Source organism: Zootoca vivipara, chromosome Z1 (assembly GCF_965207765.1).
Source record: "Zootoca vivipara chromosome Z1, rZooViv2.hap1.1, whole genome shotgun sequence".
Lineage (NCBI taxonomy): Eukaryota > Metazoa > Chordata > Lepidosauria > Squamata > Lacertidae > Zootoca > Zootoca vivipara.
This window is the reverse complement of record NC_142583.1, coordinates 16,681,695-16,801,345: the sequence shown is the minus strand read 5'-3', so window position 1 is coordinate 16,801,345 and position 119,651 is coordinate 16,681,695. Positions and strand designations below refer to the sequence as shown.

Sequence of the window (119,651 nt, the reverse complement as noted above, 5' to 3'; positions counted from 1 at the left end):
ATTCGTGTAAACTGGGGAGTTGCTGAGTTAGTGGACAGTCTACCTCCCTCCTCCAACTTTTTAGAATTGGGGGGTGGGGTGGGGGTGCTTCCTCCTCCTCCTAGGGATATTCTCTTTCCAGCAAAACTCTCACAGGAAAGACCGAGGAAAGAAACTTCCCCTCGGGAAAAGTGGCGGGAGAGTTTCTCTCTCTGGATCTGCGTTGCCATTCAAGCTCCGAAAAGGGGTCTCGCTGAAACAAATTATTATGCAGCTAATCCTGCGTTCGTTGCTTGATCAAGAGATTTATTTCCACCACACACAACAGATTCATTTCTCTGTCTCCCCCACCCCCGGCATTTTTAAAATTTCCAAGCCCAGAAGTTGTAGGAAAACACATACAGTAGTTTAATCAATGGGGAAAACACATATTTTAACGAAAGCAGAAGAAAGTGAACTGCAGATTCAAACATGTAGCTACTAATACTTTATTTCAGTTACTCCCCCCCCATATCTCTATTCTAATTCTTTAACTGTTCTACACCCTAAGATATGCGAGGTCAAGTTGTATTAAGTATTAATTAATATTGCCGCTATTCACTATACCTAATCCTCCATCTCAAAGGTGCCAATTTGAATAGAATACTGGGGGGGAGGCAAGCCCTCAAAACTGATCACAAGATGCCCATCAAATTTTGAGAAGGCCTGGCCCCCTCATATATTTGGGGGGGGGGGCCAAAAGAACCTCAGCCCCTAGGAGTTGGCTCCTATGTCCATCTCTTCCACTGAAACCAAATAGATTTTTTAAAATAGGTTTGGCTAGGACACACCTGAAGTTTGGACTTCTGTGCAAAGTCTAGGAAGGACCGTAACAAAAATAGTTTCTCTATAAAAGAAAACGTTTTGGTCCATGGTTCTACCAAGGCACTCAGAGCATGCTTTGCATGGGTCTAAATAGGAATTATTTGGCATAGTGATGGAGGCACTTCACCTTCCTACCCCAGCTCATTGTGATTCCCTGTGGCTCTTTTGCACTATAGAGCCTGTTCTTCTTGTGCTAGAGAGTTTAGATGAGGGACCGATCCTTTGATGGTGGTGAGTGGAGCTGTTCCCCACTTTGGACCCCCTTTCCAGTGTAAGACATATCCTGAAGGCAGCTCTGGTGAACAACAGGGCGCAGGGTTCCTTATCTCAGGCCCCACATATTTGCACAAAGACTGAGCTGCAACGGATAACAGGGTGAATTTGAACAGAATCGGAGAGCAGGCGGATCCAGAAAGAAAGATGTGCAGATGAGGTTGCCAACTCTACAGTCTTGGCAGGGTGCCTGTGCCCTTGAAAGCGCTTGGCAGAGTGTGGCATGTGGGTCCCTTTCTTGCTCCATTAGGTTTGCCAAGGAACAAGGACCGAACACCTGGCAATCTCTCTGAGTTGTAGGTGACAGTGGTGGTCAGTCTGTGGGCCTGACTTCTGGTCTGTATGGTACCAACAGTGTTGCTGCTGTATCTACTGGACTGCTGCCTGTGGAAAGCTGGGAGACAAGGATAGTTATGAGCACCAGTTAACAGCTGCAATGGGTTGCCCTTTAGCTAAACAGATGTGAGGGGTGAACTACAAAAAGAGATGGAGGGGAACAGCCATAAATGGAAGTGGTGCTTTGCCTCAGCCCCTCTCACTTACAGTGTGCTTCTGGGGCTCCATCTCTTTGGGGTGCTAACTGCCATGCCTACAATACTTACCTGTTCCCTTCAGGATTTTGCAGCTGAACTTTGTATGCGGCGGCGAAATATTAAGCTCCACAGTGCCTGCTGCAATATTACAAGGCAAAAGGGATTGTATTTGGCAAACAGTGGGGTATCTGCTACTGCTGCACCAAGTGTCTGTTCTCATGCTTACTTTCAGCAGTACGTGATGAGGTCATACCTGCACATGAACATTTACAACCAAAGATTCCCTTTCCTACACTGTATATAATATACTCAAATTTCTGGTAAAGATTCTTGGGTGCCCATTGATGGGATATCTCCAAGGTGCAATGATAGTGGATACTAAGATGTGATGAAATGGACCCCTAAAGAGCTCCAGCCAACATTATTATAGAATGGAATTGTGCTGTAAAGTGCATGCTGCAATCCTTCATGTACTTACTGGTAGGATAAATTCACAAGAGTCATTTTAATGCACTTCTGCATGCATACATCCACTGTATATGACTAGATCTATGTTCATTTACAAGTAAATTAGTTTCATGTAGAATTGAGGGATGGCTTCTTTTTAAGTTCTATTGGGATAAGAGCTCAGAATAATGTGAACGCTTACATGTTCCATCACTGTCATCGTGTCAGGGATGGGTTGTTGACAGTTATCTGAGATGAATCAGGAGCCAGGAGGTGAACCAAGACATTGAAGCTGGGGAGCAAGCCAGAAGTCAGGGCTGAGGACAAAGCAAGAGCCAGGGCCAATCAGCAATCAAAAACACACACAGAAATGCACTTGAGCCATGAAGACATTGCTGTGCAGGCACAACCTAACTTAAGCAGGTCCCTCCTTTCATGGTCCTTCATGTACAGGAGGGTCCAATGGACAGCTTAGGTGGGCTATCCCAGGTCAGCTGTCCAGGAAGATGCTCCAGCTGCACAGATCTGCATGTTTTCCTTTTTGAGACCTAGCAGCTCTTGCCACACAGGCAAGCTGAGTCAAATGCTTCCCTGTAGCAATGTTGAAGCTCTGTCCTTATAGGTAACATGATTAAGATGGGTGTTTAGTGCTGATGCAGTGAAATATTACAAACTATAATATCATACTGGCATTAAAAGGGAGCGGGTGGCTCTGTGGTCTAAACCACTGGGCCTCTTGGGCTTGCTGATCGGAAGGTTGGTGGTTTGAATCCGCACCGCAGGGTGAGCTCCCATTGCTTCTGCCAACCTAGCAGTTCAAAAGCACACCAGCACAAGTAGATAAATTGGTACCACTGCGGCAGGATGGTAAATGGTGTTTCCGTGCACTCTGCCGCTCATCACAGTGTCCCATTGTGCCAGAAGCAGTTTAGTCATGCTGGCCACATGACTTGGAAAGCTGTCTATGGAAAAACGCCAGCTCCCTCGGCCTGAAGCGAGATGAGCGCCACACCCCATAGTCACCTTTGACTGGACTTGACTGTCCAGGGGGTCCTTTACCTTTACTGTATTGGCATTGCAGCAGCAGAGATCAGTAACAACAGGCTTGCATTTGGTATTCAGGAGGTATCACTGAGTCCTCCTTCTTAACAACCTACAAAGGCAAAAAGTGTAATATTGTGTCAATAAAATTTGGCAGCAAGCCATTGCGGGGAGGACAGCATGTGTTGTTTTGGCCCAGTAGCAAACTGAGCCACTCACCAGGGCACGGTAGATATATTATCTTAATGCTGGAGGCCACCTTTTAGAGCTTATTATTTCTGGCAGGCTCTAAGGCACTTTACCCCTTTAGATTTGTGTAATATACACTTCCCATAAAAGACACTTGAATTTCCACTTTAAATGGCTTATGCCAACTAATCCACCTTCCCTGGCTTTAATCTCACACGCTCACAACTGAATGCACCAGTGATGGGCAGATTGGTACCCAACCCAATCTTTGAAGCAATGTTAATGAGCAGCATACCGCTGAAGCTTTTTGAGACTCGGCTGTTGCTATGGGGATGGAGAAAACCTGGCAGGAGCAGGAGCCACCACAAGGTGTTTATAGTAACCGGAAACTTTTCACTTTGCAGGGTGCCTAATCCTTGCATCATCCAGGAAGTTCTGCATGGGCCACAGAGTTGTGCTTTTGCTGGTAGCTCGATTAGTCACAACACAAAGATGATTGCAGTTCACCAATCCTCTTGTATGAAGGAGAGCGACACATCCTTTGCCGTTTGTTTAGGATGAGCTTGCAAATACACTTTCAAGTGGGCTGCATCAATAGGAGTATAGCATCTAGATCTAGGGAAGTACAGTATATTCCTGCGTATAAGACTACTTTTTAACCCAGGAAAATCTTTTCAAAAGTCGGGAGTCGTCTTATACGCCGGGTCGTTTTATTAATACGGTGAGTATATCCCAAACTCTATATTTTAACTGGAAAAGTTGGGGGTCGTCTTATACGCCCAGTCGTCTTATATGCCGGAATATACGGGTAATAGTACCACTGTATTCTGCTCTGGTCAGACCTCACCTGGAGTACTGTGTCCAGTTCTGGGCACCACAGTTCAAGAAGGATACTGGCAAGCTGGAACGTGTCCAGAAGAGGGCAACCAAAATGGTCAAAGGCCTGGAAACGATGCCTTATGAGGAACGGCTTAGGGAGCTGGGTATGTTTATCCTGGAGAATAGAAGGTTAAGGGGTGATATGATAGCCATGTTCAAATATATGAAAGGATGTCATATAGAGGAGGGAGAAAGATTGTTTTCTGCTGCTCCAGAGAAGTGGACATGGAGCAATGGATTCAAACTTCAAGAATGAAGATTCCACCTAAACATTAGGAAGAACTTCCTGACAGTAAGAGCTGTTCGGCAGTGGAATTTGCTACCAAGGAGTGTGGTGGAGTCTCCTTCTTTGGAGGTCTTTAAGCAGAGGCTTGACAGGCATATGTCAAGAATGCTTTGATGGTGTTTCCTGCTTGGCAGGGGGTTGGACTAGATGGCCCTTGTGGTCTCTTCTCTTCCAACTCTATGATTCTATGATTCTAAGTCCAAAGGGTTGGAAGTAAATTTCCCCACCAAGAGTATCTAGTTGGTCTCAGAATGAGCACATGAATGAAGGTATTATCATTGGCTGTCCTGCTGAGATATTCCTTCTCATTTAATCTGTTTAGTAAAATTTTCTCTCCCAACCTTCAAGGAGCTACATTGTTTTTTCAAGCCATTTCTCTTAACCCTGTGTTCAGAGACTGTTTTGGAAACTTCATTACAAGATTATCAAAGCATTACAGCCAGTGCTATTTTTCTAGAAAAAGAGGTGCGAACATTGTTCTCTTATAACAGCAATGTTAGCCACCTGAGATGGAGCAATCCACAAAAACAAACTAAGCAACGTTCCACTCAGTTCATCAAGACACTGACACATAATGCCCATTACAGCAACTCCATTCTGAAGGCTCCTACGGCTGGAGGATGGGGCAAGACAGGTGGAAAAAGCCATTGGCTGGTGGCCAGCTCCAAGTCTCTCTCTTCTGAGAGTTCTTCCTCTGGATACAGGTCCCGTATTGAGGAATAGAAAAGTTTTCAGCTGGCTGTTAAAAGTTGGCACAGAAGGCACCCGCTGAATCTCTATTGGCAGAATGTTCCACAGGACTGGGCTGATGGCACTAAAGACTCGGTTTCTGGTTGCTGTCAAATGAGCCTCATGGAATGACCAGAGATGATTCCACAGATGATCTCCGTGACTGAGATGGGATATAAGGGTCCAGGTGATCTCTGAGGTATCCTGGCCCCAAGTTGTTCAGGGCTTTGTAAATGAATGCAAGAACCTTGAACCTGGTTCAGCAGCAGATAGGCAGCCAGTGCAGCTGTTTTAACAATGATGTCACATAGAGACTGCAGATCAGTCTCTATCACAATTCACAAAGAGCAAATTCTTCAGCATCCCTACTGGGGAGACCAAGCCACCTGGGAATGAGGCCTGGGGTGCATTTCTTTCTTAATCTGTTGATTGTTGCCACACCATGTCCTCCCAAGATGATTGCAAAAGTCATGGAAGTTTTTGTGCATATTGAAACTGAAATGTGATTGACAATATGAGTTTTGTTGTGGTTGTACTGTTTAGCTTTTTAAAAGTTTTTTTTAAATAGTGTTTTATGGAATGCGGTTGTTTTACTGATGATTTGTTAATTATTATTCATGATTCATGTTGTATTTGAGATGCTCTATTATGTTGTTTGTGAGTCGCTTTGTGATTTTTGTGAGTGGAAAGCAGCATAGAAATATAACAAATAAAATGAAAGGCTTATGCGGGCAATTAAGAGCACACCCTCTGCAATTGCTTACTGATGTTTTATTGTATTGCTTTTAACTTGTTTGTAACTTTATGGTTTTACTGTCTGGTTTTATGTTTTTATATTGCTGAAAATCACTGTGATATATTTTTTATGATACTGCGGTATGCAGGTAGGTTTATATAAGCTGTTAGGAGGTCAGGTGACTGCCATCAAAGGCACAACACTATCCATTACTGATTTGGAAATTGTCCAATGCCTATTGTGCTTCCCAAATGTTTCAATGCAGCTCTTAGCTCATATACATTTCAAATTGTATATTTTGAGAAGCGAAACTTTGTTTAGCACACTTATTTAATATAGTCTCTCTCAAAATAAGCATTTCTAAAAGTATCATTTTGTACTTCTCTAGTTACTAAACATCTGCAAATGGTTACACATAACAAAGATTGTTTGAGTCTGTGTAAAAAGGTTGTTTTTGCTAGCAGCAAGCTTTATCAAATGTAGACAAGAAGACTAGCTTTTTATTACTTTTGTATAACCAAAGTTTAGAAAGCTTTACATAAATGTATTGTAAAGATAGAATAGTTACAATTTCAAGAATGCATAACATGTCAGGTGAGTGAAATTGATTTTTTTTATTGTTCCTGTAATGACATTATCATTTTCCTACAGCAAAAATTATTCTGATGCAGGGAACTCTGTGAAACTTGCCTGTGGTTCTTCACTGCGATCACTACACACGTAAGTATCTGCTCTTTTGGGGGTGGTGTATTCACAAAGCAAATTTCAGATGCAGTAGAAATACAGATAGAAAAGAGAAGAAACTGAATCCCTGCTTGCCTAATACAGACTTGTCTTGGAACTTCTCAGAGGGTGCAATTTTTAAAATATGACATAGTTCCTTTCTTCTTTCTTACCTTTTTTACCTTAAACGCAATAAAATAAAATAAAGTATTCCAGAATGTAACTGCCAGGTGGAAATTGCATCTTGATTCAACCAGCATCAACAGTTATGCCAGAAACCACTTTGTTTGGCTGATGAGTCATAAAAGGGGCCTAAATACAAGCTTCAACAACTTTTGCAGAAGTCTTATCCTGAATCTTAAATGTGCTTAAAATCAATGTGAGTCAAGAATGCTTCTGATGTTCTTATTCTTGTACTGATATTCAGATCTTCCCTTGTTTAATGTGCAGATTATTCTACACACTGTAGTCTTATTGCTAGGTCTTAGATTTCAGTGGTGAGATGGCAGGGGACGATCACCCCAGCTTATCCTAAATGACATACCTCTTATTAGTGCTTCAGACTGTTTAAGACCACCTTTGGGGAAACAATCCTTCTGGCAAGGCATTTTCCATGCTTTTGGCAGAGTGGTTTGTGCATGCTGGTCTTCTGCTCCTAACTCAGTGAATCCAAAACCCACAGTAGGGCATTCCCTCTGCTGTATTAAGACTGATCAAAATGTCACAAAACAGAGAGCAAAGGTTTGAGTTTTCTGGAACACTTCATCAGGCTGCATACCTTTTTTATTTTTGAGTGGTTTGTCATTGCATCCCTAGGTACCACAATAATCTAAATGATTGTTTTATTCACCTATTCGTTTTACTTTTTTTTAAAAAAAAGCATTTTAACCAAAAAGGCTATTATTGGAGTGTATCAATTAAACAACAACAACAAAGCAGTCCCTGCCCTCAGACTTAAAAAAAAAAAGACACAAAAGGAAAAGGAGATGTAGGAGTAAGAGGGGAAATAGGCAAATGCAGTTATGTTTTTAATAGCTTATAAACAGTTCAGGGAGAGGAGACGAAAGGAGGGGGCTTTTCAATAGAACTGATTGAAGTGGCCACTTTCCCCATTTCTTCCTCCTGCTGCAGCCTGATGGGAGCACCGCCTCTACCAGTAGGTGACAGTGAAGGTGGAGAGGAAGACAGTCTCTCAGAGTCAATGGAATGGCCCTGCTTCCCATCTCTCTTTCTCTCTGCTGCACCTTGGTGGAACTTCAGTATTTTAGACCCCACTTTCCTTTATCAAAATAAACCGCAAACCACCGAATATGATAAAATCAAGAAAACGTCCCACAAATTTAAGATTGCAAAATATAATGCAGCAAAGGTAAAAATAAGGGGGGAAATATACAACTCAGCAGCAGAATATAAACAAGGGATTGCAGTAAAACCAAAGCACTGGAGCTGGGTATCAGTGAAGTCTAAAAGAACAAAGCCATATCACCTGAAAGCTTTTTTGCAAAAGCCTGCTTGTATTGGGACCTGGCAGAGACTCCTCTGGGGAAGCCACTAAGTAGGTGCCACTACCGAGGAGGCCCCGCTCCCAGCGGATGACTGCCGAGCATCAGCTGACAACAGCACCCAGAGCCAGGTTTCAGATGTCGAACATCTGAGTGTAATCAAGGGCCCATAGGGCAGAAGGCATTGAAATCAGGGCTCCATGGCATAATGTGAACAGAGGGTGCAGAGGGTCTGCACAATTAAATAGTGAAAATGCAATCTTGTGGTCTTAGATATTTTATTCTTTCCCAGTGATTGCTTATACCAGGGGTCTGCAAGGCTTACCTTGCCTGGGCCAGTTCACTGCTGCAGAGCCCCCTCCATGGGCCGGATTGTGTGCAGGCGTGAGCATGCACTCCCCCAAAAACCCGGCATCTGAGTGTGCACAGATGCGATTTCCAGCACTGCTCAGCTAAACCTGTGCTGGTTTAGCACAGTGCACGGGGACTCACCAAGCAGGCGGCTCGGTTCAGGGGCGGCTCATGGACTGGTAAAATGGCCCCTGTGGGCTGTTTGTGGCCCATGGGCCTTAGGTTGCCGACCCCTGGCTTATACCCTTAAAATAAAAGGCCCTGTTCATGCATGTGCTGAATTGAGAAGGGTGTGGTAGGGCAGAACCTCCTGGCCCCATCCACATGGTCATATCCATTACAGACCCCATTCTCGACACCTGTGTGTTGGGAGTCTGCAATGGACTGCTACTGGTGGTGTGAGAAGCTACTCACACAGAGCCACCCCTTTGCAAATGCCTGCTCTGAGCATGCAGGTGTAGGGGTGCAGCCGGCATGGAGCAAGTGGTCAGAGGCAAGAGATACGGCCTCACTCACTTCTGCAGACAGGAACTCTACTCACGGAGGGAACATCTTTCTGCACACATGTTCTTTTGCTTCTGGTGTTCAGGTGCATGGAGCAAGCAGGAAAGGTGTAATTCATTGTTATTAAAAGTTTGGCCTCAAGTGCTTCTTCAAAACAAAAAGAAAAGAACCACTTCTACGCTAAGGATTACCTCCTTCATTTAATTTTTAAGTGTTGCGGTAGTCGTGCTGCTAGTAATCATGTTAATGAGTAATGTAAGCAATCGAGGCAGCTAATCAATGACATCTTAATTAAAATGGTATTTAACTGTAGGAAATAAGAGCTTTATACAATTTCTTTTATAGCAGACATATTGGCTATTTGGTAGACTGCAATTGTTTCGCTTATTTTTCACCCTGATACAAAAGCAGAAATGAAAAATTAGGCTTTCATAGTCTGTTTTCTGTGCCCTTTAAGCTAAACTTTCCTCTTCTTCCTCTTCATTTGTTCAAGTACAGTTCAATAATCCAGTGTAATTCTTTATGTGCAGCTACTAACAATATGATTGTCCAGTAATTTCTTTAAGACCAACTTTATAGTACAATAAGGTATGTATATATATATATATATAGTCTCTTTACCCTGTATTCAACCAAACAGTGCTTTTGCAAAGTGATATTTAGGAATGCTGGAATCATTAAATTATCTGACTGGAATAGCTCAGCATCAGAGCTATTGGTACTGCATCAGACTCTTAATTGCAGGGTTGTGAGTTTGAACCCCACATTGGGCAGAAGACTCCAGCAGCACAGGTGATTGGACTAGACTGCCCTTCCCTACTCTACCTGAAAATTCTACCTGAAAATATTCCAGTTCAACCTCCTTTAATTGAACAGGATTTTCTTCTCAAATGGACTATATATCCAAATGGACCGTACCAAATGGATAACAAGCAGGACGAGAAAAGCTCCTAAGGTACACTTCATTGGAGGAAGACCCTGAGGGCAAAATGTTTGTGTGTCCCCACCCAAAAGAAAGAAATTTCCCTACCTCAAGCAGCTAAAGACAAAAAAACCTTTCCAGACTTAGATATGGGCCATGCTCATTTATTGAGAAAGACAGCTAAATCTGTCTTCTAGTTTGTCCTGTTTCCACCAGCACAAAAGCTGGGTGGTACATAGGCTTGTAAGCATGCTTTGGCTTGGTGTGACATGGCATCTCAACTTGGTATCACAGTTAAGCTGTCTCCTCCTTAGCTACCATTTGTAGCCAAGGTTTGTTCTTGACTACAGATTGTGGTTCAGGAAGGGAGAGCTCCTTGCTTTGGAAAATGAGCAATTTTCATAAGGACAGCTCCAAGAAAATGCATTATTTGTAGATCTTTATGCAGAACCTACTTGTTTGGGCTTCAAATACAGGTGAAACTCGGAAAATTAGAATATCGTCGAAAAGTGCATTTATTTCAGTAATGCAACTTAAAAGATGAAACCAATATATGAGATAGATGCATGACATGCATAGCAAGATATGTCAAGCCTTTATTTGTTGTAATTGTAATTATTTGTCATTATGCGGGTCAATTATAAATGGAATATAATTAATGAAATGTAATAGTGATGTTTATTTTTGTATTATTGTAACTATTTGTTTTATTACTGTGGAATTTCCAAAAGAAAGCATTTGTAAAAATTAAAATTAAAATAAAAAAATAAAAAGTTGCATTACTGAAATAAATCCACTTTTCAACGATATTCTGATTTTCCGAGTTTCACCTGTAGATAATAGGGCCAACAGGTCTGGTCACAATTATCCAGAAACAAGTTTTATTGTGTACATTTGTAGGAAGATAGGCCTTTCTTTGTTTGAATTGACATATTAACAACCTTTGGGCTTATGCACAATCCTAACACCTACTGCCTAATGAAATAGCCAGTGAAATATTTATTTGAAAATATTTCAATGTGGATCAGGGCCAATTGTGGATCACTTGTTTAATAGTGACTCGTTCTTTCTGGAGACAAGACAAATGGTCAGAAATATCCCTCTTCAAAACACATGGAGTTCAGTTTGTTGGCTAGTACAGTTTGTTACTCCTTCAGTGAGGCACATTGGAGATCTAGACTCATCCCAAATATATAGTGATGAGTGAGCAGTCAATAGTCAGCTTGTGATAGTTGGAATTTGGCGTCTCTTCCCACCCCTTTTACCACCTTAACTGAAACCCAGTAAAGAGCAAACATGCTTATTTTTTATCTCCAAGCACAAAACTGTCACGCTCTTCTAGTTAAATGTTATCCTATTTTAATTTATTTAGTCATGAAATCACCAATTTCATCTAGAAAAATCTTCAGGTGGAAAATCCTAATTTACATTTTTTTCTTCTTCACCTAGTAGACTTACAGATGTTTTGCTGGGATCTATACAGAAACAAAGAATTGCAGTTTCAGAAAATTGGCCTCCTCCTCCTCCTCCTTTTAAAAAAAGCTACGTTAGACTAGCCAGATTGGAATTTGTCATTTTAATCTATGTGTTTAGCAGTATATATATCAGTGAAGCTTTATTAACAGGTCCATTGTCACCTTGGACAGTAATCTTCAATATGCTTAGTAGGAAGTATTTACATTGAATTTAGTGAGAGGATTGGCCTCCCCATCTCTTTCTCTTATACTTTCTTTAAAATGTCTATGAACTATAATGTCATCTATTCTTCAGTTTAACATGTGAACTAACTCTTGAGTAAATTCTTTTAAATAACAGTAATTTGCATTGGAATCCAATTGTATGTGCCGGGATGTGTGATTGAAAGCTGGAGGATCCCTTAATAGGTTGTAATGTTAAGTATCATAATTTATGGCTGCATGACCTCATCCTTCTTGCCATTGTGTGTCAGGAGAATATCCAATAAAGTAGAAAATTTGAAGGGTTGAAGGGAAAGGGCCTTCACTATAGCCTTTTAAAAAGCAGCAATTGTAGGTCTCTCCTGGAAATTTTAAATAGTTTCTATGTGTACAATATGGCATCTTATGTTCAGAGAGGCTGAATATTGGAGAGGACAGACAACTATTTGATGCCAAGCTGACTTACTCTACAAAAACTCACTAAGTGTCACTTTGTTTTAGGAGCAGATCCATTCATCTACACAGGAGCACAGTATGATCCAAGAACATAGCAAAGACCTTGTGCTAATATACGGTGAGTTTGTTCATCACATCAGCTAAGCCAGGCATCCCCAAACTGCAGCCCTCCAGATGGTTTGGACTACAATTCCCATCTTCCCCTACCACTGGTCCTGTTAGCTAGGGATCATGGGAGTTGTAGGCCAAAACATCTGGAGGGCCACAGTTTGGGGATGCCTGAGCTAAGCCTTCAAATGTCTCTAGCTCCTAATTTTGATCTTAGGATCCTCCTTAGTTTACATAACATAACATCAATGAAAATGCTCTTGTAGGCTTGAAAGTTGGAACTGAAAGTTAACTTCAAATTCTACTGATTTGAAGTTTTTAAAGTCATTTGTAAAATTCCATTCTTACGCAGTTTTGCCATGTTCGAAATGAGTTCAAACTTTTCAAATTGTGTGTGCGCGCAGCAGACACCACTGGCATACGGTATCTAAATAATCTCGACGCTATGGAAGACTAATCTTCAGAAAAGAGATTCAAAGGGACAAAGCAAGAAGACCCCAAATTCACTTTGACAAGTACATTAACTCCTTTTAGCCAGTATTTTTGACATCTTGACCAGAAGACAAGAATGCCAGATGGCGCTGCAGGTGCTGAATCAAGAAACACCGTCTTTGGCCCTGATCCACAAATCTTTGCGGAGAGGTACAGGTTGTGTGCGCAATAGAGAACACAGAGTTTATTGTGTGGAAATCTGTCAGACCGATGGCTTGTGTGGTCAACTTTGACAACACCGATCAAGAGAGGGAAAAGAAGATCTCTCCTCTTTGCGAGAGGGGAGACTTTGAGGACAGGATCCGCTTCCTGCGCTAAGCAGGGGGGCGTGTTTCGACCCCCTGCTACAATCTATCCCTGCTGCCATGCCCAGCCTCTGGTTGGCCAATAGGGCTGGCTGGGGGTGGAGTTTACCTGCATTTAAGGCAGCAGATTTGCGGGCACAGTATCATCCACTGGGCCAGGGTGCGAGCCTCAGATTGCGGTATTGGCATCAACTCGGGTCTGCCTGCAAGCGTCCGAGTTTCCTGGTTGCCAAGACGTGCTTCACCTAAAGTTCAATTTTGGATCTGTGGCCACAGCATCGTGCACTGGGCTCGAGTGCGAGCTTGCAATCGTGGCATTGGCAACAACCTGGGTTTGCCCGTGGGTGGGCGTGTTTCCTGGATTTTGAGGCGTGGTATGCGTTGAGAAGAGCTGATGCCTGCTGAGATGGCTCGAGCTGCATCTTGTGTTCCCCCCAAACATCATTATTATCCAGCTGGGGGGAAACGATCTTGCTTACAGGAAGAGCTTGGACTTGTTGCTTAACATAAAAAAAGGACTTTGATGAACTTGCTGCCTTATTTTCTGAGACAACTTTGTTTTGTTCCACCCTGCTCAAGAGGAGAGTGTGGCGTGACAGTCATAACCCTGTGGCCATGGAGAAATCCAAGAAACTCTTGAATTGCGTGGTGGCACGCAAACTGCGTCACATGGATGGCCATGTTATTGAGCACCCTGACACCAGGTTCAGCGAAGTGGCTCTCTTTTGTGATGATGACGTTCATCTTTCCAATCAAGGAAGTGACATTTGGTTGGCTGATATCACAAAAAGCATTAGGATTTGGTTGCAGCGGTGAGGGTATTGGTGGCGAGCCTCTTTGGCTCGGGTGGCGGTTAGGCATTGGAATATGTATTTGTCTGGTGTGTTTGAGGACTGGTTGTGGCCATCATCCAACCCTCCACTTTTAGGGGCATCAACAGGCTCCTCCCACTGGTTGTTAACCTTATATGACTCCCCACTGAGTGGGGTGGAGTTATGCTTGCTCGTGTGTCCAATGCCTAAGCCAATACCTCTCACTTGCTCTAACCAATAAAGTTGTGGCCTTATTTTACCCATTAACTTAAATTCATGTGTCAATGTGGCTTTATTTCTCATGGGGGGGGGGTCCTCGAACCGCAAGGGGTTTTTGGTGACATCATGAGTCATGTGGTGGTGGGAGGGCAATGAGGTTCAGGCAGGGGAAAGCCAGGATTTATGAGGCAGAAATCCTGGCAATGTTCCCCAGTGGGGTCTAGGGACTGCAAACTATTTTTTTAACAGGTATGCAAAGATTAAAGTGTGTAAAAATAGGGAATCTCTGCTTCTTTGTTTGATGTGTCCAAGGGATGCATAGAAACCGCAAATTCCTGCATGGTGGGAAACTGTGAACACATCGCTCACTGATTCATCTCCCTTGTCTGCCCATAGTTTAAAAGAAAGTCTCTGGTGGTGATTTACTAGACTGTGGTTCTGAACCACAGCCAATTTTCCTATAAATTTTCACCTGATACGCATGCAATTTAATTGCCACGTTTTCCCATCCTTCCATTTCAGAGACTTATAGTTTATGGAGGCATCCATTTAAATATTAATTACTGTGGCATAAAATCACGAGGAAACTCCAGGAAGGGACACCACACTCTTCCACCCTAGCAGGGTTTTGGAATATGGTGGTATATCTGCTGTAATCGTCCCTGGCCCCTCATTGGGCTTGCTCTGCCCATCTGAATTGTGAAGCCACAGTGAACTGATTTAATCTCCTCCTTGCAGATAAAGCAAGCATTGAAAAGCACCTTCTGCAGCGTATCAGTAGTGCACAACAGTCTAAACCTTTTAAGAAGATAGAAGTAGGGTTATTAAAGCCCAATACAGTATCTGAAAGAAAAAGAACGCTGCTGCAGAAAAAGCAAAATTTAACGAGTAACTAAGTTCTGAACTAAATCCAGATTGATTTAGCAAATTAAATTATTTAAGTGACCAGACTTCTCCATTAGCACATTCATCTTAATAGCACTTCACTGTGCTAGCCTGAGTTTCTTAGCCATTCCCATAGTATTACTATTGCAATTTTTTACAAGTACCTTGGGGATTTGTAGGTTACAGCAGAACAAACTCCCTTAGTGATGACTTCTTACTCCTATGCTTTTTAATCTGATCCAGGGAGTATAATGTGACATGGGAAATTTTTGAAGACATAGATCTTAATGCTTTCCACCTTTAAAGCTCCTTTGCGGAACTGGGCTCGCAAATGACTCCTTTTTAAATTGTTCTCCCGGTGTTTCCAGTGGGATTTTAATAGTGGGGGCCACAATGAGAGATCCAAATGTGGGGTATGCGTGCTGCTTCCTAGTCAAAGCAGAATATACCCAGTATAAATAGTTACAGGCTGATAAATCTTCTAGTATCATCTAAGGATGGCCTGCGATCTTAAGAACAGAAGATGAGCCCTTCTGGGTCAGACAATGAGCCATCTGCCCCAGAATCATGTTTCTCGCACTGGACAACCAGAGGCTTATAGGATGCCGTCAATCAAGACCCCTAACTCCTGCTGCTGTCCCATGAACTGGTAAAGATAGAAATATCTGTCCAGTTCTATCAGTTTCTTTCTCTCCTTTAAAATCTTAAATTCAGTTCTCTGCATTTTTTCAGCTAAAGAACGCCACAAAACCAATTAAAACCCTAATGAAAATTTATCAGTATTTTAGCGCACACTTCGGTGCTGCTAGCACAGCACATTAGCTACAAACCATAACTATTCTGCCATTTAGTAGGAAATTCTGCATTACGTCTTTCCCCGCAAAGCAACTTCAATTAGAATTGAGGAAAGTAATGACTTAGCTGTGTTTTCATAGAATCTTAGAGTTGGAAGGTACACCACGGGTCATCTAGTCCAACCCCCTGAAATGCATGAATCTTGGCTAAAGCATCCATGACAAATGGCCACCCAACCTCAGTTCAAAAACCTCCAAGGAAGGAGAGTTTACCACCTCTCGTGGGAGTCTGTTCCACTGCTGAACAGCTCTTACTGTCAGAAAGCTTTTCCCAAATGTTTAGCTGGAATCTCCTTTTTTGCAACTTGAAGCCATTGGTTTGAGTCCTACCCTCCAGAGCAGAAGAAAACTAGCACCAACAGAAGTATAGTGTCCAGATCAAGGGAAGTAATGGTACCACTCTAAGGCAGAATAGAGTGGTACTATTACTTCCCTTGATCCGGACACTATACTTCTGTTGATGCAGCCTAGAATTGCATTAGCTTTTTTTTGCTGCTGTATCACACTGTTGACTCATGTTAAGCTTGTGGTCCACCAAGATCCCTAGATCCTTTTCACATGTACCGCTAGTAAGCCAGGTGTCCCCCACCCTATATTTGTGCATCTGGTTCTTCCTGCCTAAGTGCAGAACCTTACATTTGTCCCTATTGAAATTCATTTTGCTAGCTTGTGCCTAGTTCTCCAATCTGTTACGATCATTTTGAATTCTGATTCTGCCTTCTGTGGCATTAGCTACTCCTCCCAGTTTGGTGTCATCTGCAAATTTGATGAGCATCCCCTCGATTCCTTCATCCAAGTCATTTATAAAGACGTTAAACAAAAACGGGCCCAAGACAAACCCTGCGGCACCCCACTAGTCACTTTTTCCCACGATGACGAGGAACCATTGATGAGTACTCTTTGGGTTGGTCAGTCAACCAGCTACAAAGCCACCTAATTCAACCCACATTTTACCAGCTTCCTCATGAGAATATTATGGTGGACTTTGTCAAAGCCTTACTGAAATCAAGATACACTATGTCCACATCATTTCCAATTTACCAAGTTTGTAATTCCATGAAAAAAAGAAATCAGATTTCCCTGGTATCAATGTCAAGCTCACCAGTTTGTAGTTACTTGGGTCTTCCTTTCCCCCCTTTTTGAAGATGGGGACAACATTTGCCTGCCTCCAATCTGTAAGGACCTCACCTGTTCTCCAAGAATTCTCAAAGATAATAGACAAAGGGGTTGTTTTTTCCTTCAATTTTTTGGGGGCCCCCCCAAGAGTGGGGCCCTAAGCTATAGCTTGTTTAACTTATACATAAATCTGGCACTGCCTATACCGAAGAAAAGAGAGAGAAAGCCCTTAGCTCACCTTCTAAGTCCTTATTTTTGTGTGTTTGGAACTGTTCTGAGGTACAGGGTTTTTTTGTTTTAAGATTTATATGGAATTATCCTAACAATCCACATGGGGATGAACCGGGATGCCCATGTGGAAAACCAGATTTGTCCATCCCTACACAGGACCTACTTTTATATCTTTCTTTCCAATTCAAGCCTCCTAATTTGTGGCCCATACTTTAAGGACTGCTGCCTAGGTGTTAGGGCGTGCACAATAACCCAGTTTCAACTTAGCATCTGTAGGACTCTCTTATGGCTCTTGCTTCCAAGATAATAGCAAGATATCCAGGCTCTGATCCAGCTGTAGTCATCCTGGGCAATGAGTCAAAGGCGACAGCATGTGGCACAGGATCCAAGTGCACATCAACAGACGCATCCAGGCATTTCGATGAGGTCTGGATGAGAATCAAGATGTGCCTGGCGGTGGTTATGCATCCGTCTATGCACCTCTACATTTAAGCTAGCAATGCACATGAGATTGCTGCTCGTGTCTACAAATCAGGGCGGCACTTTGTAATTATTGAATCTGAGAATTGTAGGAAGTGCTTAGTGCTCCAGTCTGTGTAAATGTGCCTTCCACTATAGAAAGTGTAAGGGGGAGGGATTACAGAGAAAACGCCCCCCCTCATCAGAAGAAGCCCGTCTCCAAGCAGTCATGAGAGCGAGGGGCAAGGGCGTACCCACCATTCGGCAAGTTAGGGCAGCTGCCCTACTCTAGAAGCAGGGCTGGTGGGCAGAGGCGGAGCACAGCCCGGCGGAGCGCGAGTTCGCCATTCCCGCCGCACCGCGCCGCACCCTCCCTCCAGCTCCCCGGCGCGCCCTCAGGCAAGGCCAAGCGCGGCGGGGAACCAGGGAGCGCGGCGCGGCGGGCGGGAACGCTGAACTCGCGCTCCGCTGGGCTGGGCTCCGCCTCCGCCCACCAGCCCTGCTTCTAGGGAGGGGCACAGCCCGGCGGAGCGCGAGTTCGCTGTTCCCGCCCACTTTGTGGCCCCTCCCCTTCCGTGCCTTGGCCCCTCCCCTTGCCCCCCCTAGTTTTGATCCTGGGTACGCCCATGGCGAGGGGCCTGAAGGGGTGAGTCAGGAAATGGAGAAGGAGTGCCAGGGCTCTGGCAGCACTGGAGAGCCCCTGCTCCATAGGCAGGAAGAGAGAGGGGGGGGAAAGAGTGGACAGGAATAGGGCAGACAGAAGACCAATACCTCCGACGCCGGAACTGAGAAAGAGAAGGAAGGGGAGGCGCTTCTCAGTTCCAAGGCTTTTATGCTGGTCGAAAACGCGGAGGCCTTTAGTGCAGGAATCTGACTCGAGCGGGTAGACATGAAATGAGCAATCAGTTACACTGTAAATAATGTGCACCAACAAAAACGTCTGAAAGACAAGCATGTGGACGGTCATTACTCAAGAGTAGTCACAACAAACCCTGACAGAAAGCATGGCTGGAAAGACCAGGGGGGTTGGGGCTCTTTGTGCCACATGAGAATCCATTTATTTTTTAAAAGGTAGATTGGTGCCACCAGTCAGATAGTAGATGAAATTCTAACACTTACAACAGTTCAGTTGTATCTTGATCATTACGGTATGCTGACCAGTCACCAATCTAAAATTAAGTTCTCCATGTTCTGCAGCAATTTGCACCTCTCTCTCTCTCTCTCTTTTAAAAAAAGAAAATTCTTCACATTTTTGTGTGAATATGCCTAATAAACACATTTTTATATGCAGTTTTGAGTAATGTACACACCCTCCCCCTAAAATAATGCGTTTTTGTATGTCGCTTTCATGAATATCTTCTTTTTATGCACACTTATTCACTTTAATTTTATTTCATAAAATTAATACATTCCTTGATTGTGGAAACAACAGCAACCTGCACAGCGATTTACAAACGTCACGTAATATATGCATTTTTGTAAAACATGGTTCTCTTAAGTTAGAGAACCACAATGCAGAATTCGGATCAGTGTGAATTTTGTCTTTCAGCTCACATATTGTTTTTAAAAACGTGGTTTTTGACAGACTTGGCTTCAGATGCGCCCGGAACTGAATTTCTCCTCTGTCTCCAGTCAAGAGATCTACACACTTGGGCATACCTCTCCACCCAAGCAAACAAGAGAGATTCCCATAATTCAAGGGGCATCTCAGCCAGGCGAAAGCACTGGAGGATGGTGCAGAGGACGGCCAATGAAGGGGATGGCCTGGGGAGGAATCATGGCCAGATAGAGAGATGGGCTCCCCCACGCCGGCTTTAGCTCCTTGCAGCTTCTTCAAGATACAGAACTGAAAGCATGTAAAGCTGCAACTTAAGCAATTGAAAATGTTTTTGTTGTTGCTATGAGGAAGGCCTGGGGTGGGGGGCAGGGAGGCAAATTTAGCAGACTTAGAAATAATTGCTCTCTCTTTAGTTCCATATGATTTCAAACTCCATGCAATATTTAAGAAGCACTGGGGAGTTAAGTCTGATGGAAAGTGAACACTCCGTGCTGCTAATTAACAGCCAGTGAACTAAAGCAGACGGCTTCCTCCCAGGCGGCTATCAGTGGAATCCGTAGAGACATGACAAACTCCAAAGGCTTCCCTGACACGAAAGGCAGAATAGCTTGCAAACTTGAGGGCCTCTCTCATTCATATACCAACCCACACATATTCCTATAGTCAATTACACTTTTAAAATGGGCACCCATTAGGTTTATCCGGCACCCTCAAAGGTTCTGGAGAGGATTTCAACTATCATATAATAGGTTGGTCATCTGGAAATGCAAATGAGGTGGATCTAGAGTTCATCGTGATTCTCTTGATGCCTCTGGATGAGCTGGGTGGATGGAGGTTGAAAGCCAGCACATAAATAATTTGGGGTTTCCAAAGATCTGATGTTATGAGAACCCCACATGTGGGGTATGAACAGTCACCTGCTGCTGCTTGCCCCTGGTGTAGTGGTTAAGAGTGGTAGTCTCATAATCTGGGGAACCGGGTTCGCGTCTCCGCTCCTCCACATGCAGCTGCTGGGTGACCTTGGGCTAGTTACACTTCTTTGAAGTCTCACAGCCTCACTCTCCCCACAGAGTGTTTGTTGTGGGGGAGAAAGGGAAAGGAGAATGTTAGCCACTGTGAGACTCCTTCAGGTAGTGATAAAGCAGGATATCAAATCCAAACTACTACTACTACTTCCTCTTCCTCTTCTTCTTCTTCTTCTTCTTCTTCTTCTTCTTCTTCTTCTTCTTCTTCTTCTTCTTCTTCTTCTTCTTCTTCTTCTTCTTCTTCTTCTTCTTCTTCTTCTTTCTTCACACATATTGACTACCATTCAAATGAATACTGATTTTGGTTTTACTATCATGTGACACATTCCTCCTCTCACCAGTGGACTCTAGGCCATCTCACACATTTCAAAAAAGGACCCCAGCTTTGCTACTGTGTACATTTGACAGAAAAATCTAGCCAATCCCAGATCTCTGATAAGTGTACTGTATAATGGTTCCATTTGCATTTACACGTATTTATTTAAGGTTGTTTTTACACTGATATGTGTGCAACTTGCTGCTGGGCACCCATCCTTTGAAAACCTACACTGCTCCTGTTTAAATTTGGTGTTTGATCACAGGAGGTTGCCTTGAAATTTTCAGATGCATGTTGCAGTTCAGAAGGATTCTTACATACCTTTGCTTGCAGTCTTCTGGCTGCTAACGTGGTACCCTCCAAACATTTTGGATGACAATGCCTGTCATCCTTGGCCACTGGGGATGATGGGAGTTGTAGTCTTCCATCTAGACCAGAGGGCGCTAGGTTGATTACTCCCTAGCTTATAAAACCTTCAGTAGGACAAACGTGAAGCATGTGGTTTAAGGTCGGCAACCTTAAGCCGAAATGAGAGATTACTTTGGTAGCTCGGTGCCTCGAATCTGTCTACTGGGAATTCTTCTTAGAAGGCATAATCTGTTTAAATATAGCAAATGCTTATCTTTACTTTCCCTCCTCTTCTGAGCTTTGAGCATATAATTATTTATTTCTCTCTCTCTCTTTGCCCTTCAGCGACTTCCGAGAGCACTGTGCCTGCTCATCTGGGTTGGTAATGAGGTGGTGATGGATAGAAACTATGGCATCGAGGGAGGCAAGAAGCCCGGGCCAAGGAGCTTATGCTGTCAGGTCCTGGAGGTGAGTGACCAGGTCTAAAAGAGAGAGTCCTGAACATTTCATGGCTCTGCGGAAGAGAAAATGTTAGCCATTCCCAGTTCTATGCAACTGCTTAAAGGGCAGGAACGCCTCGTTGACATTCCCCCCCCCCCCACCTGGCCACCCTATCCTGAAGAGACCACCTCTGGATTTTTTGTAGGAGGATCTCTCCCCACATTCCCATGGACTACTAAAGAAAAATCCCACCTGATTCACCACCTGAGATTGGGTGGGAGGAGGTTTGTTGAGTGTTTGGTAGGAGTCTATATACATGGCAGTTAGTCTGTGTTTGACAGGTTGTACTGATGTATATGGGGACCCAGGTGGCGCTGTGGGCTAAACCACTGAGCCTAGGGCTTGCTGATCAGAAGGTCGGCGGTTCGAATCCCTGTGACGGGGTGAGCTCCCGTTGCTTGGTCCCAGCTCCTGCCAACCTAGCAGTTCGAAAGCACATCAAAATGCAAGTAGATAAATAGGAACCGCTATAGCGGGAAGGTAAACGGTGTTTCCATGTGCTGCTCTGGTTTGCCAGAAGTGGCTTTGTCATGCTGGCTACATGACCTGGAAATTGTACGCCGGCTCCCTCGGCCAATTATGCGAGATGAGCGCGCAACCCCAGAGTCAGTCATGACTGGACCTAATGGTTAGGGGTCCCTTTACCTTTACCTTTACCTTTACTGATGTGTATTGCACCCAAACAAATAAACCTCTTTCTTTCTTTCTTTCTTTCTTTCTTTCTTTCTTTCTTTCTTTCTTTCTTTCTTTCTTTCTTTCTTTCGCTAGGCAGGTGTGTACTTTTGCCCTCCAGCGGTGAGAGACCCAGCTGTGCACCTCTTCTCCTTGATACTTCAGTTTTTGACTTGTGGGTAGCTAGCTTACAGAGAGAAGTATGCTATACATTGGTGATGACATTTCAGGGTCGTTGCAGAGTATTTTAATAAAATGATGGCATTTAAACCCAGTTGAAGTCTTCTTCCCCTTCCTTCCCTCGGCACCCATCACAGTGCAACCTTCATGCTCCCTTCCCACATATCTCAACGACTTACTTCTTAGGAAAGCCAGATATTTTGAACATTATTTTTCTGGAGCACCATTGCTACCTTTTCTGACTCTCCTTTAGGCTGAAAGTTATGGAATCATTACTGAGCCTCGAATACCACGTAAAAAAACCTGTATTTTTAAAACCCATCGGTTGAAGCTGTAGGGTTTAAAAATATTAGCCATTTTATTAAAAACAGAGTTTCAATTTCAGAAAAACAAGCGTCATGTTTTTAAAAAGGGGTTTGCAGCTAATATAACATAGCTAAGACACACTATTTGGAAGTCCAACAGCTTGCATAATGGCAGTGCAATCTTATACACATCTGCTCAGAAATGAGCCCCATTAAGAAAGACATACTCCCAGCCCAAATAAATGTGCTGGAATGTGTGTGCATCGGATATATACACCTCTGTATCTTAAAGATTGGTGGTGCTGTGGGTTAAACCACAGAGTCTAGGGCTTGCTGATCAGAAGGTCGGCGGTTCGAATCCCTGCAACGGGGTGAGCTCCCGTTGCTCGGTCCCAGCTCCTACCCACCTAGCAGTTCGATTGCACATCAAAGTGCAAGTAGATAAATAGGGACCACTACAGCGGGAAGGTAAATGGCGTTTCCGTGCGCTGCTCTGGTTCGCCAGAAGCAGCTTTGTCATGCTGGCCACATGACCCGGAAGCTGACTGCGGACACACGCCCGCTCCCTCGGCCTATAGAGCAAGATGAGCGCCACAACCCCAGAGTCGGACACGACTGGACCTGATGGTCAGGGGCCCCTTTACCATCATGCGAAAGGCTGGACTAGATGAATCCCAAGCCAGAATTAAGATTGCCAGAAGAAATATCAACAACCTCAGATATGCAGATGACACAACCTTGATGGCAGAAAGTGAGGAGGAATTAAAGAACCTTTTAATGAGGGTGAAAGAGGAGAGCGCAAAATATGGTCTGAAGCTCAACATCAAAAAAACCAAGGTCCTGGCCACTGGTCCCATCACCTCCTGGCAAATAGAAGGGGAGGAAATGGAGGCAGTGAGAGATTTTACTTTCTTGGGCTCCTTGATCACTGCAGATGGTGACAGCAGTCACGAAATTAAAAGACGCCTGCTTCTTGGGAGAAAAGCAATGACAAACATAGACAGCATCTTAAAAAGCAGAGACATCTCCTTGCCTACAAAGGTCCGTATAGTTAAAGCTATGGTTTTCCCAGTAGTGATGTATGGAAGTGAGAGCTGGACCATAAAGAAGGCTGATCGCCGAAGAATTGATGCTTTTGAATTATGGTGCTGGAGGAGACTCTTGAGAGTCCCATGGACTGCAAGAAGATCAAACCTATCCATTCTTAAGGAAATCAGCCCTGAGTGCTCACTAGAAGGACAGATCATGAAGCTGAGGCTCCAATACTTTGGCCACCTCATGAGAAGAGAAGAATCCTTGGAAAAGACCTTCATGTTGGGAAAGATGGAGGGCACTAGGAGAAGGGGACGACAGAGGACGAGATGGTTGGACAGTGTTCTCGAGGCTACGAACATGAGTTTGACCAAACTGCGGGAGGCAGTGAAAGACAGGAGTGCCTGGCGTGCTATGGTCCATGGGGTCACGAAGAGTCGGACACGACTAAACGACTAAACAACAACATCTTAAATATTATGATACATCATTACACACACCCAAATCCTTCAGCCACTATTCATGCAAGCAAGGTAGATGAAATATGGCACAATTATAGATTTTTCTAAAAGTAGTAGTGGGAAAAATAACAACTCACAAAACTCTCCTCTTGCAACATTTCAGAATAGTGTTGCTGTCTAAACGATGCTGGATGGGACTGATTAGATTTGTAGCCCAAAGCATCTGAAGGGCACAAGGTTGGGGGAAGCTGCCCTAGAGCGATAGGATTCAACATTCTCTTTTGTGCAAGGAATATGTCATGGACTAGTTACATTCATGGACTAGTTGCACCCTAGGGGTTACTAAGATTCCAAACATTGTACCATACAAAAAGCACTGTGCTCAAGATCTCCATACATCGAAAAGGTCGTGAGATCTATTGTCCTGACTACTGGCCTATAGTCTTACCCTAGCGAATCATTACTTTGAATGGAGAGGTGCTTATTAATTTTGATAATTCAAGACGGTAGAATTTATTTATTTGCACAATTACTATTAATTAAAGATTGTTTAGAATCCAGTCTTGAATAGCTTGCTAATTGCCTGCTGGATAGCAATTAATGGAGCCCGAAGTAAAACATAATATTTTCAATAGGAAAGTTTTTAATGTTGAATGTTTTATTAAGTTTTTGTATATGCTGGAAGCCACTCAGAAGGGCTGGGGCAACCCAGTCAGATGGATGGGTACAAATAATAAAATTGTTGTTGTTGTTGTTGTTGTTGTTGTTGTTGTTGTTGTTGTTGTTACAGTACAAGACTTGAAAAAACCATCACTTTCATTGTCTGATAGCACATTTGTTAAATAATTGAATGCAGCCTGTTGGTTACCAAGGTTGAGGCCTTAATATTTATCCTCCATTAAGAAGCCCAAGAAATGTACTTATGGGCAGGTCTGCCTTATTAATTAGATACCTCTCTATCCTACCATGAAGCAAATTCCTCCCTTCTTTGAGATGGGTACCGAGGCTTGAAAATTTCCCATCCAGAAAACTGAAAGTTGAAATGGTTGAGTATATGATGAGTTGAAAAACATATTTAAACAAACTTTTGAAAAGAAGAAGAAGCATTTCTATTCGGCATAATAGATTCAGACATTGCAAATGAAAATAAGAGAATATTCCTTTACGCAACATCCACAGCAAGAATACCAATTGCAAAAAACTGGAAAAGTGAAACAGTACCAACAAAAAATGAGTGGCAAGAGAGTTTTTTTTTGTTTACCTTGAGTTGGCAAAAAATGATGGATGCAATTAGGGGACAGCCTAAACAAAAATTTCAAAAAGAGTGGGGAAAGTACAGCGATTTTTTTTAAGTGCCCTCAAATTAAAACCTAGACTTGCTTCAAATAATTTTTGCAAAACAAAATACGTTTTACAAATACAACATATGGAGAAGGGTAGAAAAGACGAAATGAGAAAGAAACAGTTTATCAAGTTTAAAATCAGACCCGCGTTGAGGAGGAAGGAAGTCTATTAGAATAGACTAAGAACTAAAGATTGGATAACATAAATATCTCCATGTGCAGATACTTGCAAATTTATGGCTATATGTTTATCATTTATTTTGTGTTTTCTTTTGTAGTTTGTTTCTAAGTGTCTGTGTGTGTGTGTGTGTGTGTGTGTGTGCTGTAATAATAAGTTAATAAAAAGCATTTACAAAAAGAAGGAAGGAAGGAAGGAAGGAAGGAAGGAAGGAAGGAAGGAAGGAAGGAAGGAAGGAAGGAAGATTGCAATGGTCTAGAATTAGAGGTTTTTTCCTGTCTCTTGGTGAGTAGTACATGATTGTATGATGTTCTACTTATGGCTAACTGCCCAAACTTTGGTGGACATGACATTGGGTGGGAGAAACAATATGGGGCGCCTCATGGGAGGTATTGAGAAGGAGTAGCAGCTCCTGGCCCAAGTTTGGATGGGACTGGCCTGGTATCACTCATCTCAGGTTACCAGCTGCATTCCAGTCATGTGGCAGGGATCCCACTGGTCCTTCTGTGTTGGTGAACTGCCACTGCATTCTCCAGAAGGCAAGCGGGGATGGTGTATTGGACTTTAGATCAGAAGTCTTAAAAGGTAAAGGACCCCTGACAGTTAAGTCCAGTCGCAGATGACTCTGGGGTTGTGGCGCTCATCCCGCTTTACAGTCCGAGGGAGCCGGCGTTTGTCCACAGACAGTTTTTCCAGGTCATGTGGCCAGCATGACTAAGCCACTTCTGACGAAACCAGAGCAGCACATGGAAACACTGCTTACCTTCCTGCCGGAATGGTACCTATTTATCTACTTGCACTGGCATGCTTCCGAACTGCTAGGTTGGCAGGAGCTGAGACCGAGCAACGGGAGCTCACCCCATCGTGGGGATTTGAACCACCGACCTGATTGGCAAGCCCAAGAGGCTCAGTGATTTAGACCACAGCGCCACCTGGGCTTTAGATCAGAAATCTTAGGGGCTAACAAAACCTGACCCAATGCCATGGCAACCCTGCTTTCCAAAGTGCAAAAGTGCTGGCCTGTTTTCACCCACCCCCATGTCCTGAGTGTTATTTATCCCCTTCCCTCTCGACCCAATAGGCGGTGTCCATAATACCCCTGCCACACAAAATGGCACAACAGAACACAGAAAAAAAATTCCCTTTATGTGGACACCTTTCATTCTTTCTGTTTTACAGAACACACAGCGATGTGGAGAGGTATGCCGTCAGAGCCAAAACAAAACAAATACAGTCTATTTAAATTATTTTAATAAGTACGAAAAAGATAATATTTAGCAATATTCTGTGTGGGGGTTAATAAATATTCTTTTAACAGCAAGCAGAGTGACACATTCAAACATTGGTCAAGTTATTTCTTTTACATTTTCATGAAAGCAATAACTTTCCCCCCAGCTAAACAAGGTCACAAATTACAGAATATTATAATCCCACTTTGTTTTTGTTTTTTGTTTTCTCCTTAACTATAGAACACTTAAAAGTGAACTGCCATCCAGAGATTTTTTTTTTAATGACACTGATGTTCAAAATTACATAGACTACATTTATCATGCAGATTTTTTTATTGTGCAAGTGTTTTAATTTGTGTGTGTGTGTGTGTGTGTGTGTGTGTGTGTGTGTGTTTCTTTAGAAAAGCAAACAATTCACCACTGGTGCTCCTTTTTTACTCAACAAAAAAATCTCATCAGGGTCACGTATTAGGAGTGTCCCCGGACCCAACACTGCTCCTGGATGCCCAGGTCATAGTGGCTACGAATGTGAGTACTTTTCCCTAGTTTAGGGTAGTGCATTAGTGGGAACATTTTCTGGAAAAGTCAAGCCTTGTCACTATCACACATGGGACAGTTATCCACTGGATCACAGCAATGCACTCTACATGGCTCTGCCTTTTAATTGTGCTCAGCTCACGGGAGCTGCTAGATCACTAACTAGGGAGCATTATATGGAGCCTGTAACTCCTAGATTGCACCATCTTCTCTGGCTTCCAATTTATTCCCCAGCCAAATTCAAAGTGCTGGCTTTGACCCCAAACAGCTTAGGTCCTATGTAACTCAGATGGCATATGAAAACAAGCTGGCTATTAATGAGGCTTGCTCAACTTTTGATCTTGCCAAGGCAAACAGCCCACCAGTTAGGCATGATCTACGGAGTCCTACCAGTGGTTCAGTGAATCTGGTTTTTTGCTGTCAGCAAGGGACATAGAAAAAGTGGACTTGTCACACACACCCGGCAGGCCAAAATGCATGGCTAGTGGATTGCATTTGGCTTGGTGGATCGCAAGTTGCAAACTTTTTAAGGTATGTTTGATCATTTGTTTGGCCTAGAGAAGCCACTTCATGAAGCAATCTTTTTATCCGTATCACAAACCTTGGTTTTGATGAAGCCAAATGAATTAATATTCAGTGCTGAACAGAAGTGCCATCAAACTTTCCCTTGTTTTCCTTAGCAGTTGGCTTGTTTTCCCCCAGAGAGTGTATCTATACATGTATCATTTGATGAATAAATAAATACAAAGTACCATGTCGCCTTCCGTGCTGAAAGCTAAATACTGTAAACCCATGACTGCTAGATACAAATAACATGATAATCTGAGATGGAATTGCCAAAAACAAACAATTTCTTCTCTAATTCTGTGTTAATTTAAAGAGTTATGAGAAAGAAGTCTAACACGCTAGATCAGGCATAAGCAAACTCGGCCCTCCAGATGTTTTGGGACTACAATTCCCATCATCCCTGACCACTGGTCCTATTAGCTAGGGATCATGGGAGTTGTAGTCCCAAAACATCTGGAGGGCTGAGTTTGCCTATGCCTGTGCTAGAGCTCCTCTAGGCCAAACATGTTTAAAAACTAATAATTACAAAGACCTTAATTTAGTGCAATCCTGAGCACCTTGAACACAAGTTACATGAGTTGCAGGCCAACAGGATGGTGTGTCAACATTATGCAACAATTAACATTTAAGGTGTATGATAAAAAAAACACAAGTTACAGAGCTTATTATAAGTGCACCAGGAACCGCCCTGTGATCTTCGGATGAGGAGCAGTATACAAATTTAATAAATAATAACAAGCCATCTTGCATATTTTCAGAAACACATTTCGTAATACTTTTCAGAAGTACTAAATCAAGCTATGGTGCGCATCAATCTCTAGGTATCCCTAAATGTTTATTTATTTATTTTTTAAAAAAAGTCAGTTAGTTGAATAAAACTGAGGGGGGAGGAGAGACACAGATATAAGGCGTTTCAAAGTAAATTAGTTTATTTAAGTTTCTTTAACTTCAGGAATTCAAACTGCCAAACGAAAAGGCCTCATCCACATTTCCTTTTGTATCGTGTTTCTAGGCACAGGTCCGAGATTTCCAGGTTCGTGTTGGAGTGGGTTGCTGTTGGGGTTTTTCCCCCCCGTCCTGGTGCTTTCCTGTATTTTACTGCTGAATCAAAGCAAATGGGAATCGGGTTTGCTATGGATTTGCATTTGCTCCGATTCAGCGGTAAAACACGGAATTCCCAGGAAAAGTGCTGGGATGGGAAAAAAAGAGGGGAGGCAATGCCCAGACCTGTGCATAGAGAGCACATGGCAAAGTGAAGTGTAGATGAGCTCAAAATCTATGTTGAGTGAATTCAAACTGGCATGCCCATTGACGCCCCAACTGCCATCTTAAAGGCTACCATACTATGTTTTGTGGCACAGAACTAGGGCAATAAATCATAAATGATTAACCACATGGAGAAAGTTAATACGCTTTCCTGTATCTGAGAATGAGCATTCACACCACCCTTTGTGGGGCGGCGCGCAGCACCTCTGGCCACGCGGGACTCACCAGCTGGTTGGGCTGGCCCGCCTCCCTATGCTAGTCATTGGGGGTTCCCACCAAACCCCAGTTAACCTATCAGCAACTTTGGGAGGTGTGGCCAGTTGCATAAATAGAAGGCGGAGGTGGCTTCCTACATCTGAAAGGTTTAATAAAGTTGTGGCCAATTTTTAATTCCATAACACATTGTCACGAGTCATTATTCCTTCTGGTTGTCTCTCGGGGCTGGGGGGCATCTCAGCCTGGGCACGCAAAGAGAGTGTCAGAAGCGTGCAAAAGAACCAGGAATGAAACCAATATTGACAGTTTGAGTGGCAATGCAACTGGAGCATATTCCAGACAGGCAAGTGCAAACACCCAACTGAGTCTGGAAATATCAGTTTGCAGAGGCTTCAGATTGGGGTAGCTGTTATGGCAAAAGCCTATAAACACCCAAATGCCAAAACCTCAGCACAAATAAGCTCTATGAGCATTTAGCAGCCCACATTATTGGAAAAAATGCATCCCAGACTAAAGAAAGGTGTAATACATGGATGAGGTGAGGTCAGAGGAAACACAGTGCTTTTCAAGTGCTCTTTAAAAGTTACAAGGAGCACTGATTTTCTGGCAGAGTTCTAATTCCATAAGAAAGACTAACATATCTGACCATTTCCATAACCTTGTAGGTAGGCCTTTAAACATTACAGTAGCACTGTATGAGGGATCCATGGAAATGTGACAAATCATTTGAAGAAGTAGTTTTCCATGTGGATTTTACTCTAGCCAACAGCAACTTTAATTTTCATGTTTCCTAAATCGTGGTTAGCTCCAATAACTCAAAACTTAAAAATCCGGTTGTAAAATAATTTTCTGCTGATCAGATATGTGGGTTTAGAGTCAACAACGTATGGAAAAATAAGATAAATGAACCAAAAGGATACTTTAAGAAACTGGAACATTATTAATTGCAAATTAATAGTGTTCCAATGGAAGACACATTGGCCAGATCCACAAGCCACTTACAGTGGCAACACCCCATTTCTTTAAACAGCATTACTCTGAAGTAAATGTGGTCTGGTTTGCAGCTATTATAAGGCTTCTGAGAGAAAATGCTCTACATGTTTCAATAAGTAGACGCCCTTTTCCGAGGACTCCAATTAACAGTTTCTCTCAAATACATTCTTCTTTTCTCAAGTAAACATACAACAATCAACGTCCAGCAACTACTCATTTTACTTTTCTGCAAAAGAAAACAAGACCTTATTTATTCATTCATGACATTCCTCCCGTTAAAGCATTTCACAATTTCCCACTCAAATTCAGATTAAAAACTGACCCTGCTTCACTCTCTTATAAAAGCTATATCCATTAAATCTCTCAGTCCAGAATCATGTCAACTACCCATTTCCATCACAAAGAGCACAGTTTTCGACTGCCTTAGTATAGCAGTGTTGTGTTCTGGCAGGGAGTGCTCTGTGTAGCCAGAGGCCCATTTCATAACACAGTAATAAACCTGGGTTTCTCACCCAGGGAACACTCAGCAGGGACAGCTGCAGCCAATCTCTGCTCTAACAAGCATACCCATATAGAACACATATTTTCAGATATTTATTTTCCACAATAACACTTTATATTTTGAGGTGTACATTTAGGTGTACTCCTTTAATAATGTGAAGATGGTGTGTGTAGTGCAATTAGGCAATGTTAGATTCTGGACTTGATGGTGGGTCATTCTATTTCACTTCAAAATGTTGTTCACCAGCCCTGCTGCTCTTTGAGGCCCTTCTAATCATTTTGCTGAGTTGGACACTGGATGTCGGCCCCAAAGTCCTGAACTGATGACACCATTGCAGAAATATGATTCAGAAGAGTGGATTCTGCAATCATCACAGCAGCAGCTGTTCTGGACAAGATTTTAATTGCCATACAGATGTTGAAGACACAGAGACTACTTTGCATCAAGAGCTGCTAACTCTAGCCTTTGACCAGCTATTAAAATTTAAATTAATTTTCATTTGCTATTGATCCAATATAGTTGAACCTAATGAAGTCCACGTGAAGTTCTCACCAAATGTACCACCACATCCAACAATTTCTCCCTGCAATCTTTTCAAAACAGATGCAAAATTCAACAAGTAGAACTGCCACTATTCTCTTGTTGCAAGGGGTTGCATTTTTCCAACTAGCAAAGGAGCACCACAAACCCACTAAGCAGTTTTTATTTAAGTGTTGAACAGGACAACATTTGCCCCCAAATGATAACTAAAACTCTCTCTGCACAAGGCAAAATTTCATGTAACCTGAGAGAAGTTAGGAGTCTGCTGAATTCTGAAATTGCAGCAGGTGCATTAGGATTTTTTATTTAATTTTAGTATAGCTTGTCTTATGAGTTTGACTTCTTTTTATAGATTTGGATTTAATATTTTTTTCTGGTAAAAATGAAATAGCTTTCTTCAGGGGAGAAAGCTTAACTGCAAACAAGCTAAAGTTGTGGCAGCTGTGGCATTTTCACTTTCTCTTTCTGTTATCAGAAAAAGATTGCACCCAATAACAATTATAATATGTACCATACATTGCATTAAGGAATTAAATTATGTGCCAAGCTAAAGCATAATGAGTCAGGACACAAAATATGTTCACTTTCTACCCACTCTAAATAAACCCAAGGACCACATTGTACTTCTTATTACGTGCTCAGAAAAGCACACAAATCAGCCTCTTCCTTGATGCTCAATCTACTGAACACTGTATCTGAAGAAGTGTGCATGCACATGAAAGCTCATACCAAAATAAAAACTTAGTTGGTCTTTAAGGTGCTACTGAAGGAATTTTTTTTATTTTGCTTCGACTCAGACCAACACGGCTACCTACCTGTAACTACCTCTCTGTAACTCCTTTCCCTAGATTACCTACATTTTCAGATTCTGCCATTAAAGGTTCCCTATATTAACTCTCACATTCTTCCTTCTCCCCTCCCCCCACTTACACTCTGATCCAACACACAATTGTTTACCAATACAGCAAAGGTGACCTGCACATACAAACAAGGCTTTATATCTAGACTGTCCTTTTGGATGCAATCCTAAAAGTGTGCAGTTTGAACAAGAAGAATTGACACCGAGCACCCAGTCAAGGAATCCTCTGAAAACAGAGAATAAAACAGGAAATCAGAGTCATGGCTCAGTGTTAGAGCACCTCTAAGGTTCCAGGCTCAATCCCAGACGACTCCAGGTAAGGTGAAACCCTGGAGAGATTCTGCCAAGTCTGTGTAGAATGATAATGATGGTTTTGATTACTCAACATAAGGCAGCTCCTTATCTTTCTAAGTGGCTAATAAAATTTTCAACTGCCTGATAACACTTACCATAGTCTTTGTGACTTAGTGCTACACAGAGTGATGCACCTGCTAAGAATTAAGACATTCTTAATTCCTTCATTGGAACCTCGATGCTACTGATCCAATTGCCAATACAGTCATACCTCGGTTTAAGTACGCCTCGGTTTGAGTATTTTCAGTTTAACTACTCCACGGACCCGTCTGGAACGGATTAATCCACTTTCCATTACTTTCAATGGGAAAGTTCGCTTCAGGTTAAGTACGCTTCAGGTTAAGTACGGACTTCCGGAACCAATTACACTCATACCTCGGGTTAAGTACGCTTCAGGTTGAGTACTCCATGGACCCGTCTGGAACAGATTAATCCACTTTCCATTACTTTCAATGGGAAAGTTTGCTTCAGGTTAAGTACACTTCAGTTTAAGTACTCCACGGACCGTCTGGAACGGATTAATCCACTTTCCATTACTGTCAATGGGAAAGTTCGCTTCAGGTTAAGTACGCTTCAGGTTAAGTACAGACTTCCGGAACCAATTGTGTTTGTAAACCGAGGTACCACTGTACAGAATAATTTTGTATCCAATTGTAAATGTCAGCATCGGGTGTGACTCACGATCCAGCTGTGCTGATAGGATTCCTCAGCAGTGCAGGTAGCTCAGCCTAGCAAACCAGACACAGGTTTGGAAACACGGGGCCTAGCAGTCATTGCAACAACCAGCAATGCTACTGTGGCAAAGACAAACCACTGTAAGCTCATTGTGTTTGCCTCATAATCAGAGCAATACAAGCACCCATATTGCATTAGTTCTTTGGATTACTAGGCACAAATTCAAGATCAACTAATGATGGACAACAACACAGAGGGACTAGTCATTGCTACTACAACATATTGCCCATCTAAAGTCCCTAACCTTTGGATCTAGGAGCAGGCATAGGAAAACTCAGCCCTCCAGATGTTTTGGGACTACAACTCCCATCATCCCTGACCACTGGTCCTGTTAGCAAGGGATGATGGGATTTGTAGTCCCAAAACATCTGGGGGGCCGAGTTTGCCAGTGCCTGATCTAGGAGACTTACTTTTTCTGTTTAGGGTTGAAACCTTAGGCTAAATACTGGGGGAAGATAAAAGGCTGCCAAGGAAAATAAACAGCACATCTATTTAACAGTGCATTTATTGAAAACTTGAATTTCATGCTCAATTAAACATAGGCCACTTAAAATTGTTGCCGCTAATCATTTTAAAATAATAACTAGAAAATAATGACAACGGGTGGAAAATAATTAAAATCATTTTCATATGAAAAACTAGGAGGCAGGCTAGATCCTATGCATTGTACACATGCAAACGAACGAAACTAGCACCAGTCAGAAAAAGCCTTTATGATCCCTGTGCCAGAACAACTTTTTTTGGGGGGGAGGCCCTGACCCAGCATGGTCATGGCCATTTGAAACTGATCCGTGTGGCACTGCCAGATACAGAAGAGAGTTTTATCACAGAAAGCTACTAAGGCTAGAAGCAGATGATAGGAAATTCACCTGAAGGTGAGCTAATATTACTTTCATTGCATACTAAGTGTGCATATTCACCTGCTATCATCTATGTTCACAGGTTTCTTTCGGTGTTTCAAAAATATGCAAAAACTTGTTTGATCGAGACGATAGCGATCAAAATGAAACGAAGCATACCGCAGGCAACAATGGTTCTATCATGCCACCTCTCAAAAAACACCCCCCCCAAAGCATTATAATCTTTCTCCTGCTTTTGAGAATGGCTGTAAAGGTATAAAAAGGGAGGAGAAAGAACTAATTAGCTAGGAGCTAGTGATATAACCATCAAAATTACTACTTAACATACGTTTAGAAAGTGCTGGACACAGTGCCATCAATATGAGTGCAACTGTCCTCATCTATATACTATTATAATGCAGTCACAGTTCACAAGCATCAGCACCGGACGGACTGACCTCATTTGCTCTGTGCAGGACATAGCTGTAGCTCTGAAGTTGCAGCCAGCACTACAGCTACCCCTAACTTGAGAATCAGGGTATTACTGTTGAATTTGGAGGCATTGATTTTTCCGTGAGGTATGCTTTTTCTAAAAACAACATAACAAATTACCGCCTCATCTATTTAAGTAGGAAGGGGTGGGTATAAGCATGGGTAGGCAAACTAAGGCCTACCCGGGGGCCCAATCGCCTTCTCAATCCGGCCCACAGATGGTCCAGGAATCAACGTGTTTTTACATGAGTAGAATGTGTCCTTTTCTTTAAAATGCATCTCTGGGTTATTTGTGGTGCATAGGAATTCATTCATTTAAAATAAATGATAGATAGATAGATGATAGATAGATAGATAGATAGATAGATAGATAGATAGATAGATGATAGATAGACAGACAGACAGACAGACAGTCCGGCCCCCCACAAGGTCTGAGGGACAGTGGACCGGCCCCCTGCTGAAAAAGTTTTCTGACCTATGGGTATAAGCAAAGCTATGGTTTGTGCCTTTGCAGTGAATCTACTAATATTCTATGGTGTTTAATATTGTTAAACATATTGTATTGTGTAGATGTAAACTACTACCGCTGATGGGGACATACTACTGCACTGGCTGTCCGTGTGTTACCAGGCCAAGTTCCAGGTTCTAATTTACAAGGCCCTTAGCAACTTGGGTCCAGTATATCTTAAGGGCCAGATGACCCTTTATATCCCTGCCCAATCACAGGGATTTTTTGGGGGTAGTCTCTGTTGCTGGTCCCTCATGGCTCAGACACACGGCTTGTAACTACTAGAAGCCGTGCATTCATTGTTGTGGGCCCAAATCCCTCCCAACTTAGAGGGCCCTCTCCTTGCTGAACTTTAGGTGCATGACAAAGGCATCCTTATTCTAGGAAGCTTTTAAATGTGCTATTTGAATTCATGTGCTGTTTAATGATGGACGTTCATGGTTTTATTATCTGTCTGGTTTATTTTTAAGGACTGTGTCCTGTTTAGAAATGCAAATGAATAGGTGGTGTGTGAATGCCTTAAATAAAGAATAAATGTTTGTAATAAACATTCACATTTAGCCCGATTTTTAGGCATGTCTTCTTGGAAATAAGTTCCACGATGTTCAAATGGGCTTATAGTTCCAGCTATGTGTGCATAGGATTGTACACTAATGTACAATGATAGACTGTATTAAATAGTTCTGTTTAAGTCAACTTTCCTAGCTTTGGCTTCTGCCTGTTTCCAACAGTTCTGACCAACTTCAACAGGGCTAAGATAGGTCCCTTTGTGCAAACTGAATTTACAAAACGAACGGTTATCCATAAATAGGAATTGCATTTTGCATGTATATTAACACTGATCCAAAGGAAGAACAGGAGGAACCTGCTTGTTTTTGCAGGTTTCTTTATGGGTCTACTGTTCCTTAAGAACGTGTGCCTTACTGAGTAACCAAAGTAAACTCATCCTTCTGCCAATTTCTAGAAGACAAAGTTCTGATTTTACACAGTTTAAGAGAGAAAATTCAGCTGTCCACCTAGATTACATGAAACATGTAGGATGTAAAATATAGTTGTTGTCCTCCTTAATTCAAGGCCCAGTCCTATGCTCTGCTGAGAGCTGTCAGCTCCCATGGAAATTGATGAGATTGAAAGCACATAGCATTTGGCCATAGAAGAGCTTGCACACTGCACACCAGCAACAAAGCTTCCTAGGTGCTGCTCTCACAACCCACTCTGGATCTCCTATGCTCTTTGTAGTGGGAAGAAGGCAACAAATGAACTGGACTGGTATCATATTACTTGGGTAAATTGTGTCTCTAACCACCTGGTCTACCCTTGGAATGAATCTGAGTTGGGTAGCCAAAAAGAGAGGCGTCGTGGCCAACAAAATATGGTAGTTATTTTCTTCCCCCGAAAAGCAGCAGTGGGCTTGTATATGCCCGATATTAATACGGATTGAGAATTCTCCCAAGAATGTCATGTTTAAACAGGACGAGAACTGATGAGATGGGCCTTGCTTGAAAGTCATGCTGTCAGAGCCCTTTGCCAAAATCAAAGATAAAATTGAATAAAATTTTCTATATTACTAGTATTTACAAGTGCTTTACATATGTACATATTTATATATTTATTTGTACCTGGAAAATTTAGCATCAAAGGGTATATTTATATTTTACAAATAAAACATTTTTTAAATGATATGTATAACTTTACCATGAATAACTGTATTTTTTTATTGCTTGCCTTCAAACCTTGCACAACTTTATCACACATTTTTGTACTACACAGATCTACGTTTTATATACAAAATAGGTATGAAAATAAGGAATTTTTTTCTATTTTAATGTTTCAAATAAAGTGCTCATTTCCCCCAACTACTGTTACTGAAGAGGATGAATTGATTAGAGGGGATCAAATGTATACATTATGGGGAGGTAATGTTCTATCCTTTCAACCTTTTCTCATTGTGTTAAGTATCTTACTTGATTTTGGTTGCAACCCTATACACGGTCACCTTTGGAGTAAGTCCTGCTGAACTCGGTGGGGTTACTTCTGAGTTTACATGTAAAGGATTGAACTATTAATCTCAGTAGATCTATTTTACCTCGATGTTCTAACCAATAAAATGCATTTGTGACCTTGCCTTCAATATTTCTCATGCAGAGTAAAGATCATATCCACGTTAAAGGAAAATGAAACAATACAGAAAATATAACAGCAAATGGAAATATCATTTGATTTTGTGCATGTGTGTTTCCACCTCTTAAGGTAATTTAAAATTGTTTTAGAAATATTTAAACAGTGTTGTTAAACTTTGAATACCTAATTATGCACTATACTCAAGTACTGTACAAAACTGCAATAAATGACACTATACGACTACATATGCTTCTACTATAAAGACACCATCAGAAAGGTGGATCTTTTTTTAAAGGTCAACTAATAACTGCTAATATGTACGTGAATCAAAATACTTTTGACTAGCCAAATGTATTATTAAAATCTAAATACAGTACACAATTATTTATGGTAGTATGATTTACAGGGCCTTTGGGGGGGTATAAGGAATATTTGCAAAGGTTTCATGAGAAATAGTTAATGGATCAATATTAAATATTATACAAAATTTGCAAACAGAGACTCCAGTTTTGTTTCCGTTTGCATTTAAGTACTGGTGATGCACTGAATTTTCTTTTCTTAAAAAAAAGACCTCCCCTTAGCAAAATTATTTCTAATATATAAAGTCATTGTAAATTTATGCCAGCAAAGTGTAAGCTTGCAATTTACAAAAGCAGCAATAATCTTTAATCATGAGGACCCCCTCATGAAGACGAAATCCCAAAGAACGGTTTCCAGTGGCTGCTATGGATACGCGAAGTTAACCTTTTAAGGCAGATTTCATGGAAACTGTACTTCAGAAAAGTTGTATACATAATTTTTTTTATTACCAATAAGCTTTTTTGTGGACATTTGGCTTTTTCTCTCTCTTTAATTTATAAAAGTTTCAATTCACAAGACTGGATTAATACTTAAAATTGTCTCGTGAATGGCTACTATGTGCACTATGTTACTAGGTAACTTTGTAAACCTACAGCTAAGAATCTGGAATGTTGCTCTTCATGAGAATTCAAAGAGCAAATTGAACCATTTGCAAAACATGTTCCCATCTGTATTGGGTCCCTGGAATTTCTGGTGGGAGCACACCTGGAGGAATGACTTGCCTTTGTAAATGCATGGTCACTGCCAATACAAAACACAGCTATAACTTTTCTCACTATCGCCTCAAACAAACGGATCGAATCCAAAGGCCCACAAGCAGAATTAAAATAGCCAGGGCTTATCCACTCAACTTTTGCCCCACCCTTTCCAGGCACAGGTCCATGCTTTAAAGTTTCATGCTTGAGAGCTCTTCCCCCCCCCCGCCCCGGAACATAAACCTGCTCTTTAAAGCTGAGTGCAACAAACAGCAGTGGAGGAAAGGTAAGTGTAGATAAACTCTCACTTGTGTTGACCTGCAAATGTTTGCACAGTAATTTTCCTAGTGCTGTTAACAGGTAGGTTTTATAGCAGCTTTCAAGTTTCCACTACTACAAGAGCTTGCACAAATGGAAGGACGTATTTGGGTTCAGTTTCGCTTTTCTCACACGACGCTCCAGAGCATGGTGCCAAACAGCCCCTCCATGAGCAGAAGACAGCTTCTGCATGTAGGTGGGCAAGCTTTGAATCAATGGATTCCATTTGTACATTCAGCTGCAAGTAGTCAACTGCACAGCAACCAAGAGTAGTAACATGTGAACCAGCCCTAGGACTGCTCATCTGAAAGATCCAGAGTTTATAATTTATTTAGGAGAATAGTTCTCCTTTTGCATATCAACGAATTACAAAAAGAACTCTAATACCTGATCTCACCTCACTGTGCACTATTTACACCCCTGACCCTGAATGTTTATTTGGGAGTACGTTCTGCTTCTCTGTGCAACTGCAGCAAAAAAAAAAAAGGAAATATCCTGCTTTGATTGTTCTGTACCACTTGCCAGACAAGCACCCCTTTCTTGCTATATCTACCTGAATATATCGGAGCCAAAACAGACCATGCAATGCTATGTAAGCTCACCATAGAAAACATCTGTGATTAGCCAAGAAAATAATGTATGAAGACATTGTTATTAATTAACACTGCCCCAATCATGGTTTCTTATATGATTCTTTTTTTCCCCCATATTGAAAAAGAGCCATATGGCCCACCCCTCCTTGGCCCAAATCAGGGAATTGTTAACAGCTAGAAGAACTATTAAGGACTCAATGAAGATTGGCCAGTGTTTTTCACTAGGAGCAAGCAGGTTTGTGTTTTTTACTTTGGTGTACCATCACTTTTTAAAAAAACAAAAGTATGTTGTCAACTTCTACCACTGTGTGGCATGGAGAGGTTGGTTCAGCATCAATTCCCTTGCCCCCGATATCCCTCCCCCCACATTGCACAACTGCTTTTATAAAACACTTTAGCACTGGACAGAAAGAAAGAAAGAAAAAACACTTTTGCTACAATGATTTATATGAATCCAGCTTTGGGGCTAGGCTGGAAACTTTTCTTTTCTTGTGAGGACCTCCCCCCCCCCCCCCAGCACCCAATCCTTTTGCTTCAGGAGCAGAGTGCTGACTGCACCACAGATCTAACTGTTAATCAGCAACTTCAGTGCTTGACTCAAAAGTAAAGAAGTGCTTAACCCTGACATTCCAATAGCCTTCACATATATCTTGCATTCATAATGGTTGCGAATAAGAGAATACTTGAGCTCACCACACACCTGTAATATTTACATGGGCACTGCTACCGTAAGAAATTAAGGTTACTTCTTATAAAAAAACCCCTTCTCTTTTAAATGATAGTTTCTTTGCATTAAAGTAGAATCAGTCACTTTATAGAAAAATATCTTAAACTTTAAATTAAAAAAATAGTGTTACTAAATAGTTATGTAGGACCATATGCAGTTGTATGGATATAATTCAGCATTTTTTGAATACCAGTTTAGGAGAACTCACACGGAACGGAGAGCGGGCTATATTTGCCATGGGTGCCATCTGTTTACAGATCCCATGAATAAACTCTGTGCACCTCCTTTGGAGATAAATGGACATGATACCTATATACATTCTGTACATATCGGTTCACGGGTTAGCAGTTATTAGTCGTACTGTACATAGGAAAACAATCTGATTATAATGATGTTATACGCCCTCAGCATAGAGTTAAGGTTTGCTCCTAAAACCCATGTAAGACAGGTTCCCTGTTTAGATATGTGGCCCAGTACACTAGGTTGAAAGTACCAAATAAGACTGGGAAAACTATTCTTGACATCCTGTCAATTTTACTAACACTGTTGAAGGTTTTCTTTGCTTCCTGTGGCTTGGCTTCTGGCTTGGCTTTGTTGGGTTCTGTTGTGGTAGCGCTCTTGGAGATTGTTGGGAGAACAGAGTCCTTTGTGATATTTGGCGCATAATTGGCAACAGCCACTGCATAGGCATTGTTTTTCTTAATAACCGATGCCTTTTCTTTTTTCTGCGGGGGAACAAAAAAGGGAATTTGATTACCCAATCAGGGCACTTGCATTATGTCACAATGGTGACTAGTAGTTTTACTTACCCTTGCTTGAGTCCACCACCCACCCACCCCTGTTGGGTGTATGAAATACCGTAAGCTCCTTTTCAGGGGCATGTATACACTGCAACATTGCACAGGCATACAGCAAACTGTTACACTGAAAATCTTGCCCAATGAATACAGTGGTACCTCTACTTACGAATTTAATGCGTTCCGAATTCACATTCGTAAGTCGAAGCAACCCTATCTAAAAATTCGTAAGTAGAAAAAAATCCTATCTAAACCGCATCCAAGATGGTGGACGGAGCTCCATTCGTAAGTAGAAACATTCGTAAGTAGAGTTATTCGTACGTAGAGGTACCACTGTATGTGAAAGCAGGTTTTGCAGAAACTGGAGTTATTGTGACCAGGCTCTCTCTCTTCCCTCTGTGCAAATCTATAGCTGAGTGGGGATACACCCACATTTCACCTGCCTTCTTAGCGGACCTTAGCATACCTTCAGGTCTTGTTGATGCATAGCAGCTCTAATCTCAGGTGTTAGCTCTAATAATGTGGAGCATGTGTAATTCCCACATTGGCTGCAATGTGTGCCTAGATTCAGCAAGCCTCTTGGTAATCCTTCCAATCTTTCTCTTCTCCCCAACACACAAATAATACATATCTACAGAATCAATTGATAAAATTGGCGAGTTGCCACTGACAAATACAGGACAGAATTGAAAATGATGCTTTGTATAAGTGATGCAAAATCCTAAAAGGCTTATGAGGGGGACAGATGTTGCAAGGAATCTGACTGCACAGTCAATAACAGGCTTCCTCAACCTCAGCCCTCCAGATGTTTGTGGCCTACAACTCCCATGATCCCTAGCTAGCAGGACCAGTGGTCAGGGATGATGGGAATTGTAGTCTCAAAACATCTGGAGGGCTGAGGTGGAGGAAGCCTGGTCAATAACAAATGATCTCATAATGTTCCAATGTTCCTTTGGAAACTTCAGAATCCCCCTCTCTCCAAGGTTTTTTGTGAGCTAGTGCTTATGCTCAAACATAAGGCTATGTAGGGTGTCTCCAACAGTTGCTGCTTTAAATGCTAATACATCTTCCAAAATATCCGATTAAGATTTCCAATTTCCATCTTTTGTGATCCATGGGTATTATGGGACATATCCAGAAGACCTTTGTGATGTTCCTAATCTTAGAACTTCTCTGATGTTCAGTAAAATCTGATTCCTTAAGCCTGAAAATTTAATATACACATAAGTTCTACTTTCACATGAGACATGTATGTGGCAAACTAGTAGGCTGAGCAACAAGCTAGGCAAAAAACCCCACACCCTTTACCTGGTTGGTGTGGTGATCAGAGCATCCTGGGCAAAGTCCTGCCTCAGCTCTGACAGTTGAAGAAAAGGATGACCATAGGCCCCTATCTCTGCCTCATAGAATATCCACATTACATTGCCCTAGCTTCTTGGGAGGAAGTGTGGTAAACAACTATAATAAATACGTAATTCATTTGTGTCACACAGGGAAAAATAGCCCCCATAAAGAAGATGAAGTGAAGTGAAAAGTTCCAAATGAGGAGCTGGAACAGGACTCTTAAGTAGGGTTTAAGGCAGCTTTGCAGATTAAAATGGAGTAAAATAAGAGTAAAATTGCTGACTTTCTACCACTGACTGGTTTGAAACTAGCTCCAATGTGGACTAATTATTTTGATATTTTTATGCAGCTTTTCAGGGCAAAAACCCTCTCTCGGTGCAGTTTTCAGAAATAACATTTATTTTTATTTATTTTCATTAAAAAAAACCAAACACACCAGAGAGGTGTTTAAGCTAAAACAGCAAGTACCAGGTTTCTCACATAACAGCATAAATGTGGGACTGAAATATGAGGTGTTGGGTTTCATTAATCCTGATTAAGGGCCGTCATAGGAAAGTAGCTTTGGCCTCATTCATTTTCGCACAACAAACTGACGAAGATAATGAAATGCTGCCTTAGATTATTTTGGATATTTAACAGGCATAAATGGGCTATTGTTTAATTTGTAGACAGCCTTGGGACAATATTTGTTTCTCCAAAATGAAGCAGATGGAGAAGACTCCATATGTACAATTTAATTTCTGCTGAAGTGTGTGCTCAAACTGTCAGCTTCTTTTGCTCTCCTCTCCTGCGTCAATCTGCTCTGCCTTTATATTGATTTTAAGGCTTCAATTATTTTTCAGTAATAGAAAGCTATCAGATGTAGATGCTACTAAATTGATTTCTTAGAATTGGAAGGAACTTTAAGCATGTTTCTTTATCACTCACCTTATCGTTGACTACGCTTTTCCCATCCCACGCCCATCCTCTTTTTGTGAAGTAATTTACAGTGGCAAATTCTATCAAAGCAGAGAATACAAATGCGTAACAAACAGCAATAAACCAGTCCATAGCTGTGGCATAGGCTACTTTGGGCAGGGAATTTCGAGCACTGATGCTTAAAGTTGTCATTGTTAGCACAGTTGTGACTCCTGGAGAGAAAATGGAGGAAAATAAAGTGTTGGTCAGGGTAATTCAGAACGTTTTTTGTTTTTTTCAAAAGAAGAATATTTATCACCAGGGGCAAAAACTAGTGATTACAAATGATTAGTGTAAAGCTGCTGATTGCAGCTGATAACAACACTATGGGGGCTTGATCCAGAATTCAGTGGAGAGAGATAAAGCTCTACAGAAGTCACAGTTAAGATGCACATTGTGACTAAGAAAGTATGCAAGATTATATGCACAAAACTTGATACTATCTTTGTGCAGATACATTGGGTGGTATCCAACTAAACAGTTCCACTTATACAATGACTTTTGGCTGTGCAGTGGAACCCTTTTCCTCTTTCTGCACACTGAGTAAATCTGCCCCGGAGGATTGGGGAATGCACCAGAACAGATTTACGGGTTCTGCAGTGCAGTGTGGGTAGAAGAGAGGACAAGGAAATTCAATTGCACTACTAAGCACCCTTGTTTAGTTGCATACCACCCATTGCTTTTAGGGTAGCAATAATGTGACAAACTAGCACCAACAGATAATGTGCAATTCATGCTGTCTTCCCTTTGTATAACATGCAAAGTGGAAACTTCTGCTTCTCTCCTGCAGAAAAATGAACGAGCTTCACATATATCTGGCAAAATGAAAAGGCAGATGAGTAGGTTTCTGCTTGACGTGTTTCACAAGAACTACAAACAAGGTGGAGGCGGGGGCGGGGGAGGGGAGAGCACAAGTCAATTATTTCAGGAGTGGTTTGAGATATCAGGAGTTACCCCTCTGACCATATCCAATACATTATTTGAACTGCTAATACACAGTGGCTTGAATTCAGTGCTCTATGAATTCAGTGTTCTATGAATTCGGTGTCTTTCCATGCTGAAAAAAGTACAGGGCAAACAGGGCAAAGCACCAAATTCAAACAATATTGAGCTAAATGCATAGGTGCAAATAAACAGTCACACATTCCCAATATTTCCTTGGCAGCCATGTGTCTATTGTGGTGCTATTAGGAGGAGATTCTAAGGTTTAGAGTGCATTCCCAATTATACCTTTGAAACTGCAGCTTTACCAATCCCATATCTGACACCATATGACAGGCACCCCCAAACTCGGCCCTCCAGCTATTTTGGAGCTACAATTCCCATCATCCCTGGCCACTGGTCCTGTTAGCTAGGGATGATGGGAGTTGTAGTCCCAAAACAGCTGGAGAGTCAAGTTTGGAGGTGCCTGCTAACATCAGGTGATGGGCAGGTGGGCATGACTTGCCCCAAAGGCCTTGCAGCCCAAATGGAGAGGCCTGACATGCCTTATTAAGGCCAGAGCTTCCCCATTACTGTAATGAAAGCTCAAGAGAAGAACATGCAGATTTATTTGTTAGGTTGTAGGTATCTGCTATTTGTAAATTGAGGTGGTATTCCCCTCCCCCCCATCATATATATATATTAACAATTATAATTCATATTTATTCTTGGGATCTTTCTGTTGTAAGCCAACCCCATACCTTTTGTCTAAAATTTGTGATTGCTTTATATGTATTTGGGGAGGAAGACTCAAGCTTCAACAAATGAGCCTGCATCAGTTATGTGTAGTTTGTCCATAAACTGAAACTCGTGAGGTAGTTTTCTGGCTGGGTTTGGGAGCACCATTAAATAAATTACTTGATGCCAAGAGTCATCAAGTCTCCTCCAAATGACAAAGATAGTAATCCGAAAACAGCAGAAGTCCAATATTTAATACTCTTTCCATTTTTAGCTGTGATTTTTTTCATTCAAATATAACATACTTTGATTAAGTTTAATTAGACTAAAAAACTCTCTACATTATCTGGCCTCCCCCAGGACAGAGAACTATGCAAAGATGATTTGCCTGTGGCTTACTGTCTGACCTGCCTTTGTAAGAAAATTAGCAATGCTGAGGAAGCAGGCATAATTAGTACCCCCTAAAAAATCTCTATCGTATCACAGAGATGGCAATCTTTTAGAAAAAGTTCTTACCACAAAATATATGTATACCACTACAGACAGACAGACAGACAGACAGACAGACAGACAGACAGACAGACACACACACACACACACACACACACGGATTCATTCAGTGAATTTTATAACATGTCTTCATATCCATCTGAGTATTATTTCTAAGCAACTTGGGGATCCTGTTAACACATCTGAAAACTCCAGTTTTCAACTGAGGGGCAAAGAAAAAGAAGAAGCAGCAGTAGTCACTATTTGGTCCTCATATTTTAAAATAGATTTCTCAATGCTAATAAAATTGTGCAATCGAGTTATAAATTCCAGTTCATGCGCTTGACCTCTAAAATTGAAATATTTGTGATCTACTAGTAAGTTGAAGTCTGCTATTTGAAAGAACATTTTGGCCAGGATTGAACAATGGCATGTAAACTGTTCTCTGCACAAAAGGTGAATTTGGACTTGTGCTTCCCAAATACCAATTTGGAAAGGAAGCTATTGTTGAACCGAGAACAGATTATGAAAAGCTGTCTCTGGCATGTCATGGGGTAAATTGCACCTGCTCTTTAAACAAGTCAATATTCAGCACATGTAGCCCAGGACTTTAGATCCTATACCTGAAAAACTACTTTGTGTACTAACAAAGTGGGTGAAGGTTTTGACTTAGATATCCTTTGTGTGCTTTTTTATAAAAAAAATCTAGTGTATTTAATGTGCCTGTATTTTGCAAGTTTCTTTAAAAATAAAATAAAGGTAAAGGTACCAGTTGCAGACGACTCTGGGGTTGCGGTGCTGTACTGGCCGAGGGAGCCAGTGTTTGTCCACAGACAGCTTCTGGGTCATGTGGCCAGCATGACTAAGCCGCTTCTGGCAAACCAGAACAGTGCATGGAAACACTGCTTACCTTACCTATTTATCTACTTGCACTTGACGTGCTTTTGAACTGCTAGGTTGGCAGGAGCTGGGATTGAACAACAGGAGCTCACCCTGTCGCGGGGATTGGAACTGCCGACCTTCCGATCGGCAAGCCCTAGGCTCTGTGGTTTAGACCACAGCGCCACCCGTGTCCCTTTTAAAAAAATAGTTGGCATTTAATTGGCAGCACAGAGTCATTGACTTGCATTGCTGAAAAAACACAAATGGCACAGATACCTTAAGAAATAAAAACAGATTGGAATCTTGAAACCAAACAATTTTGTGCCAGCTTTATGCCTAGTCCCTGGAGGCACAATCAAATGCTTTTCAAATGCATCTTCTATGAAGAACATAGTCAAGATTTATCCAATTAGCAGCACTGCAACTTTTTACACAGGCTAATTTGAAGCAAGGCAAAGACAACAAATCATTTGGTCGTAATTCATCATGGACACTTTAGGTCAGCCATATTAAACAGATGTCATAAATGAAAGGAACTGGAGAGCATGATTATTAAAACTGCCTCATTATCCCAAGTCCTTAAATGCAACCTACTGCTTATAAGTATATTATGTGAGCAAAGTGAAATAGAGAGGGGGGAAAGAGAGCAGATCTCAGATAAGAAATACTCAACATCTCAGTTTTTAAAAATAGTTTCTTTTTAGGCTGCTTCAGGACGTATTCCAATATAAAAAGCAAGCTCACTCATGTGCATAATGCAGAAGAAGAAACTTTTCATGGAAAAGCACAGTTGTAATATTCCACATTTGCTCATACCCCACTATTCTGCAAGCACATCTGCTCTTGGGTTCGAGAATGGTCCCCATGCAACTGTTCTTTTGATAATTGTTCTTGGATGATTCCTAACCCAGTGCTAGCATAGGGAAGCTACCAGGCTTTCCCCCTCCCTACCCCAGGCAAACACACAAATGAAGCACAACTTATGTTTCTCCGCTGTAACTTTAACTCAAGTGGCATCCAAGGAAAATATTGAGATTACTTCTCAAGTCAGAACAGCTAAGGAATGTTGAGGCAAGCAAAAAGAATGCAGATTGGACAGTCTCCTCTTGCCTCTGCATGGGATTTTCACTGCACTGAAACTGTACTGCCCTCCATCCATCCCATGGGAAGGTTGGATTGCTGGTGCTGAAAATCCCTATAAGCCCTGAAATCTCTCTCTCTCTCTCTCTCTGTGTGTGTGTGTGTGTGTGTGTGATGTTTGCAGACATGGGAGTGGTATAGGCTGAGATACAAACAATGTATTAAGTTGAAAGAAAAAAATGTAATGAAGGGATACGACTGGAATGAAAGGCACAAAAAGGAGTTCTTAAAATTGGGCTGAGTGGGGGAAAATGTTATGGGTTCAGTTTAGAAGAGCTTGCCATTGGCAGAAGCTTCCTCAACTTTTCCTGTTCATCCCCGCCCCCGCCCCTCGACCGTTAGGTCCAGTCACAGACAACTCTGGGTTGCGGCACTCATCTCGCTTTACTGGCTGAGGGAGCTGGCATACAGCTTCCAGGTCATGTGGCCAGCACGACAAATCCACTTCTGTACAGCACACGGAAACGCCGTTTACCTTCCTGCTGTAGTGGTACCTATTTATCTACTTGCACTTGACGTGCTTTTGAACTGCTAGGTTGGCAGGAGCAGGGACCGAACAATGGGAGCTTATCCCATTGTGGGGATACGAACCACCAACCTTCCGATCGGCAAGCCCTAGGCTCAGTGGTTTAGACCACAGCGCCACCCGTACTACCTGTAGTGGTACTAGTGATGAAACTCCTCTTGGTGACAGCTGGCTGGCAGCTGTCATTGCACCCTAGTAATTATCCTGGAGGAATACCAAGTCATGATGTAAAGGTAAAGGGACCCCTGACCATTAGGTCGAGTTGTGACCGACTCTGGGGATGCGGCGCTCAAGTCGAGTTATTGGCCGAGGGAGCCGGCGTACAGCTTCCAGGTCATGTGGCCAGCATGACTAAGCCGCTTCTGGTGAACCAGAGCAGCAATGGAAACGGCGTTTACCTTCCTGCTGGTTCCTCCCCCACAACAAACACTCTGTGAGCTGAGGGGCTGAGAGACTTCAGAGAAGTGTGACAACCCAAGGTCACCCAGCAGCTGCCTGTGGAGGAGCGGGGACGCAAACCCAGTTCCCCTATTTATCTAGTTGCACTTTGACGCGCTTTCAAACTGCTAGGTTGGCAGGAGCTGGGACCGAGCAACGGGAGCTCACCCTGTTGCGGGGATTTGAACTGCTGACCTTCTGATTGGCAAGCCCAAGGCTCTGTGATTTAACCCACAGCGCCACCCACATCATGATGTAGTATCGTTCTAATGGGACTTTGGCTGGAGGCAGGGGCACACGGGATGGTAGGTCAGCACTTTGTACACATAATAATAGCAAGCCGAAACATCCACCTTTCTCCTCTTTTAGAACAGGAACATGATTGAGAAATGCCCCTGCTGGTACTCAGACTCTGACATGGAGTCATCTCAATCTCAAAGCTGTATGACAAGTTCCTTATTGCATTAAAACACTGAGCTTCCTTTGGGCACAGGAGCACACCTGATACGGGATGTAGTCTCTACTCGTATGGCATAAAAATGGCAGACCAGAATTCAAGAGAGAAAGCTGGACTTGAAAACATTTACCATTGGAACTTTCCTAAAACCAAGGCACATTTTTTCCTCCCGCATTCCAATGCCAGCAGAATATTGACTCTACATGCTTCGCTTTCATATGTTAATTCCCCTTCTAACTCCCTGGAGCTCTGTGGCCCTTACCTGAAAATAGTATTAGTGACAAATAGCCACAGTTTGTCACACTGCATAATGAACTTCAATCACAAAAAAGAATGTATTCTTAAAAGAAAAGAATGAAAAGATAGATGAACTAAATGTGGTGTAGCTGGCACCTGTGAAGCTGAGCTGCCTTCAATGCTAACTAACACAACATCCAGGTGTCCATCACAATACGCACCAAAGACCGTCCTTGCTGGGACAGATTCTCTGTTCAGCCAGAATGACACCTGGGACAGGATGACTGTCATGATGCAGGGGAGGTAGGTCTGAATCACAAAATAACCGATCTTCCTCTTCAAATGAAAATGAGCTGTCATTACTTTGTATTCACCTAGAAATGAATGGATCAAATTAGGAGGAGTGCTAGAAATAATTATGAATTGCCTCCACAATAAACCATTTTTTCATGACAAGCTGAAGACACCTGCTTTAACAAGGAAAACATACTGCAGATTTCCACACACAGCCCTCTCAAAAAAAGCTGTATGTTGGTAAATCCAAACAAAGATTGAGCCCCACCCAAGCACACCTATAAGTACTAATTTCAGCAAACTTATACTTTTGCTTTCTATGCCTGGTGTTTTATAGTATGATACAGTTACTAGTAATGTTATTGTTATAGTTAGTTACTTTGTTTGATACTATTTTATATATTTGGACAAAGCTTTTGAATATTGGTCATTGAACATAGTAGTAGTAGTAGTAGTAGTAGTAGTAGTAGTAGTTATTTATACCCTGCCCATCTGGCTGAATTGATTGATAGTTTAATTTTGAGCAGCACACCCTCAAAGCATTAAAAGCTGAACCTAAAGCTCACTTTGGTCTAAAAATGGATTTACATGATAGGGTAGAGTACAGAATTAAATGCACAATTCTTTGGATCTCAACATTTTCCTTTACTCTGCAGTCTCTACAAAAGTGAATGCAATACTCTACTATTGTCTCCTTCTTTGGAGGTCTTTAAGCAGAGGCTTGACAGACATATGTCAAGAATGCTTTGATGGTGTTTCCTGCTTGGCAGGGGGTTGGACTGGATGGCCCTTGTGGTCTCTTCCAACTCTATGATTCTATGATTGTTGAATCATCTGGAGCTATGATTCCAGATGCTTCCTAGATGGAGGGTTATTGTGAAGCTTATCCATGACAGGTTTTTTTTTTTTTGTAGTGTCTACCTGACATTGTCATCATCAAAATGGCAGCCCATTTTTTTAAAAAAATATTTAATCCAGATTTCTGCTTACAATGGAAACTCTGTTAAATAAAAATAACCCATGTTCTTGCTCCTTAGCACACTGTTTTGGGCGTGTGGTTTGTCATGTGGTAACTTTTTGGTGGGTAGGCTCATCGGAACACAAGCCAGCCATTCTGATTCTGGTAGCCCAAGAGGTGCAAGCACACATTTTTGTACCATTTCCCACATGCAGAATGCACACCTGAATTTGAGTGATCCAGTTCCAAGTGGACCTATTAATTTTAAAAACAAAAAACACCAATAGAAATAGATACACCCCCCAAAAAAAACCTCGAAACATGGTAAGTAACATGAAACATGATAAGTAAAGATTGGCAATGTTTGTTCTTGTGAATGTCTGGCAATTTATTTATTTTATGTGCATAGGCAAATAAATATCTGTGTACATGCCACAAATAGGAAAAGTTAGTGGAGGGTAGGGAGTAATGATTATGGCAAGGAGCCACAAAGCACAGCACAGAAAAATTCAATCAATGATTATAGGTCACTCGGAAAGAAAGGCATCTAAAACTAAAAAATGGAGTATGTGGACATTCACATTCCAATTAACACAGAGAGAATTATATCTAAATGAGCCATTTTGCAACCTAGAGCTCCCATGGAAGCCCTCTATGATATAGCATATTATAGTCACATCAGTTAGAGACTCTGGTAATTCAGTGGTATATAAATACCTTAAATTAAGCTGTCACATCTATAATTTCCTATGTCCTCAAGTCAAACTGGCAGGGCCACAGAGTGTAGTCTGCATGTATGCCCAAAAGTGCACCAGTGGCTGAAGGGAAAAGGACTCAAACGGTTTCTTCTTTGTCTTACTAACCTGTACTTGATTTAGCTGTTTCTTCTCCAATCGTTTGCCCTATGAGATCATACTGATTCAACCTCGAACCATCCGGGGCCACTTCTACTGAATTAGATGCATTGAAGGTCCACTTGTAGGTCACTTCTGAAGATGTATATGCATCTACAGGGGGGAAATAAGAAGACACATTATCAGCTCAAAAGAGAGCAAGTATTTGGGAATAGCTGCTCAGAGAATTCAGCATAGCCTCTGATATTCACTGACTTTCTTGATCTCTTAAGCAGTAGGAACTTGGAAGTGCTTTGTCTATATAAGACAGGGGGGGAAGAGCCAGTGTGGTGTAGTGGTTAAGAGCGGTAGACTTGTAATCTGGGGAACCCAGTTCGCTTCTCCGCTCCTCCACATGCAGCTGCTGGGTGACCTTGGGCTAGTCACACTTCTCTGAAGTCTCTCAGCCCCACTCAGCTCACAGAGTGTTTGTTGTGGGGGAGGAAGGGAAAGGAGAATGTTAGCCGCTTTGAGACCATAGCTGCCAAGTTATCCCTTTTTTAAGGGATTTTCCCTTATGCTGAATAGGCTTCCTCGCGAGAAAAGGGAAAACTTGGCAGCTATGTTTGAGACTCCTTAGGGTAGTGATAAAGCGGGATATCAAATCCAAACTACTCTTCTTCTTCTTCTTCTTCTTCTTCTTCTTCTTCTTCTTCTTCTTCTTCTTCTTCTTCTTCTTCTTCTTCTTCTTCTTCTTCTTCCTTGCAGGCCATGGCCCAATTTCATGAGGGTAGGGGGAAAAGGATGGGAAGGGCAAAACCTTAAATGGATTGAGTGATGGGGGGAGAAGGGGAGAAGCTGTCAGCCAGCAAATATGTTGAGAGCCCTGGCCCTCTGATCAACTTAGCTGGGAGACAGGGATGGAGACACAGAGAGGGAGGGGGGGGCTGTAAAAGGGAGAAGGGGCTTTGAGCTCTGGACCCACCTATAAATGGCACATGGCTCTGACAGATTGCCAACAAGGGAATGTGGCCCTCAACAAAACAAAACTCCCCAATCCCTGATGTAAGAGAACACATAAAGGATGCAAAGCGGTTCTCCATGTGCAGAGGACAGGATGCAGAGATGGCTACAGATCAGTGCTGGCACCAGTGCACCAACCCATAACCTCCCACTCCCTCCATTGGGCCTGCAGTGTTCTCCAGGGGCCTGTGCTGCTTGTCTCAGCAGAGATGAGAAGCCAAACGGGGGAAAGAGAGAGGGCACAGCCTGGCTCCCTCCCCTTAACTGTCACTCAAGTGATGGCAGGCCCTATGCACATACGTCCAGCTGACACCCGATCAGAAACAGGTGAGAGAACAACATGGGAAGAAAGGGGCATATGGAGCACATAACTGCATCCCAAATTCCTTGCTTTACGAATGTGAAAATACTGGATATCCACTGTCAAAATAGATTAAGCACTGGATGTAACATATTTATCTCAAAGTTGATTTAAAAAGACTGTTCAATGTAAACATCCCCCAAGAACATCTTAGGGCAAGTGTCAGGAATCTCTGGCCGTCCAGATGTTGCTGAATTACAACTCTAGTCAGTCCCAGTAAGCATGGCAGATGGCCAGGTATGATGGGGGTTGTTAGATCAGCAAATCTGGGGGGGCCCAAAGGTTCCCCACATATATTCATAATTTCCCCCCTAGAAGTCTGATATCTGATGGGCCTTCAGGAGATGCCACGAAGCAAAGATATTTAAAGAATGGGCAAGTTCATATATGTCATCCAACAATGCAAAACATGGATTTAGTTGTATAAAATTGTTAGTTTTTTCCTATAGGCAACTGTTAATTTAGATTTAAGGGAATTCATGTTATTGTATCTGCTTTAAATCGCATTTGTTTGCAGTTGTGAAAGTAAGTTACCAGATTTGAATTACAGGAACTTTTGACAGAATAGACTCTACCAGAAACTAACTCACAAAACTTGCAGTGTATGAAATCAAAATGCATTTCCAAAACACAAACAATCCTGTATATACCAAGAAAGGAATAAGACTATTATGTATTAATTTTTATAAATACTTATATGCTACGTATTTCATTAAAAACGCTAAGTGGTTTAACAACAACTATACATTGCTATTACTATAGCTGATCCAGAATCCTTTGACATTGTGAGATGCCAGCTATAGATTCTCACTAACTGCAGCAGAATGGCATATGTCTGATCACTAATAGTAAAGGGCTTCATGGACACATCATTTAACTAGTTGTGATCATCCAGAGAAGAAATTGCTGTTTCAGTATGAATATCAATGTGAAAATCAGCACACCTTAATGTTGCCCAGAGATACCAACATAGACAACTGCAAACTATAAACCTTTAGCATCAGAGTACTTGGATAAATATACTATCATAATTCTTGTGGATGCAAAATTCATCACAATTTCTTTGTGCCTCGATTTCCTTGTGTCCTTATGTTCCACTCGTGAGAAGTCCAAATCAAGGAATTCAACCATAACCTTATCCCCTAACATGATCACATCATCAAGAATATAGCTCCTGAAGACTCAAACGACTTCACAGAATACCACATAAGCAGTACAGAAAAACGCTGCAAGCAGGTTGCAGAACTTCTTATACCATAGCTTGTGCAATTCTCTTCTCCACAGGTACAGCAAACCTAATCTTTGCACCTGCAATATTAGAGCCATTTCCACGTCAGATAATAGAAAACTCCCCACAAAACAACTGGAAATTTGTCCTAAAACATGCATTCCCTGTGTGTAAATTTCAGAAAGCCATAAATAATTTGGTTTTGGCAATGATTATGCTCTAGGACATCCAGCCTTCTACGCCATGAGATCGGTGTAATATGCTTCAACTAAATTGCCCTGATAAGCTAACTGGTTGCCAAATTCTGCACCAGTTGAAGTTTCCAAACCATCTTCAGAGGCAGCCCTACATATAATGCATAGGGGAATAAATCTGAACCCTGAGGAGCCCCACAGTGAAAGCTGCACAGAGCCGAAGAACACTGCCCAAGCATTACCCCCTGGAAAGGACCATACAAGGAGGACTGGAATCACTGCAAAGCAATGCCACCCACCCCCAACTTGGACAGTTGCTCCACGGCCAATTATGTCAAATGTTGCTGGGAGGTAAAGGAAACTTCCCTTCTTTCCTGACAGAAGTCATGATACAGGGCAACCAATACTGGCCCTAAAGCCTCAATCAAGACCCAGACTTGAATTAGAAGTTGGAGGGCTCAGAGAAGCCAACCTCAAATGAGAGCTGAGCTTTCAAAGCCCCTAAATTCATTTCCAGCTTCGATCAAAATGTGAATTCCCAACTTCCCCATTCTCTACCCTTTACTTACTTGTCAAGCAGCGATGGCTGCACATGGGAGAGGAGAAGAGGGAGGTATTCCACCCCATCATAAAGGGAGAGAAAGAAGGAAAACACGATGCAAAAAAAACTCTCCCACTGCTTCTCCTATCTTGGTTGCTGTGGTTCTCTTGCTGACCCCACTTATTGTATTGTATATAGACCAGGCATTTATCTGAAGCCAATCGGATTAAAGTTGCTCTGCACTTTCTATTAAGTTTCATCCATGAATTGTTGTTTCTACAGCAACTTTTCTCTTGTAAATCGAAACATTTTTGTTTCAGTTGAACAACATTGACCAAACTATGTTTTCAGTTTGCTTGGAAATAGAGACAGTGGATGTTTCGTGACCCACAAATGTGGCAAAAGACAAACAAACAAACCATCGGAGGTGTTCAGTGAAACAGCCCTTTATTTAGTTATTTATTGTTCATTTAAATTTACATAAACAATAACATTAAAAAACAAAGAATATATATATAGCACAAGAGTAATTTTGAAATATCTGACCTTTCCATTTTCAGAAATAAAAATGCTTGGTCATCTTATCTCCAAAATATGGCATTACATAAATATCCATGAGCTCTTTATTGTCTTAACTATAAACACAAAGGATCACAGTTACCAGATCAATTTAAAGCAGCATTATAATTTATTAAATATTAAGGTAAATAATAGCATGCTGCAATCAATGTCTGGGGCTTTCAGGGAAAATAAAATGACATTATCCAGGACATGCTGATAAAATCAACTTTGTTGTCCCTACCTTCCAAATGAGTGGCACAAATGTGATAATGAAAATGGTACCCATTAAGTATTAAGATGTTAGTCATGGGTTGTTGCTTTTTATTTGATTAAATAAACAAACCATATCTCTGTGTCTTGTTTGTATCTGCTCATGTAAGAAGCTGAAGCCATTTGGTGACCAGGTCCTTCACAGACATCATTATCTACTTGCCTCCTGTTCCTCAGGTTGACTGCTTAATACGAGTATTTAGTTGGTCACTCTATCTAGCACCAGGAAAAGGTGGGGCTAGTTTGGTTTCTGTATCTTGGGGTGTTTTCTTCTCCAACAAACTCCACTTCCACAGATGGGGGTGCCGCGAATACTTTCTTATCATTCCATTCTGTTTCTTCCATGTTTGGGTTGACTTCGTCTAGACCTGTGCATGAAATAAAGGACTGGTCAGTAGGCTACACCTTCTCTATTTTCAGTGGATAAACAGTGTTCAAGGTATCTTTGGTTTCGGTTGCAAATATGGAAAGCACAGCAGGTTCTCTGTTGTTAATGATGACTCTGCTTGTTTGAGGGAATGCAGGGGTATTTCCGTATTTCCATGAGTATACAGTGGTACCTCGGTTTACGAACACCTCGGTTTACGAACTTTCGGTTTACGAACTATCCTAACCCGGAAGTTAGTAAACCGAGGTGCCGGAGGTCTACTGAGCGTCCGATGCCTTCGTGGAGGCCAGGCCTTCGCTCCGATGCCTCCTGGAGGCCCGCAGTGAAGGCCCGGCCTCCCCAAAGGCATCGGAGCAAAGGCCAAACCTCCCCAAAGGCATCGGAGCGTCGGATACCTTCGGGGAGGCTGGGCTTCGCTCCGATGCCTTTGTGGAGGCCGGGGAGCGTTTCCGTGACTGGGCTGCATGGGCTGCTACCGGAAGCCGGGGACCGCTTTCGCGGCTGCACAGCCCAGTCGCGGAAACGCTCCCCGGCCTCCGGAAGGCATCGGAGCGGCTTCGCTCCAATGCCTTTGCGGAGGCCGGGGAGTACTTTCGCGGCGCTCCCCAGCCTCCGGAAGGCATCGGAGCCGGGACTTCGCTCCGATGCCTTCTAGAGGCCGGGGAGCGTTTCCACGACTGGGCTGTGCAGCCGTGAAAGCGGTCCCCGGCTTCCGGTTGCCAGGGACTGCTTTCGCGGCTGCACAGTCCAGTCGCGGAAACGTTCCCCGGCCTCCGGAAGGCATCGGAGCCGGGACTTCGCTCCGATGCCTTTGCGGAGGCCGGGGAGCCGCGAAAGCGGTCCCCGGCCTCCGCAAATGCATCGGAGCGAAGTCCCGGCTCCGATGCCTTCCGGAGGCTGGGGCTTTGCTCCAATGCCTTTGCGGAGGCCGGGGACCGCTTTCGCGGCTGCAGCCCAGTCGCGGAAACGCTCCCCGGCCTCCGCGAAGGCATCGGAGCAAAGCGGTTAATCCGTTCTAGGGGGTGTTTTTCCTCGTCTAGAACGGATTAATCAACTTCCCATTACTTTCAATGGGAAAGTTCACTTCGGTTTACGAACACTTCGGTTTATGAACAGACTTCTGGAACCAATTGTGTTCGTAAACCGAGGTTCCACTGTAATGGAAACCCTATACTAGTGGTACCTCGCAAGACGAATGCCTCACGCAACGGAAAACTCGCAAGACGAAAGTGTCTTGCGATGTTTTTGGTGACTCGCAAGACAAAGTTTTCTATGGCCGCGCTTTGCAAGATGAAATTCTTTTGCGGGTTTTTTTTTTTTTTGCCACGGCAAACTGCGCTTCCCAAGACGAAATTATCACAAAATGAAGCAACTCGCGGAACGAATTAATTTCGTCTTGCGAGGCACCACTGTCTTTTGTGAGAGATGCATATGCTGCAACGTATATGTAGGAGTTGTGAGCATCTTTTGAGAAACACTACATTCATGGCGCACCTAGGCGTCATGAAGTTGCTGCAGTTTGAGCCAGGTTCTTAAATTTCACATATAACATTGGCAATAAAGCAAGGAGGAGGAGAACATTCAAGAGAGGTGTAAAAAAAAAAAAGACACTCACCTTGTTACTCTGTGAAACTTGAAAGCAGGAGAGGCTGACCAGGACTGAACTGTGGTGTGTGCTGAGACTGCTCTCATCAGAAACCATGTAGAATTAAAACTTCAAATGAGAACTGGAGGTTTAGAGAGAGATGACCCACACATCTGGTTCACCGACATTAGGCAGCAGCAATGTTGGATCCATCTTGTCATTCCAAACCATGGGTTGCCTCTCTCAAGCATCCTGGCACAGGGTACTTTCCACTGTTGCTCTCCAGGATCAACAGGACCTCAAGTGATCCTTCCTAGAGTGATGCAGGCTTTCCCCAGTTTCACCAGCGAGAGCTATATAGCTGCCACTGTTGCCCCACGCCCCTTTACTTCCTTTGGGAAATCTAGTTCTTCAAAAGGGAATGGCACAAAGGAGAGGTAGATGCAGGCAGAGGGTCAAAAAGGCCCCTGTTCACCAATAGCTATTGTTAGAGCAAGCTGCTCACCAGGAGCTCCCCTTACACTGACCTACTGTGTCTTATAGGCTCCTCCAGAATAGTTCCTGGTGCACAACAATCTTCTGCAAGGTGTGCTGCTGTGGCTTCATTGCAGGATGAGTTAGTTGTTGTAAATGAGTGGTTGCCTCTGTTGGATCTGTGCTGGGATACATCTCAAAGTCATCTGGGTCAAGGGTAATTGGCTGAAGACTCATATTGCTGGTCCTTAGATGTTTCTTCAATCGTTGTCTCCTGCTGCACAGGGGTCATTTTTCTACCATCCAACAGGAATGGTGCTAGCTTCTTACAGAGCTTCTAACTTGTTTTCCCCTCAGCCCCTGCTTGCATGCTGAGCTCCTTTTTTTCTTGTTTTGAAGACTTTCACTTTTCCCCATCATGGGACAGAGGTTTTGTAACATCCCATCTTGCACATTTTTTAGGACAGTCAATTGAAAACTACCTCATCCCTGAACTGAGAATGAACAGTCTCCAAGGGCTGGGTTGCTCAGCTACAGATCTCAAAAGCCCCTACCCTATCCTTCAGATATATATGTGCCTTTTCCAGCTCCACCTCCACTCTGAGGCATGAAGCATTTGACAAACAAATATTTGTTCATCTGCCTTATTCTAATCAAATTCAGAAGTTTTATTGTCGTATTTTAATGACGGCTGATGTATTTAATGATTGCAAACCACTTTGTAAGACAATTATTCCGAAAAATGGTATCTGATACTTTAAGATGAATAAATAAACACCATCTCATCTTATTGCTCAAGCTCAGCTTCAATAATTAGGTGTGAAATGCAATAACAATTACATTCCTATTCTATAAAGCATGTTCCAGGTATCTGTGAGTAAACCACAATGTTGTTGTTTAGTCGTTTAGTGTTTAGTCATGTCCGACTCTTCGTGACCCCATGGACCATAGCACGCCAGGCACTCCTGTCTTGCACTGCCTCCCGCAGTTTGGTCAAACTCATGTTCATAGCTTCGAGAACACTGTCCAACCACCTTTTCTCTGTCGTCCCCTTCTCCTAGTGCCCTCAATCTTTCCCAACATCAGGGTCTTTTCCAGGGAGTCTTCTCTTCTCATGATGTGGCCAAAGTATTGGAGCCTCAGCTTCACGATCTGTGAAGCTGAGGCTTCATGGATCAATGCCTTGTCATGGCAAAGGGTCTTGAATAACTCAGAGAAGCTATGAGCTATGCCATGCAGGGCCACCCAAGATGGACAGGTCATAGTGGAGAGTTTTGACTAAACGTGATCCACCTGGAGAAGGAACTGGCAAGCCACTCCAGCATCCCTGCCAAAGAAAACTCCATGGACAAAGACAACAGACCACAATGTAGCATGATTGAATTTTACCCCTAAGTATAACTGGTTCCATAATTTGATCATCCAAAACCCACCTATGCTGGGAAATGCTGTTTTCAAAAGCTAAAACCTTTGCTTTTCCATAATTGAACTTTAAGCAAATGTATCTGAAGAAGTGTGCATGCACACGAAAGCTCATACCAATGACAAACTTAGTTGGTCTCTAAAGTGCTGCTGGAAGGAATTTTTTTAATTTTCTTTAAACAATTGTGTTTACAGTAGATTAAAACTGAGATAACAAAGCATTTTAGTCCACGTAAAGAGCAGAGAGCAGGGGGAAACTGCATAAGATACAAATTTTCCTATTACCTATTACCTGCTGATTCAGAATCCTAAACTGTGTTTTATATAATTGAGTTTTTATTTTGTTCTGTGTATATCGCAATGTTTTTTGTTGCTATGGCCAACGGCTGATGCAAATAAAGTTTCATTCATTCATTCCTATTACCTAGTTTTGGTAGGAGTCCTTCTGGGTCATTTAAGACAGTTCTGGGATCATTTAGGAACAAATTAAACCAAGTATACATCCTAGGTGGCGCTGTGGTTAAACCACTGAGCCTAGGTCTTGCTGATCAGAAGGTCGGCGGTTCGAATCCCTGTGACGGGGTGAGCTCCCGTTGCTTGGTCCCAGCTCCTGCCAACCTAGCAGTTTGAAAGCATGTCAAAATGCAGGTAGATAAATAGGAACCACTACAGCGGGAAGGTAAACAGCGTTTCCATGTGCTGCTCTGGCCACATGACCTGGAAGCTATACGCCGGCTCCCTCGGCCAATAATGCGAGATGAGCGCGCAACCCCAGAGTCAGTCACGACTGGACCTAATGGTCAGGGGTCCCTTTACCTTTACATCCTTGGTTAACTCTCTTGGTTGTTGGTTTATCTTTAGTAAACGTATTGCCACATCTGATTTGTGAAAGACTATTGGAATACAAAGGCAAAAGAAGAAGAAGCAAGAAGTCTTTTATCAACAAGAATGTCATCCACTTTCTGCCATAACTTGACCCTGGAGATATAATCAAAAGCTACCTTTAAATCCATGAAGGCAGCAAACAGTTTCCCTCACAAGGTTCTTGTATATTTTTCAGGAAGGTGACAGAGGATCAGACAGTGATCAAGGGTTGAACAATCTTCTCTAAATGCTGCTTGAGAATCAGTAAGCATATTCTCAGATTCTAAGAAAGAAATCATTCCATTGCTTAAGAACCTGGCATACAACTTCCCCTTCACTGATGGCAGGCTAATAGGTCTACAGTTTCCCAGATCACAAGCTTGATCCTTACCACTATTGCTTCTTCCAGCTAGAAAGGATCATGCCAGAACAATTCATTGTAGTAAAAAGGGCATCCAACAATGGTACCCACCAAGGTTGCCTTACTTTTGTAAGTTTCAGAGGGATATTAACCAATCCTTGGATCCTTCCCATTCTTGATCTGAGAAATCACAGGTAAGACTTCCTTTACAGAAACTGGGTTCCATTTTGGTGTGACTCATAGCACACCATCAAGTAGAGAGCCTAAATAAGATGTAATAATATCATCTGTGTCTGTAAAGTTGGCTCTAAAGTGGTCCTCAGACATGCGCTGAGATAGAGCGGTTTAGAGCTTGTGATCAAGAATGCAAAACTCCTGAGACCACTTGCCAGAAGGTTTTACGGTCTTTATTAAGGGAAGCATTTAGAAGCAGCATCCATGGATCACAAAAACCTGGTGCTTTTTCTGTGGTAATAAGGCCTTTAATTCCCCCCCCCAACTGAAAATAACAAAAGGAAAGATTACTTAGCCCTGACTTCCTATAAGAAAAACAGGAGCCTTTTAGGGCCTTTTCCCATCAAATTGCTCCTCATCAAACCATTGGACACTCTCAGCATTACACATTAGCATTTTCTTCTTTTAAAAAGGAAGCTTCTCACCCAAAGAGACGCTTTGGAAAAAGATTTCTGCTTTACACACTCTCAACAAGAATTCAAATTAAAGATTCAAACACATCAGTGTTTTATACTTTACACACTGCTCCCTAGGTCTTAACCAGAGCACATATTGTGCCTTCTTTAGGTTGTGTCCAGAAATTAAAATTTGAGGCATCCAAAGTCCTTCCTTAACTGACTAGACCAGGGTTTCCCAAACTTAGGTCTCCAGTTGATTTTGGACTACAATTGCCATCATCCCAGGCCACTGGTCCTGCTAGGTAGGGATGATGGGAGTTGTAGTCCAAAAACAGCTGGAGACCCAAGTTTGAGAAACCCTGGACAAAACAATGATCCTATTTAGTCACCAATACCTCCCTTCCCTAAGACCCTTTGAGGCTCTCCTGGTTGTCTGTGTCCATGTGTGGACTAAGAGTGTCAACAAAGGATTATTTCACTATGTAATTCTTAGGTGACTCAACCTATTTTACATTGAAAACTTGATAGAACTTATCCTGGAAGATGCTGGGGTCTTCATTACCGATCCTACATAAACCTCTCAGCTCAGTCAGGTAGAGAGGTCCTTCCCTAAATATCCCTGTCACTCTGTAGGCCTTGTTAATTAAAAAAAAAATCCATGTGACTGGGTTGCCAGGAGAGCTATGTTTTAGAATTTTTTTAAAAAAAGATTGCCCGGGGTTTTAACTGATTTTATATCTACTTTTTTGTATTGTTACTGTTGCTACGATAATTGCTTTTGTTTCTGATGTTTTTAATCTGTTTTATATTTGCTTTATGGTTCTCTTTTGTAGGCTGTCTTGAAAATCTAGATTAATATTTTTTTTTTACAAAAAGATTCACAAGGCAAGAGCATTCACATCAAAACAGACATCCTTTCTCTTGGGTGAGATGAGGTTGCTTAAATCTAACTGAGAGGCTGGTGCCTAAGTTCAAAGCACAATGTACAAAATGTAATTCACAACCACAATAAAAATGTATATTATTACTTGTTTGGTGAAGGACATTTTACCACAAAGGGTTACACAAAGTGTGATCTCCAAACTAGCTTCAAAATAAAGATGACAAAATGTCTGCTCAGATGTCACAACAACCCATGTGATTTTACAACCCATGGTTTTTTGTGTAGTTTCTGAGCCAAGTCTATACTTCTCAAAGGAAGAGCAAAATATTAGTGAGATATATTGTCACCTTTCCACCACACAAACAGAATTAAGCATGGACTCAAACCAATTAGCCTATCCTCATATTAGCCTGGTTCACACATCACTTTAAGCCATAGTTAAGCTTAAGCGCAGTGTGCACAGGGTGCAATGGTTTGGCTCATTTCTTTCTACAAAAAAACATGAACTGTAACCAAGGATTGTTCTTTGCTTGGGTTGAACATAACACTGAGCCAAACTATAGCAAAGCTCCAAACAGCCCAACAGCAGCAGGAGCTGGGTATAAACAAAGGGCCACAATTTTAATCCCATGCGCAATCACTCTACACATTCACCTTTAAAACATAGTTAAACTTAACTTTGACTTAAAGTGATGTGTGAACCAGCTCACTATTTAGTGCAAATGCATTTTCAGTTACACTAATTTTGTACAACTTAAAAAGCATATTTGTTGCATTAGAAGTGTTGTAGAAGATTTTACCTGCTACAGCTTTCATATATGTACAAAAGAACAAAACGTTAAGATAAACTTCAGCTTGTGTAGGGACTGCATTGGCATAATTTCAAAGCACATGCTTTTCAGATATATTATTTCATTTTCCATGCTGCATCAGATATGTAATTATTTTTATCCAGATGCTGTATTAACAATTGTGTCACTCTGCTATGATTTAAACCTATTGGTCAATAAATGACATCACATAGGAGGAATGCTGCAATTAGGCCATAATATCTTCTGGAAAAACAAGAACCCAGGGAATTAGCTAACATGTTCAAAGACAAAAGCACTGGAAATGAATTATTATATATATATATATATATATATATATATATATATATATAACCAGAACATACTGTATAATGCAGCACAATGTTGCTGAAGCATACATAAATTGTGAGCAAGTCCAAGAGCAGAAATGAGATGTTGAACTGCATAATATATTTACTAGCTAGAGGCTGCACTTTTAGCCATGTTACTTACAGCTGCCAAATTTCAATGGGCACGAATGGGCATCCATAGGGAAGTCTTCTAAATGCATGGGACATTCAGCCTGGACAGTAAGCCTAAAAGGGAAAAGACCACTGTATACTTAAGTCTGCTATTAAAGAGTCATGAAAACCAATTCCATAAAAATAAACTGAATTTACAGATTGCAGAGATTAATTACACAAAATCAATTAAAACTTAACCCTCTATTCTTCCTTTATTTGTTTTATTTGATCCTTCAGAGGACACTGCCTCATCACAACAAAACGGTTCCCAAAACTATAAGGAAAGGCCAACTGAATGAATTAGCGAATTACGGCACTACAGGTTACCCAGTAACATTCAGTTCAAAAATAGGTGCCACATGAACACAGAAGTCCTATTAAAGGCACGTGCCTTAAATAAAACTGATAAATAATTTAATGTTGATTGCTTCAATAAAAGCATCCCCCAAAAAATAAATGCATCAAAGCAAAGACTCATCTAGCAAAACTAGAAACATGCAGCAAACCGGTTTGCCATGTCAAGCCATGGCTTAGCATGGTTCCCATGTTCCCATGGGCAACACACTAATTCCTTGGACCTCTGGCTTCTGTGCCAGGGCCAAGCCATGCTTTGGCTTATTGATTCATCTGAACTCAGGCTCATAGGTGTTCTCATTCTAGACAAGCCATGTGCTGCAAACAAGGTTTGTGCTTGGTTTACAGCTTGTGGTTGGGCTGAAAGAGTCAAACCACGAGCCTAGGTTCAAATGCTAAGCCCTGGATAGTGCAACAGCAGAAATATCAGTAGAGGAGTGCAGTGACTGCAGTCTCCTTTTTCAGAATCCACATGTTCATGCAAAATGAGCCAATATTTGCAAAATGATAAGTTTAAGTATTTTTTTGCAAATGTAACAGATCTCTGATCCACCTGTATTGGGGCATCTCAAAACTATTCATCTGCTAGTTTCACAGCATGCAATGGGTGGTATGTATGTGTGAATAGGCTATTAGAGAGGTCTTTAGATTATCAGGACCTTGGGGAGGATGCAGTTCTTTTCTGCATCCAGTACCTCTGAGAAATGGATGGCGTATTTTGCCATGTTAGGAGTCTGCTTACCCGAGTGTTTGCTGCAGGATGCCTTGAAATGGGAGTGTGAATAATAGGGATCATGCTGGCTTGAGGCTAAAGTGAGAACAGCTTACCAGGACAGTGATCAAAAGACAAAATAAAATGTGCACCTCATGGTGTATAAGAGAGTCCCGTCGTCTTGAATTCGTAGTAGCTTATTTGGCATTGTCATGTTGTGAGCTACTGACTTCTTTCCATTATGAAAGAATGTATCTGGAGTCCAGATTTTGCTGGCCATTAAATTGTTCAGTCGAAGAATGTTCATTGGACCCTTAAACTTTAATCTCTCATCTTTCCATCTTTGGCGGAAGAAAACATCTATTGTGTATTCCTGAAGTGGGGGGGGGGAATATTAAAAGTGTTTTAAAGTTAGTTACTATCGGTCCATCTCAATAAAGTAACAGTAGCACATTACCAACTTGGAGAAAAAGCAAGGAGAGGCAGGACAATCGATACATATTTAGAAATTGTGTGGTGTGTGTGTGTGTGTGTGTGTTTTGCTGCACATGTCTGCATGGCTCATTAAGTTTGCTGTGTACAATGCTTCCAAACTGTGTTTAAGTTTGGACTTTGGTGAGTCTGTGGTGGATAGTATAGCCAGGGCCGTCTTAAACGCCCCTGCCGCTGTGGTGCGCCGGATCTCTCCGGCGCCCTCCCGCCCCGTTTCCCAGCGCGGTGGGCGGGTGGGCACAGCGGCGGGCGGCCGGGCAGGCACAGCGCGATCTCTCTGGCGCCCTCCCGCCCCGTTTCCCAGTGCGGTGGGCAGGTGGGCGCAGCACGCAGCGCGGCTCCCACAGGCGCAGCTGCGCGGCGGACCGGCGGATCGGCCGGCCAGCGGGCGGGCGCAGCTCGCGGCGCCTTTCTGGCGGGCCGGCGCCATGGTGCCCTGCGCCACCGGGGGTCTACCTAGAGCCGGGCCTGAGTATAGCATGAAGGGGAGAAAATAACCCCAAAATGCTTCTCTTCATGCCATGATTTCATGAGGTTGCTGGTATCATTAAGAAGATATCCTAAACAGATCTGCAAGATCATAATGGGACTCAATATATGTTTAATATCTTTATTATATTCACTTCGCTGCATTCATGAAAAACAGATGCGGAAAAACTGGCCTATACATTAGATGCCATATTTTCAAACAGCAATAAATTTATCCCCTCCTTCAATTTTATTACCTCCTTCAAAACATTTTTCTCAATTCTAAACATTTTTGAATGTTTTGTTTTATTTTATTTTAAAGGGTTGTTTTAAGTCCTTTACTAGGATATCCCCCAAAATATTTACAAAAATATTAAATCCTGCAAAACTATGCTAAAGAATTTTGTTGCCTTAGCTATTCCCCTCATTAATAATACACACAATGATAAACATACAGCTTCATTTTATTACCTAATGTGTTCCAAGTTAATTTTACTTGCTAATGTGATTCTGTGATGGTTGCTTTGCATATCGACAGTCCCAGTTCCTTGCAATTTAGTAGAGTAATTGCAAAAAAAGCGAGGTCTTCTTGTTAATTTGTGCCACAGTAAATATTTTTAATAGGAGTACGGTACATGCATTACAGTGCAACATTTGATACGCTTCCATTCTGCTAATTTTCTTCTGGTAATGCAAGCTTCAGTTTCAGCAGCCTGGAGAACAGGGAAATATCTTCACAACAGGTAAACCTGGAATACAATCCTCCACACACTTACCTGAGAGTAAGTCCCATTGAGCTAAACGAGGCTTACTCTTTAGTAAGAGTAATGAATAGGATTGCACTGTTGGCATGGATATTTTTTGCCCCTCCTGATCCTTTTCTTTCATTTCTCACCTTGCATTCATTTTTCTCTATACCAGGGGTGGCCAACTCCCAAGAGACTGCGATCTACAGTTAAAAACTGGCAGTGATCTACCCCTTTTTGGGGGGGGGGGGTTCGAGTCAAAGTTGTTGAGTTTTTTCAGGGAGGAGGTAAAATGTTCAGCCTTTTTTTAGGGGAGCCACAGTTGTTCAGCTTCTTTGGGGGGGAAGCCAATGATCTACCAGTGATCTACTGCAGACGTCCAGTGATCTACCGGTAGATCACGATCTACCTGTTGGACATGCCTGCTCTATACCAAAAACAGGAGGCTTGTGCTAATCTTGCACTGCAGTAAGACACAAGCTCCTGTGTAGAACCAAATTGTGCAAATGACCCAGAAAGCCGGTATACACTCCATCTTGGTAGTCAAGATAGCCCTGGGACTAGGGTTCTTGTGCTACTCTCTTATCAGCGACTCTCTTATCTGAGAGGTAGATGAAAATTGGGAAGGTGCCTCTAAGCAAGCAGTGAGTTAATTGGGCTATTGTTGCCTGCTTACTTAGTTTGCTCTCTTTTTTAAAAATCAGTATTGCTTAACATATTAGCCCCTCGAGGACAAGTCATGGCAAATGCTCTATGTTTCAGCATCTATCCTGAGCCTGCAATGGCAGCAAGGCTCTGCAGGTTTTTCATAGAATTGTAGAGTTGGAAGGGACCACAAGGAACATCTTGTCCAATCCCCTGAAATGCAGGAATATTTTGCCCAAGGTGGGGCTTGAGGTTAAGACTGTCTTCTAAGTTTTTGCCTTCTTCGAAAGCACGTCAGAATGCAAGTAGATAAATAGGAACCGCTACAGCGGGAAGGTATAGGGACCCAGGTGGCGCTGTGGGTTAAACCACTGAGCCTAGGGCTTGCTGATCAGAAGGTCGGCGGTTCGAATCCCTGCGACGGGGTGAGCTCCCGTTGCTCGGTCCCAGCTCCTGCCCACCTAGCAGTTCGAAAGCACGTCAAAATGCAAGTAGATAAATAGGGACCGCTACAGCGGGAAGGTCAACGGCGTTTCCATGTGCTGCTCTGGTTTGCCAGAAGCGGCTTTGTCATGCTGGCCACATGACCTGGAAGCTATACGCCGGCTCCCTCGGCCAATCATGCGAGATGAGCGCGCAACCCCAGAGTCGGTCACGACTGGACCTAATGGTCAGGGGCCCCTTTACCTTTTTACAGCGGGAAGGTAAACGGCGTTTCTGTGTGCTGCTCTGGTTTGCCAGAAGCGGCTTTGTCATGCTGGCCACATGAGCTGGAGGCTATACGCCAGCTCCCTTGGCCAATAATGCGAGATGAGCGTGCAACCCCAGAGTAGGTCACGACTGGACCTAATGGTCAGGGGACCCTTTACCTTTACCTTTAATAAAGCACTAGCTTTGATCACTTTGGCATTTTTTTACATCCTTCTTGGGAACCCCTGCACCAAGCCACTTGCACAGGTCCTCCTTTTGGCCTGTGGATAATGATGATAATGAAAGTGACGACGGAAAGGCTAATGTTTTATGTCTGATGCACCGGTTCGGGGAAATTATAGAGCAGACACTTAGATTGAATGTTATCGGAACTGTGTAAGATGGCAGCTGCCAACAACGAAAGGACTTTGGATTGATTCGGCAGAATTACCGGCGTGTGAAGAAGTATTGTGAATTTATAGAAGGGAATCAGATGGGCATAAAATCCACACAGAGACATATCATTTGCTTTAATTCGCTTGTGGGAATAATCCAGAGGCTGTGAAGAACGAAGGATAACAACAGAAAGAACTAGAGGAATTATTGGAAGAATATGAAATGCAGTAAAATTGAGACGAGGATGAGCCCTCCAAGCCTTGAAGTCCCAAAAATAAATTATAATTTGGCAGAATATTTGGACTATTTGATATGCATATATATAATTTGGAATATGTAATGTGAATTAATTTGGAAAATTTAATAAAAATGATCTATATGAAAAAAGATAATGATAGTGACGGCAATAACAACGTTATTATATATACCCCACCCATCTGGCTCGGTTGTCTCAGTCACTCTGGGCAGCTTCCAACGCATGCAAAAACATAATAAAACATCAGGACAATAAGCAGTTTTAGCAGGATTCCAGAGTAAGGCTGCGTTGGGGGAGCCATAGCAGCCAGATGGCGAATTCCTGGCTGGAGTTAGGGAGAGTGGGTGGGTGCCTGTGGCAGGGGTGTTGGATGGGCTTGGGGCTTCCTGGGATTGATCAGGTGTCTAAGTAGATCCAGCAGCTATAACCACTGCCTATGAGCGCTGCCTATGAATTTAACCACTGAAGCCCTTGGGGAAAGATAAGCAGCCTCAGCAGTGGGCTGGCTGTTTCTGCCTGTGTTAAAAATGCAGGGAGATGACTTGAAGGCTTTGCAGGAGTGGATGGAGGCCATGGAGGAGGATGTGGCTCGGGAAAGAGATATGCAAGCTACAGTCTGTGAAGTTGTAAGGGGTTCAGGTGGAAAGTTAGAGAAGCAGGAAAAGTAGCTGCTTGCACTGGCTTCTCGATGTGTAAGAAAAGGGGACACTGTTTGCATAGCCCTAGGGTGCAACTATTTTTGGTCAACTTGCTTGGTCATCATCAGGATGGGATGATAAAGCTGAGGAGAGCACCTTGAATGAGGAAGGGGAAGTAGTGATGATGATGATGATGATGATGAGGGAATGAGGCTGGCTGCACATCCTTTGATGCAGGCTAAAGTGAAATAGTGTAGGGTTGGTGCTGCCCCAGCCCCGCCAATCTAGGTGAATACTATTCACGATGATAAATCTGGTGAGCTCATGGAGCTGGCTAAGTAATTTCATCAGTAGTCACGTGAAACACTGTTGGCCTGGCTGTTACATTTGTGGGATGAAGGAGAGGGTAGTTTGAGTCTCTTAATGGGAGAGGCAGTGGGCAATGTGGCTTTACACCACAGCAGCTGCATGGATCTCAGAAGATGCAAGGCAGTCACTGCTTGCTTGATTGTTTTATAGCCATGTATCAAGATGCTTGGGGAGCAATAGTTGAGATGGAGGTAGAACACCCCCATGGCATACTCTTGATAAAGCACAGGCAATGGCAAAACAAATGGGAATGCAGGTGGCTGCTTATTCAACAGTGTTTTGTAGGCCTGAGAATGAAATGTTTACAGCAGGAATGCATACTTGACTTTTATGATTCGGACTTCGAACTCCTACTAGCACTTATGCAAGAACAGCCCCAAGATCTGGGTGGGCCTTTTAAAGCAGTGCAAGTTCTAGCAGGTGTGATAGACCCCTGACTACCAAGAAGAAATGAAACCGATCCTCCAAGCTCCACAGAAGTTGCCCTATCAGGCTGGAGAAAGGTTGCTTCAACTCATATTGGAACAGGCTGTAGTGGCTGCAGTGTCAGGGGAAGCAAAGGGTTTGGCTCAACTCAGTCTGCTGGTGGAAGCTCTCTGGCCAACTGCAAGCTGCTGAAATGCTGAGCCCAGCTGGGACAGCTACTTGTGTAGTACTGGTACAAGGAGACGATGTGCCTAGAATTGTGCCTAAATGATATTTGTCTGCTTGTTCAAACGTTGCACCGGGAGTGGATAGCGGCAGTCACAGCCATCATAATCTGGAGGGTCCCAGGGTTCCTCTACTGACTGTATTCACACTTGTGCCAAGATGTTTCTGTACCTCCTGTAGACCACAACTCCCACAGCGGCAGTGGAAATCTCTACCTCGATTGGACCCATCAATCAGCAGAAAATACTGGCTCTTATAACTGCTGGATCTGCACACAGATGCCAGGGCAAGGACATTGTGGTTTCCCCAACATATTTCAAGCCATGGAATAAAAATGATTATTGTGTGGTGCAAAGTTATTTGAATGCTACGCTAAGCAAGTGCACCCTGTCCTATCTATCAGTACCCCAGTGTGTACAAGAGTTGCTCTCTAATCTTACCTTCTCAGTCAATACAATGAAATGAGAAGGGAAAATGTATCCTGAAGGGATTAGGGTCATACTAAGCAGATGTGGGATGGGTTCATATGATTAACCCCTTTATATGCCATCCCTCAAGCTGGAGGGATTTGTTGGGACCAACAAAATGCAACCTATAGTAGACCTGGTAAGAGGGAACCCATATGGAGCATGGGATCACCACCCTTGGGTTGTTTGCTGGAGCCAGGACCACTACAGACATGCTATGGCCTGGGACTAACTGGACCAGACCCCTGGGATTTACTGGGTGGGAACAAACGGTACCTATTGGGTATGTGGGAACTATGCCTGGCTGTGGTTGCCCCCAGGGTGGCATGGATGATGTTACCTGGGTCTGCCTTGGGTACCGTGTCAGTTGATGCCAGCCCTGTCTAGTGTCAGGGCATTAAATTGGCGAACCTGGAAAGGAAGATGGACTTTGATCAGTTTTTTAACCATGGTGATTATTTGATAGTATTGATTCCACCTGCTGGAATTATGTTCACCATGATGAAGGTCAATGAGTTTGCCGAGATATTGCAGGCAGCTTTAAACACCACTGCATTGGGGTTGCCTGCCCTAAATGAGGAAACTGTGAAAGCAGCTGTCTTGCAAAACAGGCTAGCTTTATATAGGATTGCAGCTGCTCAAGGAGGGCATTGTGCTTTTATAAAGCAGGGGTGCCGCATACATATCCAGATAAACCTAGCTTCCTAAATAAAATGATGCATGCTTTGTATCAAGATAGCACTAAGACAGCCAACTTGGAACAAGAAACGTGGAGGATTGTGATATAGGTTCCAAAGGCTTGGAGGACGGTGGCACCGCTTATTAATTATTATTGTCACAACAACAGTGATAGGGTTGATTTTTTGTTTGTTTTTATATTGTTGTGGATTTTGCTTGCAGCTGAGTAACAAATGCACCACACAACTCCCCTCCTTTGAGACCCCAAGGGAACTGCAGAAGAACACATGCATATATCGTTAGGGTTATCTTGAAGGGGCGGCTTGTGTAGACTCAAATGGTGCAAATGTCCTGGAAGGTCTGTAGACGCCACCTTGGTAGTCAAGATAACCCCGGGACTAATTGGTACGAGCTGTAAAAGGAGATCATATATGCTTATCTGCTTGCTTTGAAGCCTTAGTTTTGGTTTAGTTAGTTGGGAGAGAGGGGAGGTTTCTCATGCTGACTGCCTTATCTGAGAGATGGGTTGGGAAGGTGCCTCTAAGCAAGGGGTGTGTTAATTGGGCTATTATTGCCAGCTTACTTAGCTTGTTTAACATATTAGCCCCTCACAGACAAGTTATAATGAATGTTTGCTGTTTGGGAGTGCAGCAGGGCTCTGGGGGCTGTCTTTCACTCTGATGTTTTTGACATCTGTTTTTGGAACCCCTGCACCAAGCCACTCACACTGGCCCTCCTTTTGGGCTTGTGGATCAGGACAGTTCTTGTTGAACTGCCACCCTCTTCAGTTATAGCACAGAGTCAGACTTGTTCAAAGTCAGAAGTGCTCTCTCTATAAGGTGAAATCTATGAAATTTGGTTGGGCGCACACACGATTGAATTCGAAAGTTGACAACTAACCTAAAAGCATCAAGATGAAATTTGGCTGAGCCTTCTCTACTCCTGTATGCAAAATTAAATATAAGAGATGTTCAGTTTTATGGAAGGTTTGGATGTGAGTGTGGGATATGAATATGTTCCAAATTCAATTCAGTGTAGGCCATGGCAACATTCACCTTTTGTTGCAGATGTTCTGTTATGCATTTGTATTCACTAAACAGCATCTCATAAATCTACTTGGTACAAGTAGATGTGAAATATTGGCATGTGTAAATTTCTGTAAGTGATAAAAGTATATGCCCACCTCCCTTGTGGCTGATAAATCAGAGTGAAATCCAGCTTCTCATCAGTTCAGTTATCAATGCTCTTGGGTGAGTGGATGAATCTGGAGACATGCGAATGACTAGTCCAAAATCACTGTAGCCTCGCCATTTGATGTTAGGGGTGTTTGGATCATACTTTTGGTAAACACAGACATTTTCATATATATTTTGCTTACAAATTATTGCAAACACACACAGTTCCTTGGCATACCATCTTCATAGTCATAAGGCAATTTAGTGAAAAGCATTTCAAATTTAATTTTGCCTTGTTTTAGTTTCAGAACTGTTAATAGCATTACTGTACCGTATCAGAAACATATCTAGGAAGCTAATGAAGCTGTTTCGCGCAAACAGCATTTTCAAAAACAAATGTTCAAAGCACACACTTCTGCGAGGTATCTGAGCACAGATGTTTTATGATATATACCTGAGTGAGACACACTCAGAAAAAGTGGTGTGGCTCCCTCAATTCATTTTCCTGCTGAGTAATTCCTCACTGCTCCCTTTTAGTGAATTCTAACCTTTGTGCCAAACATCGATAAGGATTCTGAAGAAAGTTCCTTAACAACAGTAACTAATCAAACTAGATTTAAGCTTGTTGGTGTCTTTGGTATCTTCTCTCTCTTACATCGTAGATGTTGATTTATATTATGGATGCACATTCTGTATTATTTTATTAATACTATTGCTACATGTTTGTCATGGTCTTTTGGCCAGAACAATAAACTTAAAAACTTGAACAACAGTAATTGGAGATAGACAAATTTGTCAATTTCAGTTTATCACCCCACCCCCCACCCTGGCTTAAATGCAGTTTGCCACATTTCTGCATCAGTTTGATTTAAAAAAAGAAAAGTTCTCACAAAAATCCATCAGCATTCTGCATGGATTAGGTAGGTCCGTGTTGAAAAGTGAACCAAACTGAATTTCTCTCCCATCCTTAATAGTAACAGTGCATTCCTCAACCAGTTCCCAAATGGTGAGAAGTTCCAGGGGTACAGTACATACTGAACTATTCTATACATCTCTCTCATATATTTAGCACAGGGGTCTTTCCAATGTCCCAGTGCACTCTTCAGAATTGTCATCAGGACCTCATAAGCGCCAAGTAGCAAAATTATGACTAGGTTTTCAACAGAATAGAAGTTCTAAAAGCCTATTCTAGTATTACATGAGCAGCGTGGGAACCACTGAGGCACAGTCACACACACACACACACACACACACACACACACACACCCAATACCACAAGGGTAGAATAAGAAGTCTATGTGGGACGAATCTGTAATATGCCTCACTCTAACACCATCTGCATTGCCAAAACTCTCTAGTGAATTGCCAGAGTGGGTCTAAACTCCTGTCTGGGCAACTGCAAATATGCCTTGCATGACCAAGACTCCTCTAATACACTGAGGGGTCAGTAAAAACCCTCCCTTCTTGTTGCAGTGAAACTGGGGCTTCAGAAAGAATCCAATGCACGATGGATTTAACAGTTAAAATACTTTGGACAGCACCGAATTCCTACAACATGGCAATGAAGACAATGGGGGCAGGAGGCACCAAGACATTTTCTAAACCCACCCTTCTTTTCCCTGATTGCAAGAAAATGTGCTGTACATAATTCTGAATGAAGTGAATATGCAATTAGCTATTTAAATCAGGACTTAATGTTATAGGTTTCCTTTGTCAATTATGGTGATTAACCGTTCAGAGTTACTGGTTTGTTTTTCTGTTTTGTGTTTTAGGGGAGTAACTTTCTTTTTAATTTTTTAAAGTGAACACAGCTTTTCCTCTCAGGCTAATGTCAGAATAAATTTACATCACTGGCCTCTTTGCAATTCTTTAGGGCTTTTTCATCACAACACTAAGCTTACACATTTCATAAAAACAGCTACAAGACAGCTGAATCTCCAAAGGTGCAATCTGCTTTATCCTTGCACTTTGCCTTCCTTTTGATGGTCTCTATTATTCTACATAATAAAGCCGAAAATGATCTCTGCATCCTTCACTCAAAGCATTGTTACTAATGCACTGCGCCTAAACTTGTAAAGCAGTTATTGAAAGTAAGGTTAGATTGGGAAACAAATAGAGACATCTGGCTTACTTCAAAGGAGTCTGGGGGGCAGAATACCATCCAGTTGCATGTACCTAGTACACCGTGAAGTGAAAAGCAAATGGAGAGAAAAGGACTGCTTAGCTTTTGCCCTTTAGTCTACTTCCTCCCGAAACTTCACCACACCACCAAGCAACTTTTATCTCTGCAAAGTTCTAGATCTACTGAGATAAAATGGGTCTACAACATGGGTAGGCAAACTAAGGCCTTCTCAATCCAGCTCGTGGACAGTCTGGGAATCAGTGTGTTTTTACATGAGTAGAACGTGTCCTTTTATTTAAAATGCATCTCTGGGTTATTTGTGGGGCATAGGAATTCATTAATTTCCCCTCCAAAAATATATATAGTCTGGCCCTCCACAAGGTTTGAGAGATGTACCCACGGCTGGTAAAGGTTGCTGACCCCTCGTCTACAATACTGGTGGGAATACACAGCTGAGGAAAACAGAGTTTCACTGCATGCAATTGCAGGATAACATGAATCTCTTTAATGTTCCAGGCACAGATGCATATTCCTGCATTACAGGGGGTTGGACTAGATGATCCTCAGGGTCCCTTCCAATGCTACAATTCTATGATTTCATTACTCTAGGCATGAAGTAAGAGGTGTCTACTAATATGCAGGGCAACCTATATTATTTGACATGGATTTAAGCTCATCTTAAGTAAGACCATTTGGGTTCTTACCTGTAAAGGGGATATCCCTACATGTAAAAAGATGGCCTCAGTGGGACTTGAGCTCCACCAGGTGGTTGAAGGCAAATCTGTAGCTCCAAATAGAATCTTCAAAAATACCGTACCTATCTCCTCTGAAATTCTCAGTTTTCCATTATGACAAGCCAGAGAAGGAGAAGCAGAACAGATAACAGGAACAGCCAACGAAAAACAAACAAACAAACAAAAAACACTCTCTGCTGGATAAATAACCAATAAAAAGTGGGGGGGGACTTAGACGGACTAGACCATGCATAGTTAAAAAAACTCAGGCAGGAAGAAAAAACTATATAACAAGGTGAAGCCCAGAGGTCATATTGTTACATGCACAGAAATCCCCTTCGTGAGGTGGGTAGGAATGTCAATTCCAGATGAAAACCCTGTCTGATGGTCTCCAGGACCCAATGGTCTGACAAGATGGCCTGACATCTGTACAAATAAAGGGAGAGAAGACCTCCTATAGGGTGGGTTTCAGAATTGATGCTTGTATCTTCCGAACTAGTTAAATGAACCAAATCTAAGGAACGTTTCTTGTTGCTGGCTTCTGGTTCCCCTGCGAGCTTTATTCCAGGAGCAATATGAGGACCAAACTTCTCCCTCTTCTGTTGGGTCCTAGAAATCAAAGGGCCTGGTAGGATTGGTGGAGGATCTGGTAGGACTGGTAGGATCTGAAAGGAGCATCTGTCATCCTTCTTACGGGCTTGAGGGCATGGCCTTATTTTCATTCTTTGATTCACAAGCACATCCTGGAGTGTAGCAGCTCTTAATAGTATGCCCCCCCCCCAATATAGATTTTCATAGCTGAACTGGAGCGGAAGAGAGCAACCACCTCCCAGTGGCACAACCAGAGAACTCTCCTTACCAAGTCACTTGCCACCAACAAACAGTCTGAAAACTGAATCACATCTGAAATAAATGCTGCCAACTTCTAAAGCTTAAGAGAGTATTGAGCTTCGGTTTAGCCTCATCCAGCAGGTCCTCCAGTCTCAAGAGAGAAGCTTTGGCAAAGATGGGGGCAGAAGAAGTTGCCCACACCACCGGTGTCACTCCCGCATGCGCTCACTTGAGACCCAAATCCAGTTCCTGCTCTGTAGGGTCCTCAAGTTGTGCATCCAAGTCCTTAGGATGAAGTATGTGATGGGCTGGTCCTGTCACCGGTGCATCAACAAGCAGCAATTTATCCTTGCAACTGATCCATGATTTGTTGCTCCAAACCTTTAATAATCGTTGCATTAGCCACGGTTGTGTTGAAGAGGTGTATCCAGTTCAGACTCAATAACCTTAGGGACTAAGGCAGGCAACTTCACCATCTTGGGCTTGGGTTTAGGATCCAGACATACAGAACTCTGCTCTCACCCCGCTGCTGCTGCTGCTGCCTCCACCTCCCAGCTTGTATAAATTCAGCCTGGACACTGAAGACACCACTGAGGGGCCTTGTCTGGCACTCAAAGATGGAGGGTGGAAAGCTATTTAAAGGCACTCCACGCACCAGAGCCTTGTGAAGCTTCCATTGCCAGAGTTGCTTTTTGATGCAAGGGAGGTGGGAATTAGTGGAAATTACTATGTCTGCCTCTTTTTTGCCCTGCACAGGGGCTGAAGTAGAAGCTAGCTAGCACCATGAGAGCCGAGAGGCCCACAAATGCTGTTTGCAGGGAATGGCAGACTTCTTGAGAGCTTTCGCCAAGTTGTGTGGCAGTAACTGAGAACAAATGGGGTTGGAGAAAAAGGAATATGGAAATGAAGTGCCCGCACACAGATAAGGATCTTCAGGCTGAGGTAAAAACGGCTGGTCCTGCCATGGAGACAGAGAAAGAACGAACGATACTGGGTCAAAGAGACAAAATGAGAATGGAATCCAGGGCTAAGGAAAATGGCTGGCAGAAAGGAAGGGAAGGAGAGAAAACACTTCTCTTCTTTTCTATTCTATTTTTCAGAAACAGAAGGAGGCAGCACATAAACAAACACACAAAAACAGAGAGAGGAAACAAAGAAAATAAAACTACAAGCCTGAACCAACAAATGAAATCTCAGAGAGGTAAGAAGGAACCGCTTTATTGAAGGCAAAATTGAAAACTGGGGATTCCAAAGGAGAGAGAGTGACTTTTGAAGATTCTATTTGAAGATTCTATTTCTTTCGCCTTCGAGCGCTTGGTAGAGTTCAAATCCCACTTGCGGTCATCTTTACAAGCACAGAAAAAATATCTGACTTATGCTACCTCATTTCTGTCTCTCAAAAACATGTAGCACCCATACTCCCCCCTGTTCATGTGGTAGATGTCAGGAAACACAAGCTGTGCATGTCCTATGCAATCTGCACAGGAGGAAGGAAGAGAAGCAACATGGTGAAGCCAAAGCCTTCGCTCCAATTCCTTGTCTCCATTTTCCTTTCCCGCCCCATATATTGCTTTAGGATTAGCTTAAACATATAAATAAGCATGTGTCTACATGCCAGATTCTGGATTTCTTTCATCACTTTTTACTGTATACTGAATACATTTTACTGTATTCAAGAAATGAGAATCCAGGGGAGGATAAGTACAGATGAAGTGGCAAGTCTAGAGAGTGATGGGCTAGTTTCTCTGTGGTTCTCTCTGAGTTCAATAGACAAAGGTTGCAAGTTGCAATCCAAGTAAAAAATTGCCACATCTAGGTTGGAGGGGTGGGGAGAGCTTCTCCTGAACTTCTCTGTTCCCACCACCCATAGGGCTGCCAGACTCAATAGCGGACAGGACTTCTGTGCCTTTAATTGCCCTGCTCTCTTTTAAGTCTGGAACACCTTAAAGAGAAACCAGCAGACCCTTTGCTTGGAAATTAAACAAAGGGTCTGCTGGTTTCTCTTTAAGGTTTCCACTCAAAAGAGAGCAGGGCAATTAAAGGCACAGAAGTCCTGTCCTCTATTGAGTCTGGCAACCCTAACCACCCATCATAATGATAGGCATTTTCTCCAGAACTCTAAACAGTTGTAGCTGTGGGAATGTTCAGGGTGGCAAGAGAGGACATATTGTTTATTAATATCCTTCCTAACTTGCGCTAGCAAGTTCCTTTGCTTAGCAGAGTGCATTCCCCTTTACACAGCAGAAAACGGGTTGCAAACTCATGTGAGTTTCTTAAGACAATGCGCAATTCAATCTGGCTTGTCCAGATTGAAATGTGTTCTAATATTTTCCTGGTAAGACCCCTTGAATCCCTCCTAAAAGAATAAAGACACCACAGTCTTATTCATAAGCAATAAAAAGAAAGTTCACTCACAATCAGGCAGAGCACAGTTTGATCCCTGAAGGCAGGCTGAAGGCTTAAAGTTACAAACGTATAAAAACAGGTTTACCCCATAAGGGAGATGGCCTGAGGGACTGCTTGGCTGGAAGTTCGCAGGACGAAAAGGAGATGGAAAAGGGGAGAGAGTGGTAGCATGCCTTGGCCTTTTACCAGGTCTGGAAAGGTCAAGCCCACCCACTAGTCGCATGCCAGGAAGGATGCTCCAGGCCAGGAGGAAAAGGAAGTTTCAACTAGCTGGACCAAACATTCCCTTGCATTCCCACTCTAGGAAAACAAGGAATGTTGTACTTGACTGCTCTCAGTGGATTACATTCCACAATAGCGGTAATTCAAATAGGGGGAAACATGGCCTTGTTTATCATAGCTTCATCGGTAGCTTACCTGTGTATCCGCTTCTATTTATGTATTAGGCTCACACTTCATTAAAGTGGTTTGCAGCAGCAACCTGTGAGGTAGATAGCTCAACTGGTAGAGCATGAGACTCCTTAATCTCAGCGTCATGCGTTAAAGCACCATATTGGGTGAAAGATTCCTACCTTGCAGGGGGTTAGATAAGATGGCCCTAGTGGCCCCCCTTCTACAATTCTGTGATTCCATGTTTGCCTGACAGATAGTGACTTGACTGAAGCCAATATAGATGCCTTGTGATTCCATGACTAAATGCATATGAAGTGGCTCTGAACAATGGATAGTCAGAAAACCAAGGAAAGACAATGCCAAAATAATAATCTTATGCTATAAAACAAAGAGGTTTTGTTTTTGTTTTTTTTAAATTAAAAAATTAAAAGAAGCAAAAAATAAAACTGCCTACGAAACCTAATTGCGTCTCCTTTCCAAAGAAATATTCATTTTCCCAACTATACTGAGAAGCTGAACACAATATTTCTAAGTCACTGCACACCAAAAGCAACCCTACTCAGAAGATCTCTCATTAATTTCCCTTTTAAAGTATGGGGTATATTATTTCAAGTTTGTCCCTGCATAGAATTATCTGGAAGCTGGCTATTCAACATTGCCAACATTTTTATTTTTAAAAAGTGGAAAGTAACTTTCACGTTTTAGAGTTAATGTCAGCCCTTGGCATTAGTAAACACTTTAACCACTTTTATATAGCTGACTACTGAGACCTACAGCTAATGACTGTGGCTGTCATTTTGAGGCACAGATTTTCATTTCCATAAGTGCTCTCTAGAGAACAATCATTTCCGTAAATGCTAACTAGGATTCTGTTATCCATTGCTGTGTGTCTTATGTTCTCATTTACACCCAAGCAAAGCAAGTGTGAAATGCTGCCAAGTGAATTCTCCACCCACCTCACTAGATTTTTTTAAAAAAAAGTGTTTCACACTTAACATGTGCCGCAATGGCAAATCAAGCCCTCAGTGACCAATATCAATAAAATAAGTGTCCGCTAAAGTAAGATGTAAGGCTTTGTGTCATATGGATAAAATTTTGCTATTCACTTGAGTAACTGCTATCCTTAATCATTATGCATAAACCACATATGCTCTATAGCCAGTTGTCTTCCTGAAGTGCCTTATTCAGTATACGTTACTTCAGCAGGGGTTTGGATAGTGTAACAAGAGCCCTTCCACTAATGAGAAATGCCCTGGACAAATTCAAATGGCATATAGTTTAACACTTGTCAGGTGAAACAAGGGACACTGGTGTAATGAAAAGGAGCTCAACAAGATACTAATATCAATAATTTGTGTTCATGTTAGTGAAGAACGCGTTTTGACTGAAATAAAAACATGTGACAAATTCAGCGACAACTGGTGACAAGAGTTGCATTGGCTAAGTGGAGTCGTTTGTAATTTTTGTTTAACAAAGGGAGCGCTGTGATTAAGGAAGCCAATGCCCTGATCTCACTACCTTCTGTCAAACAGCTGCTTCAGGAAACTATGAATCTCAAAAGCCTTTTCATTCTTATTTATTGCTGGGGTTTCTAATAATGAAATTCATAACAACATGTTGTCAGTGTGGTAGTTTTTATGGGCTCTTGCGGTTGCTTACTATTATATTTGTATTGCACACTTCTCTATAGCATAGCTGCCAAGTTTTCCCTTTTCTCGCGAGGAAGCCTATTCAGCATAAGGGAAAATCCCTTTAAAAAAGGGATAACTTGGCAGCTATGCTTTATAGCAATTATGTACGGATCTGTGGTGTTTCTGACTTTGGTCTACAGACTAGAATGATCAATTACTTTTCCGTGGATGGCAGAAGTATACACTTCCTGGTTGAAAAGCAAATGTCATCATGTAATGAAGCTTCCTAGTCAACAAATTAACGAGGCCGAGGCCGTTTCTTGTTTTTTATTCTGATCCTGGTAAGCTACTTTGCATATCAATTACCCTTCCTTGGTAAAACTGTCACACTCTTCATCCCACCAAGAGAAGCATTCCGACTTCACATTAAAGCCCTTCAAGCGAAGCTGTTAGTTACAACTCTGAATATTTTATTCTTGCCAATAATGGCCTCTTCTTGCGTTGATCAAGTACACTGTCTGCTGCCCATGGTTTTCTCTAGCAGAACATTTGATTATTTCATTAACACCGTGGGATATTAAGATCAGCTTGCATGTGATCCTTATGAGAAGAGCTCAAAGTCTCATGGACTCCAGGATGGCAATCTTCTCAAACTGCCAGATTGTAGATTACTTAAAAGGCATGTCCTAAACTGCCTGCAGGGTCTTCCGTCTTCAGCAGTGCCTGACAGAAAATGCTGCTGTAATTGGATTCTGTGAGCCTGACACTGGGTCAGGCTTGAGTTTTGCTCTCCAAGGTTGAAAGAGTAATTACTACTGGAAACAAATGTGTAAGTGCTAGTTTGATATCTTGGACTTTTACCTGGACTGATATCTCGCCCCTGGTGTGGTAAAAACGGTTGCTTGGTTCTACCTGTACGGAAATGAATCCGTAACACACCATGTGTGTGTCACACATTTGTGTACCATGTGCTTCCTGGAAAGTCAAAATGTCATTACTGATCTTCTTTTGAGTGACTCTTTCAGAAATATTATTTTTTTCTCTTCCCCTCCCACAGTCAATGAATTCACCTCTCCAAGCACATATGCCTGTAAACACCCTTTATAGCTAAGCTATGTTATCTTTGTTATTAGAATCAGACCGTTTGTGTTCTAGCCCCAATTTTAATGTATGCATTTAGAGAATGGTGTCTCCAAATGGTTCATTCTTGGAAACTGAGAGACCTCACTAAATGTTCCTCAGCAGCTCACCAATATATATTGCCAGTACACAGTGATAGCAGTTACAGCCAGTCTATTATTGGAATGGGAAGCTGCCACGCTCAGCGGCTGATTCTCATTTTCATAGAACTAGAAGCCTGCAGCTAACAACACTGGCTGATAAATTCCAGCACACCCATCCTCTCCAACATCCCTACCAGATGCTCCATCTGCAGACTCCTTCACTTTATACCACAGTGGCTACAACTGAAAATGAGGTTGGCCAATCAAAGTCCCTCATCTTCATGGAGCTTTGTTTGATATGGAATGGCAACTGGCCCTGAAGTCCAGAGTGCTTCCCTGATACTCAGATTTCATAGCTATGCCTTGGAAGTTCCTGGACATCATCACGATAATACAGTAATACAATTTAGCATACTGGTTCCTTGTGAAATTTCTGCAAAATGGTGGTGGTGGTGGGGGTTATATCTTTTTAACAAAATAATTTCATGCCAAAATTTATTTTGCTTTGGGGACTCACCATGTCTGTATCTGAAACTGGTCCAAAGCTGGTCACATATATGTTTGTGAAGACTTCAGTTGTACTGTCTGGCATAAGAAAATAAGAACAAGTGTGAGGATGTATGTTTTTCCCTTTTTACAAGTATGCTGAGAAAGGTCCTATGGTGTATTTTCTTCAATAAATGCAACAATAAACAAGCATTTATTATTATTATTATTATTATTATTATTATTATTATTATTATTATTAAATACAGACGTGAGTAACTTGGTGGTCACTGTAGAAGCACATCCTAAAATTGGACCCAGTCAAAATTCTGCACTTCTTGTTGCAGGAAGCAAACAGACTTGAAATATCATATTTGCATAAATACATTGAAAAGTAAATCACCCCAAAGGCCAATAGATAGATAGACTGCACTCATGTTGTTCTGTATCTCTTGACTCAGAATGTGCTATATCTAGGGATAGCCTTTTTAAAATGCTGTAGAAATCACAATATTTTATATAATTATTTTGGGTTCTAGCTTTTGAGATTTAGAATATGCATTTACTATAAGCATATGCCTGGAACAGTAGGAGAGGGAGGCTTATTTTTAAAGTAAAAATTAGGAAAATCAACAAGAGACAAAAAAAAGCTAAAGTGAGCATGCTTCCTCCCTTTCAGGGTACAGTAGAAAAATTCCACACTTTTTCTCACTCTCAGATGCTCCAGTTTAGATTAACATATTTCCCATTTTAACCAACACCAAAATAATTTTCAAGTCTGGTTAGGGGCACTGTAAATCTAAAAATAAATTGCCTGCTATTATTATTATTATTATTATTATTATTATTATTATTATTAACTATTAGATTAATTCAAGCAAGAAAACTTACAAACTAATTTAAATTAGCTAATTTTCCTCATTAATGGCTATTTAAGCATCACACACTTTTTTGGATTTTGGACATTACAGGAGACCGCTGCATTAGGTCAAAGGTCTGTCCAGTTCGGTATGGTGTTCTCACAATGGCAAACAAGATGCCTGTGGTTGTCCGCATGCAGGATTGCGTGTAAAAGTGATTGTGATTCCCAGCTGCTGGCATTCAGAGGCACATTGCCTCCAACCGTGGAGGTGGAAGAGATCCATCATGTACACTTTGCTGCAATACAATTACTACATCTAAACCACAGCTTTTTACATGTTTACATACTGAGTCCCCCCTTCCTCTTCCTCCAGATATCCATGCACTACTTTGCACACACAGCTCCTTCAAAAATGAACTGTTCTATTTCCTTCTATTCAGGGGGAAACTCTGTTTATGCATCCGTAGGCAGCTGGTGAGGCTCTGCCTAAGAAGCAGAATTCATGCCTACACAGATCCACTAATCAGGGTGTGAATGTTGGCTTTTAAAATACCTGTTTATGCTTCCTCAAATATTTGAAACAAGGGTAGAAACAAAATGGGAATCCTACATTTTATTAAAAATGCAATGTAAGATACATATTTATGTTAGTGAGAAGGTAAAAATTTCAATTACAGAAAAAGAGATGTTGCTATGAGGTAGATCAGGCATCCCCAAACTTCGGCCCTCCAGATGTTTTGGACTACAATTCCCATCTTCCCCAACCACTGGTCCTGTTAGCTAGGGATCATGGGAGTTGTAGGCAAAAACATCTGGAGGGCCGCAGTTTGGGGATGCCTGGTCTAAGCTGTAAGGCTCTGGTGCTTGGAATGCCTTTAAATAGCTTTCCGCCCTCTTTGTCTTTGAGTGCCAGACAAGGCCCCTCAGTGGTGTCTTCAGTGTCCAGGCTGAATTTATACAAGCTGGGAGGTGGAGGCAGCAGCGGGGTGAGAGCAGAGTTCTGTATGTCTGGATCCTAAACCCAAGCCCAAGATGGTGAAGTTGCCTGCCTTAGTCCCTAAGGTTATTGAGTCTGAACTGGATACATCTCTTCAACACAACCGTGGCTAATGCAACTATTATTATTAAAGGTTGGAGCAACAAATCATGGATCAGTTGCAAGGATAAATTGCTGCTTGTTGATGCACCGGTGACAGGATCAGCCCATCACATACTTCATCCTAAGGAGTTGGATGCACAACTTGAGGACCCTACAGAGCAGGAACTGGATTTGGGTCTCAAGTGAGCACATGTGGGTGTGGCACCGGTGGCAGTAGGCAACTTCTTCTGCCCCCATCTTCTGCCCTCCAGATGTTTTGGAATACAATTCCCATCCTCCCCAACCACTGGTCCTGTTAGCTAGGGATCATGGGAGTTGTAGGCCAAAACATCTGGAGGGCCACAGTTTGGGGATGCCTGAGATAGATACACAGAGAAAAGCAACTCATCATTTTACATGTAGCTTCATGAGACAGATGATAAGACTTAGCTAACACTGACAAGTTACTGTATATTGACCATTCTAGTTGGGATTCTTGGTTCCATTCGGGGTTTTTTTGAGCTTTTACTTTTTCTTTATCCTCCCTTTTTCTGCCATTGTTGTTTATTTTCACTCAGCATACCCTCCAACATTTCTCCGATGAAAATAGGGACGTTCTATTCAATAGTAGTAGTAGTAATACAGCAATAATAATAACAACAACAATTTTACTATTTATACCCCACCCATTTGACTGAATGTTACCCCAGCCACTCTGGGCGGCTTCCAACATATATGAAAACATAATAAATCATTAAACATAAATAAAACCTCCCATCATTGAATTCAGTCGGTCTTACTCACAGGTAAGTGGAATGAGAATTGCAGCCTTAGAGTGCAGTCCTAACCATGTCTACCCAGAAGTAAGAACCATAGTCTGTGACATTCCATCAGAGCAACAAGGGCCAATTTCCTGGTTGAAGATCAAGATAGCTTCTGAGATATAGAGTTGCAGCTCTTATTTAAGGCTCAGACAGAAAAGGACTGCAACTGAAACATCATTTGACAGGCGGAGGACTAAGGACCCTGCCCTTGCCTCTCTCCACCTGGCCGAGGGTGGGGCCTGGCAGGCTTCATGAGGACTGCAGCTGCTGCTCAGCAAAGAGGGCTCCTCTTTTAAATTGTATTTCATTTTTATCAGTGTCATTTTAAATGAGACCATCTTGGCTGTGAGCCCCAGGAGACCTGCACCGTGCCTTGCTGGCCTTTTCCCATCTGGCTTGGGTGAGTGGAGGGCTGACTGACTCCAGCTACAAAAGCTGAGGCTGTTGAACAGATTCTTGGGCTGGAGTATTGTTCACGGGGGGTTTGAGACAGGTTGTTGCTGTTATTGTTGTATCTTTGGTTTTGGATCTTATGATTTATGTGGAAATTGTTTCCACTTGGTTGTGTACTTTTTGATGTGTTTTATTTATTGTTTATGGCTTTTGTTGTGTTTATAATTGTGTAAATCTTCTCATGCCATAAGCCGCCTTGAGCATGGTTTCAACTATGGAAAAGCGGCATACAATTAAAATGATGACGATTTGACCTCTGGTGCACGGAGCTGTCCAGGTTACCTTGCAGAGGCAGGTCCCTCAAAACAGAACATCCCTAAACATTTTCTAGGGAATAATAAAACTGTTTTCATGAAATCTACATTAACTCCCAATATGTTCTTTTATACACTTCTCTCTTTTCGTTCATGCCCTTTTTCCTATGTGGCTAACACTGTTCAGAGAGGGAGGGAGGGAGGGAGGGAGGGAGGGAGGGAGGGAGGGAGGGAGGGAAACCATGCTAGCCCATAGAAAAATGCCAAAAATCTACAATAGGACAATACCTTTATTAGGACCTTACAAAAAGTCCCAAAATAGTCAACTAGCTTTTGAGTTTTCCAAAACTGTTCATTTCCCTACATGTTAGTCTAACAAGAAGGATGAATAAAAAAATGATGGTGTGATGTTAAAGCCACAACTCTGCAAACTGAAACAGTCTTAAAATGGATTCCAGCAGTTGTTGTGCAGACCTAATTAGATTAGCCGCTGCTGGGTGATAAACAGATTTACAGGTTGCACTAAGGGCTACTAGAACAAACAAACACAAAAGGCTGATTCTGCCATTTTAAAGATCTGCCTATAGCACTAATCGGAACACAGAGATCCCTTGAGAGGCAGAGAACAAAGGTAAGTAAAGATTAACATAGTATTCATTATGTTAGCAAAGCTAGAGATTAATTTCAGGTGTTCACTAGGTAAAAAGTCAATAGAAACTAAATTGGGTTGCCTAGGAAACAGCATCTCCTCCTTTCTTGCTACCTGATACGGATCGCAAAGCCAGTGTAGCAACATCACAACATTGCCAGTCAGTCAGATCTGGTGACCGACAGTTTTCTTTATTACATTTTTTGGGGCTATTTTTATATCATTTTCAAGAAACATTATTTTTTTAAGTAGGGAAAAATTAAAAATAACAACAAATGGGAAAAAATACAATTTGTTGTTGTTTAGTCGTTTAGTCATGTCCGACTCTTTGTGACCCAATGGACCATAGCACGCCAGGCACTCCTGTCTTCCACTGCCTCCCGCAGCTTGGTCAAACTCATGTTCGTAGCTTCGAGAACACTGTCCAACCATCTCGTCCTCTGTCGTCCCCTCCTCCTTGTGCCCTCCATCTTTCCCAACATCAGAGTCTTTTCCAGGGAGTCTTCTCTTCTCATAAGGTGGCCAAAGTATTGGAGCCTCAGCTTCAGAATCTGTCCTTCCAGTGAGCACTCGGGGCTGATTTCCTTCAGAATGGATAGGTTTTTTTTAATAATTATTTTTATTAAGGATTTTCGTGGGTTACAAAGGTAGTGCAGTGTCTCATGCATCATTTTTACATATCAATTTTACTTATTGAGACATCATGAGGAAGGGGGGAAAGAGGTGGATGGGATGGGGAGTTGGGTGTGGTGGAATGTCAATGTTTCTGTTTTTCTTGAGATGTGTAGAGGTTCGGCGTCAGCGTAGCTTGTGCAGGTTCTCTGTTTGTTCGTGCTTCTCTGTTGATGAGAGAGGTTGGGATTCGTTTTAGGGTGCGATTGCTCATTTGTGGTTGGCTGTGATGATCTTTAGTTTCTTGTGTGAGTGGAGGGAGGGAGGATGTTTCGATTAGGTTAGCCATATTGATTTGTATGCTGACGGTACGTTTTTGTTGTTGCCTTGTTGGGTTGTATAAGTGATGAAGGGGAACCATACTGGGGTGAAGGTGTCTTCTTCTGTTTGTCCGCGTGTCAATTTCAGCTTACTGGTTAGTTTTTCTAGTAGGGCCGTTTCCCATACAGCTTGGTACCATTGGTCCATGTTTACCCCTGACAGGTCCCTCCAATGCCTGGCTATGATGTTTCTTGTTGCTGACAATAGGTGGATTATAAGTTCTTTGTGATCCGAATGAGCGTTGTTATCTTGAATAGGTTTGATCTTCTAGCAGTCCATGGGACTCTCAAGAGTCTCCTCCAGCACCATAATTCAAAAGCATCAATTCTTCGGCGATCAGCCTTCTTTATGGTCCAGCTCTCACTTCCATACATCACTACTGGGAAAACCATAGCTTTAACTATATGGACCTTTGTCGGCAAGGTGATGTCTCTGCTTTTTATAAGACGCTGTCTAGGTTTGTCATTGCTTTTCTCCCAAGAAGCAGGCATCTTTTAATTTCGTGACTGCTGTCACCATCTGCAGTGATCATGGAACCCAAGAAAGTAAAATCTCTCACTGCCTCCATTTCTCCCCCTTCTATTTGCCAGGAGGTGATGGGACCAGTGGCCATGATCTTAGTTTTTTTTATATGTTGAGCTTCAGACCATATTTTGCGCTCTCCTCTTTCAGCCAGATGGGTGGGGTATAAATAATAAATTATTATTAGTTCACCCTCATTAAAAGGTTCTTTAATTCCTCCTCACAATACAAGAACATAATAAAACCATAACCTAGCATTAAAACGTATCATTCAAACTCTGACCGTAAATGAAGATATTATGTGTCTGCTTAAAAAGGGCACACTCCCACACATGCCACACAGTATTGAGAAGATGGGGTTTCAAAGCTTAGAGGCCCCCACCAAAAAGGCTAGTTCTGCAGTGGCTACCAACTTATGGCAATTGTCCAGTTAACCTATAATGCTAAGCCAAACGATGGCTTAGATGTGAATGCGTAAGCACGAGAGTATTCACAAATGTGATCATCTTTGGAATGGTCCTGGTTGCAGGTGAGCCCCCAACCCAGTTCCACCCCCACCCTGGCATGGGCGGAGTAAAGCCTTCATGCCAGAGTGGCACCACGATCACCCCAGGCCTATTGGCCAATCAGTTTTGAGTGGAATGATCGTGGGGGGTTTAAAAGCGGTAGCGCGATGTGTGCTGAGCACCTGCTTCATGCTGCCAGACTCCCGCCCACCCTCCCTGTTTTATGTGTGTCCTCTGGCCTTGCTTTGGACTTTGGTTGGTCGCCTGTCTTGGGTCAGGGGCCGGGTAGGATTTTTTTCTATTTGGCAAATTGGCACTGGCCACTTGGTTTTCGACCACCTCTTAGCAATCGTCACAACTTTGTAAGGTTTGGTTGTTAGGCACTGGCTCATTGATTTGTGGGGGAGGGGAGGTCAGCCATCCCCTCCATTTGTTCGAGGGTATTCCGTTAAAGGAATCCAGGGCCTGGATCTTGTCTGAAGTCCGCTTGAGGGGCTAGGGCCATGCCAGGCCTCTGGGAACACCGAGGAGAGCTGCAGGTAGGGTCCCCCAATGTGGCTCCCTCTTGGGTGGTTTACCTCACTTGACTACCTGCAAAGGGGGCAGGAATCGGATATAGTCTATGCCAATGCCTAAGCCAATACCGCTCACTTTTCTGTAATTCAATAAAGTTGGGCCCAAAATTTTGCCCAACAACCTTAAACTAAAAATTCTGTGTCTGTGTGAATTATTTTAATAAGGGGCTGCTTTGAGGCCTTGCCACGCAATAGTAATTATGGCACTTTGCTTCTTTCCCAGTTGTCCTGTTATCATGCTACCCAGAGCTAAGCCATGGTGTCATTTAGCATTACTTCTGAACTTGGTTTCAGAGTTTGTCTCACTCCACACAAACCACAAAGATCATTCTTGGGTAACCACTCATAGTAACCAAATAACCAATCAGATTTAGCTACATAATGAAGCCAATTCAGAGTAAGAGAACCAATCACAAAACTGGAACGCAGGCAAAAGGGGGGGGGAAGAATTCCAGGTGCTTGAAATTATATTTATTTCAGGCCCAAAGCCTTTCAAAGCAACATTTGGGGAACATTTTTAGCAGCAATTCTTACCAAATGCACATGGGCTCTGGAATGAATCTTATTTCAAACATCTCTAGAGTATCTTCCTTGGTTTTTGTTACCAATTCAGAGTAAGGGCAGGAAACATTGCCCATGTTATGAATTGGCATTCTATTAGAAGCCGCATTGTGGTTGCTGCACCCTGAAGACTTCCACCTCTGTTCATAGCCTTTTTTTCTTTCCTCATGAAAAATCATCAAAAAGTGACAAACGTTTCACACGGAGTGAAAATGTTTGTCAATTTCCTTTCAGCCACTTCAGAGTTCAACCCTACTGACAGAAGCAAAAATGGAACCCACCCACTCCCCCATTTTACAATGTCCCTAGAGCTCTTGAAGAAGAACAAATGTACAATTTGCAGCTTGTAGTACAAAGGGAGGAACTGGTGCTAAATTCACAGCTTGGTTTTAATTAGGGTTGAATAGGTGGAGTGAAGGGAAGAACACAGAGGGAAGGGGGAGAGCTGCCAATTTTCGTTTTCATACCACAGCTTCAAAATAATGCTTGGTGATCAAACCTTCTCCCTTTGCCTCTTGGCTCCCAGGCAAAGCCAAGCAGAGCATGAAGCAGCGAGGCAGGGAGAAGAGCTTTTTTGGACTGCTGCGGATTACTCCTCCACTGCTCACCTCTTGGAATTGCAGGGAAGTAGGGCACCCTGTGGGCTTCATGTGGGGAACTGAACCCAGGTCTTCCAGGTCCTGGTCCAACACTCTAACCACTATGACACACTTGCCATGGCAAGCAGCACAGCTGGAAACCTGAAGTGCTGGTGGGAGCAAGGTGAGTCTGCAGGGGGGGAGGCAACAGCAGCACATGTCAAAGGAGTCAGGGTGGGCATGTGCCCTACTTTATAGATGCCACTCCTCTCTTTAAAGTACTGTCCAGTTTAAAGGTAAAGAACCATCAGAAAGGAGATCAGGGGCTTTGAAATTGCCCATCCATAGTTACTGCTTGGACAACAGGCATACAAGTCTTCTCCCACTATCGTGAGTTCGTATTTATTAACCGCTTTGAGTTTTTTCACAATCAAGTGGTACTGTATATAAATCTTATGAAATAAATCTGTTGCTTTGTATTGAATTTATATACTATCCTTCATCCAAAGTTCACAATAACTGCAGTCATTGTTTCTTAAATAAATTAAAAATTAAAAATAGGGCATGTAAATTTTTTTGTGCCAATCTGCACCTGCTTTGGGGATGGTGTGGCTCAAGTGGCTACCCCAAAGGGAGTTCTTGAAGGAAAGGAGGCCTTAAGAAACACATTTCACAAAAGCGAACATAGGAAGCTGCCTCAATAGCTCGGTCAGTAGAACATGAAACTCTTAATCTCAGGGTCGTGGGTTCAAGGCCCACAATGGGCAAAAGATTCCTGCATTGCAGGGAGTTGGACTAGATCAGGAATCCCCAAACTTCGGCCCTCCAGATGTTTTGGACTACAATTCCCATCATCCCTGACCACTGGTCCTGTTAGCTAGGGATCATGGGAGTTGTAGGCCAAAACATCTGGAGGGCCGCAGTTTGGGGATGCCTGGACTAGATGACCCTCATGGTCCCTTCCCACTTTACAATTTTATGATTCTATGATTCTAAACGAAGTCAGACCAACTGCCCATCTAGCTCTGTATTGTCTTTCCTGCATGGTGCTGGCCCTGCAGGGTTTCAGACAAGTTTCTCTTTCAGCCCTAACCACAGGTGCCAGGAATTGGACCTGAGACCTTCTGCATACCAAAGCATGTGGTCTACCTCTGGGCAATGCCTCTTCCTGATGTGCTACCCCATTCTGTTTGGTCAGCACACAAGTCAAAGGAGTTTGGCAGCCTTCGCAGGTTCATCGGCCAGTGGTGCTGCAGGAGAAAGAGAGCAGCTCTATCGTATTAACACTCATGGTATTAACACTTATTTCCACCTTCTGCCTACACAGCAGCCTCCAACAAGACAGGGAAGTGATGGCGATCTAAGAGTGAGCCATCAGGCTTCATGGATTGGAAGCTTAGTATCCATGAAGTAGTCTTGATTCTGCAACGCACCACCTGCTCATAGCTGTCAAGTTTCCCTTTTCTCGCGAGGAAGCCTATTCAGCATAAGGGAATTTCCCTTTAAAAAAGGGAGAACTTGACAGTTATGTACCTGCTCTGTAGCACTGTGTGCGCTGTTCATGATTTTAAAAACAGAAACTTAAAATCGAACATCTGGAACATTATTTGAGCAGTGCTGTAGCCGTAGCAGACTCAAGAAAGACACCACTGCTGGGAAACTATTTTAAAAATAATAAATAATTCAATATCTGCCTCCTGAAACAGCCTGCGTCAACCAGCTACCTCAGTGTTACAGACGGCAAGTTCATGCATTCTTTACTTGATGACCTGGCTATCAAATTATGACATGCATGTATCTGTAGAATAGCATTCCTGTCAAGATATGACAGGTGCCCGTTATCTTCACATTCTGTAAACAGATGAAGACCTCTTCTTTTTTGTTCCATCAGCCTTTCCTAGCTGGGTAAATGGGAATTTGCCACAAGTGTGAACTTGTTAGGGACTTAATCTTGCTTTCAATGTATTGGTTGCTTTTGTGCGTTTAACTGTTTTTAATTATTTTATGTTGTTTAGAAGGTGATTAGTAAATCAAGTCTAATAATAATAATAATAATGAAATGATGATGATGATGATGTATGAAAACTTCCCCCGCTGGTAGAGCTTTCGTAACACCGCAAAACAATATTTTCCAACGGAAAGAGTTCAAGGGCATGATGAGATATCAGGTGATGGGCATGCCTTTGTGAATCAGCTTACAGGCACCATTAATTCTAGCACTGTCTGCTGGCACCCAACTATGTTCCTACTGAACACAAGCCCCTACCAACCAGACTTAAAGGCCAATGTCACAAGTTGCACTTGCTTGATTTAATTTCACTCACGGTGAGTGCAAGTGGCAAGGAATTAGAGATGAGAGTAAACTAACATGACAAGAAATATGAGGGAACAAGGTTAAAAGATACAGAGAGGAAAGAGGCAAATCAAGAAATAAACAAAGAGAACAAAGGAGGAAAGTACAAAGGAAAGGAGGAGGCAGCATCTCTGCTCCTCAGTAATTCCACCATTATTTAAATAAACAGCGTTGTACTGTATGCGGCAAAAGCACCATTTAGCAGGGGAAATAGATATTTCAAATCACGTGTGATTATTTGTCAGGAAGATCTATATTGATCACGCTGGTGTTGCACATTGAATGGCTGTTGTTAGAAACAATGAAACAGACCTATGTATGCATACCCAAAACACAAATATATTTGCTTAAAAATGGAGTGGCTCTTTTTGCATCTATTGCTAGAATGATTATACAGTGTTACCTCAGTTTATGAACACAATTGGTTCTGGAAGTCTGTTCATAAACTGAAGTGTTCATAAACTGAAGCGAACTTTCCCATTGAAAGTAATGGAAAGTGGATTAATCCATTCCAGACAGGTCCGCGGAGTACTCAACCTGAAGCGTACTTAACCCGAAGCAAGGGTGTAATTGGTTCCCGAAGTCTGTTCATAAACTGAAGTGTTCATAAACTGAAGCGAACTTTCCCATTGAAAGTAATGGAAAGTGAATTAATCCATTCCAGATGGGTCCGCGGCGTTCGTAAACCGAAAATTCGTAAACCGAGGTGTTCATACCGTAAACCGAGGTTCCACTGTAATTCATTTTTTAAAAACCGCAACATCTGAGCTTTAAATAATGGTACCGTAATATATGACCAGGAATGGTCTTTGATACTTCCTGTGAATCTTGTAGCCTCCTCCATTGAGATTTCTCCTCCCCACTCTCCAAAATTAAAATTGTTGTGCCTGGTACACTGTTTCCTTTACTATGTTAAATATATTCACTGTGAAGGAAAATGGTTGCTCTCTGAATACTACCCAAATTGTTTTGCTACGCTAATAGAAAATTATATGCAACAGATTTACAACTGTGCCCACCCTATGCCTGTGATTAAGCCCAGTAAGTTGTTTAGTACGAGCAAGAATGAAGTACGAGCAAGAACCTAGGGAGAAGATTCATTCCCTACTTTACAAAAGACTGCAAACACTTTCCATGCTCCACTAGGAAGTGGAGAGTTCTAATTTCAAAGGATGATGTAGAAAATAGAGAAACAGATGAGCAAGACTCCACACCCCACGCCTTTCAATATACACTTAAATTAAAATAACACAGAGATTTCCAAGCGTTTTAATGATCACTCAGGCATTGACAACCATTGCAGTTAATGTAGAGCACCACTTTTCACAAGTTATGTTTTGTTTCATATATCACAGCAACCCCTTCAGCAAGTGTGAGAAAATATGTTTCACTGCTTGCCTGCCTGGATATTAGCCCATGCCACCTTGCAACCAGTATTGGATTTAATCCCATCATGACCTGATTGACAACAGTCTGAAACTCCCACCACCCTGTTCTACCGCTTCCTTCACTATCCCACTCCCTTATTTAAGTCTGATAATTTCATAGAAAGCTATGTACATCTCAACAAATGCTCTCTCTCTGGCCTATCCTATAGCTAGCTCTAAGAGTTATGGAAAGCTATATTAATTTCACCAACCAGTGTTTTGTTTTTTAAAAAATGAAAATACTACTATGTGTTGTAACATGGTGTGCTTATACACTTTTACATAGGAACACATGCACTTCTATATAAATTACACTGACAAGCCTTATCTCCAATCTTGTCAGTTCTACTGACAATGGAAGACAGTGGAAGTAAATGGCCATACCATAAATGCCAGTGAGCATGGAAAAAGTGGGAAAAAATGGCTAAAATCGGGAGCTGTGCATTGCAATAGTGACCAAGAGAAACTTCTCTGTACAGTAGAGACAAAAATTAACATGGGAAAAAGTTCTTCCTAAATGTGTGAAAAAGTCTGTTGGAAGGATGGTGGGTAGATGAAGTGCTTTTAGGGATAATGCATCTGTTCACAGGGCAACCAAAATTAAATATGTTTAAAATGCAGTTATAAACTGTCCTTCCTTCATGCACATCAATTTAAACACCTGAAACATATACATTTTAAATTACATTTATAACAGAAGGAAGTCTCGTAAATGCTTTAAAGGGCTTATGTGAAATCTGTCTGTTTCATAATTATCATGTTTTAAATATCATTTTTAAAAGACTGTAAAATTTCAGAAAGGGGAGTCTTTCTGAATGGGAATTACTATATCAAAGCATAGTTTAAAGGGTTTTTTTACAATTAAGGGTTGGGGCAGTTCTCCCAAATTACACTCTAAATGCAGAACGCCTTACTGCAGTAGTGTTTCATTGCTTTAACAATCTGTTATGCAATCTGGAAACAGTTGGATTTGATGTCTTTGAAAAACCTCTTTCCACAGAAGTGCAGTTCTGCCCCACTTTTGCCTCTCAGCTTTTTGTCTCTCCTTAGGAAAAAAACACCTGCCTTTCAAGAGTAGCATATATTCTGCTGTACCTGATAAAAATCAGTGGGATATTACTGATGTTTTGAAACATGTGAAACATCTATGTCTTGGGAAACAAAAAATATTTATGATTACTAAAATGTTATGAATGACCTGATTGGAAATACTTCTCTCTGAATAAGATTCTAAGTCTCCCATACTTTAACATAAATACTTTAACATAAACTGTAGCCCATATTGTTTTCAACAAATGTTTCCAACAACTTGAGGGAAATAACTTAATACTTATTTTTTGGTTCCCTTCCTAACATTTTGTACACTGGAAAACTGTTCTTGAAATCACACATATATTCCACAGAATTCACTGAACAAAGAAAGTGGATGTTAAAATACAGAACCAAAAAAAGCTCTTTTTTAAAAATGAAGAAAAGCAACAACGATCCTTCTGGGAAGAACATTTTGAGAAATGGATACCCAAATCTATTTCAAAGTACTATGAAAATGAAATATCTATATTAATGAATTGTCCTGTTTTCGTTGCAAAATGATGCTAGAAAAATCTACTTGCTGTTGTGCAGATTTGAAAAATTATATTAAAAACATCAAAGTAGGGACTTGTGGTGCAAGTTGTCCTACCAAGGAAATCAATGTTTACCCTGTTTACCCAAAGTTTGGATTAAAATCAGAAACATCATCTGTAATAATGGCATTTGAACCTGCTTATCCTTGCATGGTCTTGTTGTTTAGCTTCTCAACAAATCATAAAATTTCTACTGATCTCCTGTCATTGGAAGCATGGAAACACTGTACCTTCAAGCAATATCAAAAGCTAGCCTAAAAAAAAAGACTTCAAGTTTAGACTAGATATTTCTGCTTAAGTACACAGAGTATTCTGTGCATCTCAAAAGCTTATTTCCAATTAATTTACACACTGTTGCTAGCCCAGGAAATGGTAACATTTGGACTGACTCTTTCTTCTCTTTCAAGTGGAAGATAAATCAGTAATGAAGTATATGCCTTTGTTGCCAGATTGTATCCATTTATATTCTTGATGCTCATCCTCACAAATGTATCTGCTATTCTTTGTTAAAAGGTGGGGCATATACTTCACAGCTTTGGAAGCAAGAACAAATACTATCTTTGTGTGGCTGAAGAGTACTGTGTTTTCTTCTTCTTCTAATAAGGTATGGATGATGGCAAACTAACATCTGGATGGACATCACACAACTACAGCTTCATGGAAGTCTTGCCGAGTCTTACCAGTACAAAGAATTTTATCTGACCAAAAATTGCAACGGCTGGCAAAGCCCTAACAAAGGATTCTCCAGGCTTTTGCAGACACTTCCACTTCTCATACCATTTTAATTCTTTTTCTTTTCAAATCCCCAAGTACTATTTAAGTTCATTTGACATTGTTCTGACATTGTCATATGATCTCCATGGGCATACTTCACTAATTCTGCCTATAAGTAGTGAAAAATGTCACTCAAAATATGATCTCAAAACAGTTCATATCCTTGAAACAGATTCCCCCTGCCAAACTTACTTCTGAATCAGTTCACTGTGTGCAATGCCCATCTGGCAAATTTGTGAGTGTGGCTGTGCATGTAGCAATTTGCAAGCACCACAGTAAATAGATCAGATAATTTGAAATGGTGAAGAAAACAAGGATAATGAAAAGCTTCATATGCAAAATATTGTTAAATCAGGGGTTGCCAACCTTTCCGGGCCCATTTGCAAACCAAAGAGACTGGTGTTGGCACCACAGGGCAAGGCACAAGCTATTCTATTGGCAACAAGATAATAATTCTTTTAAGCCAAATTTCAGTGTGGCCTGGGGCTCTGTGAGAATCAGGGAAGGGTGGTACACTGTTGGTGACTTCTATGTTCACTTCACATAGAACTAATGTTCAAAAGTTAACAAGGAGAATCATGCAGTTGGCAGAAGATTGTTGAAAGGTATGGCAGTCTTTTTCTAAGACATTTTCCTACAAGGTTTTGAGGACAGCATATTGCTGTGATATACATGTACTACAGATGAACATACCAGGAAGCAAGACACTGGAACTACGATAAATATGTTTGGGATCAGGGTTTAGATCAAAAATAAATATCCTCTTTGGAATGTCAGTGTGCCTATCTCATCCACAAGATGGAGAGTGTTATAATCCTTCAGAATTGCAATTTTATATCTCCCCCCAAAAAGATGAGAAATAGAAATGTGTTTCTTCCTGGTGTGTTTGTGGCTAACTGACTTCCATTTTATAATGATTTATCACTCCAACATTTACTGTGGCTACTTGGCCCCTGTTCAGTTTGGCTGTGAAATAAAAAATATTAGCACCTTTAATATGAAGTGGGATGGCTGAAAACTTATTTGCCTAATGATCAGTATGCAATACTGCCATACTGAAGTTTGAGAAGTAGAATAGGCACATCAACAGAGTTTAACCAGGATGGAGTAACGTGAATCAAGGTACATCCATTAGGTACTACTGTACTTATGAAGGCAACAGACCTATTCGTTTGAACCAGGGGGCTTCTCCAATTATGTATAAGGTAGAACATATGTACAGTATTTTAACATGGAAGGCCCCAAATTCAAGGAGGTCACATAGCAGCTGATGGAAAAGACCTCTGCTTTAGACATTGTAAAGCCATTGCCTTTAAGAGTGGTATTATATAAGGCAGTTTGCTCCAAGAGGCCCAGATAACTCTTCCTTTGATGACATACCATTATACAATTTTCTTGGGACTTTGGCTTGTATGACAGAATGTTGTTGTTTTTTACTTCCTGCTGAGCTTTCATTACAGCTTTCTGTGCCTGTCAGTGAGGTTTTGAACTTTTCTCACATACTTATTCTAGACCCTCCAAGTGTCCCTATTTTCAAGGGACAGCCCCAGATTTACAGAAGCCATCCTGGATTCTGAATTGATCCTGGAATGTGCCACTTTTCCTTATGACATCCCTATTTTCACCGGAGAAATGTTGGAGGGTATGTTACAGTATTGTCTTATACTACACTAGCAATGCAATCCTATGCATGTTTTTTCAGAAGTAAATCCCATTATGTTCAATAGGCCTCAGTTAAATGTACAAAGAATCACAGCTCTATTGCTTTTATTGAGACTGATTCCATCTTGAAAGTGAACGATAGTGACAAGAATAGAATTTAATATCTATATTTCCTACTGAAGAAATAGTATTAGCAGGTTAGTAAGTATTGCTACAGCGGGACTGGCTCCCTCGGCCAATAACACAAGATGAGCGCCGCAACCCCAGAGTTGGTCAAGACTGGACCTAATGGTCAGGGGTCCCTTTACCTTTACCTTTAAATATTGCCTGACTGTGATCCTAGTTGTTGTAGAGATGTGTCATGCCTAGCTAACTGTGGTTGTAATAAAAGAAGCCCACACTTGTCTTATCATAGCCGTTCATGTGAAGGATTTCCTGTCACTAGAGGTTAGCATGAGTACAACATTAGATCAGTGTACAGTATTAATCCCATCTTTAGAAAGCTTGCGGATCCTATTCTGGAAAACCTCACTTAAGGAAAACAACTTCAGTGATCATATGTCCTATGGACAGGGCAATTTTAATATCTCTATTTAGGAACCGGATATTGTATTGATCAGTACACCGCAACTCATAAATCAGTGCGTAATCTTATTTCAGTGCTTCAACTAAACAAAAGTATTTTGATCATATTTTAGGCCAAAAATAAATAAATGTGTAAGAGTGGAAGATACCATTGCTTTTAAAGCTGGCTTCATTTTTTAGTTCTAAAATTAGCAATATTGTAAAAGTAAAAAGTATGACATTTTAGGAAAATAACTTCTGAATTTACCCATCAGCTTCAGCAGCACGGATTTGACTAAACAACATGTAGGCATGCAATGCTAAACTTTACACACACCTTTTTGTTAATTTAAATGTACCGTAGACCTTTGTACAGCCAACCACTTTCTCACTATGTCTTCCTTAACTTGGAATGTTAGCTTTGGATTCCTCAGGTGGATCTATACGAACACTGTTATCAGCTTGGACGCCAAATTCATTTCAAAATGTTTGGCATCGTCAAAGCTGACAGGACCAGCACTAAGCATGTGTTGAACAGGGAAGGCCTCGTGCACAGCAGCATGCTTGCAACAAATTACTTCATACCAGGATTTCTAGAACTAAAGTGCCTTTTTGGGACCACACCAAGAGTCTAGAACTGTGACACAAATTGTCCCGAATGCCCATAGGAAGCTCACAAGAGGGCATGATGGAAATTGCCACACCATTTTGCACGCCCAAAGTATCAAGTACTGTACTCTGAAGTACACCGTCTCTGAATGTAGAGTGTTCTCTTAAATGCTGACAATGGACAAATATGTCCTACGCTTGAACACATCTAATCCTTTCTTAGACAATGTTTTTCACTAGATAAATATTGGAGGAATTACGTATCATCAACCAGTTTCACAAAATTGGCTTTGATGGATTTTGAGTAAGTGTAAAAAACAAGAATAAGTCTTCCCTCTATTAGCTGATTAAAAAAATAAAATAAGTCATGCATTAAAGAACATGGGCAAAACACAGAACAAGATGGCAATTCTCAGAATTCCATAATTAGAAATAATTAGACTATTTAGTATTTTAGTTCCAAAATGCCTTGCCTATTGCTACAAACAGGTTATTGCATAGTCAATGTGTTGTAGAGCAACCCAACAGTTCAGCCATTGTATCTTACACAGCTGCTTGGAGACTGAGGCGCCTCTGTAAAAAAATACTCAACGGCAAAAATGAAAATGTATATTCAGAACTTAGTATACAGATTCTCTAAACTTTGCAGTTTGACATTTTTATCTGTTTGCTTCAACACCTCTCATCTGCCAGAGACAAATTTGTCTATGAAGACAAAGAGCAGCAAGGAATAAGAGGAATGTTTACATATAGTAAGGAAAAGATGATGGCCAACTGTTTGGGAAAGTTATTGGACTTCTCTTCTGAAGGGTTATGATTAGGGAGCAAATAAATCAGCAAAACACAGCTAATGCATAGGGCCATAGACAATGAGCTCCCCTCCATATGTTGCTGTGCTCCAATCAGCTCCAGCTACCATGGCCAACAATCTGGAATGATTGGAAATGTAGTCCTGAAACATCCTGCGGTTCCTATGTTCGCTACTCTGGCATACATTATCAAAAGATGCTTTTTAACAGTTGGGAGACATTTCATGTTCAAGTTTCCTTCTCTTAGTGACACCTAGTAATTTGTGTATAATGCAACACAACATAGACAGCGGCAAAGCACGCCTTCCTAAGCCATAGGCCATGTGGGCAAAAGTTTAAAAAATGACCAAGTTACTTCCAAAAGCATACTGGCTTTTCAACAGTGAATTCTAGTTTACTGGCTGTCATGAGCATTTTAGTTTACACCTGAACTAATTAATTGTGGTGTAATCTACACACTTTTTTGGGGGGGGGAATGCTGTGAAAATGTTTTTTTTTAAAAAAGTTTTGAAAAATACATTGAATTTGGCATGGCTCACTGCCGCCATCTAGTGTCACCTTTGTATATTGCACTTTACAACACATTTAAAATGTTTTATTTGCAGCTGTATAGCTGAGTCCTGTGTTTCTTTTTCATACTGCAGAAGCAAGATATCAACTTAAAGTGAGAGTTACTATAGGCAAGCAGAGTAATGGATCTGGTTGTGGGAAACTTACAAGAGAATTCCTTCACAGTGATTAATTTAGACATGAGTGATTTACTACTTTGCACCTCCACCTTTGCAGTCCCGCTCCAGAAAGTGGCAGATTCTGTAGACCACACCATCTATGAGCAGTGCTCTCTACCCTTCCTATATGCCCTCTATATTCCAGTGCCAACATTTTGAGTACAGCTGTGCAGAGTTTATATATATATATATATATATATATATATATATATATATATATATATTTGAACCACTTTAAAATCAAAGCAGAATAACATACCACTCATTTTTTCTCATATTAATATAAAGTACAGTGCTTGCTTTCACATGTTAATATGTGCTGCCCTTGATTCCCAGAACTTCCTTCAAGAACACCTAATTCCTGCCTGTCTAACTTCTTCCTCAAAACCGTTTTCCCCTTTGTAACCCAAGAAAATCCTTAATTACACACACACACACACACACACACACACACACACACACACACACTGTTTTCCCCATGCATTTTTTGGCCTAATCCCTCTACCATCAACCCTTGAAACTAAGTTTCCATATAACTGTGTTTTGCTCATATCAGCCCCATGTTCCCCATGACCCTCTTTCCTTTCCTTCCTTTGATGCTCTGCTCTCCATACAACTGAAAGTTAGGTTATAAAACCCTTGGGACAGGGACACTCCCCTTCCTTTTTTTATTACAGATCATATGCTCATTGTCATGCACATGAATCACAATAATAGGTTTTTATCTTATTTGTTTATAACAACAACGTATTATATAAACAGGCCTAGGGTTAAAGTTCTTAGAGAAGCTCATTCGACTTAAATGGGGAATCTCTCGGGGATAATTTACCCACACTTGTTTTTTTTCTGCTTTTTCACTGGTGCGCCCGACACATTTTGCAGCTCACTATCTGCCACTTGTGATGAAGTGGAGGTGCATGCCTGGGGATCATTGGATCTTGACTGTTTTCATACACTAATACCTCATCCTGTAGAATTCTATCAGTTATGTTTTATCTGCACAATAAAAATGAATTTCAGGAACCAAAATGTGTGGGGGGTTTTCTGTGCTGCCTGAGCAAGAGCAGTGAAAAACATTCTAGTTAATTGTTAAGCAGAGGTTGGGTGGTCATCTGCCATGGGTGCTTTAGCTGTCATTCCTGCATTGTAGGAGGTTGGACTAGGCAACCCTTGGGGTCCCTTCCAACTGTATCTATCTATATATATATATATATATATATATAAATGTAAACTGGCCATGTCCATTGGTTTCCACTTTTCACCGAAACCGCTTGAGCGATAGCGATGAAATTTAGACACAACGTCACATGCCACTATATGGGGTATACAAATGTCACACCTGCGCAAGGTTAAACCCCATTTTTAGGACCTAAAAAGTCAGCCAGGAGACCCTGTCGAGCATGCTGGGAAAAGAACCAGGTTACAAAACATCACCCCCTAGCGGTGGCTACACTGGTACTGCAGCTACAAAACCTTCACCCTCTATCAGTGGCTACACTGATATTGCAGCTAGAAAACTTCCCTCTCCATAGCACCTCGGCTCGCCTTTACAGACTAGGCCGAATGGAAATGGGGAATCGCCTGAGTGGGGGTTGGGGAGAGGAGGGGGCGGGATACGTCATGGATCAGGACAGCATGGGGGGAATCACAGGGATGAGCCACAGCAACACGTGGCTGGGCCAACTAGTAATTCTATAATTCTATGGTTCACTTACCCTAGCCCACTGCCCTGCTCACAGTTGTGAAGAATATTCTTACGTTATGAATGGTTTGCATCGCCATTAAGAAAAAGAGGTCAGAATAGGCCAATATATTATGGGGACTGTCCCTGGATCTTCTTCAAGTTCTCAAAGCTCTTAACATAGATCAATGTTGTCATCTGAACTAGCCATATGTTTAATTGATAATCAATCACAATCAGCCCATCATTTGAAAAATAAGACTTGCACCAAAATGGCAACTAGACATTCTGTTTTGGTGACTGTAATCTTGGTTTGAAGCCTAGATTATATATCTAAGTTTCTAACTAAAACCACCCTGTTTAGGAAGCCTTTCTGGCCATGAAGGGCCTTTAGTGCCTGTACTGATATGTTTTGGTATTTTAAGTTTGTTGAACTGAACTGTTTTTATTGCTCTGGTGATTTCTTAAGACTACAGCTAAACCCCTGATGTAACTGTGTGCGGTTGGATGGGGGAGGAAACAGCTCTGTCAACCTCCGCTGGCCTCCACCATGCCTCAAATGTAAAGCCCCCCTCCCCTTTCACGTTCCAAAAACATGGTGGGTAGATTTACTGCAGCTGAAATCCCCCCTACTGGTAGTCCATTGAAAGCTCCAAAGTTAGGCATTATGAGGGTGAACCCAGCCCAGGATCTACTGCAGGCTTCCTCAACCTCGGCCCTCCAGATGTTTTTGGCCTACAATTCCCATGATCCCTAGCTAGCAGGACCAGTGGTCAGGGATGATGGGAACTGTAGTCTCAAAACATCTGGAGGGCCGAGGTTGAGGAAGCCTGATCTACTGGAACTTGAGCCATCCCTACCGCCACCACTTGAGAGCAATGTGCTGAATGTGAGTAGGGTTGCCAGACTCAATAGAGGACAGGACTTTTGTGCCTTTAATTGCCCTGCTCTCTTTTGAGTATGGAAACCTTAAAGAGAAACCAGCAGACCCTTTGCTTGGAAATTAAACAAAGGGTCTGATGGTTTCTCTTTAAGGTTTCCAGACTCAAAAGAGAGCAGGGCAATTAAAGGCACAAAAGTCCTGTCCTCTATTGAGTCTGGCAACCCTAAATGTGAGCCTGACCAGTATGCAAGCTCCAGGCTGGCACAGCACATAGCAGGGTTTTGCCTCCCAACCCAACCTCCAACCTGGTCAGTGTGAGCAATGGGGCTGCAGATGCAGTGGGACTAAATGTTTTAAATAAAATAAATGCATTTTCATGGAAATAAAGATGGTGGTTACAATTGGAGCTACCAAGAAGGCCAAAGTGGGGCACTTATTCAGTGTTGAGCTCCATACTGTTGTCAGACATTTGTCTGGCACCTCCATATGGTAGTGCTAGGCCTGGGTGTGCACATATTCACACATCCATCTCAATCACAATTTTTGCCATGAATAGTTAGAATAGCACAAAATATCTAGCTTTAGAACTTAACAGTAAGGCAAGCTTCTGTTTTTTGTTTTTGTTTTTTTAAGAAACTGGGTGTCCCCCTTCTAACAGAAAGAGAATAAATCCAAAGAGACGGGGGGGGGGGCAGGAAATTACTGAGCCCTTTGTAGTAACACCATTATCAGTATGAACAAAATGTTAAGACTGTGAGAACATATTAAACCATCTACATTCTTAAACAAAGAACCAGGAAGTTGTGACAAAGCCGTACTGCAGCAGTACATGGAAGAAAACATCGGTTCTCCATGGCAACAGAACTACTTGGTAACTGGAGTGAGGAAAAGCAACCACAGAATACTACAAAAACAGGCATAGTCATCTATATTGCTGCACTATAACATGCTTTGGCACACTTCTAAGAAAAAGAATGAGGAAGCTTCCCCACAAGGAAAACTGGTTTTCTATATTCACCCATCATCAAAGAAGAAATCAATCAGCTATTTCAAAATTGTGCACCAACAAAATATTCTGTTTATTTTATTTTCCCACCATGCTAAATGCCATGCATTTCCAGCACATGCAGAATAGCTTTTGCCTCGCCTCCTTGCATAAAAATAGCACTTGTTGGTTTCAGTTCTATTCTCAGCAAAACTGCTCCAAAGACTGCATGTAGAGATTGCTTACAATTTTTCTGTTTAGATTTCATTGCAGGATTTCCATCAATAAGAAAAAAAAATGAAGGTTCATATATAAGGAGTTAGCATTTCATTTCAGAGTGGGGTTTTTTTTGGGGGGGGTTAGTACTCTTGGGTTAGAAAAAATCACCTGATCATAGCAATTTATCTAAATTTTATTTAAGCCAGCATAGCAAAAGTGATTATATGATCATTATCCCTTTATGCCCACCTTGCACATTTATAGTATCATCATCTTGACATGCTCATTCATTGCAACTTAAGTACTTCCCCAAAAAAGCTTCCCCCCCCCCGCATTCTATTATAACAGCTGGTGAACCCAGCATCTGGTGCGGGACAGATAGTCCTCTTGTACGTTTCTGATTGCGGACTGTGGTCAGCAAGCTTCTGGGCGTGGTTTGGTTTTGGATATATTCAAGATGAACTTGCAACAAACAAGCTACACTCCATTTTTTAAAGTATCTTTTATGCTTTCTATTTTACATCTCACAACAACTCTAATGGTTTCATAAGCACCAGTAAGTCATTCATTTTAAAGTAAAGGGGTCTGTGTCTTTGGTAAACCGGGGAATGGAACCTGTGGTCCTTCAGGTAATGTTCCATGCCAACTCCTGTGAGCCCCAACCAGCATGGTTAATGGTGAGGAATGAAAGGAGTAACATCTGGAAGGCCACATGAATGTTCGTACTCAGGTCAAATGCAGTGCAGGTCATCTATCTTGAGTGTCACCATTGCTTCATGAGAAGTGAGAGCGTTAAGAGAACACACCCAGGACTCTGCAGCTGTGTGTTGCAAGGGAGGAATTGATAGTGGTGGTGGGCTGCAAGAGTCTTTGAAGGAAGCTTTATTCATCTTCACATTGAGAAACTCCTGATAAACTTCTGAGGAACACTAAGATTCCTTGGAACAATTTGAAAACTACTTAGCTGAGGTAGATTAGCTTGTTTCAGCTAACTGTGCCTGGGTTGCTTTGCTTTTGATCCTTGCACAAGGATAAAGAACAACAGCGGGGGCTCTTTTCTGCTCGAAGGCTCTTCTGCTGGCTGCAACAATATTATGTGCTCTCCCCCCCCCTTTGCTTTGCTTTTGGGGCTGACTGCTGTTTCCAGGGCTGCCATCAACAGTCTGCCTTGCATTTATTTGAGAGCTGCTTTGGCCAGAGGCTGGTGTGGAAAGGGCAGGAGTGGAAACACTTTGAGACTGGAAGCTGAGTTTATTTGTCTTGCTCCTGTCACCCTGCAGGTATGTATGTATGTATGTATGTATGTATGTATGTATGTATGTATGTATGTATGTATTGCTGGATCATCACCTACTCGCTGGATCATCACCTTGTCGTGGTGAGTGGGCTTGCATGTTCCTATGACCCTTGTGAGCGAAGCCATTGGGAATCTCGTACTCCCAGCAGGGTTATCCAAGGCGGTAAGGTCAAAGGGAAGGAGCTAGACAAAAATGATCCAAGAAGTCCTCAACGGCAGAACAGGCGGGTGATAACAAGCAGTATGTTACAATGGCTGTGAAGGCGGATGAAGGCTGCAGTAGATAGGAATCTACTGGTTTGTCGTGACTACTTCATGCCATCAGAACAGAGCCCTACTGCGAAGACTGTGCATTGGTCAGTGTGCACTGATCTACACTCATAAAACAAACTCACGCACAGGCGTCTTCCAACCTTACTATATGCTTGTGAAACATCGACCACTTATAAACGCCATCTCCAACTCCTCGAAAGATTCCAACAATGGTATCTCCGAAAAACTTTACACATCACTTGGGAAGACAGGCGAACTAATATCAGTGTACTGGAAGAAGCAAAGATCACCAGTGTTGAAGCAATGATTCTTCAACATCAACTTCGTTGGACTGGTCATGTTGTGTGGATGCCTGATGATCGTCTTCCAAAGCAACTACTCTATTCCGAACTTAAAAATGGAAAGCGTAATGCTGGTGGTCAACAAAAGAGGTTTAAAGACTGTCTCAAGGCAAATCTTTTAAAAATGTAGCATAAACACTGACAACTGGGAAACACTGGCCTGTGAGCGCTCCAGTTGGAGAACAGCCTTTACCAAAGGTGTCATGGGCTTTGAAGAAACTCAATCTCAGGATGCAAGGGAGAAACGTGCTAAGAGGAAGACACGCTTGGCAAATCCACACTGTAATCAACTCCCATCCGGAAACCAATGTCCCCACTGTGGAAGGACGTGTGGATCCAGAATTGGCCTCCACAGTCACTTACGGACCCATTGTTAAAACCGTGTTTATGGAAGACAATCTTACTCGGCTACAAGTGACCGCCAAAGATGTATCTGAGAGCTGCTTGAAGAAGAGGTGAGAGCCAAAGGGCTCTTGTTATGTAGCTCTTTACCTGTGGTATGCAGCCTGTGACAAGAATCTGAAGAACTTGATGCTTTGACACCAAACTTTGCAGTTCTAGCTCAAAATAGTTTTGATCTTGAATCTATGGCACAAGCAGCTCTGTGCCCTCAAGATGAAAGAGGTTTGGGTAACCTAAACATCCTGCTGTGGATAAACAGGTCCCACAGGATTGGAGGGGGGAGTGACCTAGTTGGTCTTCTTGAACAGTCTGTGCCATTAGCTTATATGTTTATACACTATTTTTTAACCATTGTAATTGATGGAGGCGATTGAATAGCAAGAGATAGGTTGCCATTAAGTTTTAGCTTTTTAAAAAGAAAAGTTGTTTGACATCCAGGAGAAAGATGGACATTTAAATAATTTGTAGGAGCCATTTCCAAATTTCATCCTCTTTCTTTCTGAGCTCAGGCAAAGGTAACCCATAACAGAGCTGCCATTTATTGACCTTAACAAATGCCTATAAAGGGGAGGGAAAAACCACACTGTTATTTCACCATGATGTTATTGGGAATCCTTCCAATGATTTCAGTGGCAGTTTAATGGTCAGAGGCTTGACCCCTGTATAATATAAAGTACCCACATCAGACCCTTGGGGTGATTATACTATTTATATAGGATTACTCAGTTGTAATGATCTCCTGTGCAGTCAAAAGCAAACAGATGTACCTTTCCCTGTTTATTTGTTTTGTAACATAAAAACCCTTAGTAAAAACTATTTTCTTTTAAAAAAACAACAATCAAAATAATGCAGGCCATGAACAAAATGGCAAACATCAAATGCTACAAAAATGTCACACTTTCAGGAATATAAACATATTTCAAATGTTTAGATGCCAGAATCAATCTTCCTGAACTTAGTATCAAAATAGTAAACACCACCAGATTCTGGGTTCAAGAACAGGTCAATATTCTCAGGCAACATTATCAACATGTTAAGCACCAGAATTCTAATTACCCAATGAGGTCTCTTGTTTTTCAAAATGAAGTGTTATTCATTACCTCCTAATCCAGGTCTCAGACGATTATCATAACCATCCAGAAGCCTATCTAGAATTCTTGTAAAGATTGTGATGTTATTTTTTGCTTCATCTTCAATGGGGTCAACCGATGCTGATCTAAACAGACATTTAAAAAATAAATAAAAAATCTGTTAAGTATATTCTATGTACATTTACTACACTGTTAGTACTGATTAGCTTTGAATATTCTGTGTATGTATTTAATGCAAATTATTTGAAGATGCCACCTTTTTCTTAGCGAATAATCAGCGTTCTTCAGCTTTTCATTTTTAGGACCCAACTTTAGCCACCACGCTTCATCATGTGAGCAATGTTAATATTTACCATTTCCCTTTTCTTATTCATTCACCATGTCCTCCTCTGTTTTATGTATGCTTGCTTCTTCAGCCAAGCCTATCCAAAACTTTCCTACTAGATATTTAAATCCCCACCCCAGCTGGGTATGCTTTTTCTCTTTCTTCCAATTTCTTCTCTGGCAATCAAAGAAAATAAAGTGGCTCACCACTGTTGGAGACAGAATACTGGACAACTTGGACAACTTGGTATGACCTAGCAAGGCAACCTGTGTGTGTGTTAAAAAAACTTAAAACAAATGAAAATAGTGGCAAAATCACTGGTGCGACCTATTTTACTTTTGTCCACTTCCTTACAACTTCTCTGAGGATTACAAGCCAACACTTGAAATAAGTGCTGCAAACAAGAGAGGCATCCAATTGTATGTACAGTACCTGCAATACCTGAAGCACGGAGTAAGGTGAAACTTGTAACAGCAAACTCAAGAGTAGATCTTTGTCCACTAAGCCCAATACACCATGGGGCACAGGAAGTTGCCTTATATGGAGTCAGGTCATTGGTCCATCTAGCTCAATGATGTCTGCCCTGACTGGGGATTCTGCCATCCCAATCTAGAGATAAGTACAGGGATTGAACCTGAGACCTTCTGAATGCAAAGTAGATGCTCTACTACTAAGCCACTGCTGTTTTAACAAAAGTTCAGGTCCTTCCAAGAATTGGATCACTGTCAGTCAGGACCTCCTGCTACCCACTTCCTTTTCCAAGAAGCATTGTAGCAAAGCAGCTAACGAAGACTGGAAAGAACTGGCTGGTAGGGACCTCATAGGACTCATAGGCCTCAATGCATTCACTGAGTGACAAGGCCTCAGAAACAACTATTCATATGCATCCCAGTGACATGGGTTGCAAACTGTAAGGTCGTTGCTATTGACACCTGCTACTGGTGCTCCTCCACAAGGAAATGGAGAAATATAAACATATTTGGGAAAGCGGGGAGGACCAGCAGGTAATATTTACATGGTTATTTTTTCTATAAAAATGTTTGTTTGTTTGTTTGTTTTAAAAAAGCAGAACTGCAATGAAACTGGGGCACATACTACATTTGTTGATGAGAAAGACATAAAATACTGGAATTTTGGAAAAGACTGGAAAATTCTGGTCTTCTTTATTATCGTTAAATACAATTGTATCATTAAATACAATTAAACAAAATACTGCAGCTATTTCTTAATAATGAACACTTGCATGGGAAGGAATATCAGGATGTGAAAGGCATGGTTTTCATCCTGGACCACCTTTGCCATCTTCTGAGAAGGCATTCTGACTATGCTTTCACTCAGTGACCATGTAGCACACAAGACATGGAGAGAAGCTGTCGTGATAAAACTGGCTTCTGATGTTTGTAAATCATGGATAGTTGCAATGAGATAGAAAGGCAGCAAACCACAAGAGAGTCTAAAATATGTATGGATCTTAAAACGAATCCTGCTAAATTATTGTAGCAGTAGTGGTAAAAATATTAATTCAATGGATTTCCAGGATAATAAACATTGGGGGCAAAGAAGAAAAAGCTTAAAATTCAGTTTTGAAGATGCCATGGAGAAAAAAGGGAATAAAAAGTAATCTGATCCCCCTTCACCCCATTCTGAAAAACAGCAGCAAACACAGTGACTTTCTTCATTTGTTGTCCACTAAAGGCTGGTGCTGAAAAGCGAATGTCTCTTAAACTGGGAAAATCCAAACCAAGGCCTTGAAGTATTTCTTTGGACGTCACTTTTGCTCCCTGTATGTCTCTTTCCCATGAACCTTACAGCAACAACCAAATTTTTGCTTGAAATTTATTATGCTTAGATGCCCCTTTCATACAAGTTCCAAGTATTCAGCTAGCATAAAAAGAATATGATATACATTGTCTTTCCCCAGCAATCTACAGTTATTTATGACATTTGGGTTTTTTGCATGCATGATTAATGCTATCCTCCTTCTGAGGCAATTTCTGTAATGTGAGCACAGTTTGAATTAAAACAAAGTAAATAATCAAGTAAGACAATACTACTTTTATATGGATAAAACATTATTGAGAAATTTAAAAAATAGGAATATTCAACAACATGGACAAAGCATTTAAATGTTTTTGGGGTGTTGTGGTTTTTTTGCAGTTTGTGGTATTTCAGGACCCTTCTCTTACAAGTAATTATTTGACTCTAGTATTTCACATGTGAGCTGTCAATAAGATTTAAAATACTATCGTGAATACTTGTGTGTTGTACACAAGTAGATATTTTTACCAGTATTAAAAAAATACTAAATTTGTAGGCAAATTATTAGACAAAAAGTAACACTGGTAATCCTATTAGTTTGAGTCTAATCCTGAAAATTATAGAAGAATGTAGTAGTATTTAGGTACACATGTTGACTCCTTGGTAGCAATGAGACTTACTCACTTGAGTAAAAGGACCAGGCCCACTGTGGCTTAACTAATACTGCAGCATCGTTGCTGGCTAGATAAACCGAAAACATCAAAACCTAAAAGCAGCATTTAATTCTAGCCACTGAAATATATTGCCAATTACTTGGCTAAAATTGGATGCACTGCTTTTCCCTATCAGATGAGTTTCTTATGATTTTGAGGAAAATAAAACACAGAAATATGTTATAGTCAGAATGCTACTGCAACCCAAGCTGTGATCTATGAGCAAAATGAAGTTAGAAAGCATCATTAATTGGATGCATAGAGGTGCCAGGTAAAACCAAACCTAAGCATGCATTTTAAGTTGCCTCTTATAATGCTATTGTTTTAGATATATAGCTTATTAAGCAACATCAAAAGTTGATTAATGAATCAGGTTATTGTTTTATTTTATGGGATTGTGGAATTGTATACTATCTCCACCTAGAGGTTTAAAGATTAAATGTCTCCGTGTTCTGTTATGTTGACCAAAAATACTCCCCATTCCAACCCATGTCCACATGCAAAATATCCCATTATCTTCAGTGTTTTGGTTTATTTCCTGTTCCTTATTCTCCATGAGGACTGGCGTGATATAACTAGTGACACAATGACTCCAGAAAACATTGTATAGCTTCAAAGGCTACACAGAAAGATCATATAGTCAGTGCTCTTCTTTCCAGAGGCAATCACGAAACTGTCATTTGGTTTTTAGAAAGACTTGTTTAACAAGTTATTAACATTTCAACAACCTCAGGACTTCCTCCTTTACTTCACCTGTGCTGCATACCAACTAATCTTATATTTAAAGAACAGCTTTTTTGTCCATACCCCAGTGTACATGAACGGAGCACGGGAACACTAACTAGCAGCAAACAAGGCAATCTCTGTTGCTGTTGATCAAGAAGCAGAACCTCCTCTCACCTTGCAGAGAAGCACACCAAGAAAACGAGAAGAACCAACTGCATCATGTAGAACATCAGTTTCCTCTTCATAGCTGCTTCCTTCCCTCTTCCTAATGATGTAAGAAGAGGAAGAGAGAGAGAGAAAAACACTTGGCTTTGAATCAGTTTCCAACCAAGCGATGCCTTCAATTTAAACCAACAAAAAGATGCCTCTTCAATGAAGACTTTGGATCCATGGGTCGCTGAAGCACTCCCCCGCTTAAAAAAACAACCACCCCACACTAACAACTTATTACATCTCCATCCTCCTCCCAGATCATGTGTTGTTCTACATGCAGTGCATAATCAAAACTGACATATGAGCAGATGCAGCAAATGTTGCTTTTCCTCTTTATAAAGAAATCCAAGACTTTCCTCTATCTTTTTCATAAAGTCCATCAGTAATTCCTTGGTTGTTTTCGCTACATCTTCAATAAAAAAAATTTTAGGAAGATGTGGCAGGGGTGGGTGGGGGTGGAGAGAGGCATTTGCAAAGGGGTTCACTGACACTGCTGTGAACCGAGGCAGTCCAGCTCTTTCCGAATGCTGAACATGTTTGACAGCTGCTTAAAGATAATAACTGCCACAGTCACGGAGATGGATGTCCAGAGATAGAATTCATAGAGAGGCGGAATTCACAAACAACAGCAACAAAAACAGTCACGGTGCAGCGCAAAGTTGCAGGAAACCCCCCCCCAGCTTCCTAATGTCTCACTCAAATAGGATGAAGGGGGGGGAGGAAAGATTCAAAGCCAAAGCATCCTCTACCCCCACCCCACCCCCCAATGCAAAGCAGGCATAAACACACATCTCCTTTTCATTCTTGTACATACCCCCTGGAAACCACTCGCTCTCCACTCATTCCAAGGGAGGAGGGAGAGGGACAGAAAGAAGAGGGGAGGGAGAGCAAGTGGGAAGCCTACCTTGGGAGCACCAGGAGGCGCTCAAAGGAGCAGCCAAAACATAAATGATAATAATAATAATATTAATAAGGACTTGGCGAGGTTGAGGAGGGAGTCCTCCCTAGCGAGGCTCCGGAGAGTGGGGGGAGCTCAAGAAGAAGGAAACTTGGCAGAGGGAGGGGGGAGGCTTCCAGACGACTGCAGCAGCCCCTGCGAAGAGAAGCGGACCCAGAGCGGCGGTGTGTTTGCGTGTGTGTGTGAGTGAGTGAGTGAGTGCATGTGCGCGCGCGCGCAAAGCAGGCGAGCAGTAGCGCGAGGCGGGCGTAGGGCAGCAGCAGTCAGTCAGTCAGTCCGGGTATATGGGTATGTCTCTCTCTCTCTGCGTGTGTGCGACCGCGTGCGTGTGTGTGTGAGGGAGTGAGGTCGAGCGGCGAGCGCGCCAAACGCGTGCTCGCGCAGGCAGCGGATGCAGCTGGCACGCGCCCCGGGGGATCCAGCGAGGAAATGCGGGAGGAGGAGGGTGCGTGGTGTTTGGAGGGGGGGGGCAGTGAGGGGGCGGAGCCGCAGAGAGAGAGACCGTGAGGGGAAAGAGTCGTTTGTGCTGCAGCTGGAGCACCGCGGGGCAGAAGGAGCCCCGAGGCACTCGGGAGCGGGGCGGGTGACGGGGCGTCGCCTAGGCCGGGCCCTAACGCAGGGCGTCGTATCGACCCCCCCCCCACGCTGCCTTCCTCTTTGCCTAGCAACCGGGCGGCGGTGGAGTCGCCGTCTGGCGGGGCTTTTTTTGGGTGGTGGGGGTGGTCTTTTTGACTGTGAGGGTGAGGTAGACGCCTCCCCGGCGTGCGTGGTTCTAGCTCGCGTGGCAACGGCCCGGCCTGAGGCGAGCGTCGTCTCCCCGTGAGGGAAGGAGGAAGCAGCCGGCGCCGTTCCCCCACTCCTCTTCTTTTAGCCCATGGCAAAGCGGGCAGAGGCAGCGGGGTTAACCTCTCAACTAAACCTGGAGGGGGGGCGGCGGAGGAGGAAGGAGATGGGGAGGCCGGTGGGGAGAGTTGCGCTTCCCACTCCTGCCCAATTGCAGCTGCTCGCCCCGCACCCCCAGCCCCCTTGGCGGTTGCTCGGCTGCTTCCTCGCGCATCCCTTTCTGGCTGATCTATCCAGACAGGTTACTGCAATCCCGGCCGGCCGCTCACACGCCCAAGAAACGTGCTCTTCCAAGAAGTTTGCATCGGCACGAGACGGCGGGAAGCAGGGAGGGAGAAGGTTTCGGGCATAGCTGCCAAGTTTTCCCTTTTCTCGCGAGGAAGCCTATTCAGCATAAGGGAATTTCCCTTAAAAAAAGGAGAACTTGACAGCTGGGGGGGGGGGGAGGACGTCCCTCTCCGTGCCTGCTTTGCACTAGCAGCAGTTGCTGGAGAGTGAAGATGTTGGAGAATAGATGGGCTGGAGGAGGAGGAGGCGGCGGCGGCTGGGGCTGTTGCTTAATTTAGCCTTTCACTTGTCAGATCCATGTGCACCAGAGAAGCTGTTTCAGCCTCTCTGGGTCTCCGCCACCCTGTTCTCCTGTGCTTTGCCTCTCTTTGATCTCGCTCCACAAAGTCTCGGTGTTCCCCCCACCCCACCCTGATGAAATGCAAACGAGGGGAAAGTGGGTCTTGCTTGCAGCAATGTAGACTGGCATTCATAAGGTGCACTCAGAAGGGGGGGTGAGCAAAGTATAGAAAGAACTGCTTCCATTGCCTCTTTCATTCATCACCCCCCCCCAATAGCATAACAGGAAGCTGTAAAACATGCTGGTGATGAGAGAACAGAAGACTTAAAAAAAAAAGTATTTCCCCATTAAAAAACATGGCATCATGACCTCCATAAGTGCTGCTGATTCTTCATCAATCTAGTAAACCATGAACATGTATAAAATATTGTTGCACCCCACCACAATCTCTGAGTGGTGCAGGATTCCAGGGGTTCCAGTGCACTTTACCCAGGGTTTGTGCTTCCTTTTGGAAATGAGGCACAGTGGAGACTGTGGTGTCTTTATGAAACATGGTTTATTTACATATACAGTGGAACCTTGGGTTGCGGACATAATCTGTGATGGAGGAACGTCCACAACCACAGCGTTCGCAAGCTGAAGCACCGCGTCTGTGCAGTGTGTGATTTGGCGCTTCTGCACAGGCGCGAGTGGCGAACCCGGAAGTAACCCGTTCTGGTACTTCTGGGTTTCCCGCGGTCCGCAACCCGAAAACACGTAACCTTTAGCAGGCGTAACATGAGGTATGACTGTATATACAACCTATGATGGAGGGGTTCACAGCATTAACACCTGAAAGGGGTCTTGCTTATCCAGTAGTTGCAGTCTTGAATCCAAACAGAAATCAGCCATGGTACCTCTTGACCTTCTACTCCATCTTCTGCCATTTACAGCCTGCAGCTTTTTGCCTTCTGCTTCTACCTGACACACCAGGAAAAAACTTCAAGGACTCTCAGCTTTTGTCTTTCTAACTATGGTAACTAAAAAAGTGGAGGGAGGTGCCCCTCCTATTTGTCCAGTCACAGAGTCCCTTTCATGTAGCTTTCTCAATGGGCCATTACCTTCCTTTTGTCTTATTAATGGATCATCTCCCATGCCATTACCTCTTCAAGAAACTGGTCTGTCTTATATCTTAACTTTTGCACAATCCAAGGGTTCAGTGTTTGGTACCCAGACACTCATAACGGGGGAGTCTAAAACTCATAACACAGGGGAGTCTAGAACACACAAACTCATAATAAAGTATCCCCTTAACTTTTAGACTTGGATGCAATCCCCTCAATGCCTTTAAGTCAGGAGCAACAAATTTGGATGCAGCAGGAATTAATTCTTATTAATGCTCCCTAGCTTTTGTGTTAGGTGTTCCTATACCACAATCCTCAAAGCCAAGGATAGGGAATTGGGAGTTCTTGATAGTAAAAGAGAATGTAGAAATATTATATAGTGTGTATATCAGAAGCTGAGTAGCAGTGAGATACAGCTGTGCCTCGATATGAAATCTATTGAAAGAAGTGTGAAGTGCATAGAGAAATTAATCGAGTGGGCAGAAGAAACAAAGCTATTCCACCCGGAACAGGCTGGCTTCTGTAAAGGTCACAGCACATCTGGCCAATGCCTTGTTCTATTTACTCTGATTGATAAATACCTAAACAGGTTCAACTGCAAATTATACGCGGCTTTCGTGGACCTGACCTCCGCTTTTGACTCCATTCCCAGAGATAGGCTATGGCAGAAGCTGAGTTACACCAACATAGATAAGAGACTCCTCCTCCTTCTAATGGAAATTCATAATGACATATTGGCCAGAGTAAAATTCGGCCCTCTGGGAGCTCTTTCCGATTCTTTCCCTCTGAATAAAGGGGTCAAACAGGGCTGCCTTTTGGCCCCTTTCCTATTCAATTTCTATATCAATGACATTGTTACAACTATGAAGGCCCTAAACCAATCTGCCCCCTCCTTAGAACAGCTCAAGATCCCCATACTACTCTATGCGGACGACATGGTGATACTTTCATTAACCAAGCAGGGCCTAAACAACATGCTCAGAGGGCTCATGACATACTGTGACACCAACTCCCTCAAAATCAATTTTGCCAAAACCAAAATTCTTACCTTTGGCACGAAAACTCGGAAGTCATTCTGGAATTTTGAGGGCCACCCCATTGAATATTGTTCAGCATTCAAATATTTGGGTATCATCTTTCAGCACGGGCTTAGCTGGTCAGCTCACCTAAATATGACCATCCTGGCCGCCCGCAGAACCATCAAAGCCTTGGAGTAATTCTTCTATGCAAAAGGTGGCCAGCTGGTTCCACCAATTAGAAAAGCATTTATCAGCAAAGTCATCCCGATATTACTGTATGGGGTTGAAATTTGGGGGTGGAACTTAAAAATTTTACAACGGCTGGAGATTCTACAAAACTCTTTTGCACGAAAGATACTGGGTCTCCCCAAGGGCTCGGTTGCTGCACAGTTAAGAACAGAACTGGGCCTCCCCTCCATTGTTGCGAGAGCCCACATTAGAATTATTAGTTTTTATTGTAAACTAATAAAAGCCCCAGGTTCCCTATTAGCCAGGCAAGCCTTTTTAACTTGTTCCCATAGCTACCAATGGTCCAAGGACATGGAGACTATAATTACACGCTACTCCCTCCCAGAATTCGACACGCTGTCATCCTGGGACCAACATAAAATCCGGGCCTGGATTCTTACAAGGGATGAGGCCATGGACCGGGCAGGGTCAACCACAGCCCGCCTCTCTACGTGGCTTCCTAAAGTGAAAGTGGTAAGATCACTTGCCAACTACTTGACAGACCTGACGGAGCCTAATTTGAGAAGAGCGTTTACTATGGCCTTTTACTATGGTATAGCTTCCATTCTATACCCACGGCCTTCCTGCAGGGGATTTACTCTAAGACCCCTATTACTCAGCGCCTATGCCCATGCACAATGAATGAAATAGAGGACTTCCTACATTTCTTTTTCTACTGCCCCGTTTATGAGCCAATAAGATCTAAGCTCCTCCTCTTGATCCCGTCCACCATTACATCTAAGGAAGACTGTTTGAAATCGCTTCTTGTGGATGCAAATCCCCAAATTTCACGTGGGGTGGCAATCTTCATAGTGCAGGCTCTGAAACTCAGGGCTGCCCTGACAGGGTAGTGTGTCCTATGCCTGGACCTGTTTTAATGCTCTCTTTTATACCGTGTTTCTCATATTATAAGACATGTCTTATATTTATTTTTTCCTAAAAAAACACACTATGGCTTATTTTCAAGGGATGTCTTATTTTTTTCCTCCTCCTCCTGCCGCGGCTGGCATTGCTGCTGCGCCTATCACTATGTCTTATTTTCGGGGTATGGCTTATATTCCTTGAATGCTTAGAAATCCTGCTATGGCTTATTTTATGGGTATGTCTTAAAATATGAGAAACAGGGTATTTTTAGCTCAATGTGTCGAGCCTATTTTGGGCTATTTTATGCTTCACATATATCCGCATATTAGATTTTTGGCGCTGGCACCTAAACCTTTGCATCATTGTCTTAGGGTAATTTAAATGCTATTACGCCAACAATACCACCTTGTATTATGTTTCATTGCTTGTCTCTGGCATTTTTGTATTGTTTTATTTTGCTATGGCTGTATGCTAACGCAATAAAGATTTGAATTTGAAATATTAAAGGATGTATAGCTCTGTGTGTCAAAGGGTATATGGAATCCCATAAAAGGGAACAAATACCATCATGTGATCTTCGTGGGTGAAAATATTAAGCCTAAAAAATAATATAGTACAGTACTGGAAACATATTATTGCGCCCTAACCCAATCTCTCAAGGTGGTGTCACTGCGGAGAAAAATATTAGGGAGGTAACTAAATAAGAAATGATGGGTGGCTTCAACTACCTACATGTTGGGTAAATGTTCATTCTTGTTATGGCAAACAGACAGCCTTTCTAGATTGGACAACATATGAGTGCTCCATAGAACAGTGACTTATGGAGCTAATGAGAGGGAGAAATAGCCCTTGACATAATCTTCACTATGGCCAGGGTCTGGTACTGAAATGTACATGTAGCCAGTTACTTAGGAATAATGAGCATCGTACTGTCAAGTTCAACACATATGTAAATGGAAAATAATCCAGGAACTCTAGCATTATACCTTCTTAAAAAAATTAAAGGAGGGAACACCAGCTTCTCTTTTGGCTCAGATGTTAGGTAAAGGTAAAGGGACCCCTGACCATTAGGTCCAGTCGTGACCTAACTCTGGGGTTGCGCACTCATCTCGCATTATTGGCCGAGGGAGCCGGCGTATAGCTTCCAGGTCATGTGGCCAGCATGACAAAGCCGTTTCTGGCAAACCAGAGCAGCACATGGAAACGCCGTTTACCTTCCCGCTGTAGCGGTTCCTATTTATCTACTTGCATTTTGACGTGCTTTCGAACTGCTAGGTTGGCAGGAGCTGGGACCAAGCAACGGGAGCTCACCCCGTCACAGGGATTCGAACCGCCGACCTTCTGATCAGCAAGCCCTAGGCTCAGTGGTTTAACCACAGCGCCACCTGGGTAAGTTAGTGTTTATTAAAGCAAACATTTGATAGGGTAGGCCAACAAGCTTTCAAACTTCACGGAACTGTTCACGGAGAGGCGGGTTGGAGGAAAAGGTTTGGTGCTGCTCAAAGATTTACAAGGTAAAGGTACCCCTGACCATTTGGTCCAGTCGCGGAGGACTCTGGGGCTGCGTGCTCATCTTGCTCTATAGGCCGAGGGAGCCGGCGTTTGTCTGCAGACAGCTTCTGGGTCATGTGGCCAGCATGACTAAGCTGCTTCTGGCGAAACCAGAGCAGTGCACAGAAACTCCTTTTACCTTCCCGCTGGAGCAGTACCTATTTATCTACTTGCACTTTGACGTGCTTTCGAACTGCTAGGTGGGCAGGAGCTGGGACTGAACAATGGGAGCTCACCCCCATTGCAAGGATTCGAAGATTTACTACCTGCCACTGATTCCAATAAAACATCATTTGAATTACATTGGATTCCTTTTGTCTTTTGCATTGACTCTTATCTTTATTATTGTATCGGTATGCTGCTGTGATTATGATTAAAGTTTAGAATTGTAATTCTTCCCCCCCCCCCTTCTGTTTATTTTGAAGAACAGTTTAAGACTTTCCATATCAAAGAAAAGGTCTTTAATATGAAGGAACAGTTGAAAGGAAGGAGACTGAAAGTGTTAGGATACTTAAATCTCTTCAGAATGGTTGAAGGCTATTAGAAAAGGTTAAACAAAATCAGGAAAGATTAAACATAGGATGTTAGCAAGTCTTGCCCCGGATGAAGAAAATCAAAAGGGGCACAATCTCTGGTAAAAACAACAACATTGTAAATAAATGTTAAAGGGAGCAAAATAGAATTTGCTTTACCAAAAACATTAACATAATAAGCAGTAAAATGTTGTTTTATATATGAAGCAGAAAATGGGTGGGGTAGGTGCAAAGTAGTTGTACCATTATGTGAAATGTAATGAGATGAAAAGGGATAGGGAGATTGCAGAGAAGCTGGATCATTATTATTATTATTATTATTATTATTATTATTATTATTATTATTATTATTGCCATGGGTCTTTACTGGGGGGGGGGAGCTTGAAAGATACATGCACTTGGAACAGAGATGTTACCAAGTTTCATAATTTTTTGACTGGGAACATGAAACTCGTTGATTCGTAATGTTTACCTTAAAAACAAGATGGATTATTATTTCCCTAGAGTTCCTTACAAATGAGCTGGAGAAGAACTCCCACACATACACTCACCCTCTTAACCTGGCTGGCATTCTCCACCTCATTCTTCTCCAGTTTAGATCTCTGATCCCTGGAATACTGTTGCAACCGTGACTCAGTTGCATTGCACCGAGCAGTATTGGATTTTTATCAGTGCCAATATTAAGAACCAGAAGAGTCGATGAGCTGCTTTTCTGAATACTCACTGGAACAGCTTGTAAATACTGAGCCAGTTTTGAGCAGGGCTGAGGAAAGCGCCTGCCCATAGAGGGAAGTGAACATTGAAGTTGATTGAGGCGCTGTGTTGGGACAGGGGCTATTCAATCTATTCATAATGATCTGGAGTCAGGAGTAACTCGGCCAAATTTGAAGATGATAGCAAATTTACTCAAAACGGGAACCCCAAGCAGAACTGGATTGTATGGGCAACAAAATGGCAAATGAGATTGGATTGTAACTAGATGCAAAGAGATTCATAGTAAAAAAATAATAATTAAAACATCAGCTTCACATATAAGTGGAAGGGGTCTGAACTAAGG

At 42.2% G+C, this 119,651-nt stretch overlaps 1 protein-coding gene across 1 annotated transcript; it reads right to left on the bottom strand.

Annotated features, from left to right (window-relative positions):
• Positions 1-39,326: 39,326 nt before the first annotated feature.
• Positions 39,327-111,739, bottom strand: GABRA2 (gamma-aminobutyric acid type A receptor subunit alpha2). The gene is made up of 9 exons (XM_035113167.3): positions 110,889-111,739; positions 107,202-107,317; positions 81,646-81,713; positions 64,270-64,490; positions 63,041-63,123; positions 50,983-51,126; positions 49,089-49,241; positions 43,010-43,212; positions 39,327-40,666 (listed from the first exon to the last, which is right to left on the bottom strand). Exons 1-9 carry the CDS (start codon positions 110,957-110,959, stop codon positions 40,370-40,372), a joined length of 1,356 nt encoding a protein of 451 aa, XP_034969058.1. The 5' UTR covers positions 110,960-111,739; the 3' UTR covers positions 39,327-40,369.
• Between the last annotated feature and the right edge of the window lie 7,912 nt (positions 111,740-119,651).

What these genes read in the sequence shown, in the direction of transcription:
- GABRA2 (XM_035113167.3), bottom strand. Translation starts at nt 110,959, where the DNA reads ATGAAGAGGAAACTGATGTTCTACATGATGCAGTTGGTTCTTCTCGTT. An exon ending in TCTGAGACCTGGATTAGGAG is followed by an intron (nt 81,714 to 107,201) that starts GTAATGAATAAC and finishes TTCTTATGCCAG; the next exon opens with ACAGTACAACTGAAGTCTTC. An exon ending in AACAGCTAAATCAAGTACAG is followed by an intron (nt 49,242 to 50,982) that starts GTTAGTAAGACA and finishes ATTCATTTCTAG; the next exon opens with GTGAATACAAAGTAATGACA.